The sequence below is a fragment of the Podarcis raffonei genome, chromosome 2 (genome assembly GCF_027172205.1).
Source record: "Podarcis raffonei isolate rPodRaf1 chromosome 2, rPodRaf1.pri, whole genome shotgun sequence".
In the NCBI taxonomy this organism is placed as follows: Eukaryota; Metazoa; Chordata; class Lepidosauria; order Squamata; family Lacertidae; genus Podarcis; species Podarcis raffonei.
The window spans coordinates 57,227,979-57,345,128 of NC_070603.1; the positions used below are offsets into that span (position 1 = coordinate 57,227,979).

At 42.4% G+C, this 117,150-nt stretch overlaps 2 protein-coding genes and 1 long non-coding RNA gene across 11 annotated transcripts; 2 read left to right on the forward strand and 1 right to left on the reverse strand.

The window, feature by feature from the left end:
- Positions 1-835: 835 nt before the first annotated feature.
- On the forward strand, positions 836-80,903 carry ACSL6 (acyl-CoA synthetase long chain family member 6). Of its 9 annotated transcripts, XM_053376780.1 has the most exons (22): positions 836-1,253; positions 45,215-45,435; positions 47,813-47,927; positions 48,857-48,921; positions 50,726-50,827; positions 50,924-51,023; positions 52,581-52,759; positions 53,357-53,389; positions 55,293-55,344; positions 59,790-59,863; positions 62,783-62,860; positions 62,924-63,001; positions 64,885-65,019; positions 67,113-67,247; positions 69,354-69,449; positions 70,489-70,561; positions 71,670-71,758; positions 73,434-73,550; positions 74,506-74,649; positions 75,432-75,533; positions 77,876-77,947; positions 80,063-80,903. In XM_053376780.1, exons 1-22 carry the CDS (start codon positions 1,181-1,183, stop codon positions 80,201-80,203), a joined length of 2,274 nt encoding a protein of 757 aa, XP_053232755.1. In that variant the 5' UTR covers positions 836-1,180; the 3' UTR covers positions 80,204-80,903. The 9 variants fall into 9 exon arrangements, with proteins under 9 accessions (XP_053232755.1, XP_053232748.1, XP_053232747.1 ...); XM_053376773.1 differs by lacking the exon at positions 62,924-63,001 and having other exon boundaries at positions 837-1,253; XM_053376772.1 differs by lacking the exon at positions 62,783-62,860 and having other exon boundaries at positions 839-1,253.
- Positions 20,298-22,499, reverse strand: LOC128407861 (uncharacterized). The gene is made up of 3 exons (XR_008328920.1): positions 22,446-22,499; positions 21,042-21,143; positions 20,298-20,478 (listed from the first exon to the last, which is right to left on the reverse strand). It is a non-coding gene; the product is annotated as an uncharacterized LOC128407861 (long non-coding RNA).
- A 10,937-nt stretch (positions 80,904-91,840) lies between the features above and the next one.
- On the forward strand, positions 91,841-110,888 carry MEIKIN (meiotic kinetochore factor). Its single transcript, XM_053368609.1, has 14 exons — positions 91,841-92,368; positions 93,530-93,747; positions 98,032-98,122; positions 98,544-98,622; positions 99,617-99,677; positions 101,225-101,365; positions 102,167-102,283; positions 102,917-102,953; positions 103,854-103,909; positions 104,669-104,763; positions 106,467-106,613; positions 108,713-108,838; positions 110,134-110,257; positions 110,846-110,888. The coding sequence occupies exons 2-14, from the start codon at positions 93,564-93,566 to the stop codon at positions 110,869-110,871; spliced, it is 1,284 nt and encodes a 427-aa protein (XP_053224584.1). The 5' UTR covers positions 91,841-92,368; positions 93,530-93,563; the 3' UTR covers positions 110,872-110,888.
- Positions 110,889-117,150: the final 6,262 nt, after the last annotated feature.

The window sequence follows — 117,150 nt, forward strand, 5'->3', positions numbered from 1 at the left end:
GAAAAATATGCAACAAAAAATGTAACAAAATGTTGCACATAATAATAAAAAAAATCCAAGTATCATTTGGGTGCATTTGCCAATACAGTACAGTGGTACCTTGGGTTACATATGCTTCAGCTTACATACGCTTCACGTTACAGACTCCGCTAACCCAGAAATAGTACCTTGGGTTAAGAACTTTGCTTCAGGATGAGAACAGAAATCGTGCTCCGGTGGCGCAGCAGCAGCAGGAGGCCCCATTAGCTAAAGTGGTGCTTCAGGTTAAGAACAGTTTCAGGTTAAGAACGGACCTCCGGAATGAATTAAGTACTTAACCCGAGGTACCACTGTATTGGCTCACTCCGCAGCAGCTGGCCTGGCTTTGTAATGTCCAAAACCAGTTGTAGAGATCCCAAAGCATATATTTGACCACTGCAGTCTTGGGCGTTTGCTGCCTGCTGGCCCAACCCTTAGGCATTGGGAGGCAGTAGCCTCTGGCAGCTAATTGTGGGCGTCAGGAAAGTGCAACAAACTGGCTCCCTAATGCATCATTACAGTATTTTTATTCTCAGGGAGAAATGCTTTGTGGGGCCTTTTATTTTTTTCATGTCTGAGGTGCCAGGAGAGCAGCTATTTGGTAACTTAACTTGAAGGGGAGGCGAGAGCATTTGCTGCTTCGCCTCATGCCTGGGGCCTGCTCTGAGGCGACTCCCAGCCTCATGCCTGGCTCCTTTTGACCTTTGCCCTCCTGCAAGGCGGACTACCGGCGCCTTCTTGGGCCTCCGGCTGCCTGCCTCCTGCGCCTCAGCCGGACTCCCCAAAGGGGGCGGCGGGCAAAGGCGAGGACGGGGGAGAGAAAGGAGGGCCGAGAGCTGAGCGTTGATGTCTGCCGCCTTGTACGCATGCACCGCGGCAGCACGCGCGAGCCTGGCATCCTCTTAGCGCCGCCAAGCCGGGACGCGGCCTCGCCTTCTCCAAGAGGAGCCGGTGCAAAGAAGGGCGGCGGGCGCGCGGCTAAAAATAACCACCTCTGCTGCTGCTGCTGCTGCGGGCGGGCGGGCGGGCGGGCTTGCGCCTGGGAGCAGCGAGAGCCAGCCAGTCCCCGTCGCCGCTGCCTCTACTGCTGCTGCTCCCTCAGTCACTGCAGTGAGTTTGCTGCAGTCCCCCCCTCAAGCTGCGCTCTCGCTTCAGGCCGCCCATGCTGCAGCCGGCTCCAGCAGGCATGCTCACCTTCTTCCTAGTGTCTGGTGGCTCCATCTGGCTCTTCGTGGGTAAGTCAGCCTCGGCGCTCGCTCGCTCCCCTCCCCGCCATCCCGCTCCTTCGCTTTCCTACGGTTTCTCTCTCTCCCCCCTCCCCACCTTTCTGCCTCTCGCGGGCGCCGCTTCCCATGCCCCTCGCTGCGAGGGAAAACGGAACAAAAGCGGAAAGAGACGGAGGGTGTGCGCGGGGAGGCTCCTTTTTGGAAATGACCTCAGTCCAACCCCGCACACCTCTCCCGGCCTCCATGGAAGCGGCTGGTCGGCGCGTCCCGCTGCTGCTTTGAGCTGCTTCTCTCGGATCTCCTGGACATGAGCGCCGTCGTTGGGATGTGTTTTCCCCCAGACCCTCCGGAAGGACCAGGGCAGGAGAAGACGAAGGCTGCGAGGGATGCTGCTGCCTTTGATGTCATCCTTCTGCGGTATTGGGCCCTATTGTGTGGAGGAATTTGGAAAGCTCAGCAATGCTGGGCGAGCCTGAAAAAAAGGGAAAAGATTACATAAGTTATCTGCTGTGATTTCGCTGCCTGCACCGGGGTCAAGATGCTCTCTTTTGAGTGTATAGGATGATGCATATGGGTGTGTGTGTGGGTTTCTGTGCAAAAAGGAATCTGCCGTTGTGTGTGGCTGCTGCATGCAGTATTAATGATGGGTCAATGTTTTAAAGATGATGGGATCAGACAAAGAGGATTAGCGGGACCCCGGAATAGCTGCGATCCTCTTCAGCGCCTGACAGATTCAGTTTTAAATGGTGTAATCTGCTGCAATGATTTGAAATAGAACACTCTGGAGGTGAGGGAGAAGGGCAGCCTTTAGGAATCTGTAACTCCTTGTCATTTGTAGGTGATGGGTTGAGATCAACTTCTTTTTGGTGCAGAGATCTTTGCTGTGTTGAGTGGGTGTTGCTGCTGTGAAGGGAGAACCGTAGTTCACATGGGCTGAATTTTCTGGTGCTAAAATAAATGCATGGGAATTAATGCTAGGCTCCTGCCTCCCCTCCATCCGTGTAGGAGGCAACTCCCCTTTACAGCACTGAGGACACTCTGTTTCTCTCCAGGGCATGCAAAGCCACAGAAAGGCACTTAGATGTGCCAATATTTCCTCTTGTTGGCCTAAGTTGGGGTGTGGGAGGCATCATCCAAATGGCTAGCAAATTATTTTCAGCATGGTGGAAATCTAGTGGCGCTATAATAATATTGTGGGATGGGGGAAGGAGGAAAAAAAGATTTTGTTGCCATGTCTCAAGTCTTAAAAAATATAAATTTAGGAACTCATGCCAGCAATTGTTTGAAGACTTGCTTTTTTATTCTCAATATGTATGAAACACTTTGCATGTGCTCAGAGGCTTATTTCTTTGCTGTTACTCTACACATTGCCATGTCCCCCCCAGCCTTGCTGGTGAAATCTATGGCTTGAAGCCATGACAACAACAGAGTCCTCTTGCAGAGGCGGGGGGAAAGGACCAATATGTATGAACTGTTGAGGTTGAGGCAACAGAAAGCAAAATTAGCTCATTTAGCAGCTCCAGTCAAGAGAGACCCTGCCCCAGCCTATGCACCACCTGGACCAGAGCTCTTTCACTTTGTCTGCTTGTATTGGTCATGTCAGCTGGCTGCAGAAGCAAAGGCTTGAGCATGGGGCTTAACGCCAATGGGGTAAGGCAGGATAGCTTTAAGAAGGAGAAGAGTATTTCAAATGAATGTTGTTGCTGTTTTATGTAGCATTTCTCAGGGAATAAAGCATTTGTTCCCTCTTTAACTCTCATAACATCTCATAATGCTCCGGGAAGTCTTATTCTGTAATCTTACATGGGTGGGGCTAATAGTGATACCCTTAGCGGTTGAAGCACTTTGCATGTGCTCAGAGGCATATTTCCTTGCTGTTGCTTTACTGCTTACATTACATCTGATCCTGCACAATGGGTGACACTTGAGATATATGGCTGGGAATGTGATCTCTGCTTCGTGCTCATGTGATGAGGCGACAGCATAGCAAGGAGATAAATTACAACCTCCAGATCAGCTAATTATTGCAAGGCCTGGGGGCTGTTTCTGTGATAAGTTAATGCTGGTACCCCAAAGAATTCTGGTTCTATTCATTGCAAGCAAACACTCAAAGATCTAAAACTGGTACTTGGATACTTGGAAGCTAAATGTTTGCCCAGTCATACTATGCCATATTCTCTTTCGGAAAAGCCTAGCCAGGCCTCTGAGTCATGCAGGCATGGAATCAATAATTGATCATTTGTAGTTAAGTATAGAGCTGCCCTTAGGGCCCCCCCTTTTACATAAACTTTTTCTTTTAGTACATGCTGAGGCCCTGAAATGTAATGGAATTGTTGTTTTTAAAAATGTGTGCTGCATCTGCCAATGACCTGTCCTTTAATATTATTTCTTCTAGTTTTAGGTGGTTAGTCCTAGGTAGTTAGATTTTATTGTGTCTTGTTTTGAGGGGATGGGTTTGGGGACTCCCCTGAATAATTTTTTTTTGGGGGGGAGAGCTCATGGGGGCAGGAGAGGAAACAGAAGTGCAGCTGTGCCAACAGAACTCTGCTTTGAATACAAGCCTAAGTGTTTTAATAATTTCTGTATTTATTAAACTTCTATACTGCCCTCTGTCCTGAAGATCTAGGGAGGTTTACAGAAACCCCAACACACAATTAAAAGGATGATATTATCAAACCCACCAACTTAAAATGACACACAGCATCATATATATTACTCCCATAGCTGTGCTGTTTGTTTTAAAATGGAAAGGCAGGACAAAATTGCTTTTTATTGGAGCAACTCTGATGAAAAGTTACAAGGCTCAGGTATGTCCAACAAGGCTGCATGTTGAAACATTCAAAAGGAATGTTGAAAGGCTTAGTTAAACTGTGAAATTTTCTGGCCACTAGTTTGGATGGCTTTAAAAGAAGATTAGACAAATTAATGTAAAAGCTACTAGCTGTGATGGCTATGATCTGCCTCTACATTGCTGGGAATTGCTAGTGGTGACATCCTCAGTCACAAAGAGCTGTAGCCAAGGAGAGAGAGTGTAACAATGAGCCATAGATGATGCACTAAGCCAAGCCTTGCTTTAGCTCAGGGTAGCACAGGAGTAAAAAGTGTGGGGAAGAGCAAAGCAGCTGTGAGCCTCTCTCCAGAAGCCCACAAATGGTTCTGGTAAGCCAAAGTTTGAGGTTGTACAAACCATGTCATAGCCATGTTTTCAACACCCACCCCAGGAACAGCCCAAGTTTTGGAAAACAGCTAATACCAATGTACCAAAATAGCCCATGTAGTGTCCTCTATATGTTGTTGGACTACAGCTCCCACCAACCCTAACCATTAGCCATGATGGCTGGGGCTGATGGGAGATGAAGTCCAACCAGTAGCAGTAGGTGGGGCTGCATTGCTGCTGCTGGTTACCAAGAGGGTGGAGAGGCAAGGCAGCAGGCAGTTCAGGTTCTGTGTTGGGAGCATTGGATTGGCTCTGCTGCTGCACCGTACTGCACTCCTCACTGTCTGCCCTCTTGACAACCGGCAGTATTACGCAGTGTTGGGAAGCCAGGCCAGCAGTACAGCCCCACCTGCATCATCATGCTGGCCATTACAGAGTCCAAAGCTTAGGGAACTGTACTAGATGTTTTGAATGAGCAGCTCGTTGTTTATTGTAAACCATCATTCTCCTCACAAATATGGCAAAGCTGCTTATAATTCCTCAGTGGTGAAGGGAAAGCACTGCAGATGGTGAGCGTTTCTCTCCTCTTTCCTATTATTTTATAAATTCCAGCCCCAGAAAACAGATTGTTTGAAAGAACCTGGTTTAAATGAAGCCCAAGAGTTTAGCCAGTAGTACTAACTTGGTTGGACTTTTATGGTATGTGAAACCAGGGGTGGAGATGATGCAGGATTAATTGATGCAATCCTTTATCACAGGGGCAGGGAACCTTTGGGTTTCCAGATGTTATTAGACTACAGTTGTCATCAGCCCAGACCAGCACAGGCAGTGATGAGAGCTGTAGTCCAACAACATCTGATGGGACACAAATTCCCCAACCCTGCTTTAAGACTTGGAGCATGTTCGCATTCCCACCTTATAGCACAGTGAAGCTGTTTTCTATGCATTTCACAGCTCCCCCCCCCCATCTGTTCACATAAACATGGTTTCAATTCAGTTGTCTGTGTATGCACCAGGGAGTGCTGAGGACACAGATGTTGTTACCCTAAGCAGAGGTGCTCACACCTTGGTTGGAGTCTAAGGACGCCTGGCAGTATGATGCTTGTTTGACATAGAACAGTAGTAGCTCATAAGAAAGTACAGGATACTTAAACATTTTGGACAAGGTCATGTAAATCCAGCACTGGAAGCAAAGCCAGTGCATAGTAAATGGGAATGTGAACACAGCCTAAGTTTTATTGGTTTCTTCTCCCTCCCTTCTCCTTTTATCATATAGCTTTAGTTCTGTTAAATGCTCCAAGGTTGAAGAACTAAATGCCCTTGAAAAGGATGATACAGTTTCAGTGTCCCTCTACAGCTGCTATAATGAAAGGGAAGCTTAAACTGGAGATTTGTAGTATTCATGTCACACATATTTGTTAACATGGGTGAACTAATTAAAAACATTGGCAAAGGTTACGCACTGATCCATGCTTAGACTGCAGTCCTATAGCTTACATGAGAACACTGCCTTCACCCATTGGCACTCCTGCTGGTGTTTTTTTGTTATTTAATAAATTTTTGTTCCCTGAATAATCAAGATACAGGCAATACAGAGCTTTATAGCTCAATTCTTGACTTAGCTGTGAAAGAGATGTGAAGCAGTTCAGATGTTTCAGCTGGTGTAATATGACCATGCTAACCCATCTCTGTTAACAGTTGGGCAGCAGCCGTCTGCACTAGCTGACGTTTCTACGTGGACATCTCTGCATAAAACACATCACAGTAATCTGATCTAGAAGTAACTGAAGCATGAATGACAGAAGCCAGTCTCTGTCTTCCAGCAGTGTCCGCAGTGGGTGTCTCAACCAAAACTAATCAAAGGCATTATAGGTCACAGGGATTCTCAGTGTAATGTCAAGTACTGAAGTTTGCCTAAGCTTCAAAGTGAATCTTTAGGAACAGTACGATTCTAACCAAAGCAATTTAACCTGCCCACAGGTGTCTCACTCCCCAAATGTTACCAACTCTGTCTAATCTGGATTGACTGTGTTCACTTTCATCCAGTCCATCACTGATCCTAGATGCTAATTCAGGGCACCACGGTCTTTGTGGGAGTTGCTAGAAGGGTGAGATAAAGGTGTGGGGCAGGTAAGGACATGTAAGGTAAGGACAATTGGGAGCTTGCTGATTAGACAGTGATCCCCACAGGGATTGGCGAAACTAAGAGGTTCCCCACTGGTAACTCCCTAGTAGAGTTGAGGGGGCTCATTGTCCACAAGCCCCTTTGAAGATGAGCTTTCATTGGCAATCTGCCATCATATAGCCATGCTCTCTCTGTTTGCAGCAGGTATGGTTTGGATGCAAACCATGGGTGCAAATGGACTTCAAATGTCCTCACTGTGACCACAATTATAGTAAGACCCTTTTGAACTCTGACAGGTGGCCAGGTCTGTGTACCTATCAGTGATGTGATATCCTTATGACATGTGATTGACAGCCACCCACGAAAGTAGATTTGAGGCCGTTTTCCTCTTTTGCCACAAACCCACTTCGGAAGCAAAAAGGAGATATTTGAATGTTTGCAGTAAGGAAAGTGAGGGGGAAATGCACTGGTAAGTGTGGGATAACAATTGACTTGATGCAACATCATTTTACCCTCTGCAAACAAATGAAAATGAATGCTTCTGAAGGCAACCCTGTTTAGGGAAGTTTTTAATGTTTGATGTTTTATTGTGTTTTTAATATTCTGTTGGGAGCTGCCCAGAGTGGCTGGGGAAATCCAGCCAGATGGGCGGGGTATAAATAATATATATTATTATTTTTATTATTATTATTACTATTACTTGCCAGAAGGGAGAGGAACAAGGTGGTGGTGCAAACACACCAGAAGGAGCTCTGCTGATGCCTTTGCACTGCACCAACCTCCCTGCTGCCTCCTCCACTCCCTCCAATTAAGCAACTGTGACCCATTTGCTGGGAAGCTAGTGTAGCTGCTCCACCCCACCCGGCAAGCCACTTCTAATTGGGTCACTTATTAGTTTAATGCTGTATATGTTTTAACTGATTACATCAGAAATGGTAAGCTGCCTTGGGGAAAATATAGCATTTTGAAAGGTGGCTCAGAAATTTCTTAAATAAATAAGAAACTCCAGGGGAACTTTCTCACTGCAATTCTAAAAGCTACAACCATTTCTAAATTTGAAATCAGCCTTTCTGCCTCTTTATTCAAAGAAAGATTTATATGCTAATATATGGATAGAATAAAAAGTAATAATGTCCACTGTGTGGTAATCATTGATGATCCCAATAGTTTCTCATTCACATATGAATAACAGGAATCTTCTGTATTTCTGATAATAGCTTAAAGTTGGACTTTGATTATGCTTTCTTTCCACTAGGGGGAAGTGCGTTCTGCAACTTGGATTGGTGCAAGCTCTCTTGAGTATTCCACAGTAATCTTTTGCAGACTTTACCCAACTGCCCCATCAGTTTCCCTAGACACTGGTTTACGGACCCAGCCCAGCTGAGCAGGTTCCTAATACTGAGTTTTAATTAAAAAGCAGCTACAGGGATTAATCGCCAAAAAGGTTTTCATAGCACCACAGTCCCTTAGCTGGAGTCTCAAGTTATTGCCATAATTATTATTTGCCCCCTGTTTCTTATTGTTCTCATTATTAACTTGTGATGTACACTGAGATTCTCAAGGAAGATTGGGATTAAAGTATAATAACAACAACAGTATTAGTAATAATCATAGTAACGCCTTCAAACCCTTGTTATGGGCAGGAGAACTTTTATTCTTGTCTCTCTCCTCTCACCAAACACATATGAACAGGGACGCACACAAAAATTATTTGCATAAGTTGAGCTGCTAAAGCCTAAAACTGTTTTTGCTGAATTAGTAAACATTCGTGTTTTTAGATGCCCTTTATAAGAAATCACCATTGGAACAGTGTTTTTGTGTGTTTTGGTAAAAGGTTTACAGAGAATATTGTTCCTTACATGACTCAGTGTCCTCTTCATAAGGATCTTTGTGAAAAGTATTTGTTTGAGTTTAATCCTACAACATTCTTTCTTAAAGCATTTATATGGTTTTTGATGTTGAGAATGAAAACTATGTTACTTTGTGTGTTTCCTTTTGTGCTGGCCAGGAAATTAAGAGCCCGATTTGTTACTTCAAGTCTGAATGCTCCTTTTGTTTTTGTTATGGCTTACAGCTAAACAATAAGCTTGTTACTACTTCTTAAAGGTAAAGGTAAAGGTACCCCTGCCCGTACGGGCCAGTCTTGACAGACTCTGGGGTTGTGCGCCCATCTCACTTAAGAGGCCAGGGGCCAGCGCTGTCCGGAGACACTTCCGGGTCACGTGGCCAGCGTGACAAAGCTGCATCTGGCGAGCCAGCGCAGCACACGGAAACGCTGTTTACCTTCCCGCCAGTAAGCGGTCCCTATTTATCTACTTGCACCTGGGGGTGCTTTCGAACTGCTAGGTTGGCAGGCGCTGGGACCAAGCAACGGGAGCGCACCCCGCCGCGGGGATTCGAACCGCCGACCTTTCGATTGGCAAGCCCTAGGCGCTGAGGCTTTTACCCACAGCGCCACTACTTCTTACTTGAGAGTAAGTCTCAGTGAACTCTGTGGGACTTACTTCTTCTGAAGGATGTATAGGACAGCACTGTTAATGGTTTACTACTTGGTCTACAATGACAGGATGTTACTGGAGCCTCCACACCTGGTACTGTTGTGGATTTTATTTATTTAATAGTTTTTATACCATCTTTCAAAATACATTTCTGAAGCAGCATATATGATATAAAACTACTACCATTAAAATATATAATAAAAGAAATAAAAATGATAAATGCAAAGTAAAAAAAAATCAACAGTAGAGGAGTGGAAAAAGAAGTGTTAGCAGATTCAGTTTTTGAAAGCACAACAGAAAAAAATTCTGATGGTTGTGCAAAGGGAGCAAAACATTGTTAGCCTCTGCTACACACCCACACCCACCTAGAAAACATCAGAACGAGAACCCATTGAAAATTCATTTTAAGCCAGTGCTGGCGGGGGTGGGTGGATGACTGCTCTGAAAATACATGGGCATCAATTAGTGGTTCTGGCAACATGAGGCCTGAGGATTGTGTCAAAATGGCACATTATATTTTCTATTAGTGGTGTTACTGCCAGAAACAATGAGATGTCAAGGGATGGCTGGTTTGGGAGCTGTAGATAGAGGGCAGGATTTAATAGGATTTTGTGCTCATTGTGGTGGTGCTTAGTAGTGCTAACATCCTGAGGAGATAATATTGAAGTTGTAAAGGAAATATCTCCCAAGGTTTCCAGCTAACAGACAAGCAACAAGCCCAAATTCATATTTTTCCAGATACCAAAATTTCCCTATTAAGAAGGTTATTTGGAAGACCAAATGCAAAGTGTGTTTCTGCTTAACACACACACACACACACACACACACACCCCATCCCTAACATGAATTTATATTCATAATGCCAGGGATTCCTTATAAAGGGTATCTTAATATAGTACTCAGTGATGCAGTCATCAGAATTAAGTGTTGGTAAAGTCCCACCTCAGTTCTGTGGGATTTGGGGGGCATGTGTCTTTGGCTCTACAGCAAAAGAAGTCAGGTGGTTTAGTAGTTTGGATTGTGGCCACTTCCCTCCTCACCTGAAATAAAACATTCCTTTAAAACCAGATCTGTGCATGTTCAGGGGTACTGTATACCTTGATATGATTGGAGGCAACACCATTTGGTGCTCTGCCTCGGGCAACAGGAACATAGGAAGCTCCCTTTAATTCATCCGGTTCAGTGTTGCCTGCACTGATTTGGAAGCAGCTGTCCAGGGTTTCAGACCCCTTCTCCAGGGGTCTTTCCTAGCCCTACCTGGAGATGCTGGAGATTGAACATGGGACGTTCTGCAAACAAAGCAGATACTCCATCACTGAGCTATGGCGGTTCCCTAGATAAGTTTTGGGCATCGCTGCTCCACTGCAGCAGCAAATTGCAGAAGAAGATTAGTAGCAGTGGGGTGGGCAGGCTGCTTTTCAACTAATTTGTCATTACTGATTTTTATCACTGGGAACCCTTGAAAAGCTTCTAGAAAACCCCAAGGTTTCCTAGAACACAGAAATAAGCCGGCTAATTTGCATCATTACTCTTCTATCCTTTGTATCTTCCTCTTTTTTCTTTTCTTAAACCTTGCAAGAGGCATTTACTCTTCTGTCTGCTTGGTTTTCATAGACAGCTTCATGTGTGTGGGACTCATGGAAATACATTTTCTAAACCACATGCTTGCCCTTCTCTCTCTGCGCCCTCCCCCCCACCCCAAGCTAGGCTTGAATAATGAAAATAGAGGCCCAGCTTAGGAGACAGATGGCAAAACTGAATTAACTGAATATCCACGGAAAGAGTAACTGATTTGAACTCATGCCAAAGGCAAGGAATTCAACTATGTTGCAGTGGAATGGGAACAACATACATTATATCACTGTGTTGTTGCTTCAGCCACAAAACAGGTGGAATTTGCTGCTGCAAGTTCCCTTGTATGCACATTCCTGAGTGGCTATGCAAAGTTTGTGATTAAATTTAATTGAATTTCAACAGTAATATAATGCAGAACAGAAGTGAAAGTTGCTGACTTTCAATGCATTCACATTTTTACTGTTTGAGTTGGTTTAAATTAATTTGAGTCCAGAATGAGGTAGGTTAGGCTGAGACACAGTGAATGGCCCAGGAATCACCCAAGTGAGGATTTGAACCCTGGTCTCCCAGGTGCTAGTCTGACTTGCTCTCGTTACGTAAAGCATGATGTTGGAGAGTGGTTTTATGTAGTGACAAAGTTTGCATCTTTTAAGATGAAATGTAGGGTGGTACATATTAGCATTCTCTATCTTGTATGCAAACACATACACCCACAGAAAAGCAAGTAGTAAGCCAGCCATTAATCTATTTCTACAGCAGAAGTTTAGAATAAAGCTGATTACTTTTAAGTTCCTGGCTGGCGTCTGGTTCCATGATGACGGCATCTCCACCAGCACCTTGAGAGATCTAACAATAATAGTTGTTGCTGTTGTGAGACTGAGGCTACAAGAGCCAACCATCGCTTGCAATCTGCACCTGCTCTTGTTTCAACAGCACTGCTGAATTTGTGCTGATCATGCCAAAACCCAGGAAAAACTTAAAAAGCACCTTCTATTACTGTCAGTATAAGGGATGGCAGGGTCGCTTGAGGTTAGGGGCTCACACTTCTCTTCGTAGCATTTGGGATGTGTTGTTCCTCCACTTATTTAAAAGAGGAGGCTTTGTGGAAATTTCTTGTTACACAGGTCTCCAGTTCACTGGTCTGTTGACCTCCAGATATGCACACTGCTATGGTTTTCCTCATTGTAGATGTCTTTAACACATGCAGGACTGTACAGTGGTACCTCAGGTTACATACGCTTCAGGTTACAGACTCCGCTAACCCAGAAATATTACCTCGGGTTAAGAACTTTGCTTCAGGATGAGAACAGAAATCGTGCCCCGGCGGCACAGCAGCAGCAGCAGCAGGAGGCCCCATTAGCTAAAGTGGTGCTTCAGTTTAAGAACAGTTTCAGGTTAAGAACAGACCTCCAGAATGAATTAAATTCTTAACCTGCGGTACCACTGTACACACTAACTTTGATGATTTGGGGGACAGTATGAAAATGTGTAATATTGTTTTTCCTATGCTCAGTAGGCAACATATTGTCTTAGTGTGAGGCTACCACTGAGTTGTCTAGCCCTATGTAATAGGAGACAAAACTTCCACAAAATGCACCCTTGCCACAAAGCACCTTGAAAACAAATATGCTTGCTAAAGAGGCGTGTTCAGATGATCAAGTATTTTTGCCACACTGGATTTAGGCCCAAGTATTTAAAAGACCTTGTTTAGCCTCCTGTATGGATTTGCAACATTTTTGAGTAATTCCTTCCATTGCTGAAACCCAATAAGTCATGTTCGTTCCCTCCCTCCTTTCTCTTCTCTTGTGTGGGCCAGTAGGTTCTGCTTGACACTGCTTGATGCACTATGTTCCTTCACAAAGAACACAGAGTAAGGCAGGCAAATACAGTCCAACTCAGTTTGCTTTTCTGAGAGCTGATCTTTATTATATATTCTCTAGACCAGGGCCTCCCAAGCTTTCCATGGTATATGGAATATATAGATTTTTTTAGATTTGCCTTGAGACAGACTTTAAACCTCTTTTGTTGACCACCAGCATTACGCTTTCCATTTTTAAGTTTGGAATAGAGAAGTTGCTTTGGAAGACGATAATCAAAGTCCATGTCATGGACTTTGAAGACACTCAAACTCAGAATGCAAGGGAGAAATGTGCTAAGAGGAAGGCACGCTTGGCAAATCCACACTGTGATCAACTCCCACCCAGGAACCAATGTCCCCACAGTGGAATGACATGTGGGTCCAGAATTGGCCACTTGTTAAAACCATGTTTATGGAAGACAATCTTACTCAGCTACAAGTTATCACCAAAGAGGAAGAAGATAGCACCCTGAACACAAATCTGGTTTCAGGGCAGTTTACAAAACTAGTTTACTAGATTAGTAGTAAACTAGTAAAACAGATTTTTTTAGTAGACTCTGTCTTTCCAAAATTATTTTGCAGATTTCAGGTTATCTAGGTGTTTGTTTTAATGTATGTCTAGGTAGGAAACATAAATTATTTGCTGCATTTGTGAAGGCATTTAGTTTCATAATTGGCCTTCCTAGTATACTTGTTGACAAAACAGAGGCGAAAGAAGATCTTGTTACAACCTTGAAACAAACACACACACATTCTCTCTCACTCTCTCTCTCACACACACACAGACTTAAAACTATGAACCTCCAGATTGAGTGAACGAAAATAACCTCTTCGCTGCACTTGAGTGTAATGCTTAAGCCCTAATTTTATTTTCTTCTGAAAGGATTTTTTGTTGTCCATTGACAGCAGCTTTATTCTGGCAGGATTTTTTCAGCCAACTATCTGAATAATAATAATGTTTAAAAAAATCCTTTCAGTTCACAGGCTGCTGAGGGTGGTGTGATACTGTGATCTGCCAACACCAATTCAGGCTTGTGTTTCATTCAGAGAAGCTATTTGCATATCCTCTGTTCCCCCTGTTTGCTCAAACACGTCTGAAAAAGCAAAGTTCTCAGCCATTGAGGTTGAAGAATGAGCCGTCTGGTAACTTAGCTGAGCTTTAATACTTCCCATACTTGTTACTTGTTTTACCATAGAGGGGAGTTCTGAGGTATCGGTTAAATTCATAACAACTCTCAATAAATTATTTTCCAAAAGGAGAAAGAAAAGCAGCATTCAACAGATGGGAAAAGAGAGGGATGTACCTCTGTCAAGTCTAAAGGCCAGCTGATTGGCAATCCATTTGCACAAACTAAAAATTTGTAAAAAAAATAATACTGTTTGTACCATATTAGAATTAGTCTGCAAAGTGAAAATGATTGTTGGTTCTAGGGTCAGGATGGATCAACAAAAGGAAATGCTTTTTCACACAATGCAGAATAAACATATGGAATTCCCTACCATAGCATGTGGTGGTTTTAGACAAATTTGTGGATAAAGCTATGACCATGAACAGTTAAGTAGAATCTCCATGCTTAGCGTAATATTCCACTGACATAGAGGTGCACCCAATGTTTTCCTGTGAACATTTTAGGCACAAAAAGGTGGTAGGCAGGAGTCCAATTCATTTCCTGAAATACCCTCCAAAGTTTTCATGCAACCAATCAGATTTGACTGTGTGATGACATCACTGAGGGCAAACAAAGCCAATTCAGAGTGAGAGCAGTACTTCCTGAATGTGTCTTGTTTCCTATTCAGGAATTTGAATGCAAAATTGGAAATGTTTCTGAATCTTGAGCAAATTTCAGGTGAATCTTGTGAATATTCATTTCAATGATGGACTGCGCCATCCAGTTGTTTTCTTGGTCAGTTGCCGTATGAATATAACTACTTGTTATTAACATAGAGGGGAGATAGGTTTTACTGGCTCTGTGTATAGTGTTGGGGTTTTTTTTTAGGTGAGCCCGGTCTCCATCAAGATTCTCCTCTACCTCTTTTTGTGCCGTGTATCATTTTTTTGTGTGGTTTTTGTATGCCTGATCAGACAAATCATAGAATTTTATTGCTGGAAGGGAACCAAAGGATCATCTAGTCCAGGTCAGCCTAATAACACTGGCCCACATGACTGCTCTATCTCAACATCTTGCAACACCCAGCAGAACCACAGAAAGAAGCCCCTGAATCTGGTGCTGCGTGGTTATATGCCGGGGCAGCTGATGATAGAACTGAGATGTTTGAAGACGCATGGAATAAGCTTCTTCCCCTTCAAAACATTTAATTTGCATATGAGGCTATTATTATCTGATTCCAAGCCTGTTTGTGCTGTCTGTAGGGTCAATGTAGTTCTTTAGGAACCCTGACATATTTCATGGTGGGGTGGAATACTGTTGTGATTGTTCACCTTTAGCCATGCCTTTTTGATACTATTTCTCCCTTAATTTGCTTCCATTTGAGCTGTGTTTCCCCTCCCGCTTGTTTCATTCAAAGGATTATGCACATCTTTTCTTCTTCATTGAGTGATCTCAGCTGCACATGTACAGAAATACTGGTGTGCATGCCCCAAATGGCAAAAGAGTCATGGGTGGGGCAAAAACACATGGCCCAGGTACATTCTGGAAAGCAGCAGAATAGCAATGGATGGCTCATTTGCTATGTAAGGCCCTGAATCTGGAAGCACCCTGTGTGTCTGTCAGGTGGTGCAAGTAAACAGTAAGGGGTCAGAATATAAACAGCGGTGCACAATACTTGTTGCCTTGCAAGCCAAGTATGGTAAAGGTAAAGGACCCCTGACAATTAAGTACAGTCACGAACGACTCGGGGGGTGCGGCTCTCATCTCGCTTTACTGGCTGAAGGAGCTGACGTTTGTCCGCAGACAGTTTTTCTGGGTTGTGTGGCCAGCATGACTAAGCTGCTTCTGGTGAAACCAGAGCAGCGCACAGAAACACCGTTTACCTTCCCACCAGAGTGGTACCTATTTATCTACTTGCACTTTGATGTGCTTTTGAACTGCTAGGTTGGCAGGAGCTGGGACCAAGCAACAGGAACTCACCCCGTTGTGGGGATCCGATCGGCAAGCCCTAGGTTCAGTGATTTAGACCAAAGGACCACCTGCGTCCTTTTGCAAGCCAAGTATATGATGTCAATTCAGGTGTACCAATTCAGATGGACCAGGCTTCCGGTAAACAGATTCCTTTTGTAATATAATTTTACAACATGAAAAATGAAGTATTGTTCAGAGATGTATACTCAGCAATTGCAATTGCTTTGCCAACAGATTTTACAGTACTTAACAGTACTACAAGGGGCTATCAGCAGAGGCAGTTGTAACTCTATGTTCTAATTTATGTGTTTTTTACACTGGGAAGAGCCAGTGTGGTGTAGTGGTTAAGAGCAGTAGTCACCTAATCTGGGGAACCGGGTTCGCGTCTCCGCTCCTCCACATGCAGCTGCTGGGTGACCTTGGGCCAGTCACACTTCTCTGAAGTCTCTCAGCCCCACTCACCTCACAGAGTGTTTGTTGTGGGGGAGGAAGGGAAAGGAGATTGTTAGCCGCTTTGAGACTCCTTAGGGTAGTGATAAAGCAGGATATCAAATCCAAACTCTTCTTCTTCTTGGGAAGACATATTAGAGTATGAACACTAAACTCCAATTCACATTCAGCCAGTAATCTATTTTTAAAACACTGTTTTTGATAGAAGTTGTTACCCTCTTGATATCACATTTTCATATTGTTCCTAACACTAGTGTTATCATATCCAAGCACCTCTGCTGTTAGTGTTGCCGCCTTTTTCCTGTGACTTTTACATTGCCTTTCTTTATTATTTATGTCCCATACCATGAGTGGGAATGCTTTCAGTGCAGCTGACAGCTGGTACCCCCCCAAAAAAAAAATCAATGGAAAAGAATAACAACCAATTCTATATATAAAAAAATAGTTAAAAATAGTTCCAGTACTTACTTTTGCAGACTGGGATAAGGATATCCATTTAAAAAATGTGATAGAGAAAGTCTTCAGCAGGCGCTGACAAGACAATAGAGGGAAGCATAAAGGGTGGGTGCCACCACACTAAAGGCTCCATTCAGACATGGTGCAGAACAGATCTCCTGATAAGATGGTGTCTGCAAGAGGGCCCTATCCTGCAGAACACAGTGAGCTCAATGCAAAACTAAGCTAAATGCATAAAGGTAAATTGACCCAAACCTTTTGTAATAAGGAGGTAAGAAAAAATGGTTGTAATGACGACTTTGTTTATAGATTACAAATATTTACTAAGTATATTTTTTAAAAGAGAAGAAAAATTTCTCACCTTTTCTACTCCATGCAAAGAAAAGCTTCACCGCCTTTGCCTGTGAAGTTACTGTTAAAGGTCCAGAAGCAGGTCTTCTTGGCTACCCTAGAGAGCCATTTTGGTGTAGTGGCTACAATGTCAGACTAGGAATGGAGAGACCAAGCGTTCAAATCCCACCCCCCCCCACCGGTAGCCATAAAGCTCACTGAGTGACCTTGGGCTACTGACCTTCCAGGGTTTGTCCAGCAAAACAACTAGCAATTTTCATTTGGCCCCTGGGGTGGAGGGCTGGGAACACCTGATCTGAACAATGGCTTACTTACTGTGACAGTGACAGACAGTGACTTACTGTGGATGAGCAGCCTGGTAGGGCATGCTGCTCAAGTAGCCCTTGCCATGCTCCTACCTTTGTCAAACAGTTTCTGAAAGCAGCTACTGAAAGCTAGGACTAAATTTAAAGCGCTGAAGCTAACCCATCAAATAAAATATAAATTCTCCCTTCCTTATTCAGCTCCACTGGTTACCATTAATAGCCTAATGAATGCATTTTATTTCTCTCACGTCCTAGCTGCTTTGCATCTGTGTTCTCTGCCTGCTGCAATTACCTTCTATTTGCATTTTTTTTTGTTTTTTGTTTTGCTGGTAATAGCTGTCCTGTTATCTCATCCTGTTATTTCATGCAGTGAGTAAGGAAGTATGAGAAATGCTTAAATCAGAACAAGCCTTTCAAGCCTCACCAACCTTTAGAATTCTTTGAGTGCTACATACATATGTAGATAGGGGTGATCTGCTAGCCATTACAGTATATAGTTGGACTTCCAAATGGCTTTCAGCAAAGTTGCTTCCTAGCTGCTGAGTAAACTTAGCAGCCAGGTGCTTTTATGGATTTGGAACTGGTTAAATAACTGGTAGCAGATGGTTTCCATAATGGAGTAAAGAAGGCAGTGGAGTCCCCCAAAGAGCTGGACTAGGACTGGTGGTCTTTTAACATTCACGAATAACCTGGAGTCAGGGATGAGAACCAAATTAGCTAAGTTTAAGGTTACATCAATATGAAGAGCTCCAGAAGGACCTCACAATACTGGCCTTGCTTACATGTCACAGTAAGTCGTGAACATGCAGATGATTCCCTCTTTGCTTCTCCCCAGCAGTCAAAACAAGCCACAATCCTTAGTGCTTGGTGTTAAGTGGGAACTGGGGATTGCAGAGAACCCAAGGTTTGGCTTTGGCTTTCCAGTTGTGGTTTGTTTGAGCAGTTTGTTGACCAGGTGCTGCTGACTGTTGATGGGCGACTTCAAGACTTCTCTGTACAGTTCCTAGTCTTGGACTGGACAGCTCTCTAACAGGGGACACCTTCGAAGAGACAATAGTTTTCTGAGAGCCCCTCCAAACAGAGGATTGTAAAGTGTGATGCATGGCCACTCTGAGCAGGAGCATAGGAGCCAAAGAAGAACCTGGCTGGATCAGGCCAAACAGGTCCAACATCCTGTTCTCACAGTGGTCAACCAGATGCTCATGGGAAGTTGGCAAGTAAGACCTGAGTGCAACAGCAGCCTGCTGTTGTGTGGCATTAACTGGCCCAATGCGTGAATGAGCAAGACAAAAGTATGTGCACTTAAACATAAGGAATTGCAAAACTATGGCAAAAGGAAGAAAAAAGACCATTCTATTACATTTACACTAGTGGAGTTTAAACTGGTTGTGAGTACCCAGAAAGAAAGCTATTTCTGACATCGGGGATGAGGAAGGGAATCTACCAGATCCTTATAACGCCAGCCTCATGTAGGCCAAGTCTGAAAGGCAGGAGGCTGCCTACCTGTCAATCACCTGACATCACAATCGCATTGGTTGACCACTTTAAGCCACACAGTTTTAAATCGAACCACATAAGGAAAATCACAGCACTCTGCAAGCTCTGACAATCAGCTGATCATTGGTAGCCGAAAGTCCCTTTTTAGCCCAGCTGCATCTTTACCTGCCCCACAGTCGGCATAGAGAATAGGTCAGTTAGGGAGAGCTGGTGGGCATAACTAGGCCCATGGACTGGAAGTCCCTCCCATCTGTCCCATCTGTTAATGTTACTGATGTTTGTTTCACAGTCAGTGTGAATCTATGGGTTGCTTTCTTTGTACTGCATTCCTGTCTTTAACAACAGTCTGTTACTCAGAAGAAAGCCCTAAATTTCTGGCTGGATAGTTTATATATACAGTGGTACCTCACGTTACATATGCTTCAGGTTACATACGCTTCAGGTTACAGACTCCGCTAACCCAGAAATAGTACCTCGGGTTAAGAACTTTGCTTCAGGATGAGAACAGAAATCATGCTCCGGCGGCCCGGTGGCCCCATTAGCTAAAGTGGTGCTTCAGGTTAAAAAGTTTCAGGTTTAGAACGGACCTCTGTAACAAATTAAGTACTTAACCCAAGGTACCACTGTATAAGGTAGCATTAGTTCATCCCCCCCCTCCTGCTCTTTGTTTTTTAATACATATGGAGCAGCCATTACCCTCTCTCTAGCGTGAGGCTTGCAGACTTGTAGTGTGTGGCTTCTTTCAAAATGCAATGGAGGTAATTTAACATATTTCAGAGTTAATTGAAGCTAATTCTTTTTTAACTGTCTGGAGGTGAAGTTATTAGTTTATTTGGAGTAAAATGCACTCTACATAAAGTAGCAGTGGTCCTGGAGTCCCAGAAGTATTGGAGATGCATGTAGATAGTTGGGGTGGCTGTTCCAATTGGAAACACTTCCCTTTGGGGGTTTTTGGGGAGTGGGATGGGGGTGGGGAAGAGAGCTGCCTTTTTTCATGTGACTAGTGTAAAACTAAGACATGAGATGCCATTTCTTCATTAATTGAAACACTAGGAAAGTGGGCCAATTCTGTTATTAAAGAATGTTGCAGTCTTTTTAATTAACTGGGACTCTTGTCAGTTAGGCAGAAAAGTATGTTTAAAAAAGCACGGTCATTCTCCTTTCTTGTTTGTTCAGATAGATAGTAATGGCACTGTAAACCTTTTTAACATGTTTGAAAACTATAGGGCATAACTGTTGCTGCTTTTATGCTGAAGTTGATGGAGACTTTTGTGTAATGTGGAAGTTTGTATATTCCTTTACCAGTGGAATGTATGCATAAAAGAATCCCCACCTTAAGGCTTCTGACTCTTAAAAAGTAATGTAATCAGAAGACATTCACCAGGTACAACTTCTCCAAGCATGTAGATTATGACTTACTATGTGTTCAGATGAAGCTATAGATGAAGTCATGCAAGCAGGAACAATAGATGAAGTCATGCAAGCAGGAACAATTTAAAAAAAAAGCAACTGTACATATGTGACAACAGCATTTCCTAAATACAAACTACTAAACTGTCCTTGAAACACTTGCTCTTTAAATTTATGTAAAGTAAACCAAATAGGATAGCAAGGGCTACCTACCAAATGCTGGTGTTAAAATATTCCCTAATCACGTTAGCAACGAGTAAGCATTCTTAGTAAATACCTGGCCATATTCTTGGAACAGAGGTTCTCAGCTCCAAACTGATTAGGCCAGCTGCAAAAGACCCATAATAAAAAGAAGAGAGGCAGAAAACTTGTTCATTTCAGAAGTGTAAGCCAGTGGCACCCATTTATCTTCGACATGCATTTGGTGTGGGGAGGAGGACTTATCTGCTGGCTCCTGTTCCCATTTGTGCTCCTGTGTTGAGAATATTCCAAGGATGTTTGAAGAAGGGACTTTAGTTATTTTGCAAAGAGAATAATATTTCAGCACATGGCTGACAATGCAGTCTCAGAAGCAGCAGGGTTCCTAAGCCACTGCACAAAGGTAAGGACATGAATTTAACCATTTTTTTAGGTTAGAGACAGTAAATAAGAAGCTGGAACTCGAACAGAGCCACAGAAGCACTACAATATCATTTAAAAGTATTTCCTACAGAGAACAATAACAGAGAAGCTGCTATATATATTTTCTCTTATCATATGAATAATTCCAGGCTTTGTTTGAGCTAGGGTTCAGCAGCCTCTTCTCCAGAACCTATTTACACTGCTAGCGTTTAGCCCTGAAATGTGCAGTACAAAGTGCCTTTGAGAATATGCAGAGTCCTTTTCTTTTGTCATCTAATGCCCACCAGCAGTCCTTCTCTGTGTTTATGGATACAGGCATAAGTCAGGCAGCTTAACTCCAGGAACTCTTGTGTTGGAAATTAGCACCAAACAAGCCTTATCATATGAACTCAGTAGACTTAAAAGCAACAATACCTCACCACCTGTTGCTATAGAAAGGTTGAATTTCTTTAGGTAGCAATTCCCCAGGTGGCTAGTTGTGTGTGAATAGATGAGCACAAAAGGCAATGTGTTCACCTGCAGAAACAATGAATACTTCATCAAACCCAAAGCATTTGCTCTTCAGTGGTGACTTTGGCTAGTTGTAATTTTAATATCCTGCTGCATTAAACAACACTTGACAGTCGGGATTGCACACACTCACAACAGTCTTTTTTATCTCATTGAGGGATCTGAATAACACAACAGGAAGCTAGTTAGCCCTTGAATGTTTGATTTCTCCTAAAGAAGCCTGCCAATTCACACCCCATCTAGCAAAACATTGTAATAAAAAACAACAACCATTGAATTTCATGGGGGCAGAAAGTCCAACAGTGCTTACAACCAAGCAAATCTACATAGGATGGTAGCCAGAAGTAGTATTAGAAGCATCCTGCATGTGGTTTTCCCCAGGACAATTGATTATTAATAATTCTCATTGCATACCCTCTAACATTTCTCTGATGAAAATAGGGACATCCTATCAATAATAATAAGTTTATTATTTATAACCCACCCATCTGACTGGGTTGCCCCAGCCACTCTAGGCAGTTTCCAACATATATAAAAACACAACAAAACATTAAACATTAAAAACCTTCCTTATGCAGGTGTCTCTATCAGATAAAGGTTGTATAGTTACTTATCTCCTTGGCTCAGGGGTCGCATAACTCTATACCCTCTGATGACAATAGGGATCTCCTACCATGCCCTGCAACATTTCTCCGATTAAAATAGGGACGGAAAAGCGGGGCATTCTGGGATCAAATCAGAAATTGGGACGTCTTCTGTAAATCTGGGACTGTTGCTGGAAAATAGGGACACTTGGAGCATCTGTTTTACAGTGCTAATTAATAAACTTGGAAGTATGAGGCACTTTCCAGCGATGGAACAGTGTCATGTGCGTATCTCAGACTTAGCAATGCAAAGTTTTCAGCAGTTGACCCAAAATACATTTGCCTCCTCAAGCGCATCTTCCAGTTCTTTTCCCCACCTATATCCTTAGCAATAAATTTAAACCTTTGGACTGAATTGGGTATGAATAGAAGAATAATTGCTCTCGGGCCTATTAAGGTAGCATTGGCCTTACTCGATGTAAACAAAACCAGAAAAACAGGGGTACAAACAAGCTCTACCTCTTAATGCCAGCTTTTGAGACCTGAAATGTATCTACAGCTTGTGGTACCCTATCTACAGTGGAACTGTGGAATGCTTTGGATGGTGGGATCTCTCAGCCAGTGGTTTCCCTGTCCTCTTTCTAGCTAGGGCTGGTGGGGGTTGTAGTTCAACAAAATCTGACGATCCAAAGGTGCCCCATACATACCGGCTATAGATGCTTACCTGGGAGCAAGTCCCACTGAATTCAGCAGGACTTCCTTGTGCCTACATAGAATGGATTACACTGTGAAAGAACTATAACTTAAGTCAACTGATTGTGATGTAATAATGGAACAGTTGAGCGGATCAGTGTCAGTAAAACATGCTAATGAGAGCATATTTCTGTCACCCTAAAATTGCCCACTTTTACAGCCTGTTTTAACGTTGCTCAAGTGGTGAGGGCTACTACAGAACTGTTCTTTGCTGCTAGGAACGTGCAACTCAACACCTGCGTGGGATTCCTTGTTGCCCTCTGTGGCCAGGTGAATTGTTAAATGCAAGGTTGTATGAGACTCTTCTTAAGTTGTGTTATGACCCATAAGGGACAAACTATGCCCAGTTGTTTGCATGCAGGAGCTCACAGGCTCAATCTATCGCATCTTCAGTTAAAAGGATCAGGTAGTAGGTAATGGGGGCAAATTCTGCGTGAGACTCTGGATAGCTGCTGCCAGTCAGAGTAGTCACTATTGGCTTAGAATGAAGGAAGATCACTATTTTTGTAGCAAAGCATGTTTCAAAGCCTGTACTATACTATATCTTGATAGCAGCATAGTAGGAAAGGCACCTGAAATGTACTGTGACAAATAGGTCACTTGTTTGCTAATTATACTTGCTGTCACACTGGCTGCAATGAAAAAGATACAATTAGTCGTACTGGATCATTATGCATGTATTATTACTGAATCCTCCATTTGTTCTGTTGGATTATGGATACAGAGTTGTTGGACCTTTCCACACTTACCACTTATAGTAAGGCAGTTGCTGTTTTTTTCAGATTTTTTGGCATGCTGCCACACAACTAAGTTATTATTCAGCTAGTATTCCAAAATAATGTACTCAAAAAAGCCCACTTTTTCTTCTACCACAAAAATTTGACTTATGTGAAGGATGCAGAATGGATCCTCAAGTTTTTCATTTGTGTAGCGTGTGTACAGTGGTACCTCGGGTTAAAAACTTAATTCATTCCGGAGGTCCGTTCTTAACCTGAAACTGTTCTTAACCTGAAGCACCACTTTAGCTAATGGGGCCTCCTGCTGCCGCCGCACCACTGGAGCACGATTTCTGTTCTCATCCTGAAGCAAAGTTCTTAACCCAAGGTACTATTTCTGGGTTAGCGGAGCATATGTAAACTGAAGCGTATGTAACCCGAGGTACCACTGTACAGTCATCATCCTGGTTTCCGTGTGGAAGGGGATGGGAGCCCTTTTGTGTCTCCCTGCTTCCTTTACATCTGGTTTCCCACAGGCATCTGGCTGGCCACTGTGAGAACAGAGTATTGGTCTCGAAGGGCCATTGACCTGATCCAGCAGGCTTCTCTTATGTTCTTAACTGATAGTGGAGGGGCACACAGCAGAGTTTTCCCCAGGGATCTGAATGATAGGAATATGCTCATCTGAAGGGCAACCTTCACTAGCCTTAAGGTCTCAACGACTGATAAGTGCGATTCCAGGGACTGGGTGGCTCCCCTCTTATGGAATACCCTCTCCAGGGGTTTGCATGAAGCCCCCTCCTGAGAGTTTTTAGAAGAGCCCTAAGAACGTTTTTATTCTAATCTGATTTAGGTTAACTGATTTCATGGCACTGTGGATTGATGAAGAGGGCTTTAATAATTCCCTGTTATTTTAATGAGACTTAATGTTGTTGTTGTTGGTTGTTTTAGTGTTTTGTAACTTTACTGTGCTATTTTTTTGTAAACCAGGGGGCAAGCCTTGGTTACAGTTCTTGGTTTGTCTGGAGAGAGGGCCAGGTTCAGCAGCAGAGGAGGAGCAAAGCAGCCACCACCTCTTCTCTGGGAGCTCACATGTTTGCTTGTTTGTGCCAAACCATTGTTTGCTGGTTTGTGCTAAACCATAGTTTTACATGTGAATCAGGCTTCTTGGGAAGTTAAGGATTCTCATTGGAGATGAGAGGAGAGGAGGAGAGAGCATGGCACCCAATATTACATCTCATGATTATTGAGAGCTTCTGGCACATAATACTATTTTTGCACCAGGCATGTGAAGGGTAAAGATAAACAAGTTTCCTTTCTCCTCAAGAGGCTTATCATAGAATTGTAGAGTTATAAGGGAGCCCAAGGGCCATCTAGTCCAGCCCCCTGCAATGCAGGAATTATCTGGATTGCAGTCAGTGATGAGGACAGAATAGTTTAAAATTCCCAAAGATCTCATATGTAACATTGTTTTCTGTTTTAATCTCCTTTTCAAATTACAACAGCTCTTGTTTAGTCATTTTGACCTGTTAATAACTAGTTTCCATAGTTACTTTTTAATATAGTTTTAATATAGTTATACAATATGAGTGATGCTGCTGTTTCTGTGGTTACACTGAACATTAATTTACACCACATCTCCCCTCCTGCTTTAACTAAGTGTATCTGAAGAAAAGAAAAGAAAAGAGAAAAAGAATGCTTGCTTACAATGCAATAAAGGGAGATTCCAGACAATGATTGGTGGATGAAACTTTTGGATGTTTTACAAGAGTTTTACTTCCTGAGTTCCAAACATTCAGTTGAAGATTTGTTCAACTGGCAGCAAGTACAGCAGATACAAAAGAAAATCAGGCTTGCATTATACTGTTGAAACCTCTTTCTGACCCAATCTCTAGGCCTGTGGCACTTTGGAGTTTCTAAATTGTGTATGTTTGCATTTGTATTTGTCAAGTGCCTGACACTTGGCACTTGCATCTAGGAAGGGTTTATACTTTGCATGCTGAAGCTCCCAGTTTCAATTCCTAGCATATTCGGTTAAAAGGATTGGGAGCAGGACTAGGAAAGACCTCTAGTGTGGAACCTATGGCTTTTCTGTTAGGAGAGGCTCAGAACTTACAGGGTTAAGAGTTCTGAGTGATGACGCCTCACATTCTGAGGGCGGGTTTAGAACACGGAAGGGGTGTGGTTTTCTCTGTGTTCTTTCAGTGTGCGTGTTTGCTCCGTTGAGCAAGCGAGATGTCCGCTCTGTCTCCAGGCAGGAGATTTATAGCTGTTGTGTTTTGCTAAGGAATAAAGTCTTTAAGATAAGGAGACTGCTAAGTGTCAGCCTGAGTTACTGCCTTCGCACGAAGAACGTTCAAGCTTCTGTTCCGCTGTGTTTTACGCTCTGCTGCGTCAAAGGTCCCGGGGGGGAAGACCAGAGCTGCGCATGAGGAAGTGTGCCGGACCCCCCTGGACGTAATTGACCACGAACAGGTTATGGAGGTCAGCAATAAAGATAAGCAACGTTCGTGCGTGTGAGAGGCCAGCAGCCGAAGGCCAGCTAAGGAGTAGCTGGAGCCAGCTGGAGCGAAGGGAGCTCGCTGGGAAGGATCTGCCGGACCGGGAGGTGCTACTGTATCGTAAGTAAGCTGGGCCCCCGGGGAGAGATGGCAGACAGCCGTGAATCGCGTGCAGTCCCTTTTGAAGAGGCAGACGGGAAGGAGCCCTGGGTCGGTTGGCAGGCACTGAAGAGAGTGGGAGCCAGACCAGAGGGGGCTAGACGCCAGCCTGAGGGACGCCCAGAGGGGGCCAAGAGCTGCACAGAAGCTGGGGAACGCCCAGAGAGTCAAGGAGGGGCTGTGGGACGCCCTGGAAGCCCAAAGTGGGCTGAAGCCGTGTCTGAAAGCTGCTGCGATGCTTTGACACGCCAGAGAGACAGGCAGCCGTGTGCTGGAAAGCTGCTGGAAGCTGGGAAGAGGAAAGCAGTGGCTAGCTGTTCCTCTGGAGGCTGTGCACCCAAGTTTGGGGGTGCAGGCCAGAAAGGCCAGTCCAAGGGTCTTGAGAGTGCCCAGGCTGTTTGGCAGGAGCTGGAGAGGGTTTGCAGAGAAACCACAGAGCTGGAAGCCAAAAGCCACATCCCCAAGCCTCAATGCAGAAAAGCCTCAAGTAGTGCTGCTGGCAAGAGTGGGGGGGCACTGCAGTCCAAAGGCAAGTTTGAAAAGTTTTCCATTCGTTGCTGTTTTGTTTGCGGTTCTCCGGAGCACCTGCGCCGAAGCTGTCCACAGCGAGACAAAGGGCAGGAAAGTCCCAAGGACATTTCCCATGGGAACCAGCCCGGGAGAAGAGGCCAGCGTGGAAAGTCCCAGGGTCGGCCGGAAGGGGAAGAAAACGTTTATCAGCTGACTGCTTCGATGGCAGTTTTGGACAGCAACAACACCTGCAGCGAAAGCTCCAAGGTCGGGGGGAGCAGGAAGTCAGTTGCTAAGGCAACAAAGAAGGACAACTCCAGAGGGGGGAGAGTCCTACGTTGGGTTGTGGACTCGGCTGCGAATGCCCATCTGGTCACAGCGCCACCTGATGGACAAATGTGGAACTGCAAGGCTGTTTCAACTGAGAAAACAGTTAGATTTGCTACAGGTTCACAGGGACGTGTAACCCATGTTTCTAACATGTTTGTCTCTTTTTTACAGGCTGAATTGAAGGTTTATGTTCTCCCTGAGATAAAACATTGCCTGCTGTCTGTACCTTGCCTTTTACAGGAGGGATATTCTGTGAGTTTTGAAAAAAATGTTTGTACAATTTCCAGAGATGGGAAGGAGCTCGTAAGTGTTGGAAAAGATCAAAACAACCTCTTTGTTTTGGAAACACCACTGGAGGGTGAGGGGAATACTGGGAAAGCCACTGATCACACTCATGTGTCGTGTGCTTGCGTGTGGCACAAGAGGATGTCACATGGGTCCTGTGAGGACGTCCAGATGTTATCAGAGTGCACCAAAGGTTGCAAGGTAAAAGAATGTGGTAAACCTTTGAATTGCAAGGCTTGCAGAAAAGCCAGAAACAAGGGGTTTAATGATCCCAGAGTGGAGAGGGTAACCACAAAGCCTTTTGAGCTTGTGCACGCAGACCTGTTTGGGCCTATGCCTCAGCCAAGTCTGGGCAAGGCCAAGTGGCTGATGGTGCTGACAGATGATTATACTAGGAACTCATGGGCTTTCACGCTGAAAACGAAGGATGAGGCAACGCAACTGATCAAAGATTGGGTTGCTGAGGTGGAACTAAGGTTCTCCACCAAGGTGCAAGAGTTCAAATGTGACCGAGGTTCAGAGGTCACTGGGTCTGCTCTAAAGGGTTTCTTTCGCCAGAGGGGGATACGTCACAAGGTGACTTCTCCTCAGGAGAATGGCGTGGCAGAGCTGAGGAGTAAAGCTCTGGTTCGAGCATCCGAGATCCTACTGGATGACTCTGGTTTGCCTCACAGTTTTTGGGGGGAGGCGGTAAAAACGGCCAATTTCACGATGAACAGGTGCTACAATGCAGTGGTAGGTGATACCCCGTATTTCCTGCTTCATCAGCAGAAGCCGCTTGTGCATTTCTTTCGCACTTTTGGTAGCAGAGCCATGGTGCCTGTACCAAAGTTTCTGCAGCAAGAGGGTGGTCCAAAGTACCAGGAAATGATCTTCTGTGGATATGAGCCCGCGACCAAGGGGTGGAGATTTGCGTACCCAGAAGGTGATCAGACCAAGCTTCTGGTCAGTAAACAGGCTGAGTTCTTTGAGCAGGATGGTTGGGCAAGGCGCAAAGTGCGCTCTGACACTGTCTCAGATTGTCTGTCTGACTCTGAGGAGGAAAGAGAGCCAGAGCCCGAACCTGCTGGTGGAGACCAGGACCCTGAACAGAGTAGGGCGTCTCCACAGGTTGTTAAGGGAGTGTCCAAGAGTGAGCCCTCATCTCCTGTGCGCATAATGGAGAAAGCTCACAGACGTGTCAAGTCAGAGGGGGAGTCTTCTGATGAGGAAGACGCACACGCTGGCCCCAGTGGGTCGGAAGGTGCACCCCAGTTTGTGCCCAGGCGGTCTTCGTGGGCTACAAAGGGAATTCCACCTGAGAGGTTTCAGGTCACAAATGCGTGGGTTGGTTTCGCACAGTGCGAACCTGAGGTTTGTGAGGTTCAACAGGTGCCTAACAACGATGCCAGGAAGGGGCGGAAGGCAATGGGGAAGGTGTTGAACACTCAGAAGTCCTCTCAGAACGTGATTCGAGAGGGGGTGTTAGGAGAGGCTCAGAACTTACAGGGTTAAGAGTTCTGAGTGATGACGCCTCACATTCTGAGGGCGGGTTTAGAACACGGAAGGGGTGTGGTTTTCTCTGTGTTCTTTCAGTGTGCGTGTTTGCTCCGTTGAGCAAGCGAGATGTCCGCTCTGTCTCCAGGCAGGAGATTTATAGCTGTTGTGTTTTGCTAAGGAATAAAGTCTTTAAGATAAGGAGACTGCTAAGTGTCAGCCTGAGTTACTGCCTTCGCACGAAGAACGTTCAAGCTTCTGTTCCGCTGTGTTTTACGCTCTGCTGCGTCAAAGGTCCCGGGGGGGAAGACCAGAGCTGCGCATGAGGAAGTGTGCCGGACCCCCCTGGACGTAATTGACCACGAACATTTTCGACTCCAACTCCCATTAGTCCCAGCCACCAAGGCCAATGATCAGGGATGATGGGAGTTGTAGTCCAACAATTCCTGAAGGTCCGCGAGTCTCCTCTGTGCTGCCTTAAGGCTTTCACAACCAGGGGAGAGAGTTATATGGGGCAACTGTTTGATTTGGTGGCAGCTTCTTAAGTTCATTCAGCTTGTTGTGTCAGACTTGCCCTAATACAGTGCCTTCTCATGGAAGAAAACCTGGTCTGAAATCTTGGAGAGCTGTGGCCAGTCATTGTAAACAATCTGTGAGATGGCCAATGGCCTGACTCTGTATAAGGCATCTTTGTTGGTTCCTATGATATGCTGACAGGGTTTTTTGCTTACATTGCTATGCAGCCTAAGGCAGGGATAGGGGAGCTTGGCATGCAAGCAATTGTTGTTGTTGTTGTTGTTTCCACAACTTTATCATTTCCCCTCTTATTAGTTGAAGAGGTGTTTTCCTATTGGCATCCTAGTTCTAAACAAATTCATTTTAGTGGAATTTGTCTCCAAGCAAGCAATTTTAGGGCCATACCCCGCTTTCCTTAAGTAGGCAGATAATTCATGTTCCAATCCTATGGAGCCAAGGGCAGCCTTTTTAGTTCTGTGTTGCAGGATTTGCCCTTGGTTGGCGTGCAGGGATTCACAGTATGGTGCATTTCCCAGACGGGAGCAGTGATTTCAGGACATCTGTCCCGAGGGAGAACTGGGCGTAGGAAAGAGGCACTCATGCCCAGCCTTTCAGGGACTTGGAGAGGGTGGAGCTTCCATTGTTCTTTTGAATCTTAGTAAGAGTGGAGTGATGTTGGCTGGCTCCTCAGAACGGCATCTCCCATGCTGTTGCTATTGGTGCTTTGTTAGGGAATGAGGAAGAGGTAGCTCTGAGTCAAAGGATATGTTGGTGTGTGGGAACCTTGAAAGCCCTGTTTGGACCAAGTAAGTAGCTGCATTTTATATCGTTCATGGTGTTGTGGAGATGTGCTGGTTGTGAAGAGGAACTTGCTGCACATGAATGCCAAACCCTCTGCACTGCAAGAATTTTTTTAAAAAATCTAATCTCAGTTGCTAAAGAAGGAGGGGAATAACATAAAAACGGGGAAGAGGGCAAAGTCCTTTTAGTTTTCCCCTTGGAGGATAAAACTTTTGATCTCTGAAACATTGTTAATCCCTTCTTGGAGTTGCTGGTACAAAAATCTTACCTCAAAAAGCGCTCTGTGTTAGTATTTAGCACTGTGTGCCAAGGACGCACTTTGAAACAAACGCTTGGGAGGATGGGAATCTTTCTATTGGGTGATATTTAGTGCAGAAAACCCTGAAAGCCTATTGAAGTGCTATGATATGTTACACATTGGCTGCTCAGTATTTCTTTGTAAGGAAGAGGATGTAGTCTATACATGAAGATCCTAAGATCTGCAAGTATGAAAAGTAAGTGGTGTGTATATACGTTTTACTAATTTAACAGGATGCAAATAGATTGCCTGGTGCATTTGACCCTGTTTTGGAAATTTTGGGGTTGATCGAATGAAAAAGAACTCTGAATGTCATGTTAACGACATCTCTGTTTCCCGGCAACATGCCAGGAGAGCTGTACGTATATAAAGGAGACGCTGAGAGCAAACCCAAATTATAACAATAGAGTAGAGCAAATAACTGAATGAGCAATCCTAGCAGCAGCAGAATACTTTTACTATAATAGCTTTTCGGATTTTAAAAAAATCAAATTAGCATAACTGTCTACGTGTGTTTGTGTATCAATGTTTGTGCTCCTATGTATTTGTCATCTTTCCAACGATTAAGAGATTATGTTAAGATAGCGGCATTGGTGTTACCAGTAACCCAAGATTTTGCTAATTGGATATCTACTCTTTACTCAGCAAAGTGGCATCAGACTGCAGCTTCTAAGTATTTGAAAAGCTTATGTTGCAGATGAACATTTCAGCAAACAGAGGGCTTTTGGCCCTGACCCTTAGTCTTAGATATTTTGGAGGCAATAAACACTTTGTTTCCTAAGCTCTAATCAACTGAAACAGGAATGAACAAACGAAGCTGCAGACTGGGGCAGCTTTTTCATGCTTCTGCAGCTATGTGGACTTTGACTGATTGTGCACCACAAAAAAGCATTGAAGCTTGAGTTGGAAATATGTGGCAGTATTTTAAAAAAATAAAATTATTTGACCTTAGGGGGCAATTCTTTCGAAATAAGATGCCAGTTAAATTTGCCAGTTCCACATTGCCCTGAAAAGCACCAGTTTGCAATGGTAAAGGTAAAAGTCAGTGCATTTTTTTCTTTAGATAGCTGCAAAGGGAAATTGAGACTGAGATGCAAAGTTGGAAGTTCATGTGGTGTAAAAATCCAACTTCAGTTTCATTACCCCTTTAGAGTGGCAGTGGATACTGCCAGTCAGAGGAAGACATTTTTTGAAAGGATACCTTCCTACTGATGGTTTTTATTTCATCGTAATTTAGCAGGGTGTAAAGGAAAGATCATGAGACTTGCTGATTCTTTTTGCAGTTGTTTCCCATCTCTTTTGGCTTCTGCTCAATGCAGTGAGAAGATGGGTGCATTTATATGTCAAACTGCCGTTCCCAGGGTTCCCAAGAGCATATTATGAGACAGGATGGCAGGCTGCACTGTTAGATAAACTGCTTCCCAATCATTGCCTCCTTCACTTGACTTTGAATTATAGCTTGCTCTGGGAGCCAACAATGGACTGGAACCCCCCCCCATTCCCCCCAAAAGTAGATTTCATTTAACTTCATATATCCTGCCTGCTTTTAATAGGTGTGGGAACCATCTGGTGGTGTTAGTAGGTTGTTGCATATCACAATTCTATAAGCAGTCTTATTGAATGTGAACTATAACCTAATTTTAGGTCCCATTTATTTTAGTGGTAGAGGCCTGAACACATGCTTACTTCTCCCATTAAAATAAATGAGATTTAAAGGTGCTCCCATTGAAATAAATGAGATTTAAGAATGTGCTTGAGATTGGAAGTAACATTTACTTGGATGGAATGTCCACCAAGTCAATGAAACACTTGGAATATGTTTAGAATTGGGATGCAAGTTAATGGTGACACTCCATGTGAGGTTTTCAATACCTGGACTTTGTGTCCTGGGTGCAGTGTTCTCTCGCGTAGCCCAGCACAACATTTGCTTGAAGGTAACGTGCATGGATTTCAATTGGAAATTGCTTTGGATAATTATGTTTAGGCTTGCATTCTTCATTATAATCATAAAGGTATTTTGGATTGCAGTAGGAAATGTAGGATTGCAGAGGAGCCATAGGAAGACCCACATGGCAATATGCTACATAGCATCATCAGCATATAAGCCACAGGTGATGAACCTTCTTCAGCCAGAGGACCACATTGCCTTGTGGGAAGCCTTCTGAAGGCTGGATGCCAGGGGTGGCTGGAGTCAGAGGCAAAAGTGAGTGGAGCAATGGGTGTGGCTCTTACAGTAGGCTGCATTCCAGTCGCACACGAGTTGGAAGCTGGCTACTATGAGAACTGGATAGTAGACTAGATGGACCTAGATGATCTAGCAGGCTTCTATGTTCACACCTTCTTTCTCTCTCTCATCCACACCCACCTCTCCATTATTACATTCCAGCCAGGCAAAAGCACTCAAGAAAGAGATGAAACCAGGCCAGTGAAAAGTGTTTTAGACTAGGAGAGTCCTGACAACTGGATAGAGAGTCCTGGAGGGTTGCATTCAGCCTCCAGAGCTGAGGTTCCCCACCCTGATACAGGGAATTTAATTATGCATTAATGTTTAAAAGGTAAAGGGTAAAGGTACCCCTGCCCATACGGGCCAGTCTTGACAGACTCTAGGGTTGTGCACTCATCTCACTCTAGAGGCCGGGAGCCAGCGCTGTCCACAGACACTTCCAGGTCACGTGGCGAACCGGCACCAGAGCAGCACACGGAATGCCGTTTACTTTCCCGCTATAAAGCGGTACCTATTTATCTACTTGCACTTAAGGGTGCTTTCGAACTGCTAGGTGGGCAGGAGCTGGGACCGAACGACGGGAGCTCACCCCGCCGTGGGGATTCGAACCGTCGACCATGCAATCGGCAAGTCCTAGGCGCTGAGGTTTTACCCACAGGAACACAAATTCCACAAGTTAAGGGAGCCATCTTTTGAACTTGTATGCACTATGACAAGCCAATAGATGGCACTGTGAAGAATTGTAATGGCCTGATCTCACTTTGTATTCAGTTCGAGTGCGGGAAGTCCTCAGATGTACTGCTGCACACTCTGCATTTGCGGTGTTGTGTGGGAAAGTGTGATTCCCATTTCTAGAAGATAAATGTAAAAAAAAACACACGAGTAGTTGTCCAATTCAATATATTTTTATTTGGATGAGAATATAGACGGGAAGTTTATCAGATTTGCAGGTGACACAAAGCTGGGAGGGATGTCTAACACTATAGAAGACAAAAATCAAGATTCAAAATTACACAGGTGTGCTGGAGCAGGTAGCTAAAGCAAAAATGTTTACATTCAGGATAAAAAAATATAAGGCCCTGCATTTGGGAAAAATTAAACAAAAAAGCAATGTCACAAATGTAGAATGGGGAGACTTGGCTTGAAAACAGAATTGTGAAAGAGATCTGGACATTTTAGGGCCCATCCACACTTGTGTTCTCATGATTTCAAGTTACTGGTTGGCTCAGAGGGTGCCCCCCCTACTTTCTTTTACTACCTGCTGTTTTCTGCTGAATCGGAACAAATGTCAGTTGGGTTTTCTGCAGATTGATGTTTGCTCTGATTCAGCAGCAAACAGTGGGTTTTCCCAAGGAAAGTGGTGGGACAAAACAACAACCACACCTTTTGGACCCTTGGCTTGAAATCACAGGACAAAGAATGTGTGGATGGGCCCTTAGTTGATGTAGCTGAGCATGAGCTGGCAGTGAGATATAGCTGCTAAGAAGCATACAGCTGCTGCTGCTGCTGCTACCACCACCCAGGAGGACTCCCCTGCTCAACGCCTGAGGGCCCCAGTCCTGCCACTCACCACCTGGCCTAGGGGCCTGATGGGCTCTATAAAGGACTACTGCTGCCACTGCTGCTGCTGCTGCTGGGCAGAGAGGGCTCCATTTTGTTTGTTTTTTGTTTAAATTGTTATTTTTTACCTATGCCATTTTAAACTGTGATATTAATGCTGTATTCTTAGTTTTAGATTTTAATTTATGTGGAAATTGTTTTCCATTTGGTTGTGTATCTTTTTGATGTGGTTTATTTATTGTTTATGACATTTGTAATTAAGTAAATCTTGTCATGTTGTAAGCCGCCTTGAGCATTGTTTTTAACTGTGGAAAGGCAGCATACAAATAAAAAATGATGATGTTGATGATACTGCGATCTTAGGCCTCTATGGCAGGAGCACAGTATTCACATCATGAGAAGTAATAACTTTGCACTCTTCTGCCTTGGTTAATCCATATCTTCAGAACTGCGTTCAGGGGTGCCACATTTTAAGAATGGTCACAGACCATTTGGAGCATGTCCAGGGGAGAGAAACAAGGGTGCTAATGGGCTAAAAACCAAGTTCTGTGAAGAACAGTTGAACGGTCTGGGTGCATTCAGCCTGGAGTAGAGTGGAGACATTACATTGGTCTTCAGATATCTGAAGGTCTGTCATGCAGAAGACAGAGCAGACTTTTTCTCTGTTGTTCTGGAGGACTGGATTAGAACCAATGGGTGGAAACAGCAGGGAAGCAAATTTGCCTATGTGTTAAGAGAAACATCATAACAGTATTTGACAGTGGAACAGACTGCTTTGAAAAGTGATGAGCTCTTCTTAGCTGGAGCTTGCTGCTGTGCTGCTGTCCAGCTTGAAGGCTTCCCACAGGCATCTGGTTGCAAGAACACAATGCTGGACTAGGAGGGCCATTGGCCTGGTTCATCTTGCTCACCATTTGTTCTTATGTTCAGAGGCCAGACAGCCATCTGTCAGTTGCATCTGCATTAAAGTAGGGAAGGGATGGGGGAATTCTGTTCAAGGCATTGTTGTCACCTGGTGTCATTACGATTATGACTAGGTGATTGACAGGTAGGCTGCCTCATTCACCTGCCCAATTTGGGCCTTAGGGAGACAGGATCTTGGCCCAGCAGTCTGAAAATATTTCCCAACCCCCTTGTATGCAGTAGCATATAGAATACACACCAGATTCTGACAGAGTGTGCTGTTTGTGTGTGTATGTGGAAAATGGGACCTGCAAGTCTTGCAAAGTTGCCTTACCTCTACTAAGAGTAGAAGATTACATCCAGGGTAGGCAACCTAAGGCCCGTGGGCCGGATGCGGGCCAATCACCTTCTCAATCCGGCCCGTGGATGGTCCAGGAATCATCATGTTTTTACATGAGTAGAATGTGTCCTTTTATTTAAAATGCATCTCTGGGTTATTTGTGGGGCCTGCCTGGTGTTTTTACATGAGTAGAATGTGTGCTTTTATTTAAAATGCATCTCTGGGTTATTTGTGGGGCATAGGAATTTGTTCAATTCCCCCCCAAAAAAATATAGTCCAGCCCCCCACATGGTCTGAGGGACGGTGGACTGGCCCATGGCTGAAAAAAGTTGCTGACCCCTGGATTATATAATGGCAGCATATCATCTAATTTTTGAGGGTGGAAAAGAGGCTGAAACTTTCCAATGGCAATTCTGTTCCAGTTCTATCTGCCAGAATTGGCTGTACCTATCCCATTCACTAAAGCAAACTTGTAATAAAATCCCCCCACACTTTCTTGCCTATTTTAAAAGGGCATTTTACTCAGTGTCCTGGGTATAGCATTCACTGAGGAAAGAAGTTCCATTAATTAGTTTCACCTTGCCAGCTATGGGTGTCTGGTGCAAGTCGGTATCATGGTCACTACGACTGTGCAGAAAGTGAGTAGCTGCATGGTCAGCAGGCGTGCACAGTCTCTTGCCCTGCGAAGTAAGCCTCTGGGCCCCGAGAGGCCAAACAATACCTGTGTTCCTTTATCCAAGTGTCTGGTGGCCCCCATTTTGATGAAGATTGTGGACTACAACACCTATGTGTGCCTGGATGCAGCTTGCTAGTTTGGTGGGGGTCTCTGACTCTTAAAGGTTAGCATTAGCATGCTAGCTTTGTTATTTTCTGTTCTGTACTTGAATTCCCAAAAGTATCCTTCCTTACACTGTTAGTCCTGGTAATAGGTTCTTATGCTTATGCTTCTAACCTCCTTAATAAAGTATTGCATTTATCCTGGTGTGGTTTCTTGAAGTAAGCCTGGCTCTAAATCTGGTACCTGGCTGCCTGGTGCTCCTGAATAATTTGTTTGTTTGGGGCTCAAGAGATAGAGAGTGAGTAGACGGTTTGGCGCTTGTCTCTGTGAATCCCAAGGATGTCCAGAAACAGTCTGGGGGCACTAACAGGGATGATGGCTGTACTACCTGGCAGGGTTGGTTTTCACCATGGTTATTCAATATCCCATTACAGCTCAGGAGATTGGCATCCAGGGTTCGGGTAGAACATTCCTTGGGGGTGGGGGCGTTAGCAGGTTTGAGTATTTATTTTCCCCATTTCAAAACCTAATTTCTCCTATCTCACCTGTTGGGTGCTGCTGCTCTCTGCTAGATTGACTCAGAGGGAGTTATTTTTGTGTTGTAAGTATTGGGCCATGTCCCAAAATGGGGCTACAGACTCCAGGCCGACTCAGGACAGGGTCATTGTCAAGCTGCTCTTAGATAGAAAAATCAAGATTAACCTTTCAATGTGTTGTCCTAGTCAGAATATCTGTGAGCCACAGAAGTGAAGAAATCAGATTTGAATTGGAGAGAATAGCAGTACAAGTAGTTTAGAAGTATTTATTTTAAAAATATATTCCAGAGGTGGAAAGAGAGAATTGTTTGCTTTTAATTAATTTTATAATGAATGATTTTAGAGTGTTGTTTGTGCTGTACCTTTGTACTGTTTTATTGTTATTAGCCGCCCTGAGCCCGGCTTCGGCTGGGGAGGGCGGGATATAAATAAAATTTATTTATTATTATTATTTAATAATATAAACATTTGTTTTATTCTATACCTAATCTCCTTGGTTCATTGACAGCATTCCACTACAGAGTTTGCTCCTCTTACTTAATTATGTGCACAGCTCCCTTTATTTATTAAATTCAGGTCAAAATATGTCTTTATATGGCTCCATGTATGAATCTATTAGCCCATGCAATTGATCAACCTTGACTTCATTTGCCCAAGTTCATTACTGACTCATCAGAATGAAAAAGATGGGAGATAGTCATAGGTGCTGAACTATTCAAAGCTTCAAATGGGAAAAAAAGAATCTGAATTCTTATTTAATTCAGTGGCAGATATGCCTAGGATGTTTGCTTTTCTCCCCTCCCAACTGGCACCACACTAGAATATTTCCTCCCTCCCCAACAATTTTAAGGGGTGTGTGGTAAACTAACTGTTCTCAAGGTTAAGCACGTAAGGAGAGCCCTGCTGAATTGGACCAAAGGCTAATCTAGTTCAGCATCCTGTTTCCCACAGAGGCCAAGAGGATGCCTATGGGAAGCCAGGACAGCAACATAATAGCCCTCTCCTCTTGTATCCTAGCAACTGTTATTCAGAGGCACATTGCCTCTGCCCCTGGAGGTAGTGACTTAGTAGCCACCCTTTTCTTCCAGGGACATGCCAGCAAGAGATAGTTACCAAGAAGTTACCACCTCAGGGGGATGTTGGATACTAAACTGTAAAATGTAAGCTTTGCTGAATTAATTAAGCAGAGTCTACAGTAAACAACTTGCACAGCAAATTAGAAATGTAATATTGAGCAGGGTAATAGTCACTTTTGTTGCAAAAGAAAGGAAGAGTTAAACTTGCTTCTGCTTGGGAGAGGGAGAGGAAGTGCTTAGCAGCACACGCATAATAATACTGCAATAATATCAGTCATGAAGAGATGATGGTTTGTGTGCCTGCCCATCAGTTCTATTTTTGAAGCTAATCTCTTTAAGGTACCTACTAACAGTAGCACCTGTGTGTCTCCTGGCACCAAATTGAATAGGAAACAGAAAACAATTGCTTAAACTGTAATTTAGGCAGTGTGATGATGTTCATGGCTAAGTAATTGTTGATCACTGAACATACTGATATAGTGCTATTGATTGAACACATGGCAATTTACGAAGAACAGGTCTGATAGGTCCCTTACCCAACAATCTGCAAAAGAGAAAGCCACAGCAAGAAGAAAAAACTCTGGAAGTGGGGACAGATAGAGGCGGAGGTAAACAGAATAAGAATAATGGGCTTATTTTAGCCTCACATACTTATAGGAGATAATTGGGGCAAGGATGTTGTTTCTAAATGCTTCATGAAACAGAGGAGGAACTGAGGAGTGATTTGATGGAGGTGAGGAGGAAGGTGTCTCAGAAGCCATTCTGAGAGGCGTAACAATCAGCAAGTGAGAAAGGGCAGAGTCATTTTAGGAAACAGGAGGGTGTTGTTGTTGTTGTTTAGTCGTTTAGTCGTGTCCGACTCTTCGTGACCCCATGGACCAGAGCACGCCAGGCACAGGAGGGTGGTGAAATACAATATTAATATTTTGATATACTCTTATCAATTCAGGTGTGAATGGGATGGTTGGTAACCTACTCCTTACTATACATTGTGAACTTGGTTTCTGATCTCAAGGTACAAAATAGGATGCCTATGTGTTTCCCTATGTGCCTATGTGTTTCCCCTTTAAAACACTTGGAAGTAGCAACTGGAAAAGGATTGCTTCATCTTCATGTATTTGGGAAGAAGCTGGTGTGTGTGTGTGTGTGTAACCTTGTAGCCAACATGTATCATCCTTCTGAATTATTTTATACTCATAGATTTCTCATGCTTCCTCTTCTAAATGTGGCTTTAAACCCTTTAGTTCATCACCATACTCATCCATACTCCATACTCAAGGAAATACTCATCCACAGACTGTGCTTGGCAATCCTGAACAAGTTGATTCAGATTTCGGCCATTAGTTCCTAGCTTAGGATTCCGCCAGCACTGGATTTAGTGACCTCCTCATTATTCTGCTGCATATTCGGCATGAAATAAATATCACAGTTGTGCATTTGAAACAGATTTGAAAGCCACAAAATGAGGGGGAAAGAGATGGATGCACAGCCCAATTGCCACTGGATATGGGGTGAATTTTCCCCACTATCAAACTGCATGCTTGAACTATCAAAACCCATGTTACCTGAGGAACCCGGCCAATTCACATTTCAGAATGCTTTGCCGTTGTTTTGAAGCAAACTTCTTATTGTCACAGTTGTAACAGATATCTTCAAGTGTGATTACAGGATGTATCCTAAACAGTGCATCTCAAAACCATCGCTGCGGGTGTCTCTGAATACAAGGCGATGCTGTCATGGCAACAGGGTGTTACTTAGCAAGCATTCCACTTTGTTCAGGCAACAGGGGAAGGGTTTTGAATTTAGAAGAGAGTTACACACACTCACACTGTCGAAGCTGCCAGAGAGTACATGGCTGCAAATGGGGAGGCATCGAAAGGGATCTGATTTTGGAATCTGTTAGAGAAGGGGATATGAAAGGAACCTTGCATTAGGCAGCAGTGATGAGAGGGAACTATGAGGGGGAAACCTTGCAGGGGGACAGAAGGTAAGAGACAAAGAGGCTGAGGGCAGCACAGACACATGAAAAGCAATGAAGTGAATGCAGAGATTGTTGTGTGAAGTTGATACAAAGGGAAGCAGTAGAAGTCGAAGAATGTAAGAAGATATGGTGGGAAGCAGGGTTGGGGGAGATACTTGATTCAGTAGGCATTGAAAGCTGAATCTATCAAGTCCACACATTCTAAAATAATACGTGAACTGAAACACAGCTCCTTTGAAATGTGCATTTATCTGAATTTTGCAATACAGTTCTCCAGTCCAACAATGTTTGTATGTCTTAGGGGGAAGTGCATAAAAATGAATGCAAAACATAGATTATATTGGGGAAAATTGCTTGAAAAAATATGTACATTGGTCAAAACTGCATATAAAAATGTGTTTATCATGAGAAATCTGCAGTAAAATCCTGATGAATTTTCAATTGCTAACTGCTTCAAAATGTGGAGAACTGAATTTGAATGTGGAAAAATAAGAACCAAAATTGGCAGATCCTTCCATCCTTGGCTGGAAGACTAGGGGGCTTATTTGGGCTCATTAAGGTGTTGACATTTGTATGACACACTAGGTTAAAGGCCATGCTGAATCTCTAAAAGGTGCAACTTTACCAAACCTTTCTTCACACACTAGGCTCCTCATATATGCCAGGCTTATTAGAGCAAACAGCTAGGAAAGACCTCTAATAGTGCAAAACAAAATTATTTTTTAAAGCTGCCATGGCTGGGGGATTCGTTAAAAACACCGCCACTATCACCACCAACATCAACAGGCCACAGAATTTGTCAGTATCCAAGATAAGGTCATATTCATGCTGTGCAACCTTTTGGTTTTCATTGTAGAGTGTTTCCAGCACGAGAAACATCTCCTTTCAATAAAAGAGCAAACAGACTTTCCACCAACACTCTTCTGCCCTGTGTAGTCATTCTCTTCCCACTGGATGCAATTTCCACGCCTACTAAAGCAGAATTGGGGAAAGAGAGCCATAACAGTAGGTAGGAGGGAAATTGTTAATCACACTGGATGAATCTTGTATGTGCAGAGTAGCTGGAAATATTTAGAGAAGTGCCTCACCCTCCTTGTTCTCATCCTTCTCTGTAATGGCCAAAACAAAATGCTTGTTTCTCCTACCCATGATCGTAGTGCATGTAGTAGGGGGAGACTGAAAGTTCTGTTTTGGATGCTGCAGAAAAGCATGAGGGACTGACAGTATAAGCCACTCAGATTCACTATTCTTGTAAAACAAAGGCCTTACAAAATGTAGTGACCTCTCTGGAGTAATTTGTGGTAGTTTTATCTTGTGACCCACTGCCTCTGGCCAATGCCATTCCTCTGTGAGCCATGGCCCTGATTCTAATTGCTTCCCTGACACATCTGCTTTTTGGGGAAATACAGCATCCAAAATGCCAGTCATGGCATGCCATTTATCAGGTAGTTTGGTCTGATCACCAGTAGGCTATTTCCTCTCTTTGTCCAAGGACTGGTCCCAGTCTACCAGAAGTTACCAGTGCAACCAAAGAAGACTTCAGGTCTAGGTCTAGGAGTTCCTGAGTCCATGGTAGGGAGGGACTTGAATAAGATTGCGTCCTTATTCTTTTAAAGAACTCTGTGAAGTAAATGGAACTGGATATCTTGTTTCACACCCTAATGTGAATCCTAGAAGACTTCCACAGTCTCCTTAAAATTCAGGGAAGTTTTTAGTGTTTGATGTCTTATTGTGTTTAATTTGTTGGAAGCCACCCAGAGTGGCTGGGGTAACCCAGTCAGATTATTATTAAGGGCTTGAGAAATTTGTAGCACTTCTTGAACAGATATCACACTCATTGATTGTTGAGGGGACTCCTTAGATAGTGAAATAGTTTCTCCTGCTCCACATCTGAGATCACTCATCTCCACACTTCACTCAGAGGTCCTGCTGAAGTATGAAAATGAATGCATTGTGGGGAGGAGCCAGTAGCTGGTCTCACCCTTGGTTGTTTGTGCACAGGCCTGCACCTGAACAATATTGGCAGGGTAAGTTGTGCATAGGGAGCCTACAGGCATTTGGTTTCATCCACATGAGTTGTATGCCAAGGAGTGCCATTGAATCAGGAGTAGGCATAGTTTAATAGTAGAACACATGCTGTGTGTACAGAATGCCCCAGGTTCAATTCAGGACATATACAGTTTAAAAAGGATGAAGTAGCCTTTTGATGGGAAAAGGCCCTTGAGAGCTGCTGCATCAGATTATATTGGGTTAGATTACGAAGGATCTGACTCTGTGTCAGGCAGGTTCATATATACCAAGTTCACACACTGTTTTCCATGTAAACACCTGCACAGGGCTAAAGCATAGGAGCTGTAAGGTCAGACCACAACTGAGCCATCATTACATCAATGTAGGTCGGTTTATAGCACCCTCTCTTGCTTGCTGAATGTAATATTTTCTGTTTTGTATAAATGCTGCAGTGCTTATTCAGTGGGAGCTGTTGGCTCTAGAGATCCAGTAGTGATGTTAATGAAAGGCCTGGATGTAGAACAAAATAAGCCTATAGGTGACAAGAAAAGTTCAGGAAAGGATTAATTATCACACACTCTTAGGGCTTTATTTTATTTTATTTATTTATTGAATTTAAATACCGCTCTATACCCACAGGTCTCAGGGTGGGTCACAGAATAAATGCACATCCTGAAGCAACCAATAACTAATTGTATGGTTTACGGTGTGATAGCTCAGTCAATAGAGCATGAGACTCTTAATCTCAAGGTTGTGTGTTCGAGTCCATTCCAACTCTACAATTCTATGATTCTATATGGTGATAAATCTGCGGCAATGAAAATTAAATACTTTACCAGAGCGATAATCACAATGCATAGAATTTACTTTAACCCAAATCTACTTAGAGAAAATAGGAATCATAATTGTCTGAATCTGTGCTGCCAAATGGTACTGAGTCACTGCTTCAAAGCAGGCAAATTGCACAAATATTGGCTTAGATCCTAAAATATGTGGACATAATGAAATTAAAGGAAGGAAAGTTTCCAGTTTCTTCCTACCCCTTGCAGTGGTTACACCCACAACTCATGTTGACTGTCTATTCTCCTTTCCTTGTTTCATTCAGCTTCTGGGTCTTTCACGTCAGCTGTAAGCTAGGTGAGCTGCATGGTGTTTTATCACTGTTATATGATCTGCCAATCTGATCCTTCCATTTCTACTATTTTTGCAAATCCTGTAAATTCCAGCCCTGCCACTATTGCCAGCCCAAACCTACGGAGAAACTATTAGCACTTATATTAACAACCTGGATTATGAAGGTTATTGTTTACAAAGCCCTCTCACCTTTCAATAAACATGGTATGACTATTGTGTATCAGCACAGTCTGCCATCATGCCAGGGTGCTCTGCTCTGGGTCCAGTGGCTGGCAGGGATCATCATGGCCTCTGCAAGCCATTGAGTTTTAATTGAGCCTGCCCACAAACTGTTTACATCAGCAGTGGACTTACTGGGCCTGGGCATGCAAGTTTAAATTGCAACCATGTTCCAGTCGTCGTCGTCTTCTTCTTCTTCTTCTTCTTCTTCTTCTTCTTCTTCTTCTTCTTCTTCTTCTTCTATTAAATTTGTATACTGCCCTATACTCTCAGTTCTCAGAGCAGTTCACTGGATAAAATCACAATATAAAAACAAAAAAATACATAATCAAAATAAAAACAGGTTCCTTAAAGGAACCTGAGCCTAGTTTTACAAAAAGCAGATGTGATAAAACCCTACTTCTGGCTTGTTCCACTTTAGATACAAGCTATTTTGCTGTTTGTCATTTTGTTTTGTTTTTGTAAAGATGCCTTGAATTGCCTTTAGTGAGAGAAGGCATCTACTAAATTTAATTATTTATTATTAATAATAATAGATAGCTAGTGGGTGCCCGAATATTTCCTGAATAGGAAAAGATAACACATGAACATGGAAAATTAGTACATCAGAAAAAAGACAATGGTTGTTTTTTCTGTGTGCAGATATTCCTGCCCCCTCCCATGAAATAGCATTCAGGCATGAGAGTTCCCACAGGCAGCCTGAAAGTATGCAACCCAGAAACTGGGTTGCTACCACACATGTTGTGAGAACATAATCTGCAGTGCTCATACTTCCCCAACTCCTCTAATAGCTTCCTATCTTGTACTTCAGAATGCTATGCACAAAAGCTAGAATGAATTCCTGACTTCTACGCTTGATTATTTACAAACCATTACACAGAGGGATAAAGCCAAAGAGCTTGGAAAATTTCCAAACAAACAAAACGGAACATTGTGAGCTTAATGAGAGAGAGAGCGCAACAGACAGACAGACAGACAGACAGAGACATAGACATAGCTACACCCTCTCTTCAAAGATATTCAGAACTCTCCTTGTGGCTGGCAATGCCGTTGGATAATTATCTCTGTTCCATCACTGAACATGAAACCAATGACCCACTGGAGCGATTTGTCATTTCTGAAACTGTCTTTCTGGGAGCTGGCCTTGCCTTCGCTGAAGGGACAAGCATAGGTGAGCTTGTGGTTGTTGCAGGATGAACTAGTGGGCTTATGTTGGGTGCATTTTAATTGTGTGTCCTCTCAGTAAAGTACTACTGTGGCGCTTCTCTGTGAAATAGATTTGCTGTGGCAGTAGCAGCCCTGTGTCCTGTTGCTCTCTGGAAAGCTATTGTAGTCTATTGGACCTGAAGTGATGGCTGTAGTTTGCCTAATGCCACCTGAGTTTTGCTATATACCAGCATATTACTCACTGCACCAAACAAAACAATAAGCACCCTATGTTCTGATGTCTGTTGGCAGGAAATTAAGCTACAGCTTTATGATTAAAAAAATGGTTTCTTATAACTTCTTCAAGGGTGCTCAAAGTGGAGGCAAGTAAACAAGCAGGTTTTAAGCATTCTCAAAGATGTACACTGAAAGTGTTAGGGCTTTAGTTCTGGTCTAAATTTTCTATTAAGGGTTTTCATAACTCAGGGATTTGCTGCTTCTCACAGACTTGCTTTTGTTTTCAACATGCTGTGATGTCATGTCATCATGAGGTTGTTATTGAGGCTTAATGATATTTGAAATGAAATCTTTAAGTAAGCACCGAGCCCTTCTCTTGCTGGAAGCAGCTTTTGTGTGGGCATTTTCAGTTGTTGTTTTCTTAATAAGACTATAGTTATAGGAGAGGCATAGCAACCATGAGCTGGTTGATATTTTACTTTGGCCACAGAAAGTGGCACACTAGTTGCAAGTGTCCCATTTCATCTCCCCCACCCCGGAAATATTATGAAGCAAAATGCACTGTGGGTGGGTGTCAAGGCCCAATCTGAGTCAGTGCTGGCCGGGGCTGGCACAAGACCCTTGGCTCCTGAGGTGAAGGAGAAGATGGTCCTTGACATCTGAAGGGAAAGCGTTCCACATGGAGGGCATCACTACCGAGAAGGCCTTCTGCCTGGTTCCCTGTAACTTTATTTCTTGCGGTGAGGGAATCAGCAGAAGACCCTTGGAGGAGGACCTCCATGTCTGGGCTAAACGATAGAGGTGGAGACGCTCCTTCAGGTATACTGGGCTGAGGCCATTTAGGGCTTCAAAGGTCAGCACCAACACTTTGAATTGTTCTCGGAAATGTACTGGGAGCTTGGGAAGATCCTTTAAGATCGGTCCTAAAAAATCCCACCTTTGGGGTCCTCTGTCTTTTGACCCTGCTGTGAACTAATTCATTGTTTCTCCATTGGGTTCTGCAGAAGTTGCCATTTCAATCTTTGAAAAGATGCAAGCGCAAGAGATCCTCAGGAACCTGCGGCTTCCAGAGTTTGAAGACTTCAGTCAGTTTTTCCGAAGTTTGCCGGCTGCTACCTTGGTTGGCATTGGTGCCTTTGCAGCTGTTGTTGCTTACTGGTTGGCCAGCCGGCCAAAAGCAGTGAAACCACCATGTGACCTCCTGATGCAATCAGAAGAAGTTGAGGTGAGTCTTTATGCTCTTTACAAAAAACAAGAGTTGGACTTTATGAAAAGTTGTTGCTGTGTTTTTGCTGCGCTTTTTTCATTAGTAGGCAGCATGGCTCTTACATCATTGATTTTTTACAATATTCATAGGCAGCAATCTTAAACGTTGTGACAGTACAATTGATTTTAACAGAATGGCTTGTCCAAAGTGGTTTTTGAGTTTTCCTCTGGATACTAATATATCAGAACAAACTTAGTATGGCCTGCTTGTCTGCAGATTACTGCCACGTGCGCCTCTCAACCACATATTTGTTTTTGCAGCAAAAATGCCTTAATCCAAATAATTACTGAATATTTCATTAGCTTGGTATTACTTTGATATCTTATTTTTAAAAATATGTTTGTTTGTGATGAACAAGCACTTTCAAGAAAGCACTTGCTGGACTGAATTCCAGTTCTGTGGAGCAAAGTGTTTTTTTGTGCTGACCTTCATCGAAAATGATAAAACATGGGATATCTAGCTGCCTAAATATTAATGAAATATTTACATGTTTGTTTTCTGAAAAATTAATGATGCAATACAGTCCCCTTGCCATTGTTCTTGTTTGTAACATGTTTTTAATCCTTGGAGACATATTTGTAAAAGCCTAGACAAAGCAAGGTAATTATACTATTGAGATTCGTGTTATGGTACTCAAAAACCCCTCATTATTTTATTTTTAAAGTCCATACAAAAACTTACCTATAGTAATTGTGCACTCTAATCCTTTATGCTTTTGGGGTTACTTAGTGTTATCCAAACATATAATTTTGAGACAGCTGAAAACAAACTACTTGGGCACGGTGGGTGTTGAAGTGGTTTTATCACATGGGCTTATGAGGGATTGCTGAGGCAAATGGACTGCTCAACCAGTGATACATGAAGCTTTTTCCCCTACTCTGAGAAATCACCAAGCAACCATGCAGTAAGCCAATTGGAGAAAGGAATTCAGAATGAAAATACTGAAGGGGCAGAAGTCAACACAGAGGAATAATTAAGAATACATTGTCTCTGAGCTGTAATGATGAGATCTAGTTTTTTTCAAGTCCACTAATCACAAGGATCAGCCATACCTAAACCTGGTATTTTCTTCAACCGATCTGGAGGACGACCATCTAATAATAATAATAATAATAATAATAATAATAATAATATCCAGGCTGATCAGTGGATTTATTCATTTTATTTGAAAAAGGAAAGTTCAGGAAAATTTTGATTGAAACTTTAGGCTACTCTTTGATGTATAAAATAAGGAGACAATTAAAATTTTCCCACTACATTAGAAATGAGATAGTAGGCCACAAAATTCACATCATGCCAGTGTTCAACTACATAAAGAGACACTGTCAAAGGTGAGTAGGGGAAAATCAACTGTTTTAAAGGTTGAGGCACACAGCTGTGTATAGAACAGTACCCCCCCTCCAACTGACTTCTTTGTGAGTAACATGAATGATGCAGCAAGACTCATGAAATATACATTTAATTCCATGCAAGTGTCCACAGGGAGCATTTCTGCAGCCAGCGGTAAGAGTATTTTGAAAGCACATTGTACAAAACAAGAATTCAGAAAAATCAATACAGCAAAATTGCAGGTTTGGAATGTTCTGTAATGTTATGCATAAACGAAGCATAAATAGAAACTTTTAGCAAGCAATTATGTTTTCACTGCACCGTAACATGTAGCTTTGAAGGTAACGTAGATTGATATATCCATCCACATGCTCTCCTACAGCTGAGGCTCCTGAAAGCGCATGCTTGTATGCTATTTGGCCTTTGAGCGATCATGCTGACACTATTTATTCTGTAGCACAATCCAAGCATCCGCATGTGTAAGCAGTTGCACAATCTGGGTTTTAAATCAAGCAGGCGGCCTGCGTGAGAAGAGGAAGCTCCGTGCTACAGACTTTTGCAACTCTTGGAAGAGTTGTTCGTAGAACAGAGATGCCATGCTAGAGAGGAGGGGCTTAGCAGTGCCCTCCCCACTCCGCACTGTGTGATTGCTTACACATGAGCACAGCTAAACGCCCAAATAGTGCTACTGTAAATTGACAAAAGGGACGTAGCCAGGCATGTCAACTCTCACATTCTTTAGGATCTTGACAGTCTTGCCGGAAAGACGTGAAAAGGGCGGTGGTGGAGAAACCAGGGACAAGAAGGGATCAATGTGAGCAAATGAAGCTATGTGTAGGTGTAGGCTGCATGTCTGTTTGTATTGGGGATTAAGGAGTGTTTAGCATAGCTTTCTTTAAACTGTCTCAGAGTCTGTACTGGCTTTAAGAACTTTGTCTGAGTAACTGTAATGTGACTCTAAGGGCCAAACTCCTGATCTCCCATTGTCTGTGCTGTTTCACTGTAGGGCTGGGATGGTGCACGGAGATCTGTAATAGGTGACAGCTCCCAACTGCTAACCCACTACTATGATGATGCAAGGACCATGTATGAGGTTTTTAGAAGGGGTTTTAATATATCTGGTAAGTATTTGGAAGTGTTAATGTGGACTTGTAGATCATAATGTTCATCCTCTCGCCTGAACTTCCTACTAGACCCACAGGGGGCTGTTGGCTCAGTTTCTGTAAGAGGCCAGTTGTGAAGTGAACTTTGATGTTGACCAAGATTGGAAACTGCAATGGGCTGGAAGCAGTTTGGGATCTAGAAAACGAGGTGGTGGTCCAAATTGTTCACTGCAATTGATATTGCAACCCTTGCACATTGGTTCAAACAGCTTCAGCATCTAGCAGTATTAATTGTGTGTGTCTGCTTTCTGGCACCCCCTCTTTGGGTGAACAGTAATCAGAGTATAAATTACTCTGTTCTGAAGCAAAAGAGATAATATCGCTAATTCCGGGAGGAGCTAAAATCATGCTATAACAATTCTACCAACCTTTAGCATAAGTCTGATGTTATAATCACACCTCATATAGCCCTCCCTTCCATCCCTCCTGAAAAATATGCAGTATTTTGTTCTTGTTAGATGGAGGTTTTTCTTATTTTCCCTTCTGCCAAAGCAAACTGAACCAATGGGAGGTGACCTTTAGAATGGAAGTATCAATCAGATAATGATGATGCAGCCCTCTAGAGTCTAGATATATTAATAAGGCAGTGGAGGTGCTTAATGTCACAGTCACCTTCTCATTTCTAAATGAGAACGCTGAATGGTCCTTGAGGGAACTTACAGAATGCAATATTCCATTAGACAAGATAGCTTCTGTTTGCATTTGATGGTTCTCTGTATGAACTCCTGGATTGCTGACATACACCCTGACCTTGATAATAACAATGGTTTATTTTTAGGCCTGCTGTCCTGCTGAGGAGCACTCAGGCTGCCAGGAAGTGCATTATTAACCATCTTTTTGGGAAAGAATTTTGGTTCTTATAGCTCATTTCATCTGTTTTTCTTTAGAAAATGGCCCCTGCTTAGGATTCAGGAAACCAAAACAGCCTTACCAGTGGTTGACCTATAAAGAGGTGAGGTTCATGTTATATTTTTCTTAATAGAACAACAACATTAGAAGAGGGTTTTTGAATTATTGCTCTTGTGGAATATGTGTTCCTTCCACGCAGCAGTTTGTTGTGAACTTAGTAATGCTCACATATGGAAGGTTTCTGTAGTGTCCATATGATATTGTCCTCATTAAGATGACATCCCATACCTCCTTTCCAATTTTATCTGGTGTTATGTGTGTCTGCCGGTGCGGTTGGTCGAGAGCGAACAGGCAAGACTCCCACTGGTCTTTTCAAGGCTTTAATATCTGTACAGAACATTTACAGTGCAGAGCGTCTCAAGTCTATGTCTGCTCAGTCGCTAGCAGAATCTGGGAGTGGGCGATCCTTAAACTTTCCCTAGCATAGCAGTCTTTTGACCCCTATCCTATGCCTCCCCTCTCTGCACGTAAACTGACTGCGCAGAGAGGGCGTGGGCAAAGGGGGATCTGCCTCCCCCCTGCTTTGCTCAGGCCCGGTGTTGCGGCTCTTTCTAGCATCTTCTGAGCCCTGCATCACTTCCCCACTGGAGGCGGGGTTTCCCTCCTCGCCAGAGGAAAGGTGCTTTGCACGATCTTCGGAGGCTCCCTGTAACCCAACTGCCCTTCCACCTCTCGCCTCTGAGCTGATGGCAGTTCCCTGACATCTAGATTTACTATTTCTGAAGGGAGGGAGGTTAAAATCAAATTATTTAATGGGAAAACAATATGGGACAGCATTTTGATGAATATGATGTTGTGTGGATGCTGCTCAAAACTTCCATGCATGAGAACCACCAAATTCACAGTAAACATGTGTGTGTGTGTGTGTGTGTTCATTTTAGATATCATAAATCCCCGTATATTTTACAAAAACTATACCAATCAGTATTCCATTATTGCATCCATCAAAAGTTATTTACACTGTTTAATTTATCTTAATGCTGCCAGTGTTTTCAGCTGTACACAATTATTTCTCATATATTCAATAACTGTTTTCCAATCTTCTTTAAATGTATGCTCTTCTTGTTCTCTTATTCTATATGTTAAGTCTGCAAGTTGTGCATATTCTGTCAACTTAAGTTGCCATTCTTCTTTGGTTCACAGTAAACAGCTCTTTATGAGACGCGGGTGGCGCTGTGGGTTAAACCACAGAGCCTAGGGCTTGCTGATCAGAAGGTCGGCGGTTCGAATCCCTGTGACGGGGTGAGCTCCCGTTTGCTAGATAAATAGGTACCGCTCTGGCGGGAAGGTAAACGGTGTTTCCGTGCGCTGCTCTGGTTCACCATAAGCGGCTTAGTCATGCTGGCCACATGACCCGGAAGCTGTGCGCCGACTCCCTCGGCCAATAAAGCGAGATGAGCACCGCAACCTGAGTCGGTCACGACTGGACCTAATGGTCAGGGGTCCCTTTACCTTTATGCATTTAGTTTAGGTTTGCATTGAGCTCACTGTGTTCTGCAGGGCAGGGCCCTCTTGCAGACATCATCTTATCAGGAGATCTGTTCCGCACCATGTTTGAATGGAGCCTTTAGTGTGGTGGCACCCACCCTTTATGTCTCCTTATGGCTCCCTCGGCCAAGAAAGCAAGATGAGTGCCGCAATCCCAGAGTCGTCTGCGACTGGACCTAACGGTCAGGGGTCCCGTTACCTTTACCTAAACTCCTCTTTGGAAGTGCCCATACACTATAAGAGCTGTTTGTGAACAGACAAACACAAAATCCCTGTTAAGAATATTATTGGATTTGCCTAATGCAATGTGCAAGATGATCCTCTGTTAATTCTCCTTAAGTGTTTTCTTTTACTTTCAGGTTGCCGAAAGAGCAGAAGCATTGGGATCAGGTTTACTCCAAAAGGGGTGCAAACCATCAGCAAGTCAGTTTATTGGGGTTTTTGCACAAAACCGGCCAGAGGTGAGCTTCAAGAAAACCAGAGCCTTATCTCCAACTTCACATTTTATTCATATTTATTGCAAACTGTAACTTATACCTTTCATAATCTCCTTCCAGTGGATCATTTCTGAGCTGGCTTGCTATACCTATTCCATGGTTGTGGTTCCCCTGTATGATACGTTAGGCCCTGGAGCCATTCGTTATATTATCAACACAGGTAAAAAGAAATGTAGATTCATTGTGAGTAAATAGCTTCATAGAAAGCTATTTTTGCTATGTAAAACAGCAACTGTTTTGGCTGTTCAAAGGGAGCATTATTTCACCAATAAGAATCGCTTCACTTCTGAATCCTCACTTTCTAGTGAAATGTTAGAAGAGGAAAACAGAAGGTCTTGCACACACACAAAAGACTGACTGGGAGGTTACAGGTGGTTGTTTTATCACACGACTGATATATAATGGTACTCCTTGGCAGGATGATATAGCCAACCAAGCTACCCTAGGGCAGTTTGGTTGACTGTGTGTTTTATTGTGTAGGTTGTCAAGCCAATATCAACATTGTGATATTTAATAGGTACTTTTAGTGTTAATATTCAAATACTGCATCTTTTTAAGATCCTTTACCAAGTCCTCATTCCCTACAAAAAAAAAAAAAAGCTATTCAAATTTCAGCAGGGCAATCAGCCCTAACCTGTCAAATTCATACCTTTGAATGCACTTCAGAAGATACCCAAGGTGAAATTTGAACACTAAGCACTAGTATCAACAGAGTCTAGTTGTGGCTCTGTAATCGTTTCCTTTTTGGAGTTCCAGGGTAACACTAGTTCATTTCAGCAGTCATCCACTGGCAATATGGTACCAGAACACCTGCACTTCCATTTTTCGTTTGGGCTTTTTTTCTGGCAATAATCATTTCCCATCAGAAAAGATCAATCTCTCTGCTCCCTTTCTTTATAAATACTAAAGCAATTGAAGGTGTATACCAGTATTTCCAAAGGAAAACTGTCATAAAATGTGTGTAAGAGTGTGTTATTTGTATCCTGCTTTTTGCCCAAAGACCCCAAAGTGGCTCATGACATTTATAAAGTAGGGCACATTCAGCCATGGGGAGAGTCAGGCCAGAAGATGAAGAACAAGTTGAAAACTAGGAGAACAAGTTGAAAACTAAAATTTTAAAATATTGAAATCAAGATCCACAGAAGAAAGCAAGTGTGGTTGATGAGCCTGGAAAAGCAAGAGCTGTTAAATTTTGTTTATTTGAGCTATTCCGCTGTATCGACCAGGGTGAAGTACAAAACATCTGGTCTGGTCATACTCCAAAAAAATCCATCCACTTAAGACCATTGATTTCAGTGCTCTATTCTGAATATGACTCAGTTGGACATCACCAATTAAATAAAAGCCAGCCAACCAAATAATAAAATAAGCAACAGCAAGGCATACCAAAATGCACCAATGAACAAAAAAGTCAGTTAAAAACCAGAGTAGGTGAATCAACATAAAGCACTTAAAATGCATAGGCAAATGAATAAACCTTAAGCTGTGCATTGAAATGATAACAATGTTGGTGCTGCTTCTTCCTGTAAAGGGTGGGAGGGCATTTCACAGATGGGAGGCCACCACAGAAAAGGCTCCTCTGCATTCCTATATCTCTTTGTATAGTGGTCAGTGACAAATTTCAGTGGAGGGCGGATTATGATTTTTTAAAAAGAGAAATGTGTTGACACTGCAATTTTTTCAAACTTATTTTCTGTTTGTTTCTTGTTGTGTTTAGCTGATATTTCTATAGTAGTTTGTGATAAGCCTGAAAAAGCCAGAGTCCTCTTAGAAAATGTAGAGAAAAAACAAACTCCGGGCTTGAAATTCATTATTTTGATGGACCCTTTTGAGAAGGATCTTAAAGAAAGAGGGCAAAAGTGCGGAGTTCAAATCCAGGCTATGCAGGAAGTAGAGGTAAGGTTCTTATGCACTGTTTAACTGATCTCACGTTACACTGTTTATGCAGTTAAGCAGCAGTTCCACAGAATTATAACAAATTAAAGTTATGTGATATGCCATCATAGTGTGTGTGTGTGTGTGTGTGTGTGTGTGTGTGTGTGAAGACTTGTCAAGACTAGCACAAGTATAAAATGCACTGATGGACAATCAAAGATGGCCAAAGTAATAATAATAAGAGATGATTATTTTTTATGTCCATGCTTTTCATTGTACAAACAGTTTTTCCTCTTATTTGTCGCCATCTGATATTAAAACATGACACAAGCAAATGAGAGGCACACTGCAGAAAGGCATCTGCAGAAAGCGTAGCCCTGGTGACTCAAGAAAGTGGGCCAATCCACAGGCTATAGCATGGGTGGCTAACCTCTGGCCTTCCAGATGTTGTTGGGACTCAAACTTCCATCACCCCCAGCCAGCATGGCCAATGGTCAAGGATGATATTCCAGCAACATCTAATGGGCACCAGGTTAGCCACCTTCCTGCAGCAGGGCTAAAGGCCTTTGGCCAATCCACATATATTAAATTGTTCTCCTTTTTATTAAATCCTTTCAGGACTGTGGTCGAGAAAGTTGGCGTGCCCCTGTAGTGAGTATAATCCCTTTTATTCCACACTGAACAGTTCCTCATCAACAATGAGCACAATTTACCACAAACGTCCCCGGTGCAAGCATAACTGAAATGAATGAAAGCTGCAGAACAACCTGTCTCTGTCCTTGTGCATGGCCCATTTGTTTTAATGAAAGCTGGTGCAGGGGTCTTTGTAGATGATTCTCATATTTAAGTACCATGTGGTTTTAAATAGAATCCAAGTTACTTGTGAAAAGCACAATTGGCCACGTTTCTTGCTGTGTATTAAGATGTGCAGTAAGATGGGGGAAGGGAAATTTGCTTTGGAGGAGGAGGTAAGACACTTGGTAAATATAGTCTAGTACAGATAAGTGCCTAGCCGAACTACATGCTAGAGGTGGCCACCGAAACAGTAATTACAAAGGCCCCTTCTTCATTACAAAGCACCCTGGGTAAACAAATTGAGTGCTTAAACATTCAATATGATCAGAGACTACAAAGTGATCCACTGTAGGGCAGAAATTAAAAATTCTGAGTTTTTCTCACATGAAGTATAAGCTGAGAAAAAAATAAAGCAGTGAACTCTGAGGAAATGAATGTGCTGGGCACCTACTACTGTGCTGGTCCCGAGGGTTAACCGTGCAGCGAGGTCCGAGTCCAGTCTGAGGTCAAGGGTGTGGTATGGAGGCTGTCTGTCAGAGCTGAAGCGGGGTCCAAGGTAGGGAGTCGGGTGAGGTCAGGAACTCTGGCAGAAGAGCAGGAACAGGCTACCAACAATGTTGCTCCCGCAACCTGGGACTGGGGCTGGCTGGCTTTTATCTGCCCCGAGGCATATGGTGGCCCCGGTCCACAGGTGACTCGCCTCTCCTGGCCTGGAGGCGAGCACTTCTCCTGTGGGAACTTAGTTCCCTCCGCCTTTCTGCCCTGAGCCTCTGCAGCTCAGGAGAGGCTGGAGGGTTACCGGACACAGAGGCAACCTCAGCTTCCCTGACGGAACTGAGAGTGGAGCACCTGCAGGCGATGGGTCCTCCATCACCTCAGGAGCCAGAGCTGACTCAGCTGGTGCCTGCACCTGCGGATCCAGCACAGGTGAGGACCCTTCAGGCTCAAGCCCCAGCCCCAGCTCAGCTGGTTCTGGAGGTGGGGACTCCAGTGCAGGCTGGGATTCCTCAGGTTCAGCCTCCGAGTCCGAATCCCAGGCCATCACAACTTCCCAACTACCTAAGTTCAGACAGCAGCACCTGAACAGCTAGAAGGCTGGGAATCACTTAAACTAACAGTACAAACAGGATCGGCTTGTTAATTAGCCGTGCTGAGGCCGCAGGCTGGCAGCAGATCCTTCGCATACCTTTTCTGCTGCTCCTCTGGCTGCAGATAGGAGTTACTGCCATCCCAGTTGCCCCTGAGGGCGAAGGTCCCTCTGCCACTGCCTGCTCCTCTGCAGACTCTATTTTTTCCTCCCTTGACACCTTCAATGTGCTGGGGCTTCCCTGCACCACTCCCAGTCGCCTCAGGTGACAGAGGAGGAGGGAGCTGAGGGCACCAATTTATGATTTCCCTCAAGTGGCCAGCCCTGAGTACAATCTCTTACTCAGAGGTAAGTCCCATTGCATCCAATGGGACTTAGTACCAGCTATGTGTGCATATGATTGCAGCCCAGCACTCCTGCATGACAAGTTATTCAAAGAAAGTCATCTGCTTCGTATGCTTGGAACAAAATACTTTGGCCGGAGGGACAAGGAATTCACACAGTGGGAAAGCATAATAATTTCTCTCAAACCTGCACTGTAAGGTTAAAAATGGATAAGCAATGTACAAGGAGCTCCCTGCTCTCCTTGGGAAGGAAGGCTGGGGTGTAAATCATATAAATAAGTAAAATAAATGAACTAAGACATTTCTTTTTCTTCCATGACTTTTCTAGCCTCCTCGACCAGAAGATCTATCAATAGTCTGTTTTACTAGTGGCACTACAGGTAAACTTTACCAGTTTTGCAACAGTTTTCCTTGGGCCTTAATAATGGTGACATTGTACAGAAAAGCATTTTGATTCCATTAAAATAATATGTAAATAGATATCAGATGTATGTAAATTTAAGTTATGTATATATTTTAAAACATATTACATATATACCAGAAAGGATATGAAAATATACTACTATACAAATTGTAGTACACTGGCAGATGATAAACGGATAAACTGCTGCTTTGTCAGTTACTTAAATTTATGCATTGCGTTTTGAAAAATAATAGAAACATGTATGCAGAATTCTCTGAGAATATCACTAGTTTTAGTTTAACATTGCTTATTAAGTTTACTATTAAAAAATAAAAGTCAGCCTAGCTGAACCATTACAGCTAATGAGCCAAAGTTTCTTATCACTTGAAATGTTCACTAATGTAAAAAATATATAACAACTCCTGTTTGCGGCTTCTGATTATTTTAACCATGAAGCCAATCCCTCCTTATTTTCTAGCAGGGCAGAATGAGAACTACAAACAGATCACTAGCAATATCCATGGGCTTTATCCTGAGTAACTTAGTCAGCATCCAATGTTACCCAGCAGCAAAGTAAATAAAAAGCAATAGAAAACACAGCCCAGCAGGACAATGACAATAATCCACCAACAGCATACAAATCAATATGGCTAACCTGATCCAAAACACCCACCCACCTCACACACGAAAACAAAGATCACCACAGCCAATCACAAACAAACAATCACACCCTAGGCCAACCCCAACCTCTCTCACCACCAAAGGAACACAAGTGAACAACACAAGCAACGCTGACACCAAACTCTACATACATTAAGCATAATAGAAACACCGCCACCCGACCCCACCCCCATCCATCTCCCCTCCCTCCCTCCCCTTTCTTTTATTCTTTTTTTTCTTCTCCCCCTAATGCCTCAACAAATGAAACGGATTTGTAAAAATGTTACATGGGGGAAAAAATACGAGGCATTACACTTACCTCTGTAAAACAAGAAAATCCTTAATAAAATATTTTTAAAAAAGCAATAGAAAACTAAAGATAACAGAAACAATGAAATGCTGCCGCCCTGAAAAAAAAATCTCTGCTTGTATCTTTCTCCTTAAGCCTTTCCAACCAGAGGATGCAGGCATATTGTCCACCACCATAACCTTACTAGCCCCTCTTAGGAATTGACTTTGATAGAAAACAAAGAGGGCAAAGAACATTGTATGATGATTGTGACAGTTCTTTCAAAACTGTGCCAAATGTCCCTTCTGAAAACCTGCCATAACCAAGTGGTTGCAACCAAGTGATCCAAGAAGCTATCTACTAATTTTTATGACATTAATTCTGACAGGGTTGGAATAACTGATTCCAGTAAGATGACAAATGATAAAGTGATACTGTATTCTATAGTGGCAAGACATAAGAGTTGAGGTTGGACACGGCCACCCCCAAAGAAAAAAAGTTATGAATTGCCATGACTGAAGAAGCTGAGTTTTTCTTGTTTGAGGCAAGGCATAAAATATAACACAAATAATCTTTACATTTCTTCTCCTTTCTCAGAAATTCACTTTTATAATAATAATAATAATTTTTATTATTATTATTATTATTATTATTATTATTATTATTATTATTTTATTTATACCCCGCCCATCTCCGGCGGCTTCCAACAAAACACTAAAATACAATAACCTATTAAACATTAAAAGCTTCCCTAAACATGGCTGCCTTCAGATGTCTTCTAAAAGTTTGGTAGTTATTTTTCTCTTTGACATCTGGTGGGAGGGCGTTCCACAAGGCGGGTGTCACTACCGAGAAGGCCCTCTGCCTAGTTCCCTGTAACATGGCTTCTCACAGTGAGGGAACCGCCAGAAGGCCCTCGGCGCTGGACCTCAGTGTCCGGGCAGAATGATGGAGGTGGAGACGCTCCTTTAGGTATACAGGACCGAGGCCGTTTAGGGCTTTAAAGGTCAGCACCAACACTTTGAATTGTGCTTGGAAACGTACTGGGATATTAATCTGTGAACCTAACAATATTTTTTTTAAAAAAAACCTTCTTGATTGAGTCTTTTTAGCTACTGCCAAAGATGCTGAAACAGTCACTAGTGGCAATGAAGATCAATTATTTTATTAGTTATTAACTGTAGGACAAAAACTCTTTTAACAAGAACTCTGTGTGTTTTGCATATTAAGTTTTTGGAATTTAAAATGCTCCTAGTGTGTGTTAGGCTAAGTGTGTACAGACTCTGGTTCCACTTCCTGACCCACTTCCTGGCCACTGAGCAATGGAATTTTTCCCTAGGCATTTAGATTGTGTGCTGGTTTTGATCTGGATCTGATGGAAGGGCTCCAGGTGGCTGGGTGCTGCTGTTTGCATTGCACATTTACATTTAACAATGTCAGTGTGATGTTTTCCACAGCATGCTTTTGCTCTTGTATGAGTTGTGCAATACACCGGTCTAGTTCAGACATAATGCTACACCATAGCAATTAAGCACAGCTTTCCAGATTGTCCAAACACAGACATTCTGTGGTTAATCTTAAATATAGTTAGCAAAAGTAAGCCAGCTTCAGGGCATAGTTTAGCTTCCTGGTCTGAGGGCAAATCATGCAACCACCTTGCTGAAGCTAAGCAAGTGCAGCTCTGGTCAGTGCCTGGCTGGGTGAACCACATGTAGAGAACCACATGTACACTGGCTTGGGTTCCATGATGAAAGAAAGGTGAGCTGTAAATGTAGAAAAATAAACAAACATAATGAATAGTTTATGAAGCTGGTTTGTTTTTACCAACCATGGTTAAGACAAAGCACAGTTTTAGGGTTCAGTATTAAATGCTAAACCACAATTAATCTAAAGTGGAAGTGGAATCTGCTGATCTAGTTGTGGCTGTGTGAGAGGAGAGAGAATGAATGAGTGAGCAAGCCTGGGGCAGCTGGAGAGCTAGGTTCCTTCTCCTGGCAGGAAACCATTTTTGCCTTCAACATGACTTCTCTTCCTGCTTCCTGCCATGTTGAGGTGGCAACACTAGAAATTGAAGCCTAAATATGCTTGGGACCCTCCAGGACAGCAGGAGGGAGGGTGCAATGGCTGTAGGAGAAAAGGGAAATTTGTGAACATCGCTCCTCTTCATTGAAGCCTTCAGTGGATCAAAGAGCCTTCTGTGAATGGAAGTACGCCATACAAAATAGCCCTAAATGTTTTAAATAAAAATAATTATCATTGCTAGTCTAAACATCAGTCGGGGACTATCTAGGGTGTGAGACACAGTCCAAATCAGAGATTCGGAAACCAACCCTATTCTTTACCTTGGGGTACATTCTTCCCATATATGCACATACACTTCTGACTTGCCCTACAGGTGTTGGGCCAAGCTACGCAGTTTTAGTTAACACGGTTATTGTATTAACACAATTGATGATAGATCCATTGCTGCTAATTTAGATGTCACTTATGGACAAAATTCTGGCCAAAAACATGTTGCTGCCTGAGGCAAGGGGCAAGATGGTGCTGCCTCCCATATTCCTCACAAAAAAACCAAATGGATTGCTTTGGAGAAATCCCAGTGGGCGTCTTAAGCAATACTGAAGTAATGGTTTGAGATATATATAGCTATAACACACAAACCTTTGAAAGCATTTAAAAGCTGTTTGCTTTTCAAGGTAGTCCAGGAGCAAGCATGTTCATTTTAATGATACTTTAAATACTTCAAAATGAGGCCCCTTGGAGGAAAAGCTTATTGTGCCCTCTTTCAACACCAGATAGAAAAGTATTCCTCAGGGAATGGAAAAGGTCCATTGCTGGTGGTCCCTGGAGGTTTGTTTTGTGGTTACACACGGGGCTTTTTACACCTCCCTTCCATGAGTGTGCTTTCTTTAAAACTAGTGCAATTAAAGCATCTTAAATTGTTAAAGTGCTCAACAAATCAGCTGAGAATGTGCATCCTTTTATGGCTCACTGTATATAATCCAGAGGCAGTTTCCTGAGAGAGTTCAGTGGTGCTGGTTGTCTCCCTTATATACCACCTATAATCTTCCCTTCACTCTTTCCATGACAAACTTGTTTATGACAATAGTGTTCACAGAATTTCATCTGCATGATAGGCATAACGGAAGGGAATCCTGATTTAACTACAGCTGTGCTGGGATTTCAAATGTATGCACAGAGCTCAGTTTGGGTCACTGAGGTGGTTCCATTTTATCAGTGGTGGAGAACCTGTGGTGCTTCAGGTTTTGCTGGACTCCTCCCATCATCCCTGACCATTGGTCCTGCTGGCTGGGGCTGATGGAAGGCGAGAGTCCAGAAACGTCTGGCATGCTGCAGGTTCCTCATCTCCGTATTATGCTTTGGTTCAGAAAAAGAAACGGGAAATCCCTTTAATTCAACTTCGGAAACTCTTAAGTGTTCCTTTGATGTATTTTTCTTCTTCCATTCTCCAGGTAACCCTAAAGGTGCTATGCTGACTCATGGGAATGTGGTTGCTGATTTTTCAGGTTTTTTGAAAGTAACAGAGGTGAATATTCTATCTGATTTATTTATGTTGCAAAAAAAAATCAGCAGAATGTGTAACATGCGGTGAATCGGTTACTTTGATGTGGGAACAGCTACCGGATGTGAAACTGTCTTTTTGAGAGGTCCTCCTTGCCTTGGTGCATCTGGTGATACTCTTTCAAACAGAGCTGGGTTGAGTGTTTTTTTGCAGGATGCTGAAATCTCCAGATCCATCAAAATAATTCAAGTATCAGTTAAGATACTAGCCTACAACGGTCAGTGAGTCTTTTTCCTCCTAGAAAAGGTTTCAGAATTTTGTTCAAGTCTTTATCCTCTTTTGTATAAGGGTAACATCCCAACTTGAGGATAAAGTTAGAAATATTTTGGAAAGAGGGAAGCAAATCAGGGCTGAGCAGTGTGTCCTCAGCTTCAAAATGAGATAGCAGTCCGTGTTGCCTAAAATGGGTCACAGAACTTTGAACGCTTCTTCTCTTTGTGCTCTGGAAGAATTGCCAATAGGAATGTCATTTTCCATCATTCTCTTGTCTGTCTCTCTCTCTCTGTACTCCAGATTGGAGTATATACCATAAATGTGTTTCCTACAGTAAAGCTTCATCTGCATTGCTGAAAAACCTCAGTCTCGTGCAGTGCCTTATTAGGTGCACTGATAGTCCTTCCCATTGTATTTACCAACTCTTCTAACTGGTTGACTTTTGCTTTCTTAAAGCATGGGTCCTACAATTAATGCAGTAGCAGGAAGCATGGTGGGGCTGTGCCACTCACCTGACCTCCCTCCAGCTGAATCACTACTGCATACCATGATGATGAGGGACAGTGGCAAGGCAGTACAGTGCAAATGCACCAGCAGGAGCACTGTATTAGTTCTGCAGGCATGTTGGCACTGTGCTGATCTTAGTGGCATCTTGCTCCTTCCCCTCTCCATCCTAGTATGCAGCAGCGACTCAGTCAGAGGAACTTCAGCTGAGTGGCAGAGGCCTACCACGCTGTCAGCTTCTGTATTTATGTAAGTCATAATTTATAGGGGCTTACATGGATATAATCTCCTGTAAGACTGTGAGGAGTTATCACCGTAATATGAGAAGGAAATGTAATTGTAAAATGTAACCACAGGTGATTCCTTCTGTGCATTGCTCTTCTTAGTTTGAATCTGAAATAATGTAATGTCTTTGGAGGTTAAATGAGAACCTAGAATCAATGATGGGTTGTAAAAATAGGATCAAATTATCCTACATCAAAGCATTGTTACATCAAAGGATTTGTCCAGCCTTAGCAAGAATGTGTTGGACTGTTCATGAAAGTTTAGTACAATTGAGGAACATGTGCCATCAGTCTCTCCGTTCCTGGATGAATGCATCCAGAAGGAAGTTACTTTATATAGTCCTGTTCTTAGAATCACTAAACAGGATTAGAAACACCACTCCACATTTTAGATGTGTGATTTATGATCACTGTCGTTTCAGTTAGTTTGCCATGATTTCCATAGCCTAAATAAATAAATAGTAGGTTCAAGGTTGGTAGCTTAATTCTTTTTGCCATTCGTGAGCATGTTTAGTGTTACGGGCTGGGCTTACAATTCCGTAGCAGTTTAATTCCACGTTAATTACCCTTCAAGTGTCCTTATGGATAATGCAGATCAAACTCACTTTCCTTTAAAAAAAAAAATTGAACAAAAGAGAGGAAGATAAAAAGATGGCCTCTTCCAGTGAGAAAACTTTGTGATCATGGTAGCAAAAATCTGCTGGGTATTAACTAATGTTACATTATCATTTAAAGTTGATATCCAAGTGCCGATTTAAGCCATAGCAGGCGTCTAATACTTTTAAGTCTGCAAGATTAGTTCATAAGGTTGCCTTCTTTTTCTCTCCCTAGTAGGATTTCTATGCCAAGCTGCCTGGTAGGAAAAGTCTAATCTATTAAATTTTGGTTATCAAATTGCCTTTGTATCCCCGCAAAGTGTCACCTGCTACATTTCTATTGAAGAACATAGGAAGTTGTCTTATAAACTGAGTCCGACCATTGGTCTGTCTGTCTCAGTATCTAACACAGACTGGCAGCAGCTCTCCAGAATTTCAAACAGGAATCTTTTCCAGCCCTACCTGGAAATACCAGGGATTGGACCTGGAACTTTTTGCAAGCAAAGCACATAGGTTCTAGCACCGAGCCACAGTCCTGCTTACCAGGTAGCTTATTAGTGGCAAAAGAATCCTGCCAGGGAGAGGTGAGGATCCTGTCAACCTTATGATCCAATCTTCTGGTCTTGAGCTGTACTAATGCTCAAATGGGTATTTGGAAATAAAGTTTAAATCATTTGGCATACAAGGTGTGCAAAAAAGATCTGCTGTAGCCGAGTGGTGCCGGACACACTTTGCATGCAAAAGGTCCTTGGTTCAATTCCCAGCATCTGCCTGCAGGGCTGTGGAGGACTCCTGCCTGACAGTCTGGAAATCTGCATCCAGTCAGTGCAGAGCGATAGATTGTGGCTTCCCATGCTCCCAATTCAGGTGAATGTTGGCACTCGGCTTTGTTGTTTAGCAACCAGACACCTTTGCAGGAGAAAAGAGCTATGCCTTACCTTGGAATATCACAGGGCAACAGAAGTGTCAAGGACAGAGGACATGAAGCCCAAGCGCATTGGTCGAAGGGCATGCTCACCACCCAGCTCTCCGCACATGCTCTGCGCAGCGGAGAGCGCTCTCTGCATACGTCCCTGTGTTCTTCACCACTCCTGCTAACATAGTTCCATTGGTGTTGTGGCCTAACGCATTACTTCAAACACTGTTCTCTTTTTTCTCGCTTAATAATCTTTACCCCTTTTGCTCCTCTTGGTGCCATTTTTCTTTTTTATTGTTTTATGACTTTCTTGTTGTGTCTTCCTGTCAGTGTTTCTTTCCTTTCTGTCTCCCATGCCCTTCATCTGCAGAAAGTGATCTTTCCGAGACAGGACGATGTGCTCATCTCCTTCCTGCCTTTGGCTCACATGTTTGAAAGAGTGATCCAGGTAAGAAACCTGTCTAGACTGACCCGGGCCTTGCGGGGCTCCTTGTTTTTGTTTTTTTTCCAGAGTCAGTGGTCTCCTACATATGAGGATGCACACATTTCCTATTTGCCTTTAGCACACATGTTTGAGAGAATGGTACAGGTAAGGTCTTAGTGTCAGCGGAAGTCCACTAATTCCCCTTGATCAATGAGTCTGCTAATGGTCACATTTGTATGCCACACTAAACTGTAGTTTAGCATGATGCGCATAAGCTGCACTGAGCTGCAGTGTCAGGCTTACACACTCCTCCTCTGTATAGCTGAGAAAAGGAGTGATTTCAACATGGTCCATTTCCACAAGCCCAGTTCAAAGCATAGTTTCTGAAGCTGCATTGTTTAAACTAACCATAGTTAACATTAAGAACAGCTCTAGGTTTAGGCAACATGGGAAACAGCGCTTAACCAAAAGTGAAGGCTTTTGAACTCCTTCTCATGGCTGCATGGAAGTAAGAAAGGGGAGGAGACGGAAGAGCCTGAGGCAGGCATAGGCAAACTCGGCCCTCCAGATGTTTTTGGGACTACAACTCCCATCATCCCTAGCTAAAAGGACCAATGGTCAGGGATGATGGGAGTTATAGTCCCAAAACATCTGGAGGGCCGAGTTTGCCTATGGTTTGGGTTTTACCGTGGATTCAGTGGCTGCAATGTGGTTTGCAACTACGGCCTGTCTACTATAAAAGTAAAAACACTTACACTCCAGAAATGCCATGGGCTATTTGACAGGGGGAATTTTCAAGCCCCAGTTCTTTTGCACCTCCCCACCCCAGACTATGTCTCCCAACTTCCAGCTGCTGCAGAGCCTGTCTGTTGCAGCATAACAGGATTCTGACTGCTCCAAAACTAGTGTTGAAATTGCTAGTGGACTTATACATGACTGAATGAACATTCTTTTATTCCACTGACTTAAAGCTGGGTCTGAAGAAAACTGTCCCCAACAGAGCCTGAATCACAGCACCAAGTGTGGTTTTCCTTTAGCAAGGAAACAAATATCAACAAATAAAGGTCTCTTTTGAAGAAACTTTTATATAAATTTGAGATTAATCCAGTTACCATGCAAAAGAACGGAAAGGCCCAGAGGTTAAATAATAACATACTATTTTCTGAGAGAGGCTAGACATTGCACAACTCTTGAGAACAGATTTGGGGGTGGGGAGGAGAAAAATGCCTCCCTATCCCGTTCTGCTGAGATATTCCTTCTGTCAATGGACAGGCAGCATTGAGTACTCCCCTACAGAAATTAACAACCGGAGAGGCAGTTTTCACAAGCACCATAATGATAGTAGCTGCTGCCAGTTCATAAATCATCTGGTTCACATATTACATTGTCTATGCTAACATATACTGGGAAAAGTACAAGACCCTTTGCATGTAGGTGTCCTGGCTCCCACCCAACACACAGAAACCCTAATGTGTGAGTAAGAAGAGATGTTTATTCAGGCAAGTAATGGTACAAGGTCAGCAGAAGACAAAGAGTTCAGGAATCAGGGAATACTTTCAGAACTGGATGGAAGCAACAAAGATGTCCCGACAGGTTTCATGCCCCACCCAGTAACCTTTTAAAGGCATGGCATGCTCACTCACTCACAAGAGTCACTCACTTTGTAGGAATGTCAGAATTGCAACCACGTGCTCCTTCAGGGTGGGTGGGTCTGCTCCCTTCTGCGAAGGTGGCAGCTGCTTCTAGGCAGCAATACTGCACCCTAGGCTCCAGATTCCCTGTCTAGCAACGCCTGATCTCACCATTCAGGTCTCCTTTCAGTTTCCTCCTCCGATGTTGGGGCCTGCCAATCCAAACCCGATCCCAATCACACAGCTGAGATCTTAACATTATGACCAAATGACCCATACTAAATGACCCAGATCAAGGAGAGCTATTCATAAACATCCATATAATGCTTAAGAAAGCATTGTTTAAATGAGCGGGAAGAATAGTCACTATTTATGTGATTAAATTAAATTTATTTTTTTCTGCCTTTCCCATCACAGTCTGTAGTGTATTGCCATGGCGGGCAAATTGGGTTCTTCCAAGGGGACATTCGCCTACTGTCTGATGATATGAAAGCACTGCGTCCCACCATATTTCCTGTTGTGCCAAGACTGCTGAACAGGATGTATGACAAGGTAAGCCTAACATATGTTTTAGGGATTAAAACAATCTGTGATGGTCTACAGTCTACAGTGATGGTCTACCCAATGAAGTGGACCTACTGAATACTTCTTTTTTGCATCTTGAATTCTTTGGCTGCTTTGTTTTCCACTTTGCTGTAAACCAGCAGTAACAAACTTTCTCAGAGTTATCACATTTGAAAAGTGAAATGAACTCCCAAGTTATACCTAGTTTTGTGCATTTCTGTTTATTACATGTAGTCAGTATAACTTGCACATCCTCAGTATGAATCTCCCTTCTGTCTGATGTTGTAGCTTAGCAGATAGGATACTGACCAGAAGAAACTTGTGCCTCTAGTTCCAGCACCTATGCTTTTCTATGCCTAAAGATTATTATTGCTAGCAGGATGCCCAGAAGGTGAGCTTTGACTTGTGAAGGCATGGTCTGTTAATTAAAGCTGTTTCGCTTACTAAATTAATGTATTGGTTCACACAACGGAAAGTCTTAAAGTGATTTCAAGAAAAGCAAAGCACAAAATTACATTATAAAAATATTCATACAAACGATGCAGCACCCAGTCTGCTTTATCAGAGAAGCTCCCTTTCCACCGACTTGCAAAAAGCAAGTGTTAAGGTGTCATGTGCAATGTTATTAGGGCTGTTTGTGAGCGGGGAATTAGCATCCCAGTCATACTTAAAAACCTTTCTCCTGAGTAGCCTCAAGTTTCTAAATGCAAGCCTCCTCACTACTGGGCCATGGGAAGTTTCTGACAGGGAGCCACTGTAGACTCTTTCCAGCACTCTGTTTGTGCCTTGTTTGTAGGCAGGGAATGTGTACTAGGGCAAGGTGATGTCATCAATACGTTCCCAGCTGTCACCATGGACTGATTGGTGCTTTACATGCATGGGGTGCTGCTAAGCTGTGAAAGATACACAACAGCAAATTTTCCAGAGATGCTTCAGGAGTGTCTGTTAAGGGTTGACCTACTTTCTTTTTTCTAATGATGTTATGACTGCACTATGCTTGATTTACCCATCATACCCGGGAAACTATGAATGATACACATTTATTATTGGTACCCAGTTCTTGTCTAGGTTTTCTGTATCCACCCCCCTAGATACAAAACAGACTTCTAGATACAATTTATATATTTTTTGTTTGGAAATTGATTCAACGTTCTTTTTCTTTAATGAAATCTGATGTGGAAGGCAAGCATGTGTACATCATATTGCAACATTTGGCAGTAAAATACTTCGGGGTGGTGGTGGTGGGGCTGACTTCTGGTGAAATCTCGTCTATCTGGATAGGCAATAGAGAAGGGTGTGTATGTGTAGAAACCAGCCAATGATAACATTTATATTTATTGCTCTGTCCACTTCCACCTGTGGCCCCACCCAATCCTGGAATGTGGCCCTCAGCAAGGACTGTGTCCCGTGGGCTGCCGAAGCCTGTACATTTCTTTGCTTTTTCACATCTTAGCTGTGTACCAGCATTGTATACCTGAGAATGGATTTGAAAGCAGGAAAAGGAGCTTGTGAATCAACATACTTGAAGTTGTAATGGCAACATGAAAGAAGTCTGACTTCCACTCCCTAACATTTTTGCATGTGGGGCTGTTTATAAAATGATTTCTGATGAATCTTAGGTTGGTTTGACATGGAGATTTGCCATAATTGCCACTTCATAAAACATTAATAAAAATAACAGCCAGCCACAATTAGCTCATTAACAGACTGGGAACTGCTCTGCAGCAGCCAGATGTTTCTATTCTGTTGTTACAATATCCCCAATAATTCTATATAGCTGTGCCAAGCTAATTACACAATGGAAGCCCTTGGGATACCTTAATCTCTATACATACTTTTCAGTGATTTTGTTTTCCCTTAGAAGAGAACAGAAAGCATAATTCAGAGTGAATTGCAGCAGAAGAGCTTTATTGTTAACTTTTAGCAGTGGTATAGTTATGATTAATTCAAACAATTAATTATACTGCTGGCATCTGTGGAGCCCTGTCTGCTTATGCCAGTGATAAATTTGGTCCCGCTTCCCTTTTAAGCTGTGCAATCTTTTCTCTCTCCCTACGCCCTGCCATTCTGCATTCTCTTAGATCTTCAGTCAAGCAGACACCCCACTGAAACGCTGGCTTCTGGAATTTGCTGCCAAGCGTAAAAAGGCAGAAGTTCAAAGTGGAATAATCAGAAATGACAGCCTGTGGGATAGACTATTCTTTAATAAAATACAGGTAAGGATCTGGAAAAAAATGGGCACTTGTGCAAGGAACCCTTTACGAAAATGAAATTGTACATGAAACTAGAAAAATTACTAATGGGGGGGGCAACCTTTCCCAGGGAGCCTTCTTGCCTTGTAAAGGATTGGGTTTTGGCCCTAGCAGCAATTTTTATGGGTGAGGCCTTTGAATGGCATTGTTATTCAAATGAATGGGCTGAGTGGGTCCCAGTTACTGAATGGGTGTTTGCCCCCTAGCAACAGTTTTACTGTCTTTCAAAGGAGCAGTAAACCAGGAAGTCTCTTTCAGTCTGGATTTTAATCAAAACTGGAGAATCTGGATGCTCCCTGACTTAATTTTCACGTATGAGCCACGACACTGCCCTGTCTTTGCAACAGACAGAAGCAACTTGTTTAAGAGTCAACTAATCTTTCACTCTCTATCAGCTGTTTAGTTTTATGCAAGTTCACAAGTACCTAAACTGTGCAAATCACAGGAAATGTTGCTATCAAAGTGACTAATTCAGGATTGCTGGAGTAAACAAAGAGACCCCAAATAGGAGCCATTCTTCTTATAGAATCCCGATCCTCTTACTGTAAAAATTCGCAGACCAAAAGTGAAATTTAATGTAGCTTTAAGGAGATTGTTCATCAGTGCAAATATTTCTGCTTACCTGATAGAACAATCTCATTCCTGCTCCCCTGTGTGCTGTTCTGGGGTTACTTTCAACCCCCCAGAGCACATTTGGGAGCAGGGCATGAGGCAAGAAATGAAGCCATAACTAGAAACACAAAAGGAAAGCTTGGACCAGTAAGAAGCAAGATCATATTCAGAATCTATCAGAAGGTCTCAAATACATTAGTTAGAGTTTTACTCAACAGTACTTGCTCCAACCAATTGTGTACTCCTCCAGGAAAATGGTAATGATAAAAAATTAAAAGCAAGACACTAAAATACAAGGTTGTAGCCAGCTGTGGCTTTGCAGTAGTAGAAAATGCTTATGATTGTGTATGGCGGGGCATCCAATTTTCACCCATTCTTCCTAACTGCTGCACCTCTTTACCTTATCCCATGCTATTTGGAACAGCTTTGTAGGGACTGCAGTGGGTAGGGAAGGAATCCATGAAAATTGGATGTCATGGTTTGCATGAGGGTACACTTTCTGCTAGTGCAAAACCATCACTGGATACAGACAATCCAGTTTTATTAGAAATGAAAGCTGAATACTCTACAGCCCGTATTATGCATTCAGAACTACGCTCCCTCCCCACCCCATTTCTCCCAGACCATCATTCACCTAGGCTGAGGTGTGTGTGTGTTATGGTCAAGGTCAAGAATGTAGCTGTTTGCATGGTGAGGCCCTAGGCCCCGCAGTTCCATTAGATAATAAACACACAGACACAAATGTTTAGGTTAATGGGATAAAACAGGCCACAACTTTATTGGTTGCAGATGTGAGCGGCTTGGCTTAGGCATTGGGCGAAACCGGACTATATCCTGACTCCTGCACATCTGCAGGGAGTCTCCTAAGGGTAAACCACTGGTAGGGGGAGCCCTATGATATACATCAATTAAGAGCACCCCCAGGGTCCCCGATGGAGTCATGGCATGGCTTTGGACAGGAGCCACACGCCCGGGTCCCTTTAACAGGCTACCCTTAAAGTGGAGGGGCAGGTGGAGGCAACAACCTCCCCTCCCTTAAACAAGGCTTACCCAATGCCTAACCGCCACTCGAGCCCTAAAGGCTCGCCGCCAACTTAAATGGCTAGTGGCCATGTCCCAGGCCAACCTGATTGGCCAGCCGGGGGGCGTGATGCGGCCAGGAGTCTCTATGACTTGGGTGGCATCCCTCCACCCACAGATGGGTTACTTGGAGGTCCTGGGTGCACTCCTGCAACACTGACCCCCCCGGGAAGGGGAGCGGACTTTCAGCATGCAGTGTGATCTTCATAAATGTGGGAGAGGAAAGAGGTTTGGAAATATAGGCATAAACTATTCGACTAGATCTAACAGGTAGGCTGATCTTTGTTGTCCCTGAAAGCCCAAAGTATACTGTGCAAATATGTACAATAACTTCTTTATGCTACATGCTGTTTTTTCAAAGTTCTCTTTGCCCAACAGGCAAGCCTGGGTGGCTGTGTTAGGATGATTGTAACAGGAGCCGCTCCTGCTTCTCCCACTGTTCTGGGCTTCCTTCGAGCAGCCCTGGGATGTCAGGTATGTTGCACCTGTACATTTATCCAGTTGCACTTTTTATTTCCTAGCTAGAAGTTCTGCTACCATTAGGGAAAAGCTAGATTGTTAAAAATGAGCTGTGGTATTAACTAATAACACTGTGGGAACTAAGCACATCCATAATGGAAATAGGGAGAGTTAAGTATTAGGACCATATAAAGAGCCATGTTTACGTACAGCAAGTCCCTTGCAAAAGTAATAAGCTAATGGTAAAGATCTGATCAGAACTTGTGTCTAGATTTTAATTTAGATCAGGTGGGGGAGGTACTATAGACAGATTGGGGCCAGATTTGTCTGCCTTCCAGTTCTGTCTAAGGGGAATCCCCCTCCTTGGATGCCCCTGTGTTTCCTAGATACCATTGAAGATCTCCCGTTTTAAGAAACAAGTTGGATGCACCCACCCTTCTTAAATGGGTGTTCAAGGTGGCAGGGATGCTGAGTAAGACAAACCCAGCTTGCAGTGTCTTTCCTTTTTCTTTAGCAGCAACCACCAACAGGCCTTTTCAGGGGTGGGCAGAGGCCTGTAGCACTAAACTTGACCAATAATTGGCTCATGCCATTCTCAGCCAGCTACTAGTGGCTTTCCTAGCTTGCAGTACAAGTTCCAAAGTGCATCCTCTTCAGCTGCTCCCAGAGTTCCTACAAAGGAGAGATTTCTCCTCCATCTTTAATGTCTTTCTCCATCTCTAAATTCAGCAATCAGAAGCTATTATTGTACACAATTGTAATTTAGATTGTTTTCTTCCTGAGTCCCAACACTGGAGAGAAAAGTATTTATTGCTCATTTATTTATTTTTGGCCTTCAAATAAAATGGTGAAATTAGCATCATCTTGTTTAAATGATGCAGGCCTCTGAATACCTGTTCTGCCTCTGAATACCAGTTGCTGAGGATCGCAAGTGGGAGAATTCGGCTGTCCACTTGTCCTGCTTGAAGGCTTCCAACAGGGATCTGATTTGACTAGATGGACCTTTGGTCTGACCCAGTAAAGTTGTTCTTATTTTCTTACATGCTTTTGACAGGTCTATGAAGGCTATGGTCAAACAGAATGCACAGCTGGCTGTACCTTCACTACTCCAGGGGACTGGACATCAGGTAATAAACCAGGCAGGGTACTGAATCATCAATTAATCCATTGCCTTTTTATGCATTGTGAAATAATTCACAGATGAATAATAAAAACAGCTAAGAATAATTGTAAAAACAATACAAAAACCAAATAAAGTTAGCTGTGAAAACAGTACAAAATGAACATCAAAGACAGGGACCTTTTCATCCAGCTGGAAAAGCTTGTCTACCATTTCCCCACCAGAAACTACAGATAGTGGGCACCTTTCATATCCCAACAGAGATAAATGTTCCACAAAACAGGAGCAGCTGCACTGAAAACTCTGCTTTGAAATACTGTGGCTTCTGATATTTCAGAGATTTTAAGGATAAACTCCTGTAGAATGCAGTGGCCTACTAGGTTTATGAGGAATAAGGCAGTCCCTCAAGAAATTCTGTTTTAGAATGCAAGTTTAATTAGCTTATTTAAGCTTGAAAACAATTAGGTCAGAATCCTAAGATGCCATGTATGTGCGTGCAGGAGAATGATGTGTAATCGTGATATTCTTTGCAGCTTTGGGCTCAGCATTTTTCACTGCCAAAAAGGCAAGCAGCTTTAAAAACCAATCAGTGGTTTGTCCCTTTTCTCACTGAAACAACAGCTGTGCTCAGCCTAAACAAATGCTACTTACCAGTATGCATATATCATTTCTTTAGATCCCAGCTTCTGTGACTTACGATAATCTGTGGCCCTGTTTGGATTTTGTTTCCTCCTTTGGGTTGTCTTTAGAAAGAGATGAGCTCTGGGTTATATGTGCTCTTTCCCCTCACTCCTAATTACAATTATTATTTTTCACTAGACTAGCAATAAAACTGCATCTTCAGCAATGTTCAGATATTTTTATGATAATAATCTGCTGTAGTCGTTATACTTTTGTTTTTCTTTAATTTTTTTAAAAAGACACATGTCTCCTTGGCAAGAAGCCAGTGACTCGATTGCAGAGCAGTCTCCTTCGCCAGGGAGCACTGTGAACTGCACTGTCACTTTCATAAATCTATGTCGAGGGATTAGATCCAGCACTGGGCAGGTTGTTGGCCTAGATGACCTTTATGGTACCTTGCAACTTAAAAACTATCATCTCTCTGTGATTTGCAGGTCATGTTGGAGCACCTTTGCCCTGTAATTTAATCAAGCTGGTGGATGTTGAAGAACTAAATTACTTTTCTTCTAAAGGAGAAGGAGAGGTAACACGCACTCTTCCTGAACTCTTTGCTGTCTCACTTGTAGTTTAAAAAAGCCAATGAACCATTTTCCAGAGACAAGATCTGTCACTCCTTTACAGGAGATAGGAGGGTGCAGAGATACATATATTTCTCAAGAACATGACCAACAAGCTCAGGTGCAGGAGGAGTTTGCTCTGGTGCTCAGGAAGGCAAGCGAGCAAATCAGGCATTGGCTCTCATTCTTTCATTTCAGTACTGATGATCCAAACTTCATGCAGGGTAATGGCAAGAATTCCTGGAACTGACAGGAACTGGGAAGGGACAAGGTTCATGACATAACTCCTTAGAAGCCTAGTTTAGGATGAACAGCTAAAGGAAAACAGGCACAATGAAATATACACAGCATCCTTGGAGTAAGAAGGTGGCAGTGGAGTTAGACATTCATCTTGTCCTGCTGGCCAGGATTAGTATTGTGGTGAGGCTGCTTTCTGATTACTGTGAATAGGACTATTATTGTGCATTTGCCTTGAAGGAATGCAGGAGCACAGTTTGGTTTTGAACAAAAAACAGTTCATCATTAAAATATGGTTTCTTGGTTCTCAATGGAATAATTTGAATTGGGGGGGGGGGACAAAGAAGAGTGGCACCTGAAAGTCCAACAAATAAGTTATAGCATAAACTTTCATAGTTTTAGGGCATAAGTTATTGTGGACTATGAAAGCTTATGCCATGAGGCGTTTCTTAAGTCTTCTACAAGACTCTTTCTGCTGCAACAGTCTGATATGGCAACACACATTTCACACCCAGCTGAGGATGGTGTAAGCAAAATATGTGCATTTGAGAAAGAAACAGAAGAGCAACTGGAGATAGAGAAAGCTTGGAGCTGTAAGCTAACAACAGCTGAGGAGGAAGAAAGGTGTCTTTCTCTGGCAATCTGGTGTGGGAACAATGGACTGGCTTTGTTGAATGTTAAGCTGTCTGCCTCCACCTATGCTTGACTTGCATATATTTATTTAATACATAATTTTGTTTTGCAAACTGCAGTACAATAAACAACAACAACAAAGCAAAAAGTTGCAGATTTCTCATGTATCATTGTTACAGGATATAATTGGGGGGGGGGGATAAGAATTAAAAAATAATAATTAAAACAACTATCTGATATAGCCTCTCCAAAATACAGCCCAGGTAGTTGGATAAATTTGTAAATAAACCCAAATATTACAAAACATCCTACAGCAAACGACACTTCTATCCTGCCTGTTGTGCATCTAACAGTATGTTGTGTTGGCTCAGGCTGGTCTTTGCTTAGATAGAACAGAAAACCTTCACTCGGGAAGCATTACACATGTTCCAATCTACTCATTGTTGGCACAGAGTCCTCATAGGCAAACAGCTGTGCTTCTAGAACTCACAGGTCCAGCTTCCTGAAAGTCTCCCACCCTGTATCACTGGTGCCAACTGTGTATTTGTGTGGTTGTCCCTCCCCTCCCCAGAAAAGGGTTATGCCAGTATTCAGTGGCATGTGATTATAAGAGTTCCTTGTGTGGCTCAGTCTAACCCATAGGCTGAGGTTCCTGAAGACTTTTTGCCTATATATTCATCATTTGTGTGAAGTTATAACAATTGGCCTAAGTCTCTCTTTTTAAAAAAAGATGTCTACCTTGCAGTGTACCAGCAGATCTATCTCTTGCAGATTTGTGTGAAAGGTCCAAACGTTTTCAAGGGCTACCTGAAAGATAGAGAGAAAACCACGGAAGCTTTAGACAAGGACGGATGGCTTCATACTGGGGATGTCGGGAAGTGGTTGCACGTATGTACTGAAATGCTAACTTTGCACACTAAGATTGCAGGTTTACAAGCCCCTCTGACCAAAGGAATAAGTGAATTAGACATTGAGGTGTACGTCAGATCATGAGTATAGTGTTGATAAAAATTACTACTGTGTGATGCGAGTATATGCCAGACCTACATCAGGGTTCAGCTCCAACATCGGTTTCCTTCAGATTCCAACCCTCCCCCGGCCTTATTTTATGGGTTTATGGGCTACCTCGCAGCAATTGTCACAATTTACTGGTGGATAAGGCATTGGGTTGGATCCTCAGTATATGTGGGTGGGGCTGGAAGCCTGGGGGAGGTACTTCTTGTTCTGATGCCTAGCTTGGGAGCTAATGGGCTATAGCACCCCAAATGGTGATTTTGGGGTTTGGCCGGATATGATACATATTGTTATATGTATCTGTCCCTGTGGGGTGACCCATAACCTTGATCAACCCTGCCAATCATCCACCAGCAGTTGGGCTGGCTGAGTTCAGGATACCTATCCAATGCCTACCCCGAAACCTGCTGACACCAATAGTTGTAGCCTGTTAAAATCCCAACACTGCTGTTCTTTGTGTTGTTGTGATTGTTATACCTAACCCCCTCCCCGCCCATGGCTCTACTATGCCTGGGCCTGCCACTTTCTGTTAGGTTTCATAGATATTTGACCTTAGTTTCTTTGGCTAGTCTGAGAAATTTGAAATCCGTTTGAATTCTGCTGCTCAGAAGGGACCCAGTAAACTGGAGCTGAGTTGCAGGCAAGGCGATCTCACTTTTCCCTAGCTCTACATGATTACTTGCTGCTGCATAAGCGAGTCCCCACTTGCAGGCTTCCCTTGGGCATCTGATTGGCCCCTATGGGAGATAGGATGCTGGACTAAATTGGCCTTAGGCCTGAACTAGCAGACAGACTCTTCTTACATTCTTATGTTATTTTTTACTCACAGAATGGTACACTTAAAATAATTGATCGAAAAAAGCATATATTTAAACTGGCTCAGGGAGAATACATTGCACCAGAGAAAATTGAGAATATCTACATTCGCAGCGAGCCTGTCGCCCAGATATATGTGCATGGAGATAGTTTACAGGTAACGCTATCCATTTTCTAAACATTCCTTGAAATTTGGTCATGCCTTTTATACCATTTTGTATTGTTTCCTGGGTTGGGGGGGTTGCATTTAGGAGCAGGCAAGGTGTCATATTTATTCCATTTAATAATGTTCAAAATGGATACAAGATGTTGATGTCTGTTACCTGCTGAGCAGGTAAGTTCAGCAGCTAGATACATACAGTAGTTTAAATGAGAGGAGCACAGCATTCACTCACTGATGTCCCAGGCACAAGGCATTCTGGGACATGTAGCAGACTTTCTGGCGCAGTGGTCATTGATTGACCTGCATACTCTATAAAGTCTGTATAGATCAGTAGGTAAACAAGTGCATAAGCAGAGTCAAGCAACACACCCACATGCAGATTTTGTAACATTTGGGGCCAGCCTCCTGATGGAACTGGAAGAGCTGAAGGACTGTGGAGGAGAAGCGGGACTAACCTTACTGCAGAACTATTTACTGTATTTGGAAGCCATTATTAAAAGTTAAGAGAACAGAGCTCTGCTCTGAACCTCCACTGCTGAGAAAACACACACACACACACACACACACACACACACACACACACACACACCTCTCTGACTCTTGTGATAAGCAGAAGCTGCTGTATCATTGTTTGAGGAATGGGGGCAAAGGGCAAAGAACTTGACAAGCACTCTTATTTAGGAAGCACAGATAAGAGAGCACAGCAAAATTCAAGGGATCAAGATGGGTTTGCTGTGTCACAAATACAGCCCCCAATTTTATCTGTATCGTTGCAGGCCTTCCTGGTGGGGATTGTTGTACCTGATGCTGAAATCATGCCAGCCTGGGCCAAGAAAAGAGGCTTTGATGGAACTTTTGCAGAGCTCTGTAAAAATGCGGTAAATTGCTTATGTACATGTTCCTGTGCAGTTCAGTGCCAATTTGGGCTGTGTGTGTGTGAACAGACATAGATTATAATTCTAATTGGTAGATCAGAATTTGCCAGTGCACTGAAAGAGCCTTACGGCGAATGATGCAAATATGATAAGCTGAAAGGCCAACTTCAATGTTACATTAAAAGCAGCCTTCCATATCCTGTTGCCCCCAAGATGTTTTGGACTCCCAGAAGCTCTAGCCAGCATGGCCAATGGTCAGGGATGATGGGAACTGTAATCCAGAATATCAGGAGAGCACCAAGATGGGAATGGCTGAATTAAAACAGTTCAGCTAATGTGTTTGGATCTGACTGTGACCTTTTCTTTAGGAAAAAAACAGCTATAGGGGGCTCTGAACTGGATCAGATCCACAGCACAGAAGGAGGGAGCTTAACTATGCCCTGTTTTCCTGCTAATAATAATGCCCCCAAAGGACATATTTACTGCTTTGGATAGTTTTCAGGCAAAAAGGCAAAAGGGGTTTTAATCCTGGTCAGGATCCCCCACAGCTTCTTTTCATAAAGAAAGGCACAGCCAAGTCCAAAGCACAGTAGTTAAAACTGCTTTTAACATAATGTGTAATTCTGGCTCTAAGTAGCTAGGTGATTACTGTGTTAAGAGACAGGGACATCTGTTAGAAAGATTCCATTAGATAAGCAAAGCTCTGTCCTATAACAGGAGCTAGTATAACATCTTGGGTTTTTTCCACTTTCTTTATCAGTACTGTTCCATTGCTACAAGATGACATCTATTTTTTTGCACAGTGAGATATGCTTTTGTTTCATTTTGTTTTTTGGAGGCTTGGAATGTCTGAGCCAGCGCCAAATCATGTGATTTCTCTGCTGTTGCCTAGACTAGATAAAGATTGCAGTAATGTTCCAGAAAGAAGACAGCAAAGCTACTAAAGAGCAGGTTTTATTTCTTCTATGGGTGTTCCAGCACATTTACCTTTGGTGGAAGCAATAAGCAAAGGACCATAGTTCAGTGGTGGACATATGTACTACCTGCAAAAAGGGGTCAAGATTCTCAACACTCCCTGGATGTTCCAGGGATTGAAAGAGCCCATGTCTGAAACCCTGCAGAACTGCTATGAGTCGGTGTAGGCTATCCTGAACTAGATAGACAAATAGCCCAACTCATTATAAAGCAGTTCCTACGCTCCTATGTATTTGAATAATTAATTAATTCCCCACTCCTGTGTGACAAAGCCAGGTGGGCTACTACCACTTGGGTAAGGGGATGGAAATATGTAGAGCAGCTAGGAGTCAGCAGTAGCAAAAGTAAATCCTGGCAACATTCTTGGGATGTTCAAGAAATAAGGCTGTAATCCTATTCCTGTTTACCTGGCAGTAAGTTCCATTGAACTCAGTAAGATTTACTTCTGAGTAGATGCCTACGCTATAATCCAGGGACTTGGTTATTAGAACACTAAGGAAGTAGACTGTAAGCACTTTCTCTTTAGATTGCCAGCTGATCAGGGCTGGGACCTGGCCTCTGTGCAAAATGCAATTCATATTGACAGCATTAGATAAATAACATTGAAAAGGGCATCAGTGTAAGGTGTAGGGAATGTTTTCCAAGGAATGCAATGGAATCTACTATTTTGGAACTGGCGTTATAAGATACAGTTTCAGTCACTGAACTCCTTTGTACTTTAATTTTAAATGCAAAGAGGAAAGTGAGAGCTCAGAGCTCTAAGAACAAGTTCCAAGACAACATGCTAGAATAAGAATTTAAGTCTTTGTCCTGCAAAATGTGTTCATGCTTGGGAAATTTAAATCAAGGAGGTATTTCAGACACTTCTGCATGAAGACTACAGGACCAGAATTCCTTAGGGATGGGCAATGTTTTTCAAGCTGAGGGCCACATAACCTTCTGAACAATCTTACAAGGGCCACTTGCCAGTAGTGGCCAAAAATGGGTGGAGAAACAAATGTAAATTTTATCTTTTGTACAATAGGCTATTTTGTACGAACACTCAAGCACCCTGCCTCTATCCTCCCCATATCAGAGTTCAAAGACACGTTCCAGGTGGGCATATTTGGAGTGCAAAGCTTGGCATGTGAAGGGTGTGACCTGAGGAGAGTTCCAAGGGCCAGACAAAGAGGTCGTGGGGAGGGGGCACAATTCATCCCTCTGCCTGATATTTCCCATCCTTGTCCTACACAGTATAATCACATTTCACCCTCTGCTTCTTTGAAAAGTTAATTGTCAACAGAGAGCCAAATAAATAATTATTTAAATATTGGAACATGTATTTGAACAGGACTTCCTGGCTGTAAATGTTCTCATATGTTCTTACTTAGGAGCTCAAAAAAGCAATAATGGAAGATATGGTGCAGTTAGGGAAAGAGAGTGGACTCCATTCGTTTGAACAGGTAAATACTAAATACTGATGATAGCTTTTGATTACTAGATGCAGATGAGCTTCTTCTTTGTGATTGAATAGCAGGGATTTTAGCATGCATTATATAAAAGCCCCAATGCCTCGCTTATGCTTTGTGGTTCAGTACTCAAATGTGTATTTTTCTATGAAATAAAACTATCCTTGTCTGTTTATGAATGCATGAAAGGTTAAAGAAGGTCTCTCTATGATAGATAACATGATAAAATATTTGAAACACCATTCCATTCAAGCTGAGAGCAGTACTGGAAAGTCAGCTTAATTACCATTCTTGTAGCTGACCTGGAAAATACAGCTGTTCTGTTTGTCCCCCATCCATGGACTAATCTCCTCCTGACGTAGGTATTTTTGCGGCAGACCTACAAACCTCCAATAAGGGAAGTTCAAAAATGGACATAATGTACTCCCCTCTCTCTCTCTCTCTCTCTCTCTCTCTCTCTCTCTCTCTCACACACACACACACACACACACACACACCATTTAAGAAGAGTGATCTAAAATAAGGTCATGTTGTGATTCTATTATTTTTAAAAACACAAATGTAACAGCTGTAACTTTCGTATAATGACATAAATTCCTAAGCGTGCCTGCATTTGTGCACTAGATTTGGCAACAGAATAATAAATGCACTTGCAGTGTCATAATGCATGCATTAAACAAGAATAGAGACTGTAGAAACTAATTCCACATAAAGCTTTCCTGCTTTTTCAAAAACTGGTCTATAAAAAAAATGTTGAGAACTGACTGTCTCTTAAAATTGCTTTTTTCTCCCATGCTGTAAACCTCCCTGTGATGAAATATACTAATCTATCAATTCATCTAATATAATCCTTGGGGGTATGGGGGGCACATATGCCTCTGTTCTCTGCAGCATTTCAGTCCTGTGTAGTGAGGTGGGCGGGGGGAGCCCTCCGAAATGAATTCTTAAAATCACAAGCAGGAAACATGGGTACAAAGAAGATACTAAGGGCAAAGCCTTTTCCTCTATAGTCACTGCCAGTTGCTTGGGTAATGATTTTGGGTGTTCTTAGCTCAGGGAGGCAACAAAGAATCAAAAATATGCAAGGTGCATTGTACCCAGTACCTCTTATAATGAGCTCCTGACACTTAAATGAACAAATGCGCATTTAAACATCATAGTTTCCTATGAGGTCTATATTCAGGATTAATACATGATTTAACACTGCTTTCAGCAACATAGAAGATAGATGGCCAATGTGTTACTCTTTAATTGTAAAAATGCAAATAAAACATAAATGATCCTTAAGTTGCTTCCAGAATTAATGCTTAGCACCAACACATTTTTCACAGCAGCAGCAAAGATTTTGCCAACATGAAACTTTGAAGTGTGCTCTGCAGTTCATTTTCAGTGCTAAAGGTAGTCAAGTGTTTTAATAGTTAAAATTTAATTTCCCCTAGTGCCAGTTATTTCTGCAGAAGGTGGAGAGAACTCAGCATGTCCTCATTGTGTCTCAATCCTAGAATCGAGCCTTTTAAGATTGTTTTTGATGCAGAAATGTATTTTTTAAAGTCTGTTGATAAAATATACCTTGTGTCTGCCATTAAATGCCAAGTGTTAACAACAGCCAAATTTAGAATTTCTGTTCCAAGGTCTCTGGGAGATATATATACCAAAGCAATAGGCACAGAACCTCATCCATGCAGCAAGCTACCTCATTCTCAAATAAGCATGCACAGGATTGCACACTAAATTTGTTCACCTTTCAATAACAAGCCAAGCAAATAAAAAGCGACAAAACTTCCAAATATCTAAATAGTCTGGGTTGTATTAAGGAGTCAGATGCTTTGCCCTATTGGGAGGGGGGGACCTTTTGTTCAAAAAGCCAGTGTATTGGGCAAAGCTAGGGACATTATTGATGAATTCCTGCAACTAAAAGACTGAATTTAAAAGTAGGCAGGTGTTAGCACTGGGCTATTACATCCTACATAGGAGTGGGTGTGCAGAATAATACTTGGCAGAGTGACCAATGTGATATGTCTGGAACACAGCTATCAAATCAGCCGTTTCCTTTTATTCAACGTTACAGTATATTTTTATAAACATGTTGACTTGTTTCCCCCCCCATAGGTTAAAGCTGTTTACATCTACCCCGAAATGTTCTCTGTACAAAATGGTTTGTTGACACCTACGTTAAAAGCTAGGAGACCAGAGCTGAGAGAATTTTTCAAGAAACAGATAGAAGAGCTTTATTCAAGCATCTCCATCTGACACCAGGGGAAAGTTCTTCAGAATAATGGACTCTGTAGCAACATTAGGATAATACTGAAACGTGAAAAGGGCGCAGTTGAAACGAATAAGCATCTGACCTTCCACGCGAGCCTTCTGTTGTCGGAAGACATCATCACTGAGTAATTCTTTTACCATCTAGTTCTAGTTCCTCTTGTTGTAATGGATGCTCTTGAAGATTGCTTAAAAACATACTGGACAACCGTTAAGCTACTTTCAATCCCACTCCTTCTGAAAGCATTTTACAGACACATTTGTTATTAATACCTGCAAAAACATAAACAAAGATCCCTTAGCAAACAGGAAAGAAAAGCAGACTGGACCTGCCCATTTTGTATGACACTCCGCTAAGCTCCTGGATGATTCGATAATGTGATAGGGTTTCCAGATGTCTCTCTGTATGGGTACCATTAAGAACTCTTTAGAAGCAAGCAGTTCCCAGGTTGCACATCATGCACACACCTTCCTTAGCATGGTACGGCACCTTCCTTCGTGTGGTGTAGCTTCACCCTTGGCTGCTACTGCGTGCATATGTGGCCAAGAACTCCTCACTGTAACTGAGCTCTTAAAAGTACCAGGGTCCCACTCAGCGAGATATCTGACAAAGACTAGTGGTCTACCTCAATGTTCTTGGATGCTCAAAGCCAGAAATAAATCTGTTACCCTGATGTAGAACTTAAAACTGGAATTGTTTAATCGTTCTTTAAGTGGTAGCACTTATGCTTTCCCTGCAAGACATAAATTGAATTCACCTTGTGCGAGCCATTCACGAAAAGAACAGAAGGGAGGAAGAGTTTGGATTTCATATGTATGGAAGTAGGAAGAGCTTTGGATTTCATGCCTACTTAATACAGTGTAGTGGCACATGCTGGGTGAATGCTAACCTGTAATTGCCAGAAATGTCAGAAATGTTACAGGCCCTGGAATTCTTTGTATTTCTTGTGTCTTGGATGTTTCTGAAATTAGCAAGGGATCTCTGTGGGCTGCTCCTTTTAAAGAACTGACTGCCTTGTGTTGTGGCAGCTACCTGACAGCAACTTGCAAAACAGAAGGATAGTTGGTATAAACATGCTGCATAATTTTGCAGCTTCCACTCCCCACCACCCCAGTGGATTCCAAATAGAATAGGATTTTGAGTCAGAGCTTTCCCTTTGCAGCACTTTATAACGGTGCACTTCAGGAGAACTGAGCTGGCTTTAAGGATGCAGAGTCTTAACAAACAGCTGTTTGGCCACATCATCTGACTTTAAAGCAGCTTCTCCCAGCTTCTTCTTCCACCAGGCTTGCATCTACTCCAAGTCCCCACCTCTTATTCTCATGCATTCCGACAGCAGGCACTTCTGAGCAAATAGCAGTAAAGGCTTCACTCCCTTGACAATGGCCTTGAGAGGGATTCACTTGACTGAATAAAAAAAATAAATGTAGAAAAAGAGCCTGTTCCCATATTTTTTTAGGCCAACACCTTAGAAATTTGCCTAAATAAATATTCCATGTTTCAGTGGAGAAACTAACGCTTGCTCTGGAGAACCTGCACAAGCCATCTTATGATGCCCAGGAATTGCAAGTAGATCAGGGATGGGAAATCTGTGGGCAAGCCAGCTGGTGCTGGACACCCAATGCCCCATCTGCCAGCACATCCAGTAGAGCTGATAGGACCTGCTGAAGTTCCCTCTCTCTTATGCAACTACTAAAGGTGCAGGGGCCATGTCCCCTTCTGCATCTGACTACCTTAAATATAGTTTTCCGCTCTGAAGTAGTCATTTGATTCAAGGGTTGGGGAACCTGCAGCTGGGTTAAAACTCCATTCACACCAGACAGTTGACCATGCTGGGTGAGGCTGATGGGACTCAGGAGTTCAACACCATCTGGAGGGCAACAGGTTCCCTACCCTGGCATAGTTAGTACTAGTACCTGCATACAGGAGGACACAAGAAGATCTCTGCTGGATCAAACCTAAACCCAGTCTACTCCACCATTCTGTTTCTACAGTGGCCTGCCAGGTGTTCATGGGAATCCTGCAACATGAGTGTAGCAGCACCATTCCTACTTGTATTCCTAACACTGGTGGTAGATCATAGCTATCAATATTAGTAGCCATTGAAAGCTTTACCCTCCATGAATTTGTCTCTCTTTTAAAGCCATCCAAGCTGGTGGCCATCAATATCTTGCGGTAGTGAATTCCACAATTTAACTATGCACAAAAGTAGTATTTCCTGAAACTTCCAACATTCAATTTCATCAAAGAAAAGCTTTTCTATATATACTTTCTGCACATCATGCATAATTTCATACACCTCTGTTATGGATGCATGTTTGCCTTTTCCCCAAACTAGAAAGTCCTAAATACTGGGATCTTTCCTTATAAGGGAGTGTATTGTTTTGGTTGGCCCTTCCTGCACAACTATTCCTCAGTGGTGGCAGTGGCAGGGTTAGGTGAATGTCTGAGTTCAAATGCCATAGCTATATGAACACAGCCATAGAACCAAATCTAGTGCTAACAGATTATACGGCTTTCTTGAAACTGTCTCCCCAGATCTAGTTCAGATTTTCTAAAGTTCTCAGCACACAGCACCTTGCATGGAGAAAGAAGGTTGTGACCATATTAATACAGGAGCTGCTTCTGATGTAGATCAGTATGAGTGGAAAAGCTGAAAGTGGTGAATTGGATGACGAGGTTCAAAAGAAGGCTTTCTGTATACAAGAGGGAATTTTAGCATCTGCAGTCTGCATGGCACCTGCTGAATTTCCCCATATATATCACTATTCAAGGAGCAGTAACTTGTCTTTTTTGCACCTGGAGCTCCCTAATGAGCCACAATGCTCACATATATTGATATAAGGAAAGATCAGCTTAGATGTTACTTTTTCCATGAGGAAACCTGGGAGGTTTTAGGACATCTGAACTATCAAGAAGTCTTGGGCTTGTTTGAGCTGAAGTAGACCTACTATCTCCATATCATCTTACCAATAACTATGGTGTTGAATGATTTATCCACATGGAGCTGCTAAATCAGTCAAGTTGAAGGGTGACCAAAGTGAACTTAAGATTGCAAGATTTTTTTTAGAAATTGGAGAGACAGTGAATTAATGAGCAAGTGTTTATGCTGAGCCTGGTTAATTAATGTCTGTTCTGAACAAACTGTTAAGATTTCAAAAGTGACTGTACTTTTGAAGTAGTACTTCCAGTACAAAAAGTACTTCTTTTGTAGTTTTCAAATGCCTGTTCTGATTTCTTGATAGCCCAGCTACAAAGGTTTCACTTTATCCTTAAACTTATCTGATTATCCAGGTTCTATCAGTGCAAAAGCAGAATTAAAGCCAGTAATTTAGGCTTCACTGTCTGGGCATAAGTCTCACTGAAGTCAATGGGACTAACTTCTAGTAGCTATGTATAGACTGCACTGTTAGATCCACACTTGAATACTAGGCTGCAATTTTACAGCAGATAATGACACCACGTACTTTTCATATTCATTGGAGGAGGAAGGTACACAAGTTTGTTGTGTGTGTTCTTTTCATTTAGGTTAAGGCATTGCTTGGGAATGATTTTCTAAATGCTTACTTCCCTGAGCTATAAACACTGGAGAAAACTGGCCCACAGATTAAAAGAGGTCTATATGAAATTGAGGATTTGTAGTTGGCACTGGCTCTAAAAATCTCCCATGGCCCCAATTTACAATCTACAAAGGTTACTTAGATATTTATTGAACTTTTACTTGAAGCAGTACATAGGAACATATTGGGCAGGATCCAGCCAAAGCCCCTTGGGTATGATCCAGCCACTTTTCATTCTCTTTGATTTCAGTTACACAAGCATTTTCTTAAATCTTAGATATTTTCTAGTGAAACCAAGAGTTCTTAAAATGGTTAACACTGGTTGGCTCTAGCATATTTTTCTTAAAGAAAAAAATTCAATTGTGCATTTCCCTTCATTGAGGAATTGCAATTCCTTAAACCATCATAAGGAAAATCCCAGTAATCACAATTGCCCACTCTAGTGGTTGAGTTGTGAATGTTGTTCAGTATACACAAACCCACACAAGTTTGTTGTTTGCTGCAGAAAAAGGAGCCAAGCTAGAGCTTGGCCCTATATGCTTGCTAAACATTACAAGATGTATTACACCGCAGTTAGGCAAATAGGACAAACACTATGGCCTGGGGACAGATTGCTATCTGCCTGTCGTTTGCAATGGATATCTGTCTCTGGATTCAAAGACTACTAGGGAGTAGGCATCCTTGAACTTTAGGTGCCCTTTATATGATATGATGGTAGCATGAGAGCCACTTACTCCTGGCTTTATGCCACATTCATGCTGCAACATTTAAGAGCCTGGCAGCACTTGAGTTAAGCATCATACAGGTCCTTCCCACCCAATCATCACCCTTTTACCTCACCTATGAAACAAGTACATTAGAAGAACCCATTGCTGCTGTGCTGGTTACCCACATGGCCATGTGCTTTTAAAAGTTATAAAGGCAAAATATAATGCCATAATTGTAATGAATGAATGTGGTTCCTACATTGTACCCAGAATACAAGAAGGACACCTTACCGAGCAAACATGCATACCCCGAGTGGTCAGTACTTAAAGAAAGACATATAAAAGCATAAATCAGAAAACAAACTAGGTTTAAATAAATTGTAAGTTTTCCTATATCAGCAAATGTGCATATGCCAGTTTAGGATATGCACCATTACACTGGTATAATCACGGGATTACAATGTTACCGCGCCAAAGGCTATTGCTTGTGGGAATATTATTTCCTATCAGAGTTTTTTGTACTAGCACTAGTACCTGATCCCAAAAAGATAATGTAATATATGAGAGGTAAAGTGCTGTCCTACAGGTATTGATGGATTATGAGCTCCATCATCTCTGATCACTGGTTGTGCTTGCTGGTACTCAGGTGGAGGTGCATCAATACATGAGCTTAGCAACACCATTCAGGGATTTAAGAGTGAGGGGCTGCCAACAAACTGATATCATAGAGCTCCACTTCCAGACGAAGCAATGGAAGTGCTGAATTGGTATGGATCATTCATTGGCTCCAGACAAGAAAGAGGTGAATGGTTTGTCTGAGCACAGAAGTGCTGTTGAACCAGTTCTGGGTGGCGTTTCATTCCCTCTAAGGAATCAGGTTCATAGTTTGGAAGCAATCATCCAACACTATCACTGGAAGCCTAAGTGTCACCTGTGGCATAAAGTGTTCCCAGCTAAGGATGATGTGCTAGTTGCAACTCCTCAACAGAGGTAGAACAGCCACATTTACGCCCTAGTAACCTCCAGTTTATACTACTACAGTGCATTACAAAGGCTTCTGAAGATTTCTCAAAAAATTCAGCTAGTTCAAAATTCAGTTGCTTCAGTACTTACTGGGATTAGCCTTATGGAACATATCACTTCTCTTAACTGCCTCTGCTTTGGACACAATTCAAACATTAGATGGCCAATGATCCTGGGTCCATAAAGGGTCACCTTTTCCCACAAAAGTCTGCCCAAATTTTATTACCACTAGAGATCATTTTAAGAGATCCTCCCCGTGTCACTTAAGTTAGGTGTGAGCAGAGAGAGGGTTTCTTTGTTGTGGCACTACGTATGTCGAATGTCCTCCCCAGACTGATGTATTCTGCTACCTGTTGAATACCGTTTTTATTATTTTAATACATGTCCAGTGTAGATTGCTTTAAGTGACATTTTATTGGTTCTACTGGTTATTAATATGCACTATTATACTTCTGTTGATTTGATTTTCTGATTTTTTAAAACTGAGTTTTATTGTATTAGGTATTTTCTTCCGGCTCTTTTTACCTGAAGGCTAGTATATAAATATTTTTAATTAAACTAAAGAATTTTGAGGGCAAGGGAACAAAAATGGTGATCCTCTCCAGTTATCACTCTGCAAGGCAAGACCATCCAAAGATCAGGTGCTTAGGTGGACAAAGGAAGACTTCCTCAAGCTAGTGCCCTACTGATGTTTTGGATTACAATTTTCATCCACCCCAGCCAGCATAGTCAGTGGTCAGGGATGAGGGGAGCTCTAATCTAAAATGTCTGGAGGGCACCAGGTTGGGGAAGCCTGATCTAGCTCACCTCAGGTTCTGGTAGGAGGGATGGGAATAATGGTCATGACCCTGAGCAGATAAGATGAAGCAAGCTGGTTCTACATTCCTAGAACTTAACTAAGGAAATGCACAGTATTTAAAGATGAGTTGTGTTCTTAGTTATTAGAGGGAATCTCTGTGTTAGCTGGTTCATACATGCATGTTCATCACTTGATGACTTGTGGTTATTGTATGAACTGTGTCCACCAGAAAAGCACGGCATTTGATACGAGGTGAAGTAAGACAATATGGAGGTTTTGTTCCTGGTCAGTGACATCTATTTTCCACACACGTCATCTCTTCATTTTGGAACCTCATCAAAGTGATAAACTTGCATGTGTAAATCTGCGATGGGCTGAACCAGGGCCTAAGTAAATTATACAAGAAAATTCAGTCATTACTGCAGGTTTAAAATAATATTACATAGTTTTATATTATGAATACCTGTTGCTAAAGTCTTCCCCATAAACTATCAAAGAGCCAAAAAGCATATACAAGTGAGATAAAAAGCACTATTAGGACCTATTTATTTGACAAATCACCCTGCAGTCAAATGAGGATTTTCAGCATATCCTGCATGAAAAGAAGCTGCAATTCCTTTACAAACATTTTTGCAGCACATGACTGGTAATGACAGTAAAATCTTGTATCTTGTCAATATCTTGGATTTGATTATTATCACATATATCAAAAAAGCAGCTTCTATCTTTTAACAGGTTTCTTTTTTTGAATGAAACAAATTAACTTGAACATTATAAACTATTGTTTTCCATCTGTGAAAAGCACAAACTGGTGATCTATATGTAAATAAACTATGACATGAATGTAAACTTTAAAAGTAATAATACTATTTTTGCATGAAATCTGACAAAGAGATGTACTGGTTCTCACAGAAAACTATGGAAATATTTCATCTGGGGATTATTAGTACAATAGATGGAACATTGTTTTCTTTTAAAGTAAACAAGCTTTTGCTAAAACCGAATTTTTCTTGCTTTGTAGAATTTACCAAAATGAAAGCTGGAAGCTTGGATGTTTTAGAACTAATGCTACCCAAGCACTAGTGAGATTCAATCTGCAATCTTATATACGCTTGCCTGGGAGTAAGCCCTGCTGAAAATAAGTGGAGCAGTTTTATGTAGAATTACAAATCTGGCCTGATAATGGCCCAAATGAGGTCTGCACACAATGAATCAGGGTTAGATATATTAGGAAAAATCCCCCCTCCTGCCACTGAACTAGAATGCCTACTCTTTCTGCTGCTACTGGGGAGTTTTTCCTGACTACTGTTTTCCTCATAAGAGTTTCTATGCCACAAAAGTATTTATGTGAAATCTGTCTCTTTGTCCTTAAGTGTACACTGATTGACAGGGACAAAGGAATGAATGTCTTATGAATTTGCCCATCAAAGTCTCTCCCCCCCCCCTAATACCACTATGGCAGGAGGTGTTGTAAGTTAAATGATTGAGCTCTATTTTCAAACCAAAATGAGGTCAATTTGCCAACTGCCTTGTTCATTTCATCTCCTTTGGCTTGAATGTGTAGCAGAATGGGCTGGTGTTTTAACTCCAAAAATGCCAGGGGAAAGAGGGATTATAGAGGCATATGTAGTAGGCATGGTGGTAGGGTGGCCAGGTAATGGTGACTGGTGGGGTTACACACTACTACAACAACACTCATTCCACTCTAGGCAAGGCACTACACCCGTGAACTTTGATCTTAAAAGGACTGCAATGAAAGCTCCCAAAATAGCTACAACCACCTTTTAAAAAAGCAAAAGAAAAGAAGGACAGCAGTTAGAAAAAGATGGAAGTAAATGGCTGGGGAGATTTACCTGAAATCTTGCAAATACTGTAAAGTGAGTAAGCAAATGGCTTTTACTATAGAGAAAATGACTAGTGTGGAAGCATGTACTTATTATCACTGCAGGTTAATGAGAACCACCACCTCCATACCACCAAAGTACTGATCTAGTATTGATAGCTTGATGACCTGAAATGGAGAGGCAGCGTTGCTGAGTGGGGCGCTGAGCATATTCATTCTGCTTTCCTATTTATAGCAGCATCCCTAAGTTCTGCAGAAGTAGTCAATGCTTCTCTTTTTTATTAAAAAAAAATGAGGTTCTGATACTTACATTGATAAAAAGTGCTGCGGGTGGCAGCACAAAATGGCTGCCATGGACAACCAAAAAAGAGGTGATGGTACTCTGTACCAGAGAGTACAGAGAGAGAGTACAAAATTATTGCAAGTAGTGAAACTAAGTAGACCAATAGCAGCTCCTGCCAAAATCAGTTTAATTCCTATCTTAAGTTCCAAAAGTTATCCTGGTGTGGGGGAAGCAGATAATCACTGAAGGTTGATCCCATATGCAATAACACTAAATTAGCCAGAAAGTGCTGTACTAAATGCAAATTCACTTAGATGGCAGTCTCTGTAAGCAAAAGGTGGCTGCATGTTTAGGCATCAGCAATCACTAGGAAAGTCAAGAATAAGTACCTGAACTCAAGTATGCAATTCTTCTGCTTTGTGTGTGTGAGCGCGTGTATGTGTTTTAAGGCCAACAGCTTCAATAACTTGCAAAAAGCCAATTTGGACCGCTATAGTAAGATGTACATATTTATTTCAATGGGATTTGCTTACAAGTAGGTTTTGGGCTTCTTAAAAAGTAGGGGCAGGGGGAGGTTAATTAGCATTACTTAGGTTGCAATCCCGTGCACTTACCTGGATTGTACTGTTAAGACTGTGAACCTGATAGATGATGAAGTTAAGCAATAAATAGTCTGTTTTAAGGGTGTCCAGTTGTAAGGGATAACAGAATTCTTGTAACTTTAGCACTTTTGGGGGGGAAAAGAGAGAAAGACAGTAATTTAAGCAAGTGCAGCTTTCCTTGATGCTACATGATGAGTTGCATCTGCCAAAAATGTAAATCCCAGCAGCCATGGGGAATCGGTAGCTGTCCAGATGTTAGCTTATGCCATCCCTGACCATTGGTTGCGCTTGTTGGGACTTATGGGAGTTGGGAGACCAACAAGCTATGGAGGGCCTACATGTTCCCCATCCCTGTGTTAAATGTGCAGGAGCTCAGCACTCTTTCACATTTGGTCACACTAAAGGACTTGCAGGAAAAGCAGTTCATGATCAGGGAAGAAAACAAAGAAACAAAAAAGACCCCAACAAACACCAGCCACAATTGTTCCCAATTAGGATTTTTCTGTGAGACAACAGCACTTCTGTAAAAACCTTACCCTATCTATCATACCACAATAGAACAACATGCCTGCATTCAAATAAGAGTAAAACGTTGCAAGTCAAACAGCCATTTCCCCTAAATATACTGCTTATTCTATTTTCAACTAAAGAAAAATGAAGAGATTAAAATGCAAGGACTTATTTGTTTAAGAACAATTGTAATTAAATATTCTATCCTCCCTAGTTTTGGTATATCCGCATGTATACCTAAAATACAAAGAAGCAAATGTGGGATTTTTGTTTTGTAAAGAACTGAAAGACTGTCAGGTTTCTCAAATTTGTTAATATTCCTCTTGACTGACAAATAAAATATTTTATACAAAAATTGTTTTATTCTAGTATTTTGTCTGTGTGGTCAGTAACTAGTCATTCAGAAATGAGTGCCTATACCTATACTATATTATGCTTGTTTTCTTTTCTTTTTTTTAACAACCAAAGAAATACTGCATTCTGAGGTCCATTTCAGAAATCTATGCTTTCTGACTTCAATGTCTTTGCAGATAAAGAGGAACCTGTCTGCAGTCACTTGAATTTATTCTCGTTATAAAACTGGCAGTAACAACAGAAGAAAATGTATGAGCTTGTTTAACATGAATAGATGGGAATGTATAGTATTTTTTCAGACCATGTGTTTAAAAGAATAAAGTCAATAGAATTATTCAGCTTATTTTCCCACTCTGTGTATTAATGTAGTCTTCAACTGATCCCCTTTTTATATATTTTCCCCCTCATGGTTTAACACAAACGGACAAGAGGCTCACTATTTTCAGTGGTTCAAAGCAGCCTTGTATGCTGTAACTTTAGCAGAGCAAGAGAAACAGATGCCCAAACAGGTGTGGGAGCACTCAAGGACTCAGAGAGGAAACTTCATGCAAAATCTATCACCGCTATATATAATTCAATTTTATTAGGTGTGCTTCATGCTGGTGGATCCTGTTCCATAAATTGAGAGTTAAGTTTGGAACTCTCACATTGCACTGCTCTTCTAGGGCTTCCCCATCTTAGAAAACAGGTAGCGAATTGCATGTTTGAACACTTCCTCTGTAACAACAAACAACAACAGCTGTCTGTGGGATGCCCTGATTTGCACAAGAACCTGGGGGGGGGGGGCAGGAGATGGAGGAGAATTCCAACATGCAATATCTCACATGGATTCTGAAGTAGTACCATTCCAAGAGCTTGGGACCTCATGACTCATAATCATAGAGACAAGGAAATACCGTACATCTAATAATACCATTGGTCTGTTTAGCTGAGAACTCTCTATAACTGGCAATGGGTCTCCATGGTTTCAGATAAGGGTCTTTCTAAGCCCCACCTGAAGTGGCTAAGGATGGAGTCTGTGACCTTCTGTATGCACCATAAATTCTCCATCTATTTAGCTATAGCATCTTCCCCTGAAGGAATTCAATTAATAACAATTGTATGCCAGCCCTAGTATCTTTATAGAGTCACTAGTTTGAATACTGGAAAGGTGTCATTTCCTCATCATGTCAGGATTACCAAATTTGAAACACACAGAGGAATTATTGTCAACACCAGTTCACAGTGCCACCTACTGAACAACAACATTGCTGTGCATATACATATGTGTGTGTGCATGCACACACCCCCCACACCCCCAGCTTAATTCAACATACAATTCACATTTCACATTTTAATTATTGTTTAGGTTTTCCCCTCAAAACTCAGCTTAGTATATCATGCCAGTTTGGTGTTTGCAAATAGCAAACATACTGCTTTCATCAACACCTAGTCACATAGCGTTTGATAGATCGTATGTACTCAAAAACACTGCCTCTATTAAAAACCTCATTACAACTTCTGCGTCAATTAATCTGTCAGCAAAATCACAATAAAAAGTAAAGGTTTGCCTATGTTGTTCCAAATTGGTCAGCACTACTAATCAAGACTCTGCTATTATATTACTCCCTTAATCACACTCCCTTAATCATATGAGAATTTCTGTGCAGACTAGCTTGATATTGGGGATGTACTGCTGCTAGTCTGAGGTTCTTTTGCCAGTGCAATAGCATATTTACTCAAGTCTAATGCGGCATCAAATCTAATGTGCACCTCAATTTTCAGAACCTTGAAACCAAAAAATGTATTTGCTGGCGAATATAAAGGTGCCATCAAATCTAACTTTAATTTTCGCAGCGTAATTTAGCCAAAAAAGGTGAGCATTAGATTTGAGTAAATATGGTATTTGATATTTGGTGGGATGGGCATGTATGTTGCCATGGGCAACCTCCAAGGACTCTGACCCTTCCTGGTTCTTTTATTTGCACAGGACTAATCCTTATTTCTGGGTCCCAAGAAATGCCCTTGTGAAGAAACTACTCCTAGGCAAACAGCACCCTTCCTTCCCAAAACAAGCAAAACACAGACAAAACCATACACATCAAACCACACACAGTAGGCCAAGCACAATGCCTGTCCAATAATCTAAAACATAAAGGAAAGGACACACAACCTTACCATGCAGTGACAGTTTTCTTTCTTACCAGACAGCGACAGTTCTCTCTCTTTTAAAAATTATATTTTTCTTCTTTTCAGTGTTTTTCTCTTTTCCATCCCAAATTTAAGACGGTTTGGCTGGGAGGCAAAGCTAACTCTTGGCCTCCACCTGCCCCACCCTCTTCCTTTCCTAATAAATTTGGGAGTCCTCCTAGAGGTATTCTGGAAAAGGAAAATGGCCGAACGGTTGAAAATGCCTCCTACAGGTAAAAATAGAAGGGGCTCGAGGCCTGCAGGGGACCCCTGACTTAAAGTATTTATCAACACAGGTGCAGGTATGGATCAGGTCCTGTAACCTGCGTTTTGGTTTGACTCCTTTATTTCTGCCACGCCAGAAGCCTCAGGACCTCCTGGCTCTTTGTTGCTGCCATTTGTGTTCTCTCAGAATGGGGCTGAATTTGAAACCTGAGGCAGTTCTCAGTAGGGGAAGGGGAATAACCTGAGGCGATGCAGCTGCCTCCTCTCAGTTGCTCAGGCAGTATTTGTATTATTTAATCCTAATGTTTCATTTTCTTTTCGCTTGCTTGCATGATCTTTTGCCCATAGCACTGCAGGCAGTTCCAGTTAAAGGCATATCCACGCTGAAACAAAAAGTGGGTTTGGACGTGGCTTGCAGCCTGAGGAACCTTGGGAAGTGTAGTTCTGTGAGGGAAGCAGGGCTGCCTGCTTGACAGAAAATAGTCGGCACCTTCAAAAAGTTATAATTCACAGAGTGGGCAAAGAACAGTAGCAACAGTTGACAGTGATTTTTAGGTATGTATTGCAGAAAGGTTATACGTGTGGCGCGAAGGAGGTGGTAACATTCAGCAACAAAATCCTATCATAACTAGACTTAAACCACCTTAATAGTCATCCCATATCCCCATAGAACTTTGGGAAGCACAAACAATAGTTTGAGGGATGGAAATCCTTGGGATCTTTAACCAATAACTCAGTCTTGTTTACTAATCTACAGCTCCCAGGATTGTTTGTGGATTCATGTGAGAGAAAACTGCCAAAGGTTTATATAGTAATTTGAGTGTAGGGCATTTGGCTGTTGAAATTATATTCTAGCTAATGTTTGTTTTTTGAAGTGTGTATGTGTGGTGTATGCATGTTTAATTTGGTGAGGGGATCTTTATGATATTTGGGTTTAGAATTGAACGTACTCTCTGGCACACCGAGCTCCAGTGAAAGCATTTCTGTTCTGTGGGGCTGACAGCCCCTTTATACAGTGAGTTAATATAGAGTAATATGGGGGTAAATATGGATTTGTTTAATCCTTCAGGGAGTAAACCACAGGAGCTTAAACAAGTTTCAAGAAAGCCAGCAATCCACCAATAAGACTCTTCCCTTCCCTAAAGGTCATGGTTTTGGTTTTTCCTGGCATCTGTGCTTGGATTATATTTTACTTTTCAGAACCTCTTTTCTTAGTATTGCCTCTTACCGCTTTGTAGGTAGCATTGCTGTGAGGAAAAGCAAATAAAGAGGATGGACTGGGTGAAATTGCGTTCCTATTCCCGGAAGAGGCGGGCTCAACAGAATGTCCATTGTGCATCTCCTATCCCAGCTGCGGCAGCATCTGCTGCTGTAGGTAAAAGGAATGCTAAAGCCAAAGCGAGTCAGCTGCGCCTAGATCTGCTTTCTGGACCTCGGCAGGAATCTCATGTCAGAAGTAATTGTTCATGCAACTACCTTGTCCTTCCCCATCACATCCCTGTTTGTCTGGATTAATTACAATATTTATTGTGTCTTTGCGTAGTGGCACAAAGGCCCTAACTACTCTACTGTGTACTGTCTAAAAATGTGTAGGGGTGAGAATGTACTCTTAATGTAGTCACTTTATGTACTCTTAATGTAGTCACTCTTAATGGAAATACTTTATTGGTGAAATTGGTAGTGGGGAAGAGGGTGAGATGTTTGTGAATGTGTTGGGGGCTTATCTCACCTGCTATGTCTTGATGAGTATTGTAGAAAGCCGCTTGGCCTGCTAAATGCATTACATGGGACACAGAGATGGGGCTCATTGCTTTCCTTAGTTTGGTTTGTATTCACAGTTTTTGTCACAGTTGCTCAGACCCTGACAACACTGAGCTCATTACTCCAGTATGTGCTCCTTCTGCAACACTGAATGTCAACAGTGAACTCGGTTCTGATGTCAGTCTTTACCATCCCAGCTAAAAATCACCAGCTGCAAATACAAATCAACTGTCCCCAGTGCACACAAGGATGAATCCTACCCTTTGAGCCACCTCACAGTGGAATCCTGTCTTAGGATGCAAGCACCATTGAACCTAGTGAAACTTACTTCTCGGTAAACAGGCATAAGATTGGGTCTTGAGCCAGTTGCTGTTTTGCTTTTTCCAAGGTTCTCACTGTTTTTGAAAGCAACACTCCTATCACCTGGTGTTTTTCCAAGCTGTTGAATCCCCACCCTCTCAGGCCACTTTCTAAATTTATGGTGCTTTCTGGGGCTCCTCTGCTCAGCGCCATTCTCTTACAGTGAGCAAAGACTCCTGTACGCAATTGTGTGTTCACATATGGTCTGCTGCTGCATGCTAGGATTTGTGGGGTGATGTAGTGTGCCCCAAACTGACATTAGAAGTCTAGTAGAGCAGCCCTATGTCTTCTCAGGAGTAGGTTTGTAGCATTCTGCTGAAACACCTGCATTGGCAGCCCATATGCTCCCAGACCACGTCCAGCGTTCTCTTATACAAAGCTCTGATCAATGTGAGCCCAGGATACCATAATGCTTCCCTTAACCCTTATATACCAGCTCACTCACTGAGATAATTTGGAGAAGTACTGCTGGTTGTCCCCCCATATTTCAGAAGCCTGATTGACTTCAACGAGAATTTAGGCATTTAGGATACCTGGTTCCATTCTGTGAACTCTTCCAGCCTAGATTATTCAGGCATTCTCACAGTTACCGTATTTTTTGCACCATAACACTCACTTTTTTCCTCCTAGAAAGTAAGGGGAAATGTCTGTGCGTGTTATGGAGCGAATGTCTGCGGGTGGCGGGGGGGATCTGCTGCAGTCGTGAGCAGAGGATCCATGGTTCCCCTTCCTTCCCTCCTCCGTGGTTACAAAGCATGGATCCACATGGATCCTCAGGATTTTTGCATTGGGCTACTCCAAACTCACTGTCAGATCACATGTCTGTGGCCACAGCATGAACCACAAAAATCATATATCCACTATTTCGTTTAGAATATTTTTTTTCTTGTTTTCCTCCTCTAAAAACTACGTGCGTGTTATGGTCTGGTGCGTGTTATCGAGCGAAAAATACGGTAATTTTCAGGCATCTCTTGAAGATCTTTTTATGCCAGAAGGCCTATGCAGCTGCTTAAACTTTTGAAGATGAGCCACCCATTTTGTGATTATTTTATATTTTTATGGTATATGTTTTATTGTACATGCATATTTTGTTGATACTTTATGTGAGGGAGTTTTCTATAAATATTATACATAGCATGCATGCATACATACATACCGTACATACGGACTTTATGCAAACAGAACACTGATGTTGCCATTCAAGAGTGGTGGTTCATCCAAGTCTCCTCTTTTGGAAATTTTTGATGGTGTTCACAATTATTTCCCCCACACCTGCAATGGTTAGAAACAGCCATTTTTATAAATTGTGTGTGGGTGCCACTGACAACAACACCTGTTCTCATCTGTCGCCAAAATAATTTGCCCCTCTTGAAATGCAAAGAGCAGGTGGTAAATCTGAACATAGTTATGCACACTTAAGTCAGTGGTGGACTTTGGTCTTTCAGATTTCAGTGTCGCCTTGTGGGCAGCCAAAATTCAGCACCCCCCTTCCTCTCACCACCTGTTTGGCTCAATTCAGTACATCATAGTTGTGGTTCCCCCTATTGCGGTAGAACCAGTCATGCTGCCCTAAATCCACCTCTGCTTAAATCCTGTTGTTCCCAGAGGGATTTGCAGATTATTCTCAAATATTTTTGAAGTAAAATGTTGCTTCATTGTGACATATCCCTCAGTCACATGACAAAAAGATCCTTGTTAGGGGGAGGAGGATAAAGACTAAGTATGGCTGCAGTCTTACCATATGGAGTATTTACCTGTGTGAAGAATAGGTGGAAATGTAACCTGTTGATGATTATTCTACCCAGTGCTTTTTTCTTGGGGACACAGGGGTATGCATACCCCTAAACATTTTGTGAATCTAGGTTTAGCCTCATTGAGGGGCAGTATTTCAATATGAGTAGGAAAATGAGAGCACCCCTAAACTTTTTTTTAAAGAAAAAAAGCACTGATTCTACCTAAACAGCTCTTAAAACTGCGCAGCAAAAGCCTTTGATCCAGATAGGCTTGGTTTACCAAGTGCATTAAATTGGACTGTCAGTAGGGGGAGCTTTTTGCCTTCTGATGTTGTACTTAGTCTTGGGAGTATCAAGACTTGCCTTAATTTCTTTTTTAAAGAAACTGATAGCAAAACCTGATGAAAATTAAAAGGTGCAAAGGAGTTGTTCTTGCAAATCTCTGGAGATTGAGAGCTTAACAGGTGTCTTGATTTCACAGTTGTATTAGGACCTTCCTTTTGAGAGCAGAAATTCCATTATAGTGCAACTGAGGTTTTCTTTTTATCATTCTTTGTTGACTTGCTAGAGTTGTGTTGTCCGTAGCCGATACACAAACGAAACAAATGTGGAGTAATCTACTGACCTTGAAGAGAATCTGTTCAGGGTGGGTTAACATGCTTTTTAATGCACCCAACTGTATGTGCACATGTCTTTGCTTTGTTTGCATGCCAAACTATGGTGTATCAGGGCTGTGCAGACTCCTGAAGAGGATCTCACAGCTGCTTTACTTCCCCCAAGTCATTTTACTCCTGTACTGCGATGAGTTTGGGTTTGGCTTAGCTTGTTGTACAAACCTAGGCTCATGGTTAAGCTCTTTCCTTGTTTACCATGAGCTGCAACCAAGAACAAACCATGTAGTTACTGTGACATATGAACTAGTCCTGCATATATTCCCATACATACCTAGGCAGCTGCACCAATTGCAGAGTGAGGAATGGCAGGCCAGCCTAGGCAAACTGTTTAATGGAGCATTCCAATAAATGATCCCGCAGTGAAGTTTAACAGAAGGGTAAGTAGGCCATTCACCCAGTGTTTAGCAATCTGCTGGGTGAAGTGTTTGCCGCCCTCCATTAAATGCAATTGCAGCAGGGAAGGGTGTTTCACCAAGCAGTGTAGCAAGCTGCACTTTGAAGGCCCTCTCCATTAAACCTCTCTTCAGCCATGTTTGGTGATCTGATGGGTAGATGGGAGCTTGCATCCAACACCCCATATCCTTCAACCCTTGCCCCCGAGGTTTGAAAGCCCCATGGGTCACTTGAAGTCCCAACAATCAGGGCTTCAAAGGGAAACATTGCCTGGTGTCACTATGATGTCAGGTGGGCAGCATGGAGGGCGGGGACGGACTATGGGGTTTATGGGTCAAGTTTAAAGAATGGGGAGTTAGCCCAGGGGGTTGGTGAGCAGGGGCAGAACCCCTTGTGTGTGTAAGTGTGTGTGTATGCGTCTATGGAAATGTAAGTTGAGTGGCTAATATACACTGAAAGAAAATGTGCACATAATCCATGAAGAAGAAACTGTGTACATTCCCTGTTCAATATAAATAATCTCAAACAGTCATGGAGGAATGTGCATATCTCGGTTTGAATTTTGCACATACTCGGGGCACCAGAAATAATTACATTGAAGCCCTTCACTCAGCACCTGTATACAAGTTGGGTGAATGCCAAACAACTGTGACGTCTTAACACAAAGAGATGATTCTTACTCTCTCTTTACAACAGAGCAAATCCTTTGGGTAAATGTAGGACTTTAGGTTAATATCAATTTATACAGTTTATACAATATTTGTTCTGTTGGATCATAATCCTGTGTTTGGCTAAACATTCACTTTTTTCTCCCTGTAGGACAAATTGGAAATGCCTTTAAAAAAGCATTGCCCAAAATTCAAGAAGCCTCTGGGGTGACCCAGATGGACTGCCTTTCAGTGGAACAAAGGTATAGATTCCAGTTATTCTATTATTGGATCTGGGGGAAGGTCTTGAGCACTTGAGGCCCCATAGATGTTGTTGGACTACAAATCCCATCAACTCTGACAATTGGCTATGCTGATGGCTTGGAGTCCAACAACTTTTGGAAAGCACCAAGTTCCACACCACCAGTCTAGAAACTGTCAATATGATGATGCAATTCAGCTTTAATTGTATTTATAGGCGTTATGGCCAGGACAGGAAGGACTTGCCTTGTTTTGAGCAACATCCCCAGAGCAATAATAATGCCAATTTCTGTTGTCAGTGTGTTGGTTTAAGTTCAAATTAAAAGAAATCATTCTTCTCAGAAATTCCAGATATCAGAGTTGGTTTGAAATTGCCTATGAAAAATACAGACCCATATTTGTGCTGTATCCCCCCCCCCATAGCACTGAATTAAATGAAAATGAAAACAGAAGCATGGAGGTGAATAAAAGTATCAATAAAATGGGCACTGCTGTATTAAAGGTATGTATTTAATTGTTAAACCTCTTAAATCCCAACAAATCTATGTACTACTAGTAGGGTAAAAACGAAAGACTGCTGCACCTTCAGAGTCCAGCCAATCAAAATACATATACAGTATTTTGTATGCAGCCAGTGGTGTGTCATGGAGCTGGTTTGCACATCACACTAAGCCAAAATCACAATTAAGCCATGCTAGCTCCTAGGCAGCATGGTAAGTGGTCAGGGATGATGGGAGTTATAATTCAAAATATATGGAAAGCACCAGGTTGTTTCTGTATGTATTCTGTGGTTCTGACTTTAAAGTGGGGGCAAATCCATCTCTCTGAGGCACGTGGAAATATCAGGGTTTGCAGTAGTCACCAGCATAATTAGTGTACCAGCCTCTCTGATTGCTGGGAGAATTTTAGTGTGGAGGAATATTAGAAGTCATACTGTTTCAAGTGGTTGGTGTGGAACAGATGAATTGTCATAAAGACCTGTGAATATTGTCCAGGTAAGTTCATGGTTATGCTCTATTCACATTGACTTGGATAGTGGCTGGAAATGTGCATCAATCACAATGAAATTTATACAAGTTGACAATACCACTATAGAGGTTCAGTGCCCAGGAAATAACCACCATATGGGTTCAGCTTTAAATTATTCTCTCTGTCATGTTAGTCTCCACACAGAACCTCTGATCTTAGCAGAGACTGTGCTTGGAAGAAATTCTGGGGCTTTGTGGTGAATGAGAAATTCTCCCATTCTGCTTGATGACCTTCTGCAGATGAACAATTTACATAATTTAAAATTGCTTCCATGTGGCCATTGATAATACATTTCAAATCCAAGAGTTGCTCTGATCAATGTTAAGGAATATTTTGTTAATGACAAAACTGTGCAGAACTGTTTCTTTCTGAGAAATTATTTTCATGAATTATGTATGGTCATAAGGGAAATCACAGTTTTATCTACGTCATACCTTGTCATCTGCATCTTTCACTGTTGTTCTTAGGATTCTTTGCATTTAAGCTCTGCAAGTAAAGAGAGTGTGAGATATAGTGAAACTACATCAGGTGAGTATGCTTAAGCATACTGGATCAGGAACTGAATTCTTCTAAATATTATTGCAAGTTCCCTAATGTGACTAGTCCTCATGTTAATATTTTAGTTCCCCCAACCCAATTTTAATTCCCCCAACCCAACTCTGTGGCCAGTGCTGAAGCTTTCCTCAGGAGCAATTCATATCACTAGTGTTTCTTGTTCAGCCTTCTACATAAGAAGGGCAGGAAAAAAAATGAATTATTGGGTGAACAGGAGTGAATAACCTTTGGCCCTTCAGATGTTGCTGAATTACAACTCCCATAATCCCATAATCCCTGAGCACTTGGACTGCTGGAAGTTGTAGTTCAGCAACCTCTGGAGGGCCACAGGTTCTTCACCTCTGATCTAGAAATACCAGTGAGTGTTCTAGATAGCTTTGCTGAATGCTTGGGCTTCAAGTTGGTGCTAGCAGCATTGGTTTAGGTCATGTACTTGGTTATGTATTATAACTAGAGATTTGCAGACCTTTAAAAAAAAACACAGAAAAACGTTTTTCCAGTTTTTTCCTATTTCCGAAAAATTGGAGGAAAGGTTCTTCCCCCCACTATTTTTTCTTGGGGGGGGGGGAGGAATTCCAGGCCTTCACATCACTAATTATAACAGACTTCTAAAAATTCAAGTAGATTTTGAGCACCAGTCTGTAGACCAGGATATAACTTTTAATGCCTTGCGGATCTGTATAGCCCAAATATGTGGATAATAACTTAATATTCATTCCCATCAACAATCCTTTTAATTGACTGCTCACAGTGGCTGATGGCACCTAAGTCCTAGTCTTATTTCCACCCTAATCATATTGTGCACTTTGGGTCATTTGGTCCACTGCCCATCTGATGAAGAAAAGGGATCGCCAGTTACTTTGTTGAAATCCTCAATATTCTTATAAAAAATTGTTACTATATTATAAACCTGTTCTGTTCAGTTTAATTAACCATTTTAAACCATGGCACTACATAGAAGTGGTGCTGTTTATCATTTCCAGGATACCTACAGTATTTCTTTTATATAGAATAAATATATTACTGCTTATGATGGAAGCTGAACATTGCATGTATACTGAAACAATTGCAGAGGTTTGAGTATTGGACTAGGAGACTATGGTTCTAATGCGCTTTCAGCCATGAAACTCACTGGGTTACTTTGGCCCAGTTGCCATCTTTCAATCAAACCTCCCTCACAGGGTTATTGTGAGGATAAAAGAGGGATGGAAAGAACCATGTGGATGTATGTCACCTGGAGCTCCTTGGAGGAAATTTAGGACATGTAACGTAATAATAAATGAAAACTAATCCAATTGAACCTATTACTGTTGCTGTTCTCCATCCTTCTCTCATGTGGCCTGCCTTCTGTTCACAGGACTATATTGTATAACCTATTGCAACATACAATCTTTTTATTTCAAACTGAAAGCCAGATCTTAACATTTGTATGCATTTATAGGTGCCCAGCATATCAGGGTACCTGAATGAGCACTTTCAGACTGAGCAGTGTCCTGATCTCATTTTCCCTTTATTTCCAGGAATGACTTTACCCACAGGTGTTTCACATTTTCTGCTGCAGTGTTTGGATGAAGAGTCTTCTCTGTGCTCTAATACAGAATCTAGTGATGGAGCAAGTACTTATTCATCACCTGAGATATTCAGAGATGAAAACACATTAGGTATGCATGCTTATGCTCTACATGTGGGAGTGACCGTTTGAGAAAAGCATGTGTGCTCTCATCTATATTTTTTAGTTGCAAATGTATGGCAGAAATTGGGAACCTGTGGCCCTCCAGATGTTGCTTTCTTTTCAGCCCCAGCAAGCATGGCCAATAGTCAGGGATCATAGTATCTTAGAATTTGTAGAGTTTGAAGGGATCACGAGGGTCATCTAGTCCAACCCCCTGTAATGCAGGAATATTTTGCCCAACATGGGGCTCAAACCCATGACCCTGAGATCAGGGTCTAGTAGACTCATGGTTTACTGACTCAGCTGTCCCAGAGAGGAAAAACATTTGGAAAGCAGTTGACTCCACATCCCTGCTGTAAGGCCTGACTACATTGCATTTTATTTGCTTAATCAAGCCCATCACATAGTCAAGTGGGGAAAGCTTTGCTAATTGATTGTTGCCAAATGCCTCTTAATTTGGTCAGAGAATGACCATTTAATCCAAGGCTAGAGTTCAGAGTGTCCTTGGCAATTCTTGACCTATACTACATTTTTTTGATTGGCTTAACCCCAGCACTGGGCAATCAACCATGCATCGATTGCTGAACAAGTGCTTCAAATTACATTCTCTTATTGTTTGTAGGGAGGGGATCTAAAGTCTTTACACTATATGCCATAATAAGCCAACTGAAATCTGTGGAGGTTCTTCAAGAGTGATCAGCTTACAAATACAACGTTAGCAAACTTAGCATTGTAGAACTTCAAGCATTTCAGAAAGACGGTAGCAACCATATTGTGTTATGTGTTTTAGAAAAAAGCACTGGTCCAGAAGAATGCATTGGGCACAGGAATTCAACCCTCTTGGATACCAGCAAAGCCATCAACATAGACAAGATGCCACATGTGCCAAATCTTTCACAGATATTGGGTAACCTTGAACATGTTACATAAGTGTTTGGTTGCCAGCTTGAGTTTAAACCTTTCTTTGATGCAGAGGGCAGCAAATGTGGGTGTCGGGAACTTGAGTTGGTGCTTCCACACTCCAAGTGGCAGAGTTGGATGTCTGGAAATAAAGCAGCTTGATGATGAGACCATGGGAAGACTAAAATGGTTTGAAGAGGAAAGATTAAGCATCCTAGACACGATTGGTCAAGCTACAGGGTGGGGCAAATTCGTATATCCTTTTCTTCAGTCCGTCTCCTGTGTCAAACCAGCATCTATTCAGGGCTGCCCCAGCTGCCCAGCGACTTACTATAACAACTTCATGGTTAGCTCCAGCACCTATTTTTCTTGGGGAAGAAGCACTCGGAACAAATGTCAATTCGTTTTTCTGTGAATTGACGTTTGTTCCAGTTCAGGGCTAAACAGCTGATTTTCCCGGGGAAAGCAAGGGGCAAGCGAAAATCCTCTTGGACCCATGCCTTGAAAGCACAGGACAAGCGGAAAAGCTCAGACCTGTGCTTTCTGGGCATGGGGCAAGCAGAGGTGTGGATGAGCCCTATGTTGTGCTGTATTGCTCTAGCTTACCTTGATCACACTCTTCACATTTGATCTCTTCTAGAAACCACTTTAGGAAAAAAAGACCAGAGCATTACAAGGTAATACCTAAGCAAAATATGTTTGCATGCCACCCCAGTCTCCGAGCGGTGTGAGATTCCAGGGGTTCCAGGTGCTTGCCCAGGGATTGTGTTTCTAAAGAAATGAGCCACAGCAGAGACTGTGATGTCTTTAGGATATATGGTTTATTTACACATACTGTATATACAACCTGAGTCTATGATGGAGGGGTTCAAAGCATTAACACTCCAAAAGGTTCTTGCCCCTCCCATGGCCATAGTCTTGGATGCCTGCAGAAATCAGCCATCACCCTCTGGTCAGCTTGCTATGTTTAACAGACTGCCACTTTTCTCTCGGGCTTGCTGACACAGCCGGCAACTATTTTTTCTCCAACCGACGTCATCCCCAACTGCAATCCTAAAAACAACTGCTCTCCTTCCAGTTCTAAAACTCTACTTCAGAGGCTTTTGTCTTTCTAGCCAATTATGAGTTGAGAGAGGGGGTCGAGTATCTGACACCCAGGAATTATAAGCAGGGTCCAGGAATTAGAAAGGGAATTCAGGCACCCCACAAACGCATAACAATATTTTTTTGTGACTGCTCTCTTTTTTAGAGACAGTATATATGCAACTGCTTGGAGTAATGACTCTGATTGTGGCAGCTACATAAAGGACTGCCTTCGCCATGGCCATTAAGAAGCAACAGCTGTAGCCAGGGAAATCCCCTCTCGCAAAGAGAACACATTGGTGGAGCATCCCATTATGGCAGAATTGAAGATATTAATTGGTCTGTTGACTCATTAGCCAGTGTATTTTCATTAGATTTGAAGTGATATTAGCCAATTAGGAAAGAAATCACTTGGATCTTAATGGAAATTTTGTGAGCAGCTAAGCATATAACTACTTTCTTACTTTCGTCTTTTTTTTTTTTTACTGTGGCAGGCTATCAAAGCAGAAATCACGTTCTGAATTGACAGATGTTTCAGCTGTAGTTGCAGGTAAATAATGTTGTTTAAAACAAACAAGTTGCAAGTTATGTGACGTGACTAGCAGATTTGTTTTTGCTGTGTGCTTTTAAAATAACAAGTTCAGGCCACAGGGCCTGTGTATAATGATGACCCTGACAGGTTGCCCCTCTTTGCCTGGCTTGGTGGCCCTCCTGGCATTGAAATTCCCTTAACTCAAACAGCTGCAGAGCCGAAGAAGAGGTGAACATGGAAGCCAGCACTAAAGCAGAATGAGGGAAGTAAACATGCCATTGCCTCTTCCTCCTCAGTCAGGCAATTAGAACGCTGCAAGGCATGGCAGGAACACTGACTGCAAACAGGGAAAATGCTGGCGGTTTTTAAAACAAAACAGCAAAATACAGTGGCTCCTCCTGGCTGCAGACTGCACCCCAGTCCTTCCTGGTTACCATGGCAACTGTGTTTGTGGACTCTTGAAAAGTGATTCATCCAGAGTAGCTCACCCCCACCCCATTTTCATACTTGCAGACACACATACCATTTAAGAATCTCATTCCACTAAAAAAAAGGGAAAGAAAGAGAAAATTGAGTGAAAAGGACAAGCCACATAGTGTTAAGGGGTGGTTAAAAGCTCAGAAATTTAGGCCGAATGAATGGCTCTGCAGATCAGCCAGTAAATGACTGCCGATCAGCCCATGACCCCCAAACTGCAGCAGAAAATTGAGACAGAGAAGTAGCTGGGCCAATTTGCACAGTCAAATTGAAGAATTATTTTTCGTCCTGTTTTCTCAGGGAAACAAGTGTGCAAAATTTTGCCTGCAAAGGAAAAGACACCTGAATTGCAATCTTTTGGAGCCTCCTTATTGCCTCAAAAACAAGCAAAAAAGGTGACGAGTTTAATCTTCATAGGTTGCCATGTGTGAATTGGGATAGTGGTGTGGTGGACAACTAACTGTAGTGACACAACAAAATGGAAAGATAGCTTGGTAGAGTATGAGACACTTAATCTCAGAGCCGTAGGCCATGTTGGGGAGAAGATGCCTGCATTGTAGGGGGTTGGACTACATGACCCACATGGTCCCTTCCAACTCTACAATTCTATAATTTTATCCATCCTACCTATAGATGAATCTGGACAGAAGTGTGATAATAATCTCCAGCTGACTGGAGTCCTTTCATTTTAAAAAAAAATCCAGTAAGGGGTCATCATGGGTTTACTGGGGATGGGGCTGTAGTCCTTTCACACTGCCTGGCCCCATCTTTAGATGAGCATTCTGTTACCCTGGATCAGTCACCCTGCCCAAGGGGCAGGGGCAGGAACTCAAGCAGTAATCACATGACGGCACCTTAGTGCCAGTGATGAGTGAAGGGGGCTACACTTGATGCTACAACTTCAGAATAGGTCATGCTATGGTGGTGCAGTGTGACTGTTAACCCTTCCCCTGCTTGCTGACTCTGCTCTCACAATTCTTCCCTGGTCCTCCCCATGCACTTTATGGGTCAGCTTTCTGTGTTCTATTGTAAATTGAATTATTTGGGTGGGTAATGATTAAACACCTCTTGTTTTCTTTCTTTTGAAGTTGGATTTCAAGTTGACCTCGTGGAAATCATTGGAACATCCAATTATAAAATAGCAGAATTAAGGTTGTCCCTTCAACCTGTCTTAAATAGCCACCCAAATAAAAATGTTCTGGTAACTTAGGCTCTAAATTTGGTAAACCTTTGGAGAAGGAAGCTGCTATACCTGAGGCATCCTCAAAAGAAACTCACTGGGCCCTAGTGGTACAAATTCAGTTTTTTCATATATCATAGAAAGGTGCTCTCGGCTTATCTTTCAACTAATCTTTTTACATAAAATGAAACCACTTCCCATCTAGAATCTCTAGTCAGTGGCTATTACTTGTTCTTCTAAGTGGGCGTGGTTATCTTTTCTTCTGTGTAACTCCTTAAATAGTTGTCAGTGTGAGCTCAGTGAAGGCCAAAGTAGAGGGGCAAACCACTCCCTAGCAGAATTTTCCTTTTACAAATATGTTTGTGTGTGTGTGGTCTTGATCAAAATAAAGGGTGGCTTCTGTTCATGAGAGGAAAGCTATTTGTTAAAAGAAAAAACTGTGCAAAGACAAGCTTCACAGCAGATATCTAGATTGCTCCTCGCATTGCCCTTTTGGCCTCACACTGAGATTTTGGAATTGGGAATTGTTAGTGTTCTGTGCTGAGATCATTTGGAACAAATGTCATGTTTTTAGTGAACATAAAATGGGTCAAGCACTCTATTGGCTGGCCATCTTCCAGGGAATGTCATGTGACCCTAGTCCTAATGAAGTATAGTGCAGCGACTAAAACCTTGGTTTAAATCTCATCTCTCCTCTGCCATGAGATTACTAGTTGGCCTTCAGCAAGCTGCTTTCACTTTCTCCCTCCCCTGCAACATGAGGATAATAAGTGAGATTTTCATCATGCTATTGTTCATAAGAATTACTGAGATGTATACAAAGTGCTTCAATTGCTCAAAATGCTGTCTAAAACACTTTTAAGTACGTCCCTTACAAGTGTTGATGATACTACTATACAGTTCTTCATGTTTCTGTAGACTAAAGATCAGCAACCCAGGAAAATGAAGTGCACAAAAAGAGTACTGTTTTCCTCATCCTCATCCTCTCCTTATGTATTGGGTCCAGCCAAATTTTGTGGAATCGCAGCTGAAACCTTAGGCTCTGCACAGCCAGGTACTGGCATGGTAAGTTGTTTTCAACTGCTAAGCTTTAAGGGAATGGGGAGTGCTGCACTTGGGGGTTAGAGAGCTGCTGCAAGGCTAAGAGATGCAGAAACTATACTGAATGGTGCTATGGAAAATTACAACACAAAAGCTGGCAAAAGACAAAAGTGACACTAGTTAAACTAGGTGTTGGGAGACCTGGGGTCTTTGGGATGTTGCACCCCATCTCCCATCGTCTCTAACTATTGGACACACTGGCTAGGGCTGATGGGAGGTTGGGTCATGTTAAATAATATGGATAAGCCTTTTGTCGTCTGTGGGCTGAATTGGACCCATAAACCCTCTTCAAAATTGGGAGTCTCTCTTCCCTTTGGCATGGTTCCACTGATAGGTGTACTTAGTGTTCAGGAAACAGGAAGTAGTGCTTCAGTTGGCTTTTCCATACTTACCTTTTGCCCCCTGCTTTCTAGGCGCAGGTCTGGGCTTTAAAGCTCAGTGTCTGAGCACCCCCCCCCAACGCTTTCCCCAGGAAAACTCTCTCTTTAATGCAGAATCAAAACAAATGGCAATTCGGGTTTGGGGCAAATTGCCATTCGCTCTCATTCAGTGATAAAGAGTGGGGCTTTGCAGGAAAAGAACTGGCGCAAAAATAAAAGTGCTTGGATGGGGGGGGCATTAAAGCACAGACCTATGCCTAGAAACACAGCACAAAAGGAAGTCTGGATGAGCCCAGAGTCTTCTCAGACATGTTCACTTGACATTTGCTTTCAGAATGAATTCAGAGTATCCTGCGATACAACCAAAGCATTCTGTTTACAGGGAAATCTGGTTATCAGTTTAAAATGGATTTCTCTCTTATAAAGGAATTCAATTTGGAAACTGGATGGGGCTGCAGGTTTTATATGAAGGAAATTAAATATTTTAAAATTAACAGCAGAACAGATTGCTCTTGCTATTTGCTTCTGATAAACTTTTATGTCTGTATCAGAGAGCAGTTCCAGAGCAGTGAACATAAGAAACAATAAAGTGCTGTTAACAAGTGCAGCACTTCTACAGACAGAAGATTTAGAGTTTAGCAAAATAAGCTCAAAACAAATGTAACCATTTGCATTTATTTCCATGTGAATGATACAATGCAATGAAATGTGTTTATATTTAAAACATCAGGGTCTTGGTGTTGTTGTTTGTATCCGTTTCGGACGGCCATTTTCAAACCAGTTTTGTGCGCCAAAAGCTATATCTCATTTATCTGCATAATTTCCTGGCTTTTGAAATGTTTCTCAGTACTGTATGTGCTAGTAGCTGTTTTGAAATCTGGGGGCCACTTTAGGCAATACCTTTCCTGTGTAGAAAATAATCATCATGCAAGAAGAAAAGTACTTGCATTCATATAAAAATTGCACATATATAACCGTTGCGGCTTCCAAATATGTGGCAAAATAGATGTCGGTACTGGTGGCCAGAGTGTAGGGGAAAAGCTGTACATCTCCACTTACCTGTTGTTCAAACCACAAACTAATTTCTTTTCTTCCTCTTTACTATTTCATCATCATCATCATCATTATTATTATTATTATTAAACATGCATCTCTTAAGATACACAAAAAGCTTAAAAGAGATAGCGATTGGCTTCGTGGTAGTGTGTGGATTTCACTCTCGGTCTACTCTGTTCAACATGCCACACTAGCTTTTTTTAAAAGGAAAGAAAAGGAGCACAAACAAACTGTAAGATTGCCTTCATTTGCCTTATCAGTAGTTTAGGTCATCCTGAAGACAGATAAGTATATATTCAGAGATTCTCAAATATTACACTAAATGTTCCGCTCAATTCAGAAAAGCAGTATGCAAGTGTCCTTTTGTCTTCCTTCTGACAAACAACTGCAGTTACACCCTAGGGCTATATAGTAGTGTGCTGGGAGAGAGAAGCTGAGTGACCTGTGACAGTCATGTACTGACAAAGAGAAGGCTAATTGTCATTCTTCCTCATGACTCAGGCTGTATATGCAAAGTATAGGATGCCAGGAGGAGACTCATTTGAAAGCTTGCTTCACCTTTTAGTTGAAGGATGTTAGATCCGTATTAATGAGAGTGCTGTACATTTTTGTTTTGTTTTGATATAGTTGGACTCTTCATCAGTGCATAAAGTCTCACTCGGTGAAGCTTCCTTGCCAAGCACAAGTCCTTCAAATGTAAATTCAAAAGAAGTCATTCCTGCCTCCCTGTCTCCAGAAAGTGTTATTCATCAGGTTATATCTCTATTATATTTTTCCCTTTGCGGCAGTGCTAACCAAACATACTTAGGAGAGAGTGTGTGTACATACTTTTAAATAGACAGGGCAGGAGAACATGTCAAATGATTCCAAAACTCAAAATTGCCTATCTATGGTAAGTGAGGACGGGATATTTAAATAGAAGTCAGGTTGTGAGGCCTGTCCCAAACCTGTTTGATTATACAAGCAGCTGCCACAAAGAAAGTCCAATGTGGAGCTGCATTTAAAAAAAAAAAGCACAAGCAAGAATACGCAGTACTTGGCCACATCTTAATTATTTTAAACTTTTAAGATGATGCACTTTTGCTGAAAAAATAGCAGAACCAGGGGTTTTTTTCCACCCAGAGCCTGTAGGGGGTGAAAAGAGTATGTTTGTAGTGAACACATTTAGGGCACCTTCCTGTTGGCGGAATGTCCTACATAACATGGCTTTTCCAGGTATTAAAATTACTACCATAGTTTAGTGTTAACATTAATGAGCAGCACCAAGCCTTGAACTTGTGAACTCACTTCTCCTTTTCCTTTGGTACAGCCTAAAGGGGATTGGACGCAGGGACACAGGTGGCACTGTGGTCTAAACCACTGAGCCTAGGGCTTGCCGATTGGAAGGTCGGCGGTTCGAATCCCCACGACGGGGTGAGCTCCCGTTGCTCAGTCCCTGCTCCTGCCAATCTAGCAGTTTGAAAGCACATCAAAGTGCAAGTAGATAAATAGGTTCCGCTCCGGTGGGAAGGTAAATGGCATTTCTGTGTGCTGGTCTGGTTTTGCCAGAAGTGGCTTAGTCATGCTGGCCACATGACCCGGAAAAACTGTCTGCTGACAAACATCAGCTCCCTTGGCCAGTAAAGCGAGATGAGCGCCACAACCCCAGAGTCGTCTGCAACTGGACTTAACTGTCAGGGGTCCTTTACCTTTACCTTTAAAGGGGAATGGAAGCTTTTGCTTTAAACCAACCATAATTCCTCATTATGTTCAAACTCAAGAGTATGTTCGAGAGAAATGATGCTTTGTCAGGATCAAATATGATTTACAATCCTGACTTTCTGTCTGTTTTTGAACTCTTGAGTTTCCTGAGTTAAGATGCAAACAAAGGAACTCTGCTTTGCTTAAGTGGAAGCAAATGCTTCCAGGTTCTTCCTCGTGGCCCCTCTGGAGGAGAAAAGGGGAGAGGGAGCATGCGAGCCCAAAGCTATTGGTTCATAATTCAGTGCTGCATCAAAGCCCAGTCTATGCCTTGTAGGACTGCCTAAGTTTTGTTCCATTTCTTTCAGTGTCTACGTAACCCTCCAGAAATCTGCTGTATCATTAAAGCTTCACCAGGATCTAGACCACTGAAAGTTCTCCAACACCCACTGAAAAGAAAAAGAGTGTTTCCCCCACCAGGAGCAACTGAAGGTAAAGCAGGACAGGGGATACAGAATATGTATTTATTGTGAGAACTCCTTACACAAGGAAGAGATTTGGGGTGGTTGTTGTTGTTGGTTGTTGTTGTAAACTGTCAAAGCTCCTATTTCTGACTGGAGGAATCCTTACTTGTAAGTATATGCCGTGCCACAAAACTTCCCTTCTCTGTTTGAATCTACAAAACAAATTGCTGGGGATATGAAGGACATTGGGCTTGGACTTGGGTTCAAAGCCCAGCTCAGCCCAGAACTTGCCAAGTCACTGGGCAAATCATGATTTCTCAAACATTGTGAGAGATGTAGCTGAATGGTAGAGCATCTGCTTTGTATGCAAAAGGTTCCATGTCTCTAGTCTGAAACTCTGGAGAACCACTGCCAGTGTAGATGAGATGCTTTCATGCAGAAAGAAGATCCCCGGTTCTGTCTGGCACCTCCAGGCCAGGTTGTAGATATGCTCGTGGGTCTCCTGGGTGGCAGAAGCAGGGAGATTGGATAGCTCTGTACGTCAATTAAAGTGATATGTTTTCTCCAAAAAGTGAAATTGAAGTTAATTCCCAATGCAAATTGATTTCTTTTTCAGATATTATTACCAGTTCAAAATACTAGATCTACAGGAGCAATAGGTAAGCACTGCTGCATGTAATGTGGGGTAGGGGAGAGAAAGAGAGGGGAGCACTTTCTAGAAACCTCAGCAGCAGCCTTCTAAACCCGGTGTCCTCCAGATGTTGTTGGACTCCCTCCCAGTTCCCATCATCCCAGGTAGCATGGACAGTGGTCAGGGATGATGGGACTTAGAGTCCAACGACATCTGGAGGAAACCAGGTTGGGGAAGAAGCCTGCCCTGCAGCTGTATTGTATGGGCAGTGGGTTCAGTAGAAAAGAAAAAAGAAATGGACACCTAAGTCCTATCTGAATGAATGGGACTGATGTTCTTTATATTATGCTGATGCCCCAGTGATTTCAGTAGTTATTTTCTTTCTAACTTTTCAAAACCTTTTGTTTGTCAGTGGTACATGATCTTCTAAACTGCAGCTTTATTGTCACAGAGTATTTAAAACACCTGAAAATATAGTTTGGGGGCCTCTATTGTTACCTTGAGGGAAAGTATTTTGTTTCTTTATGGACTGTTCTCTAAGGGTACAACATTTCCTTTACTTGTTAAAAGAGAAAAAAATGGGAAATTGAGAACATGGAATGGCAGGAAGAAGCTGAGCTGCACGTTTGGATTTCGTTAAGTTTGAAAGTTAATGACACCTTCAAAAAAGATTCTGAAAATACTTACAGTTCTGGAAATCTATATTCTGGTAGGTAAAAATAAGATCAGGAATTATAAAAGTTAGTACAAGTGTCATTCTTTTACCTCATGCTTTTTATATACTGCTATCCTGTATTGCAAAGCACTTTATTGTAAAATGTGTGCTGAATATACTTCTGGTAGCTCTCAGCCTGATTTCCAAAACTTAACTTTAAGTGCTTCGGTTCAAGCCAGTTTAGGATAACAGCATCTACTTGTAAATCTTAATATTTCACATCAACTGGTCTTGTGAAACTGACTTGTGTGTGAATATGGATATGGATTTGAAACATTAAGCTAAGATGTGTATATGTAGAAAAACGAGATGCATTTTGTTAGAGTCAAGCTACTTGCATCTGAATTCAGAATGAAGTTCTAACCTTTAACATTTGGCATAAGAAATGCTCCATTCCTACCTACTCATTTTGTGCAAGCAGACTCTGTGGTCTGCTCACTTAGGACAAAAAGTGTACCCTATGAAGTTTTGTCAGTAGCGTGATATTGACTGTACATTTCTATGTGTAACTGCTTAACCTATTTTTTTAAAAAATGTAGAGTGGTGGGCAGAAAGCTGCCCAAGTTCTGTACTGAATACAAAATCTGCACCACTGCATAAGCATACATAAAAAGAAAGTTCAAAGGAAACATTTTGAGTCTTCATTTGTTTAAAGTGGAAAACCATTTCCACCTGCGTGCACCCTCCCTACTATGAGTCACAGAGAGTAGGAGGAAGACTGGATTGTCTAACGCTAATTACTAACTTTCGCTTATAATATAAAGGGAAAGAGTAGTCAGGAGACCCAAATGATGCAAACTGCCTGAATTTCAGTCTCGATTCCAGCCTGAACTGCTGGTATCTGCCTCTGCTTCCTGTCACTTATTTTCAGCTGCCATTCTGGAAGCCTAAGCCAGCCCCTGTAGCTGTGTTTTTACAGTGCATCTTGACGCATAAATATTAGCAGATCTTATGTTGTCTCCATGCTGCAAAACTTTTTACCTGTTCATTTCTTTACATCTAGTTGCAGTTAAAGACAGAAGAGTAAGTGGAGCCATTGGGTTGTATCCAAGAAAGTTGTCCTGCCTACACAACAGGGCTTCCGCTTCCTCTCTTCTCCCCCCCTCCCCACACCACCTCCCTGTTTGCTCTGGAGGGTTGAGAAAACCCCAGAACCGATTGGGAGAGGGGTGTGCAGGGAGAGCAGGTACTGTTGCATAAGTGGGTGGAAACCACTTTTTAGGTCCTCCCAGAAGGGCACTGAGGCTGGAAATCTTTTTCCGATAGCTCAAGCTAGCAGCATTCTCTCTTTCATCCAACATTCTACTCTTCAAGATGGGGATAATACAGAGCTGGTGTAAGGTTTACAGTGTGTGAATTTGCCATTGTTCAGCTCTTCCCATCCTTGGAATATGAGGTCTCCTCAGTGGAGGAACAGCGACATCAGAATTCCCCAGCAGATCTCTACACCACCAGTGATCCTGAAGAGATTTTTGTATCCCTATTCCAGGTCACCATACCAGCTGACTGGGTTCCAGGCCATCTCTTCGTGTCCCACCCCTTGTCTCCCAACACCACAGGAGCCAAGATGGGGAGCCTAGCAGAAGCTTCAGAGCTACCACCAAAGTGCTCAGCTACCTGCACAGGAGGCTACTTGGGAGAAGGGGGAAGTATATGGAAGCACCTATGAAGATCAGCACAGGATGGAACCTCTGTCTCTTAGTGCTCTTCCACACTTCCACTAGTCTCATGCCTAGAAAGCACCATGATGCCTGTCAAAACTGCTGATCACATAAGGTTCTGTGGACATCCTTATGAATGTAAGGAGAAAGATTTCAGCTAGCTTTATTTTGAAGACCTAAGATACATGCAAAAATGAATACATTTAGAATGACAATGAACGTTGATGTCTCAAGCAGGTAAAAACGTAAACAAAATCTGGAGAACGATTCTTCTAGAATGGTGTATGGGTTATAGTGAAATGGCTGTCTACAGGTATCTGTTCAATCTCAGTTTCTGTCTTCAGAATATCATACCTTGTCACACTTGTTATTGATAGTGTACTAGAATTTGGATTTGGAGACAGCAGCATTAACCAAATTAGTCTGAAAGAATCATTTATTGCATTTGCTCCACGTCCTCGTGAAGACAAAGCTGATCTAGAAGTTATCTGTCCATTTGAAGAAAATATCCACAATGCTACATGCTCCTGTGCAAATAACGCCAGTGGTGAAGGCGTTTTAAGATTGTTTCAAAAGGTGCATTTGATGAAAATACCAGATTTGAATAATATTTTACCATGAAGATGTGGTCATGCTAATTTAGGCCAAAGTACTTTTATGGCCTTACGTCCGTCACGTGAACTGTTAAGAGTGTCTCCTTGATTATATTTGTATGCATGGGGCTTCCACGTTACAATATGCAGCTGCTGGCCTGCAGTGCGTGCTACCTGTCACTAAACTATAGGGTACTCCAAATACATTTACTTAGTGGTACTTTGTTGCAGTTGTGCAACTAGTGTATATATAATGGTTGAAAACCACTTTTTGGAATCAGATTCTTAAAGCTCAGTAAGTACTGGGGGGATGAGTTTCTCTTGTCTGACTAAGGATGAATTTGGTAAGATATTATTTCTGGAAGAGTAATCAAGAAGGTGAAGATAATCCTCACTGATTGACGGTTTGCTACTTTTTTAACAACTTTATTTAGACTGTGGAGCTTAGTCTCTGCACGGTTTCCTTGATGCTATTTTCCAAAACATCAAACAGGACAAGGTCACCACACTAGGAAGATTCACCTCTTATGGAGGCCTTCAATGCTGTTGACACAAACACAGCAACGTACTTTGAATGACAACGAGTTTCTGATTCCAGCCGGGAACCATCTGCATGAGGTAGCTGTGCAGGGTGTCAGTTTAAACTTCATCTTACATAATATAAGCCTGGTGGAGGTGAAGAGAGACAGAATCTGTTCCTAACAAAAGCCCTTGCTTATACAGAAGGGGACCCCTCCAACCATACTCTAGTCCAAGACTGGCTGAAAATAATAATACTTACTCCTTGATAAACATGTCAACAAGCATCAAATTGATTTATGCAAGTCCTATCAGTTGATGACTGCACTTCAAGTAGTAACTTGCGTATGTGAATGACGTCTTGAATTAAAGACCACCAACAGAAATTCTATCTTGCAAGAAACATGAGACTTTTCAATGGAGTAGCCAGACTAGATATCTCACCCTTCCTGCATTGTGCCACCAGTGGGTGGAAGCCAACTGGGCTCCTGAAGAGACAGAGTGACATCTTTTGGTTGGCTGGTAGGAGCCAATCACAGGCACCATCTAGCATGAGATGGGTATATGTGGAGATGACCAGAATGAGGAGTGTCCTCCACTCTGTTTCACATGTATACTAAAGGTGAAAGCCAAAGTCGATATAATTTGTGTGTGATTGGGTTGCTACTGAATTCCTGTAAAGCAAACATGAATTGCTTGTACAGTGGTACCTCGGGTTACATATGCTTCAGGTTACATACGCTTCAGGTTACAGACTCCGCTAACGCAGCAATAGTGCTTCAGGTTAAGAACTTTGAGAACAGAAATCATGCTCCGGTGGTGCGGCGGCAGCGGGAGGCCCCATTAGCTAAAGTAGTGCTTCAGGTTAAGAACAGTTTCAGGTTAAGTACAGACCTCCGGGACGAATTAAGTACTTAACCCTAGGTACCACTGTATTGACTAAGAGGTTTTTTAGCCAGGTAGGTCAGATTACTATCCTCACCCTCATGGGCCACCTTAGGTGCAAGGAACAACTCACCTGTCGACCACCTGACAAATGCCAGAGGATTATCCCACCCACCTATCAAAGTACCTTGCATGGCATGTGGGAACCACAGCACAAGGTGATTTGCCAGTTCTGTGCTTGGCAAAGTGCCAAATATAGGGTTGGCAAAACTGGCTTTCTGCAGGATTGGGCTGTGTGATCAGGATTCCCAGCTGATCTGCTTTAAGCCGTCCGTGCTTTAAACCGTTCTTCCCTATTACGTTATGAATGAAGCTACTGACTACATAGTCCTGTAATTTATTAAAATGCCATAACGAGGCATCTTTGCTATGCTGTGTTTTTCTACTCTGCCCTTCCTCTGCCCAGTTAAATTGGACTGGAAACAGAACATGATTCTGTAGTATCCTATTGGACACTTAAAGGTTGCAAGACACAATCATAGTACTCATAGAAGTAGCTGCTATTCCCTAAGGTCAGTGGAACTGCTCCTTGAGAAACAAGGGCTGAAAATAATCCTTTGAAGGATTTTAATGACATCATCTCAGATGAGTCACATTCCTAACTTGTGGGAAATGTGCAGTGCAGATTTGATGTCTGATCATTTTATGGCATATAATGGGATTTATATGCTGTGCCTGCTGCTCATGGGTAAGTATTTGCAGAATTGGAGCCCCTCTAGACATGGCATTTTAAAGTGCAGCAGTAGAAATAATTGAGAGTGGAATTAGCAAATGTGTGATGTCTGCTGCTGCTTTCACATCACCAGGAAAATGGAAAGTGGGGGAATGCTTTCCTTCTTTCTATTCAGAGCACTGTAGTTTTGTGTAATAACACTTCTAGAGCATGTCAATGGACTTCTTTCACTTCATAGTTACAGTTTGCTGAGCCCTGGGAAGAGGAAGCGGGGAGAGGAACCTGAATCTCACAGAAACCTATGAAAGGTAATGAATGAAGCTCTGCTTAGGAAGAGATACCCAAGTTTGCTTTTACATTTCTCTGCCACGGCCCACATGCATCACTATATACATTTGCACTGTGATCAGCAAAGTAGTCCGTGGCAAAGGGTCGTAGCTCAGTGCCAGGGCATCTGTTTTGCAAGTGAAAGATCCTAGGTTCAACCCCTGACATTTTCAGAAAAGACTGTGGATGAAATCCTGGAAAACTGCTGCTAGTTGGGTAGACAGTACTGAGCTAGATGGACCAAAGGTCTTGACACTGTATAAGGCAGCTTCCTAGGTTGATTGTTCTGGTAATGCAACTGTACTTTAAGGGTAGCTGATGGGTCTCAAACCCTTGATGAGTTAGGGACTTCCCTGCATGCAAAGGCAGGATCTGGAGGATTGAGTGGATGAGACCAATAGCCAAGAAGGTGGTTTCTGCACATGCAAGTGAGGGCAGATGGAGCTCCTCAACCTGGAAATGGAGCCCATCTAGGAAAAAGAAAACTGATACTAAACTTCTGCCTTGTGGTATATCTTTGGGAGAAGAAAGGCTAAGGAGTAACCCTACACAAATCCAGAGTGGAGTCCCTAAGACAGTCGGACGGTGCCTTGCATGCCTCTTTCTGGCAACTTCTGCAGCCAGGCTGGTGCCAAATGTATTACTCTGCTTTCTTTTGGATCACAGCGAGGCTGAGATGCGGTCCTGTCATCTGGGCAGCCCAGGACCCCCATGCACACTGCCCAGGCCAGTGGCGTAGCGTGGGTTGTCAGTACCCGGGGCAAAGCAAGTAATTTGCGCCCCCTAACCCGCGGATTTGCGCCCCCTAACCCCCAGATGTTGCACCCGGTGCGGCCGGCCCCCCCTGCACCCCCCAC

What these genes read in the sequence shown, in the direction of transcription:
- ACSL6 (XM_053376780.1), top strand. Translation starts at nt 1,181, where the DNA reads ATGCTGCAGCCGGCTCCAGCAGGCATGCTCACCTTCTTCCTAGTGTCT. An exon ending in TATTCTTTAATAAAATACAG is followed by an intron (nt 67,248 to 69,353) that starts GTAAGGATCTGG and finishes TTTGCCCAACAG; the next exon opens with GCAAGCCTGGGTGGCTGTGT. An exon ending in CAGAGCTCTGTAAAAATGCG is followed by an intron (nt 75,534 to 77,875) that starts GTAAATTGCTTA and finishes GTTCTTACTTAG; the next exon opens with GAGCTCAAAAAAGCAATAAT.
- MEIKIN (XM_053368609.1), top strand. Translation starts at nt 93,564, where the DNA reads ATGGACTGGGTGAAATTGCGTTCCTATTCCCGGAAGAGGCGGGCTCAA. An exon ending in TGCCTTTCAGTGGAACAAAG is followed by an intron (nt 98,123 to 98,543) that starts GTATAGATTCCA and finishes CCCCCCCCATAG; the next exon opens with CACTGAATTAAATGAAAATG. An exon ending in CTCAAAAACAAGCAAAAAAG is followed by an intron (nt 104,764 to 106,466) that starts GTGACGAGTTTA and finishes ATGTTTCTGTAG; the next exon opens with ACTAAAGATCAGCAACCCAG.